This window comes from Myodes glareolus, chromosome 12 (genome assembly GCF_982192425.1).
Source record: "Myodes glareolus chromosome 12, mMyoGla1.1, whole genome shotgun sequence".
Classification (NCBI taxonomy): domain Eukaryota; kingdom Metazoa; phylum Chordata; class Mammalia; order Rodentia; family Cricetidae; genus Myodes; species Myodes glareolus.
Window position 1 is genome coordinate 18,090,689 of NC_142037.1, and position 140,575 is coordinate 18,231,263.

A 140,575-nucleotide genomic window follows, 5' to 3' on the forward strand; every position below is an offset into this window, starting at 1 on the left:
CAACTTCTCAATTCCAGGCCTTCCTGTAACAGAGCCCCAGCCCAGTCCACCCGATTCCAGGTTGATTTTGGAAAGTTTTCCCAAGTTTCCTTGACTTCTCATCTACCTCTCCCAGCTGTAGACGACAATCATCTCTGCCCTTTCCCTCGTGAGTTAGTAGTCTCAATGCTAATGGACACTGGGCACATTTTCCTGAGACTTCCTGTTTGGTAATTAGCACACGTAAAGTGTTTAGAGGCAAGAGCCCTTCTGCTAGCCTACAACCTCAGTTCCTAGAAAGCACTGCTTCTTAATGACATGAAGGTTATCTTGGGGCATGTTGTTGTTCCAAGTGTAAGCCTCTCTGTGTGTGTGCGCGCGCATCTCTCTGCAGACCTCGACTGAGGTCCTTCTGAGGATGGTCTTGTTTTGTTGGTGGGGTGCTAGACACAGAACTCTGCTTCCATTTCATATGTAAACTGTTATTATCCTGGCTTTTTGAGACAGGGTCTCACTGCATAGCCCTAATTGGCCTGGAATCCTATTTGTACACCAGGCTGGCCTTGGGCTCACAGAGATCCATCTGCCTCTGTCTCCTGAGTGCTGGGACAAAAGGTGTCCTCTACCACATCCAGTGTCTTATGTGAATATTTTTATAGGAATGAAAACCTAGATAGCAGGGTGATGAGAACCTGGTGATCCTGACACTAAGGAACAGAAAGAAAGCAGCAGCCGGTGCTCTCACGCCTAGAGTAACCAGTTTTTGCTTCTGTAAGTTCTCCCTAGGGCTAGAGGTTTGGAATAAGAACCAGCTTTTCTATGATCTGGCTGCTTATCTGTACTATCTGGCTACTAAGGCTTCAGATTTCCCATGTTCATCCAGCAAACCTTGATTTTTTTTTTTTTTTTCTGGTTGAGGACTGAGTACCTTGAGCAAAGACAGGCAAGATCATTTGCACCTCCTGCCTCCCAGCAATGACCCTGGAGTAAGAAGGGACCTGGGTTTGGTGTTTCTTTAAGATTGTGTATGTTAGAAATCTGGAGCCATGGTGGACCCGGCTTATGAGGCCCTAGTTCAAGCTTGCTTAGCAGACAGGCAGATGCATTTGTTGGTATTGCCTTGCTAGCCTTTCATCTGCTATTTCACAAGATCCTGCTGACGTGATGTTCACCTCCAATATTCTTCAGACACCAGGCCCCGCTAGTGCATACTGGTGTGTGGTGGAGGGGTAATGTTGCAGTTGGTGTGGCCAGAGAAAAGGGCTGAGAAAGACTGCAGACTGGTGCACCCTGGGGATCCTGGTGACTGGCCTATCAACAGCTCCAAGGTACCTGGGAAAGTGCAGTTACTCAGTAAATTTTTGTCTACTGCTGTGACTATGTGGTGTGTCCCAGGCCACCGTGTTTAGGTGTAAGAAGGCACGAGGAGGAGGAGTTTCTGGCAACGGTAACCCTTGGTAAAACCACTCATAGTTCAAACTTACTCCAACCTAACCAGGCTAGAACGCACGACACGACACCTCTAATTATCCCAAGGCAGATGTTTACCAAGATTTTCTTTTAAAGTTCCTTCTTTTTCTTTTCTTTCTTTTTCTTCTTTTTTTTATCTTTTATACACAAGTCACATTCCCAGAAAGCAGAGTTTAAAAAAAAGCCAAAACCAAACCAAACAAAAATCCAAAAAATCCTTTTTCCTCATACACATGCTGCTAAGAAAATACTTTTATACATAGAATTTCAACAAGTGAGAGAGAAGACTGGGGTAAGTGTGGCTGTGGGAGGGATGCTGGCGGCAGGGACCAGTGGCAGCAGGCACCAGACCACCATAAGTTAGTTTTTCTAGGAACTGGCATTTTTGGTATTAACAGAACTGGTTTCACCCTACCCTCAACTGACTGGAGCTAAGAGTTTCTTAGCTTTCAAAGTGAATGACATAGGAGTTTAAGAATCAGAATATGTGAGAACTAAGGATTTAAGCTGGACCCTGCCTGCATCTCCCTTTCTGTACCTAAACCATTGCTTTAGTGTTGCTGTGTAGCTGGGGGACCCTGCAAAAGCTTATTTCTAGGGCAGGCGGATACATATCAAATGGGTAACTAATGTATGAACTCCTCAGAGTTAAGGGGAGAGACTAAATAGCTGGAGGATGTAGGAAATTTTGCAGGCTTTTCTTTGCTAAAACAAAATATCTATTAAATCTATCCTGTGCCATTCGGGCTAGACTTAGGAACTGCCAAAATTACGTCCTGGTGGTAAGTAAGATTGGGTATGGGAAATGTCCCCGAGGACACTGCCCTCCTGTTGTATCCCCTGGAGAGCATGTTGTGCTTCAGGGACCCACTTCGTACACATCTTTTCAGAGAGGGCCTTCTGCCGGGCAGACAGGCAGACTCTGGGCAACAACGTCAGTGGATGCTGACTAATGGGGGGGGCTGGGCTGGAGGAGCAAGGGAGAGGACAGAGGACTAAGAGGAAGAAAAGCAGATGGGGAGCAGGGGAGCCTGCAATGGCAAAGGAGGTTCCAGACGATCAGAAACATGCCAGGGGTACTGGGGAGGAAGACAGAAAGGAGAAAAGGGGTAGGCAAAAGGGATGCATATCCTGACTTCAGAAACCAGGACTGCTCCCCCCGCCCCCCAACCATGCTTTTCTTCCCGGGATGGCCACGACTCCTACACTGAGAATGAGACATATCACGTGTCCTGACACACGTTCACTTCAGGGGACAGGGCTCATCTCTATGTTCCTAGTACTGTTGAGGCCGGGTACAGTCAGGGGAAGGCTATGCTGCCTCTGGTCTGGCAGATCCAGTAAGGGCTTAGAGGCATTAGCGCTCTGACTGCAAGAAACTCTTAAATGGGGGGAAGGAAGACACAAACAGTAAAACAAAACATAAACAAATGAAACAACAACAACAACAAAAAAAGACCAAAAAAAAAAAAACCAAAAAACAAAAAAAACCAAACCACTTGTTTGATGGGAGTTTTCTTTTCTCTCTCTCTCTCTCTCTCTCTCTCTCTGTATAATCAGAGTTTTTGTTTTTCTACTTCACTCCTCTGGTCTCTCCATCTCTCTCGTGCATGTGCACACTCTCTCTTGCGCTTGTTTATTTGGTGTGTTTCAGTTTTGTTTTTTCTAAAAAGAACTTTGGATTTGCCATGGGTGGGCAACGTGATCCCCGGAGGCTGGACTGCCCTCGGCAGGGCTAGGGCACGGGGCAGGCCCACAGCTGCTGAGAGGATCTTTGTGTTTAAAGCCTTTGAGAAAAAGCTACTGCAGTTTCCAGGGTATGGGGTGAGGGTGGGTAGAGGGGTCCCTAGCAGCGGCTTCCCCAGGAGTCCAGGCCGCAAGGGTTCCATCAGGTGAGGAGAGGGTCAGGAGGGAGGGAAATGGGGAGAGTGAACAGGGGTGCTTCTCCCCCTGACAGCCTCCAGTTTGGTTAGTTTTATGGGCTCCCTGCCCATCCCAGGCTCCAACCTTAGGAACCAAGTGGGTTTTTGGAGTTTGTGAGCAGTCTGTGCTCTGGAAAAGGGGCAAGAAGAGGGGGGCGGCAAAGTTGATTTTTTTCCACCCCCCTTTTGTCTTGGGTTTTCATTTTCTTCTTCTTTTCTTTCTTTTGGCGTTTTCTCAGTCAGTATAACAGTATGGAAAACGGGATGTGTTTACAGGGGAAGAGGGCTGGGAATTCAATGGGGAGAAAGGGGAACGAAGTAGACGTGTATGCCAAGGTGGGGTGCATCTGCAAGGGGGTCAGACTGTCTGTGGGATGGGGAGGAGGCAGGACTCTGCTGGAGGTGGGGTGTGTGAAGCCCACTGAAGGTGGGAATTGACAGACTCCCATGAGGTGGGCAGAGCTGAAGGTTGGGGTGAGGGAACCCTAAGGCCCTCTCTTGCCCCATCTTGGTTTATCTGTTTATAAAGCTAGAAGTGTAGAGGTAGTAGTAGTTTTTGGGTTGGGGTCCGTGTGAGGTAATCTTGCTTCCTCTTTGGCAAAAGCCACAGCAGCCGGGACAGCAGTGGCGCTGTTGGTAACGGTGATGGGAGGGCCTCCTGGGGGCGGGGCTGCCTTGCGCCTGTGGGCTGAGGAGCGCAGATGGGAGGCCAGGGCTTCACGCCCACTCAGCAGCACCTCACAGGCCAGGCAGTGGTAGGTGCAGATAGGCACCCGCAATGGGGGAGGCATGGAACCCCCAGAACCCCGCCCAAAGAAGCAGAAGGATCTCTGGTGGGCAGTAGCTGGGGCCTCGCCGTCAAATGCCATCTTGCATTGGCGGCACAAGTAGCGGTGAGTAACATCCACAGTGGAGATGCCAGCGCTGCCTGTCAGCAGCTCGTCAGCCTCACTACTGTCCCCTTCCCCAGGAGCCGGCAGCTCAGGAGGCTTTGGGGGTGCTGTGGCTGTAGGCTCAGGGGCTTGGGGTGGTGGCTGGAGGAGGGCATTGGGGAGCAGCCCAATGAGGGTCTGAGGTATCACCGGGTTCATGGGAAATAGCCCCTTCTTCATGCCGTAAAGCTGTTGGAAGTAGGCCCCTTGTAACTGAGGACCAAAGACAGCTGGTGGTGCTGCCCCGCCTGCAGGGGGCAACGGGAACGGCAGGAACTGGCCCCCCAACAGGGCTGGGACAGTGGCCTTCAATGCTTTCAGGTTCTTGAGGGCATCAGTGGAGGAGTTGGAAAGGGTTGCAACTGGCTTTCGCTCACCAGAGACTTTGTCTCCTGAGGGCTCAGTAGCTGGGCCAGGGGTAGGGTCAGTAGAGCTGTTGGTTTGGTTGGACACAGGTCTCTGAGGTAAGGGGCGGCCTGGACCAGCAGTCTGGACCACTGTGGTAGCAGGGAGGACTGAAGAGGTGAGGCCAAGGAGGCCTGAGGAGGCTGCAGGGCCTAGGAAGATGAAAGGCAGTGGTGAAGGGTTAATCCTTTTCGACCTTCCTGCTCCAGACTACTGTAACTGCGCACTCACCCGTCCCCCTACCCAGCGGCCATAACTCTCTACTCTCCTTTTTCCCAGGGCCTGCAGCAAGAATAACTGTGGGGAGAGCCAAGCAGGAAAGGAGGGGCTTACAGTTAGAGCGCCCTCTCTCTCAAGCCCAGTTCCTCCCAGCCTCCTCAGCTCACCTGAATTGAAAGAAGCCATGCTTCCGAGTGCTGGCTGGGTCAGAGCTGGGCCAGGCATGAGGACAGGAGCCAGGCGAGGCAGGGTCGGGGAAGCCCCCAAGGGCACAGAGGCAGGTGTGGTGGCGGGCGGCCCTTTGGGAGCCAACGGGGCCTCGGGTGCTGGGGCCAAGTCGTAGCACTTGCTTTCACTCTTCAGCTGGGCTCGGACGGCCTCCTTAAGCTTGGCCAGATGCTGACGAGAAAAGAGGTGGCCTCGACAAGAGACATAGAAGTCATACTTGACATCACAGTAGGGACAGTCGGTGCGCTGGGCTGCCAAGGCGCCCTCGCTGCTGCCTCCGCTCCCTGCAAGTGCTGTCCCCTGCAGTTTGGCTTTCTTTTCCTTGGCACGAGCATTTTGGAACCAGACCTGAATGACTCTCTTGGGCAGTCCAATTTCCTCCCCCAGCACCTCACACTCCTGCATAGTAGGGGTGCGGTAGGCTTCGTAGCAGGCTTTCATGATCTTCAGCTGCAGGCTGCTCATCTGGGTCCTGTATCGCCGCTGCCCCATTCCATCTGGAACTCCAGATCCACTTCCTGGTGCCCCACTGGTCCCTCCAGCCCCCGGGGACTCTGGTTCAGCCAGGCTGGAAGTCGATGAATCACTTAGGTCTCCTGCAGACGGACTGCAAGCCTCACTTTCTGGAGACGCTTTAGACGGTTCCTCTGGGCCCTCATCCTCACTGAGTGCGGGAACTGGGAGGGGTACAGGGGGCTCTGGTGTTGGTACAGCGGTCTCTTTTCCAGGTGTCCCAGGTGGCAGGAATGATAGAGGCCCGGCTGCAGGGGTGACTGTGGGGTAGGGGAAAGCAGGGGCCTCTCTCTTTGGGACTTCCTTCCCAGGATCATCTTCTGTCTTGCTCAGCAGGAGGTTGAATTTGGGAAAGGGTGCTGGGGTGGGGGTAACAGTGGGTTTCCCCGCTGGCCCAGCTACTCCCCCTGGGGTGCTGCGGAACTGGCCTTTCCTCTCTCGGGCCCTGGTATTCTGGAACCAGACCTGCACTACTCGTTTCTTGAGCCCCACCTCCTCAGAGATGCAGTCAAGCATCTTACGCGTGGGGTTGGAGTCCTGCATGTACCAACGGTACAGGATCTCCAGCTGCTCGGGCAGGATGGTCGTGCGTAGGCGCTTGTCTTTGGGGGGCTCACCCTCTCCTCCACCCCCTGCTTCACTGCCCGTGGGAGACAGACTGCCGTCGTCATGCTTCCGCTTGAGGGGTGTCCCTGTCACTGATGAGGGGCCTGATGCTACGGGGTTCCGCTCCCCAAACACCAGCAGGGGCAAATCGAGGAGCTGTGGTGGAGCGCTAGGTTGCACGCATGGTGGAAAATGCAGTCTGTGGTGAGTAGTCAGGAGGTCCTGGCTGGGGAAGGAAACGGCACACTGGTCACAGGTGTGGGTGGCAGGGGATGGGGGCACCTTCCCTTCAGACTCTTTGCCTTCAGGCCTTGTTGGCTCAACTTGGCTTGGGTCCTCCACATCTGCATGTTCTGGTGATGGGCCACCATGCCTAGCAGCAGGTTCGGGGTTCTGCTCTTCCGCCTCTTCTTCTTCTACCTCTTCTTCCTCTTCCCCTCTCTCTGTCTCCTCCTCCTCCTCAGGAGGCTGGTCATCATAGCACTTCTTGAGGTGCCGAACTAACTCAAAAACACAGGCAAAGGTGGTATGGCAGCGCCTACAGCCGGAGGCCCCCCCAGAGGCCCCTCCAGCGGTCACAGACCCGCCCTCACAGGCATTTTTGCGGGCTTTCTGGCGGGCGTTCTGGAACCACACGACCACCACACGGCTAGCCAGACCCAAGAGATTTGCGAGTCGCTCCACCTCTCCATCCTTGGGGTAGGCGCTGGTCTCAAAGAAGGACTGCAGAGCTTGGGTCTGGAATTCAGTGAACTTGGTTCTGGAGAAGCGGCGGCCCGCAGGCACTGCGGGAGGAAGACTGCCTCGAGAGCCGTCGTCTTCCTCCAGCGGCCAGTGTCCTCCCGCCAGGCTTCTCTCCTCAGAAGCGTGGATCCCCCCTGCTTCAGACTCTGGAATCATGAAAGGTGGGCCTACCTGGGGAGGTGACTCCAGGGACCCATCTGGGGGTTTGGGGGGCTCGACTGGGGGTGGATACAGGCTGTCATAGCTCTTCCGAAACTGAGCAGCATAACGGCTCAGAGCCTCGAAGGGCAGAAAGCGGCGGTGAACATGTTCCTCGTGAGTCTTGAGGATGAGCATATTGGAGAAGAGTTTCCCACAGGTCCCACAGGCCAACTTGTCTCCGCCCCCCAGAGACTCTGGGGGAGGAGGTGTTGGGGGAGGGGGCACTGCCTGTTTCCCTTCATTGTACTGAATGACTAACTCAAAGCCAAAATTTTCTAGAAGGGCTTTGGCTGCTGTGCGGGCAGCTTCGTTGGGCGATGTGTGGGGTGGCGAAGAGGGCCCTGCTTCATTCCCCTCTTCAGCTATGAGGGGCCGCTCCCATTCCTGCTCAGGCAGCTCAGCCTTGGGGGGTGCGGGAAGAGGAGGTGGGGTGGCAGCCGGTAGGGACAGCATGGGTGTTGGACTGGCTAGTGCCAGCTTGGGCCCCACTTTGAGGTCATGGAGGTAGAAGGGCAGCAGCAGCTGTTGTTGCTGGAGCTTGAGCAGTGATTCTGGAACCAGAGGGAAGGGGGGCAGGACTGGGGGGGTGAGGAGGGGGGCTGGGAACCGGTGCAGGTCCAAGGGAGGGGGTGGTGGAGACAGGAAGGGCAGTCCAGACATGAAGCCACAGGGGTCGGGGCCTTTCTTCTCAGTGCCCACCTCACCCTCAGTCTCGCCTTCCTTGAGTTCTTCCTGGCCGCGTTCTGGTCCTTCAGCCTTGGCATCGGTCTTGGCCCCCCTGGAGCGAGTCTGGTGCAGAACTGACCGCATATGAATCTCCAGGGTGGAGCTCTGGTTGTAGGACACTCGGCAGACCGTGCACTTGAAGGGCTTGTCTGATGTAGTGCTGGTGGGTGGTGGGATGCCAGACTCTCCGCGGGCAGGGCACGATGGGTCAATGGCAGCCTTCTTCATCTTATGAAGGTGGGAGACGGAATTATAATGAACCAAGAGGATGTTCTTCTGGGTGAAGGACTCCTTACACACAGTACACTTATAGGGCCGAGCAGGGTCAAGAAATTTGTCCAGGGCAAAGTTGGTGGTCTTCCGATAGGTCAGAGGGTGGCGAGAGTCAGCTGGGGATGGCTCTGCAGAGCGGGGCTCCCCCATGGCTCCTTCTTCCTCTTCAGCCATGGCAGGTGGAGCTGCCACTTCTTCAACCTGGGCATCAAGCTGAGGGACCGGAGATGAGACTGGAGAAGCGGGCTGCTCAGGGCTGCCTGGGGGCTTCTCTGGGCCCTCGACCAGTGCTGGGGGAGGTTCAGGAGGATCTGCGCTGGCCTCTGGGGTCAGGTTAGAGCTCTCTACAGGAGACAGAGGAGTAAGAACTGTGTTCAAGCTGAGCTCCAACTGTTGGATATGCAAAGCCACTGACTTGATGTCAGACTGTCTTCAGACCCCCCTTGATCCTCCCCCACTTTTTTTTTTTGCCATTTTGGGAGGTATGCTGAACCCTTCCTTACCTGCTACCTGGTCTCTGCTGGGAGTGGGCTCTGGGCCAGGAGTGGGGCGTTCTAGGCCATCTTCCACAGGGGCTGGTGTGAGTCCAGGCAGCGTTTTGGTTGCAAAGGTCATCTCTACGGTTGTGGCCTATAATGTAGAAAATCCTGGTGGTTTTTCATCATTATCCACTGCTCCCTACTGCCATCCCTGATCCATTTATTCTGCACCTGTATCTGTGCCAAGCTCTCTTCCCCCGGATCCAATCTCCTGTCTAGACAAATCTCCCCCTCAAACTGATGCTTTTCTTTGGCTGAGAGACTGGGTAGCTATCTGCCCTAACCCCCGTCCCCAGGCCAAAAGTATCTTACCTCAAGACTACCTAGTTTTAACAACTCTTTTCAGGGTTTAGTGGAAGCGAGAGTGATACATAGTTGTCTTGTCTAGGAGTAAAGTCAATTAGGTGCTAAGAGCCACCCCACCAACCTTATTTTCCCACGTCAACTCTCTAGAACGGGATTTTCTTCACATCCTGCCCCCAGCACACTGCCTCCTCCTCTGCCCTGACAGGACTCTAAGACCATTTTCCCCCAGCCTGCACTCACCACAAGCAGCAGCTTCTCAACACACTCGGGCACCACATTGTGAAGGTGGCTGAGGTGGAAGTGTAGGGCAGGCCGGCCCATCAGCTGTTCCTGGCATAGTGGGCACCTGTACTTGGGCTGCACAGCATGCTGGGAGAGTGTATGAACCCTCACCTGCTCAGACTCTGGGCTCAGGAAGCTGCAATATGGACAGCAGTATACCTGGGGAATACATACAGGTGGTGGAGAAGTCAGGGAAGAGGGGGGACCCACTATTTCACAGTCACTAGGATTCAGTGCAACACTCGCCCCACCCACCTCCGTATTTAGGAGACAACCAGTCCTGGAAGCTGGCAATTGCGCTGGGCTAGGACAAAGGCCTAGCCTAGGTTGCTATTTTGAGTCTCTTCTCTGTCAGCTCCCCTCCTTCCACTCCGGGTTCTGCCTTCCTTCTGGTGTGTCTTTCCCCATGTCTGGATACCCTCGCCAATCTTCCAGCTGACAGATGGCCCGATACTAGCCTCTGCCCTGAGTCTGGCTCTCACTCCTACCCCACTGCCTGTTTTCTTTCTTTTCTTTTTTCTTTTTTTTTCTTTTTTTTTTTTTTTTTGTCAAATACCTCCTTTCTTCTGGACACTTTCAGACCCAGACGTCCTTACCCCAGCTTATTTTGCTTCTTCCAGGTTCTGAACATCTACATAGGGGTCCTATCTGTTTGCCCTGAAGCCTCTTTGAGGCTCAGCTGCACCCTGTTCCCTTTCCCTTTCACCACTCCTTTTTGTTTGCTTGTTTTGGGTTTTCTTTTCTTTGGTTGTTTGTTTGTTTTGAGACAGGGTTTCTCTGTGTAGCCCTGGCTGTCCTGGAACTTGCTCTGTAGCCCAAGCTGGCCTCCAATGTAGAGTTTCATCTGTCTCTGTGTTGGAATTAAAGGTGTGTGCCACCACTGCCCTGCCCAGCTCACTACCTCTTCTTCTTTTTTTTGTTTGTTTGTTTGCTTGCTTGTTTGTTTTCTTTTCTGCTTTTCGAGATAGGGTTTCTTTGTATAGGCCTCGCTGTCCTGAAACTCACTCTGTAGACAAGGTTGGCCTCGAAATCGCAGAGATACAACTGCCTCTGTCTTCCACGTGCTGGGATTAAAGATGTATGCCACCACCTGGCTTTATTTATTTATGTACTTTGGTGTTTCACCTGCATGTATGTTTGTATGAGGGTGTCAGATCCCCTGGAACTGGAGTTACAGACAGTTGTGCCATGTGGGTGCTGGGAATTGAACTTGGGTTCTTTGGAAGAGCAGCCAGTGCTCTTAACTGCTTGAGCCAGCTCTCCAGCCCCAGGCTGGCCCAGGGAAATTCTGGTCTGTCGCTCAGCACATTGTGGCCTAGACCTTCGGAGAGATGGAGGCACTAGAGGCCTGCTGCCACCTGAGTGGGCATTTTGCCTGCTGCCCCAGACCAAGCTTCTCCCTCTGGCCCACCTCTTCCTGCTGCTCTGCACTTTCCTAGGCCTGCACCCAGGCACTCATATTAATGAACCAAGCCTCAGGACAGGTCCTGTAATGCGCAGGCTGCAGGGAGGAGTTGGGAGGAAGAGACTGAGGACTGAGGTATCCCTGCATGCTGCAGTGGAGTCTGGGGAGCTGTGAGGCCCAGGATGGCATCTCAAGATCACAAACTTGGCTCCTCAGAACCCATACAGAGATCACAAGGCCAGATTGCTCCTGAGTCCTTTCATGTCCAGGTCCTGAAGCTCAGAGGCTTGTGGGACTTCCTGTCAATGAGTGGCTTGTTGGGTGCCTCTTCTCTTAGGAAGTGGGTGCCAGGACGCTTTCCGGCTTACGGCTCCCTGCAGGAGCCTCCCAGTTGTCCTATGGGACTGCTTTTGTGTTCTGCATTGCTCTTCTCACCCCACCAGGCTTCCTCCCTCCTCTCCTACATCTCTTCCAGTCGCTCCTGCTTTTCCCCAAGTTCCTGCCATTCCTTCCTGTCACACCCTCTGTGTTCACTCTCACAGGCAGGTTTCTGCCTTACGTGCTGAACATACAGAACTGACCCTCGGCAGAACTTCCCATGTGAGATTCTGAAATAAAATAGCCACCAACGCAACAGAAGCCTTTAGAACAGTGGTTCTCAGCCTTCCTAATGCTGCGATAGTTAATACAGGTCCTCATGCTACGGTGCCCCCGACCATAAAATGACTTTTGTTTTACTCCAGAGCTGTAATTTTGCTACTGTAATGAATAATAATGGCCTCAGGTGACCCAAGGGGGTGGCAACCCACAGGTTGAGAACCACTGCTTTCGAGTACAAGATCTCAGTAAAGCCAGACCCCCACCTTCATCATCCCAGTTACCCCAGTTCTGACCGTGATCTGGTTGGCACTGTCTGTGGAAGGGCCAGTTCTGTCCTCTGTCACTCCAGAAGCTGAGGGTAAGAGGAGAGGAGGTTAAAGGACCTCTTTAACTCTTCCCCCTTCTTGCACAGCCCCTACTACCATAGAGCTTTCAGGGTAGAAAGCAGGCTTCGGGGAATGGAGAACAGGCAAGAAACTCAGCAGTCGGGTGAGGCCTGGCAGGGAGGGCTTCTGGGTTAGCCAGGGCTGGGTCTTCATAGGGGGCAGGGAGATGCCTGGGCCACCACAGCCTGTTTGCCCGTTCTTTTCTCTGATCAATTTTGCTCCTTCTGGGAAGGAGGTCTTTTGGGGTGCCTGGGCTTCTGAAGGACTCCATGAGCATCCCAGGATGCACAGCAAACCGGATGGGGGAGACGGGTCAGAGGCTCACCCAATTGTTCTGTCTTGTTCTGGGCATCTTTCTCAGAGGTGGGCGGCTTAGATAAGGGGGTGTCAGTCTTCCCTGTGTGGGGTGGAGACAGAGTCAGCACAACGCCATGAACACTGGGGAAGGAGGGAGGACTCAGGGCAGAGGAAGCAGGACAAGCAGCCAGTTGGTGAAGAAATGGATGAGTAAATCAGGAGGCAGGAAAGGATGAGAAGCCACCAGGAGAAACAGTGGAACAGCAGGGCAAGCCTAACACCCCATCCCTAGCAACAAGCCCCACAACGGGACTGAACTAAACTTGGCCTCCTGGCCTGCTTGACCCTGGAAAGGGGAGACCCCAAAAATGTAGTGGGAGAGGCCCTGCACATGCTGAATGAAGCGGCGGCTGTAGTGACCAGGAGCCATGGGCAAGGACATTACCACTCAAGTAAGAACTGACAGATGTGTAGGAATTTATTTTCGGTGGCAGCCTAATTAAAGTGTTAAAAGTTCCTTAACTCCATTCAGCCTTGCGCCAGGATCGTTAGCTATTGATCTGGGCCCCTCCAGCACTTAACTCCAGCCAGCATATTGGCAATTCAATTAGCACCAGTCAATGCTGCCTGTTCCTGGTTCCTGCTGCCCTGCCCTCACCCTCACCCACCGCTGGCCTCTCCAAAGCCCAGACGCCCATGCCCACCTCTGACAGCCCCTTCCAGGCTCTTCTCCTGCACCCTCTGGATCAATGGCGCCTGGCTGGCTGTTCCCGGCCTCTGCTCGAACAACCTCTGCTGCCTAAGGGGGTCTCTAAGCCCAGCCTTGGGGCTGAAGACCTCCTAGGAGACAGGAAGAGGCTGGGAAACTTGTTGGGGCCTCTTCCCATCCCTGTTGCCTTTGGACCACGCCCACAGTGCCCATCTCCTTCCAACAAGACTGGCCCAGCATGAAACATACTTTAGATTTTTCTCTTCGCCTACCATCCCACACAACCAATAGAGCCGCTAATCGCTACTCAGGATCACCGCGCCATTTCCTCCTGTCTTCCTGGTCTTTACTCAGCAAATCTCTGCCATTCTCTCCATCCTCCAGCAGTCTCTTGCTCTCCTCCTTGCTGGGAAACCCCTGTTCCTGGCACCCCCATCCTGCCTTCCCATCCCTTCCCCACACCTTCCTCCTTGCTGTTGGTGCCTCACAGGCCCCTTGCTGCTTCCTGTCACGTGGTTGCTATCGCCCTGCCTCTGCCCAGCCTCTGTCCTTTTCTGTCCCCTCTTCCTCACCAGGAGTTCGGAGCCGCCCATGGCTGAAGCTCAGGATATTCTGAAGAGCCGAGAGGCCTTCTTCAGCGCTTGGGCCATTCTGTAGCAGCTGCAGACGCCTCTGGGCCTGGGCATCGCGGTGGGCGGGTGTGCGCAGGTGTTGTAGCACGGCCAGGCGGGAAGGTGTGTCCCAGGCACACAGCAGACAGCGGTAAAGCCCCAGTTCTGGCCCCGCCTCTGCTCCCTCCATATCCAGGAGAAACTAGAACCATGGAAGAGGCCGGCTCAGATGTAGAAGGAACACCTCCAGATCTCTGGGGACCTTCTTCCTGGCTAACCTCCCTCTCCCCTTCTTGGCTTTTCTTCTCTGTCTCCCACCAATCCTGGGTTCCCGAGTATGCGACTGCGCTCTACTTCTGCCTCTTGGACTTGTGGGTAACATGATGGACTGCACTGATATGGGCCTACATGCCAGAAAAGCTGAATAAAGTCTGTTTTCCTCTTCACGGTCCACTGTCCTTTGGTCTTTCTCCAAGGTCTGCCCAACACTTGGCTACCCTGGTACATACACGGCCTCGCCCTTCATTCCATCACCCAGGGTTCCTCCCCCTCTTCTCTACTCTATTCTGTACCTCCTTCCACCCTAGTCCCCCTCCCTCTCCTGGCCCCTCGGACTGAACTTCACCTTATAGATCTGGCTGTTTTCTTCATGGGCTGACCCCCGGGCGTGCAGCTGCATCTTCTCCTTGCTGTTGGACTCAAAGTCACAGATGTTGCAGCGCAGGTGAAGCGGGGAGACAAAACCATAAGAAGCCCCGTCCCCCAGGGGCAGTGGGGAAGGGGTGCCCATGGCTCCACCCCCCTCCCTAAGGTGGGCGGCTAGCTGGTACTTCTGCGTGTGTTTGTCAGTCTTGAGGTGGAGCTGGAAGTTGGCCTTGAGCTGGGTGCCGTAGCAGCAAAGTTTGCAGCGGTGGGTGTCACCGGCTACCTCCTTCCACTCGGCCTCTGGGAGGCTCCGGCCTATGCTGCAGTGGTAAAGCAGCAGCTCCAGGCTGTCTGTGCTGAACGCCTGGCACACCAGGCAGCGGAACACCTTCAGGGGTGGGCTGTCATCTGGGGATGGTGGAGCGGGCAGGCCGTCGGATGGGGAGCCCAGGAGCTGACTTGGTGGCAGATGGGTCTCAGGGGAGAGGCTGCCAGGGGCTAGGGGACAGAGACAGGTTAGTGACTAAAGAAGAGTGAGTGGGGGCACTAGAGAGAGCCATGTTTACCCAACTGTGGGGAGAAGGCAGGGAGCAGCTGGAGCAGAGCCGGGGAACTTACCAGTGGCGGGGAACTTGCGGGCAGGTGCTCCAAGGTGGTGGAGACCATTGAGGAGCAGCTGGGCTTCCAGGGGCTTGTCTGGCCTCAGCCCAGGCCCAGGCAGAGGCGTCTGAGGCTGTCCTAGAGCCTGGGGCCCAAAGTACTGGAAGAGTTCAGGAGGGTTGGTGGGGGTAGTTCCCGGTGGGGGCGGAGGTCCTGGCCCCACCAGCCCTGGCGGCAATCCGAGTGGCAGCCCTTGGTGCAACATGAGGACGTTCTGCATGTGTTTCTCGGAAGTCATGTGGATGCGCAGGTTCCGGGAGATGTTGGTTTCATAGCTGCATACCTTGCACTGCCAGGATGATTTGGTCTTGGGCTCTTTATCCCCTACAGAGGGGGGCGGGAGGGACGCCTCCGGGGGACTTCCCTGCCCACCAGGCCCCGCCTGGAAGCCCTGCAGGTTGGCCAGGTGCTTGTCGGACTGCATGTGGATGCTGAGGTTGCCTTTGGTGGTGGTGGAGTAGTTGCAGACGTCGCAGCGGTAGGGCTTGTAGCCACAGTTGTAGCTCTCTCCACGAGCCAGGCGGGGGTGGGCGCCCCCGGCGCTACAATAGCTGCAGTGACTGTTGCTCTCCGGATGCTTCTCCCGCATGTGCACGTCTAGGGTCTGCTGGTACTTGTAGTGCCAGTTGCACTTGGGACACTTGAGAGTCTTGCAGGAGTTGCGTGAGTGTAGCAGGGACATGTGGCTGGATAGGCTGAGGCCCTGGAAGGCTGCAGGGGCTGGAGTGTAGTCATCAATCAGGCGGCAGGACTGAGGTGGGTCACTGGCGTCTTCAGGAGAGCCTCCTGCAGCTGGGAGCGTGGCTGCCTCCTTAGAGGTGGGTGAGCTTTGGTTGAGTGGGAGGCAGAGTCCTCCATCCTCTTCCTGCCCCTCGGGGAACCAGTCTGGCCCTGCCTCGCCTCTTGATACTGGCGATTCTTTGGCTTGGGTTGGGCTGGGGTCCCAGGTGGTTAGGGCTGTGGATGGGGATGGTGGACTGAGGGCCATAACTTCTTCAGCGGGGAGAACGAGGGCCTGAATGTCTGCCTCTGCGGGGCCATCCTCAGTCTGGGCTCCGTTTGTCACCGCGGTCACTGTGCTGTTGTCAGGGACTTTGGAAGAAGGGCAAGCAAGAAGTTTTGGTTCCAGAAAGCTTAGGAAGGCCATGCCGCCTTCATCACCTTCCTGAAGTATGGCCGGGCTGCCCAGTAGGCCCTGGTGGTGGGCAGGGGTCAGCTTCACTCCATGAGAATGTGTGTGGCCTATGAAGGCCCGGAGCCGGCTGAAACCCAGGCGGCACAGAAGGCAGATCCAGAACAGTGCCCTGTGGTCTCCCCATTGGCTCCCCATGGGGCCATCTTTGGGATCTTCGGATGGGTTTGGAACCAGCTGGTAGCTCCAGAAGGATCCATCCCTTCCCTCACAGGCAGCCAGAGATGGCACTGAGGTATCATGGGACAGAATTTGGTCAGAAGAGCTAAAGCCTTGGGTTGGGTCAAAGCCATGTTGGATGTGAAGGGTGGTAAGGTGTGAGGAGGGAAAATGGGCAAGGAGGGGCAGGCTGGGCTCTTCCTGGATGCTTGCCTCATCCCAGGGGGAGCCCTTTGGTAACAAGAGTTCACTGCCACCTGAACAAGCGTTCACTGACAGCTTGGCCAGCAGGTAGGCCTTACCCCCAGCTGCAAAGAATAAGTGGTTGCTTAAGTCCAAAGGGAGGAGCGTTTCCTCCTCCTCCTCCTTTTCCACCCCGAGGTCCTTTGGTGGGATGTGACCACAGCCAGGCTCTCCTTGGGGATCTCCAATCTCCTTTGGTGGAACAAGGCCACAGCCTGACTCCAGATGCTCTGTCCCTGGCTCTGAGGACCTTACACTGTCAGAGGTGGCAGGGGCATCAGGGGGATCTTTGGTGACAGGATCAGAGGTGCTAGAGGAGGTGTCCGGAGGTGGGGACGGAGCATCATGCCCAGGGGAGGGAACAGCACTGGAGGAAGAGGCCGAGTTAAGGGTAGCCATGGTAGACGGAGGACTGCTGAGGGTTCATTTCAGCGTGACAGCCAGGACCCTGCAGGAAACATGGAGAGAGCAATGTCATGAGATCCCAGGGTCCCCGGCAAGGCCGAATGCCAGGATTCTCTAGTCCTGTTATGCTCCCGGAGCACCAGACTCAGGCGCCCTCATGCCAACTTAAAGTCTAACAGGCCTAAAAATTAACGTGTCTAAAATTAGAACTCACTATTGATTTCCGAACTGGCTCTTCTCTGTCTTGCCATCTCAAAGCTGGTCCCACTCATCCTTCTGCTTAGGTATCCACGATGCATCAGACCCTGCTCCCACCATCTTCCTCCACAGCGCCATCTTGGCCATGCCACTGTTACCTTTCTAAGCGGATGTAACAGAGGGACTGCTCATTTCCAGCCCTGCCTTCTGCAATCTCGTGTCTCCCTCTAACAGCCAGAGTGATCACTTCATTTTTAACTACGAGAACCGCCAAACGTTTGTGAGGAAACCTTCATCTGCCACCGGTCAACTCAGGGGCACTCTTAGTTTCATTAGTCTCCTCACCAATTTCCCACTTTTCAAAATGTTTGTTTGTTTGTTTTTTGAGACAGGGTTTCTCTGTGTAGTTTTGGAGCCTGTCCTGGAACTCACTTTGTAGACCAGGCTGGTCTCAAACTCATAGAAATCCACCTGCCTCTGTCACCGGAGTGCTGGGGTGAAAGGCATGCGCCACCACTGCCATGCTCAAAATGTTTTACAATAAACTTTAGGTCACAATTTTCTTTTCTTTTTCCTTTTCTTTTTTTTCTTTTTAGACAGGCTCTCATGTAACCCAGGCTGATCTTGGACTTATGATTCTTTTCCACTTCTACTGGGATTACATATGTGCACCATCATGCCTAGTTCATGAAGTCCTGGGAATTGAACCCAGGGCTTTGTGACTTCTAGGAAAACATTCTATCAATTGAGCTATGTCCTTAACCCTCCCACATAGTTGTCTCAGAAAATTACTTGTGTGTGTGTGTGTGTGTGTGTGTGTGTGTGCGTGCCATGGCACACATGTGGAGATGAGAAAACAACTCTTCTCTGCTCAACTGCGTGGGTCCTGGGAATGGAACTCGGGCTGTCATGTTGGGCAGCAAGCACCTTCACCCATGAGCCAGCTTGTCAGCCCTTATACTTGTCTTTAAAACATGTAAATCATACTCCATGCTACTTAAAAATCCATCAGTGGTTTCTCATTGGACTCAATAAAATGCAGACCCTTCCCATGATCTGCAAAGTCCTACCTGCCAGAAAATCCACTTTCACCGTCTCCCTCCAAGCTGCCTGGTTTTAGACCACTGGCCAGCCAGCCAGCCTTCCCACCTCTCTCTCTCCCTACCACACCCTCTCCCTCTCTTTCTTGGTCCTTGTCCAAGAGCTTAGTCTGTCTGGGGACTTCTTGACATTCCTGTCCACCTTCGGCAGAGCGGCCCTCAGAGTTTTCACAGCCTATGAAAAACGTTTCCCGGCTTCCTTACTTCCCTTCCAGAGGGTTAGTTCCATGAGAGATTCTATCTGTTTTCTATTTCTCTATGATTACACAGACCGGTCCTCATATAACCCAGGCTAGCCTTACATACAAGTGGCCGAGAATAACCCTGAATCCTCCTATCTCGACTGCCCAAGTGCTGGAGCTACAGGCATGTGCCATCATGCTAATAAATATCTTTCAAATGAATGAACCCTGAGAAAACCCTTCAGGTCTGGCTCCTTGTCAGAGGTCTTCTCGCTTTCCCTAGCACACAGCTTTCTCCAGTGCATTCCAGATCTAGACTGGTTGGGACACGCTGAGGCAGAGGAATTTCCTTGGCTTGTTGGGAGATAGTAGCTCCTTTGTAGCTCTCTCCTCTCCAAATTGGAGGTAAACATGTTAGTTGCAAGTCCTTGTAATCATGGTCCCAGCAGCTATGTAAGATTTTACAGCATGGGCTTGGTACCAGCTAAAGACACACACCAGTATCTCACTTCTTCTCACAGCATTTGTAGTTAGAGACGAGAAAGCCAAGTAATCCTCAAGGTTTAAAGGTGCCACTGATAGTAACCAGGCTCCAAAATGGTGGGAACAGCTTAGCTGCTAGAATGATGGTCTAGCATGCAGGAAGTCTTGGGCTCAATTCCCTACTCAGGATCAATGGGGAGAGGTTCATGCTTATAATCCCACTACTCTGGCAGTAGAGGCAGGAGGATCTGAAGTCCTGGCTACATTATGAGTTCAAGATCAGCGTAGGATACATGAGACACTGTCCATTCTCCAACTTCCACAAAAGAAAAAAATTTGGTGTGTGTGTATGTAGACATAAAACAGATAGAATTAGTAGTCTCCAAAGAGCTAGGAGTTAGGAATTGTGGATAAGGTCATGGAGGCTCCTTCCTACCTTCCTCAAAATGATCAGATTCCTAAGTGTCCATCTAGCTTCTCTCCCATATCTGGAGGAGGCAATGTCTCATATTCAGGCCGCACCACTTCAGAGAAAGGGTGAGGAGGTGGCCTCTTTCCCTTGGATCATCTTTAACCCCCATCTCCAGGTTCCCAGATTTGATATGGGCCCTTGGTCCAGGTGCCACGCTTTCTTCAAGCCTATTTTCACTCCCTTCTCCCACTGGGAGTTCAGCTAGGTGTGAGTCAGAACCTTCAAGGAATTCTCTCAGGGCGGGATTAGTATGCTAATGAGATGCAAATAAGTACCTGGTAAAAGGGTTGAGGAGAGAAATCAAAAGGGAAGTGAAGAAACTGGGCGGGGTTGGGGGTGGGGTGTAGATTTCTAGTTAAGTAGGAGCCGTGGCCTCTCTGGAGAAAGACATTCTTCCTAAGGACCCTTGGTGGGACAGAGGAAGGTAAGTCTGTTGGTTTGCGAGGGCTCAGTCACTTCCACAGGTTGGACCCGACCACATTTCACTACCCGACCTGACAGGAGAGCTGGGGGTGACATGGTGGGTGCTTTGCGCTCTTGCTTTGGCAGCAGGACTGCCCTGCTTACAAGTATTCGCTCCCTCTCAGCTCTCGACTCACAACGCTACTTCAGACACTGGGGTAAGTCCCAGGATTCCTCTCTCAGGCGCTCACCTCTAGAAAAGGCCCACTGACTGCTAAGTACAAATCAAAGGGGCTCTCAGCTTTTGGCCAGCTTCTGGGTGAGACCCACTAGGGCAGGTCAGCTGGCAGCTGTTTAAAATTGCAAATCTCTCCCCTGCCTTCCAACCTACTCCTCCTCTACAGAAGAAAAATTTCAATTGCAAATTTATTTCTGCCTCATGCACCCCTACCTATCTCTCCCACCCCCGACCCCCGTCCCCTTTTCCTCAGAGTTTCTCCCACCACACACTATTTATTAGACTGTTGTGGTCAGGGTGCCCCCAAGTTCTAATCCTTCCATTTCCTTCTCTTTTATCTCCCATCTCCTCTCTGGAGCTCCAGATTCCTGTTTTCCTTTTTCTCTCTCTTTTTTTTCTTTTTCTTTTGCCTTTCTTGCCTTGAACTGGATTTGGTATGGAAGCTTCTAAAAGCCCACCTAACCTGCTACCCTTGGGCCAAGATTCGTGTTCACTCTGTCCCTCCGCCATTGGCCATTTCTTCCCGGGGTTCCCAGCATTTCTTAGGAGCAGCTCTCCTGTGGGGCGAGTGTCACAGGAGGGTGAAGGAAGAAGGCAACTGTCCCAGACCCGACACGACGGCTCAGAAGGAATGGGAGAGAAGGCGGCTGTGTTCTGGAGGTGGGGGACAGGGGAGGAAAGGGCTGCCTCTGCAGAGCAGATCAGAGGGGCTGCCGAGCAGGCAGCGGCGGCAGTGTGATTAGAGCAGAGATTGATGTGAAGGGGCGCCACAGACGGCAGAGAGAGTCAATAAAACGAGAGGATCACATTAGAGGCGACAGAGAGAGCTTTAAATTACAAGGCTGCTGCCACCACGGGGGTGGGGTGGAGGGTGGGAGGAGGAAGCCCTGGAGCCAAGGGAGGGTGGAGAGTTCTGGGGGCGTAGTCGCCCAGAAAGATGGATCACCAGCTCTAAAATGGCCCTCCCTCCGTCTTGTGAGTTCCCTTGTGGCCCTACCTCTCTAATGCTCCAAGCCCCTCACCAGGTTAAGGTGGAGAGCAAGGGATGAAACAAGGCTGTAGAGAAACAGGTCCCCTCCCCTCCAAAGGAATTGTTACCTCCCATTCCGCCTGGTTTTTCTGTCTGCCGGTTCCTCGGAAAGGAAAGCATGATAATGGGCGGTGGTGGCGCGCACCTTTAATCCCAGCACTCGGGCAGAGGCAGGCAGATCTCTGTGAGTCCGCGGCCAGCCTGGTCTATGGAGTGAGTTCCAGGACAGCCAAGGCTACACAGAGACCCTGTCTTGAAAAACCAACCAAACAAACAAAAATAAAACAAAAAAGCACGGCGGGAATTAATGTCCCCAAATGCAAGGCAAGGCAGTTGTAATTACTGACCTAAAGAGGAAGGCAGAAGGAGAGAGAGATGGGGGTGGGAGGACGGGGTAGGACGTCTCACATTAGGTCCCAGAGAGCCGAAGTGAGACCAGGAGGCAGAAACAGAAAGGTTTAGATTTGAAGTCGCAGAGAACAAGAGGAAGATCTTTAAGGTGAAGCTCTGAGACCCTATAACTGGAAACCCCTCGAGAATTACTAGTGGGGGGATGGTCCAGTACTGAAATGCAGTCAGAGAAAGGAGACTCAGCCCTCACTGACAGGCTAGGGAGCCCAGGCTGGCCCACAGAATTGGGTGCGACTAGGAGGAAAAGAAACACCACTGCTCCCTAGTGGTCATAGGGGGAACATCACCAAGTCCCAGATCCCCCTTGGAAAAAGCATAAGCAAAGCCTGTCCCTCTCCATTTCCTCAGGCTCATTAAAGGACAAAAGGTTTTGTGGAAAAGTCTGACAGAGAAGTAGCATTACACTTGCTTAAAATCTGCATACCATGATTTTCACATCAGCTTTCCAAACATTTTTGTCTTCGGTCAGCCTTCCCCCCTTAGAGTCAATTCATGAAGAGTGTGTGTGTGTGTGTGTGTGTGTGTGTGTGTGTGCGCGCGCGCTCGTCCCAGCTGGTTGGAGGACACACACACACACACACACACACACACACACACACGCGCGGCAACAGCTCAAACAGTGAGATACTCCTAGCCCTGAGAGATATTTACAGTTTAAGGTGGAAGAGCATGCGCTAAGATCCACGCAGACCGCGATCCTCCTGGTTCCACCACTCACTAGCTGTCAGCCTTGGTAAGCTGCTTATCCAGACTATCTCCTCATGTGGAAAAAGGGGAGTAATGACATGAGGACCAGAAAAGGCAACGTCGTAAAGTGTGTATGGTCTGGGTGTCAGTGAGGTCTGTTTTTTACCTTCTGTGGTGGCTGTCTCCTTCCCTGGGGTAGAGCACACGGTCTGAGGTAAGGCTAACATCCCTCCTGCTGTGTCTCTTGAGGAGGATGGCTGGGTGGGCAGGATTCAAACCCAGGCTTCCAGCCTTACACTTTTTTTTTTTTTTTCTGAGACAAGATTTTGCTCTAAAGCTCAGGCTGGCAGTGGACTCCTGAGCCTCAGCTCAGGTGGGAGCTCCTTATGCAGCTCTTACCTGGCCGCTGGGTCTGGAGCGGCTGACATTTCAGAGCAGGGAGAGAAAGCTTGCCTAAGCTCACCCTCAGGCTAGGTGAAGCAGCTAATGCTGAGGTCTGAACTTTTGTTTGTTTTTATTGATTTTTATTGAGCTCTACATTTTTCTCTGCTCCCCTCCCTGCCTCTCCCCTCTCCTTCAACCCTTTCCCAAAGTCCCCAAGCTCCCAATTTACTCAGGAGATCTTGTCTTTTTCTACTTCCCTTGTAGATTAGATCTATGTAGTCTCTCTTAGGGTCCTCATTGTTGTCTAGGTTCTCTGGGATTGTGATTTGTGGTTTTCTTTGCTTTATGTTTAAAAACCTCTTATGAGTGAGTACATGTGATACTTGTCTTTCTGGGTCTGGGTTACCTCACTCAATATATTTTCTGGCTCCATCCATTTGCCTGCAAAATTCAAGATGTCGTTATTTTTTTCCCTGCATTTACTTTTTGATGGATTCCTTTGCTATTATTATTATTGATTTTTCGAGACAGTGTTTCTCTGTGTAACAACACTGGCAGTCCTGGAACTCACTTTGTAGACTGGGCTGGCCTCAAACTCAGAGATCCGCCTGCCTCTGCTTCCCAAGTGCTGGGATTAAAGATGTGTATGACCACTGCTGGCCCTGCATTCCTTTATTTTTGTGGTTGTAGGCACTGAATCTAGGGTCTCAAGAAAGCAAGCACACTCCCACTGAGCTGCATATGCAGACCTTTTATCTTAAAGGTTTGTTTTTATTAGTTCTAATTCTGTACATGTGTGTGCCCACGTGTGCGAGTGTAGGTGCTAGTGGAGACCAAAGACACAGGATCCCCTTGAGATTTGGAGTTACAGGCAATTGTGAGTCCGCAGACATAGGTGATGGGAACTGGGTCCTCTCCAAAAGCAGTAAGTGCTTAGTGCTCTCAAATGCTGAGCCATCCCCCCCCCAACTTTTTTTCCTGAAACATGGTCTCATCATGTAGCCCTGGAACTTTTTCTAAAGACCAGGCTGTCCCCAAGTACTAGAATTAAATGTGTGTACCATCATGCCCAGCCAACTCCTCTTTTGATTTTATTATTTTTTAAAAGGAAATTTCAATTTTTAAAAATACATTCTTTGTGTTCTGTCTCAGCTTCTTTATTATTATCTATTTTATGTATATTGGTGTTTTGCCTGCATGTATATCTGTGTGAGGGTGTCGGGTCCCCTTGAACTTTAGTTATAGACAGTTGTGAGCTGCCATGTGGATGCTGGGAATTGAACCTGGGACCTCTGGAAAAGCAGTCAGTGCTCTTAACCACTGAGCCATCTCTCCAGCCCCTGAAATTTCAATCTTCTATAAATATTTTTTATTTACTCTGTGTGTGTATGCCTGTGTCTCAGTGTATCCGTGTCTGTATGTGTGTGTGTGTGTGTGTGTGTGTGGAGATGCAGGCACCCAATGTGGGTCAACAGACCCAGCAACAGGTGCCTTTATGCATTGAACTGCACTACTTGCTGGCCCTCTTTATTTTCTGAGATAGAATCTGACTAAGTTGCTCTGGGTGGCCTTGAATTCACTCTGTTGCCCAGGCAAGCCCAAAACTTGTGCTCCTCCCAAGCACAGAGAACACAGGCCTGTGTCAGGCAAGGCCCAGCTTCCCTTACATTTAAAATGATAATTCCTCTCTCCCGATTGTACCTTGAATTTAGAAGGGAAATGAAAGTGCACTATCCAAGCTTCCATTTTTCTACCCACCTTCCTACTGATCGCCCATCCTCATGAATATTTAAAAAGTGCTCGCTTTGTGTAAGAGAGAGGAAAGGGAAATGAGCGGAAGGCCACTGAGGCCAAGGAGTGGGGGGGGGGGGGAGAGCTGCGTCTTGATTTGCATATGTAAATACTGCATGTCTTCCAGACTGGGTGGTGAGCCGTCCCTAGTGTGAGGAAGGCTACTAGGAGGCTCTTTTATACCTTGCAAGAAGCTTAAGGGTGGGTTTGAGGGAAGCCAATGAGATGTGAGGAGAAAGGGGGAAGACTCAGAGGAAGACAAGGCGGTGGGAAGGTGACGGGTGGAAGGGCAGCGCAGCTGCGGGCTGAAGCCACACACATTAACAGGGACAAGGTTTTCTGAGGTGTGTTCACCTCTAGTAGGGGTGAGTATCTAGGAGAAGAGCATGTCAACTGGGTATTTCCCTTGATGACTCAGATATCAGCTGTCCTAGGACAGAGCATGGGGCTGCTCTGGCACACAGGTCTGCATGACCATTTTTTAAAGACTATGTATTTATGTATATGTGTAGTCTGTGTGTGAGGTTGCTGGGTGAGGGAAAGTGTCAGTTCCCCCAGGGGCTGGAGATGGAGGCGGTTGACAGCTGCACCAATGCAGGGACTAGGAACTGAACTTCAGAAGAACAGCAATACTATTAGCTTCTGAGCCTTCTCTCGACTCCCTCTGTGTGTGCACTGGAGCGACTCAGAAGGCCACATGTTCGGCATGCCTCAAGCTTGGAAGGCAACACGAAGCCTGCTCAGAAAGGATTCTTTGAGTTTGGAAAACTATCACTATAAGGTCTCTTCAAGTTCTTCTGGTTCTTCAATTTGATGTGAGCTTGTGTGTGGCTAACATAGTTTGTGAGGATGTGATTTGTTACAGTAATGGAATACTCAGATTAACATTCCCCCAATCTCAGAAACGAACCATAAATTAACATATGTCTCTGGGGAAAATATTACAAGGATTTATCAAGAACAGTCACCAGTCAGATGCAGAGGAAGCAAGATGAGAATTCTGCACTGAGAAAAGGTACTAAGCCATGTGGCAAAACATAGACAAGAATTATGGGTTAATTTAAGTTGTAAGAACTAGTCAATAATAAGCCTGAGCTAAGAGACCAAACAGTTTATAATTAATATAAGCTTCTATGTGTTTCTCTGGGACTGAACAGCTATAGGCTCGGGCAGGACAGAAACCTCTGTCTATATTTGTGTGATGTAATAATGTCATTTAAATACTACTATAACAGCCTTGCCTGTAACCCCAGCTACTCAGAAGACTGAGGCAGGAAGATCATAAGTTTGAGCGTGTCTGGGCAAAAACTGTGGGACCCTATCTCAAAATAAAAAGTGCCAAGCATGGTGGCATGCACATGTAATCCCAGCACTCAGGAGTCAGAAGTAAAAGGAAGAGGAGTTCAAGGCCAACCTTGGCTACACAGTTACATAGAAGCCTGGCTCAAAACACCAAAAATAAATGCATAAATAAAAAATATACACAAAGGCAGCTATAGGAGAATGCAGTTCAGTGGTAAAACACTCGCCTAACATGCATGAGAACCTGGTTCAGTCCCAACCACTACTAAATAAAAGAATAAATAAGTAGATCATATTACAACTACTACTACAGTTTGGATATCTCTATTCTAAAAATTCAAAGTAGGGGTGGGTATATACTATAGGGGGGTGCTTACCTTATATGCATGGGGTCTTGGGTAATAGTCTGCACTGAATGGCACAAACAAATCAAACTCTCCTGGGCTTGGTGGCCCATGCTTATAGTCCCAACATTCAGGAGGCCGAGACAGCAGGATTGCCACGAGTTGAGGCCAGCCTGAGCTGGATAGTGAGCTTGGGTCTAGCCTAGTGTTAAGGCTTTGTCTCAACAAATAAGAAACCAAAAGAGGAAGTCCAAAATGTTTTAAATGAGTTTTTGAGCAGCGCTATGATTCTAGTACCGCCTACACCTACAGTACGTGTATGGATCACAGGCATAACACAGGCCTACACCTACAGTATGTGTATGGATCACAGGCATAACACAGGCGCACTCCAGTGCTGTGGAGAACTTCCCTCTTCCTTCTGGGGCTGGGGAGCCGGCAAAGTGGTTAAGAATACTTGCTGTCCCTGCAGAGGGTCCCAGCATCCACACAACCGCATCAATCCTCTGTACCTAGCTCCAGGGGCTCCAATACAAGCATCCACACCCACGTGCACACAGGCATACAGATCGCTATGGGTTCAATGATAGCCTGGTTTAGACCAGCCAGGCCTACGTGAGACCCTATCTCAAAAAACAAAAAATGAAACAAACTTCCAAAACTTTAACGAAACAAAACAAAACAAAACTCGAAAACCAATTTCCCGGTTGTCTGATGTTAGGCACTGGCAGGTTTGAAGGGCTCTAAGAAGGACTCCACCTCCCATTACCTTAGGAAAGGGTGGAGACAGCAGAACTTTGTTAAAGACCACACAGGAAAACGACTTCTTCTTGTTCAGAGGAATGGAATCTGGGCTCTTCCTCTGGCCCTGGGTGGAGACGAGACATTCTGATTTGCCTTAAATATTAGAACATTGCATGCTCTTGCCCTCTCCCTCAAATCCAACTTAGCCTGTCAATCACTTGACCAGGATCCCAATCGTTAGGAAAGCGGATTCACCTGAAGACAGCCAAGGAAACGGGAGAACTAATTATCCCTTCTATGCGCTACCTTATAAGTCCCAGAAGCCCCTCCTTTAATGCAGCTGCTTACAGATGTTCACTGCTGAGCCTGACTGCATTCCGGAGTTCTGGCTCAAAAGTCTAACTTTTCCTTTCTATTTCTTCTTTGGACACCTACCAACATCCGAAGAGTGCTTGCTCTAACTACGGGCTTTCCCACTGTTTTCTCTGAAGTCCTCCAACATCCACAGTGGCTTGTCTATATACCCAAATGTCTATATACCCAAAAGGCACGCTGCTCTGCTTCTTCCCCACCCCCTTTCTCTTACAGCCACCCAGATTTCAGCTCGCCTGCGCTCTCATTTTTCTCTCACATTTGAATGAAACGGCCTCAAGCTTTCTTTTAAGACCATTTTGATTTATTGTCCTTTTTGGGTTTTTTGAGACAGGGTTTCTCTGTGTAATAGCCCTGGCTGTTCTGGAACTCACTCTGTAGACTAGGCTGGCCTCAAACTCACAGAGATTCACCTGCCTCTGCCTCTGGAGTGCTGGAATCAAAGGCAAGCTCCAACACTGCCCAGCTTATTTATTTTTTTCCAAAGGCAGAATCTCAAAGCTTCAGTTGACCTGGAACTCCATAGGTAGATCAGGCTGGCCTTGAAGTCATGGAGACCCAGCCTGCCTCTGCCTCCTGAGGGCTTGGATTAAAAGGAGTGTGCCAACACACCCAGCTTTGTTTTTAAATTCTTCTGTCAGTAATATCAAGAACCCATAAGTGACACTGTTTTCATGTTTAGACTGCGGTGCGCTGTCTCTGTCTCTCTCGAATTGAGGATACTCCACCTGTAGCTGTCGTAATTACAGTGCTAACATCTTTAGCATAGGGTCTGGTATATGCTAAACAAGTACACAGCCACTGAGATACATTCCTAGTCACACCAGCCAACATCTTTAAACGTTTGTTGTGTGACAGGGGCTATGTGGCGCCCCGGCAGGTATCACAACCCTGACCGTCCACTACTGTCTGACAGCAGCACAGACACCTCTTCATCCCGGTCCACAAACCGGACACAAACTGAGAGGAGGCCAGTGATTTTTAAAGTCTCTTTTAGAAAGCAGAATCGTGGGCCAGCAAGATGGCTCAGTGGGTAATGGTACTTGATGCCAAACCTCATGACCCAAGTTCAATCCTCAGGACCCAGATGGTGGAGAGAGAACAGATGATTTCCGTGTGTGTTTGTGTGTGTGCACTCCCTTGTGTGCTTATATACACATACACACAAATGTTTTATGTATGTATACATATATACAAATAAATGTATATATACAAATAAATATATTTGTATTTATTTGTATATAATACAAATACACATATTTTCTTTTTAAAGGAAGTAGCCAGCCTGTTTGCGCACACCTTTAATCCTGGCATTCTAACACTAGGGAGGCAGAGGCAGGTGTATCACTGTGAGTCTGAAGCTAGCCAGCGTTACATAGGGAGGCCATTTCAACGATGATGATGATGATATGAAGTAGGATGTACTTGAACCTTGGGTGGCCTGGTCACAGGGCCTCTGCTCTTGGCTGGCATGCGGTCTGAAGAGGTCTTTTTTGTTTGTTTTCCTCTGTGTAACAGCCCTGACTGTCCTGGAACTTGCTCTGCAGTGAGTCTGGCTGGCCTCAGACTCACAGAGATCCGCCTGTCTCTGCCTTGGGAGCGCTGGGATCGAAGGTGTGCGCCACCACTGGCACTGGCCTGTTGGAACTGTTCCACTGCCCTGGTGCATGTGCAGTTGCTCCTGAAGGTGCAGAGTGGTCACTCTGTCTGTACAGGAAGCTGGGGCTAGGGGAGGGCTCTTTGAATGATGCCTATTTATGTCTCTTTAAATTCTAAGTTGGAGAGATGGCTCATCAGGTGGTACATGCTAGACAGCCCGAGTTTGATCTTAAGAAGCTACATAAAGATGGAAGGAGAGAACTGACTGCAGAGTTGACCTCTGACCTCCATATACACACAAGAAAAGATAATTTTCAACAAGTGAAAAGTCTACACGTGTATCCATATTAGCACATGAACTCCATTAAGCAGAATGATGTTACTTAAAAAAACAACAACAACAACAAAAAACAAAACAAAACAAAACAAACCAGACTTGGGGCTGGAGGTGTAGGAGTGGCAATACCCGCTTTGTAGTCAGACAGACCTGGTATCGGATTCCGGTTCTAGATTGTGGTATGGAAAGGACCCAGCCGTGTGGCCTAAAGCCTCGGATCAGGTCTTTTCACATGCTCTAAGGAATGGCAAGTGGTATGTCATGGAGTTCCGTCCCCCTTTAAGACTACCACTTTGGGTGTGATCAATCGATAAAATAGCCACCACTCTCTAGACACACGCCTTATTTCCTGATGGGGGAATACTGGGAATGATTGCTCTTTGACTGTGTGTGGCAGGTGGGGTAGGTGGCCTAGGTGTAGGCCTATTGGGGCACCTCTTTGGGGGCTAGTGAATGTGCTAACCTCAGGCAGGCACGCTGTAAAGTGTGGGGCTCACAGGGCTGTTGGCCCTAGCTTTCCGTTCTGCATCATGTGGTATGTTGTGTGTGTGTGTGTGTGTGTGTGTGTGCCTGCAAGTGCTTGGTGGCCGGCTGGCGGCTGGCGCAGAGTGTTTGGGGTGGTGGTAATTACTTGGATGGCCCAGCCCTAATGAGTGTGATCTCGTTACACTCTTGCTGCTTCTAATGGAGCTAACCTCATTTCACAGCCATTAGAGATGGAGATGAGGCCCCGCCCACTGGCCCCACCAGCTGCAGCTTTCACAGCTCAGGCCATGCTCTTCCCTCCCGCTCGCCATCACATTCCACCTCTCTTGTCGCCCTTTCCCCGTCTTCCTTCTGGCCCCATTGTTCTCTCCTCTGTCCACCTCTCTCCTTGCTTCTGTTTCTCTGCTGTCTCCTTTTGCCTTCAGCCCTGGGTTCCGTTACTTCCCTTCATGGCCTTCCATACAGTGTCTGTCCTCTGTCCTTCACATTTCCTTCTCTGTCCTCTTTGGCACCCTTCCCCTGCCCTTCACCCCTGATGTCCTTCTCCTCCCCCACACCGCCCTGTCTGGCCAAATCTCCCCGGGGAAACCAGCAAAGACAAACAAAAAGCAGCGACTTCATTATATTGATTAATTTCCCACTTCAGTTCCTCCCGTAAGGGTCATAACCAGCATGGCTCGAACTCAGGACTGACCTGGAGCTGAGTTAAGGCCCACTCCCTCCTCTTGGGCTGTCTGGCTTGCATGAGACGGGTAGGGAAGGGTTCAGACTATCCACTCTCTCTGAGGTTCTGTTTCTGTCCACACAACCCTCCCTCCTTTTTCATTTAAATTGCGGGACCCCTCTCATCTCAAAGTCACATCTTCCATTTTTATCCCACCCTTAGGGCCCAGGCTGTCCAGAACTTTTTAAAGAGTCCGGGGCTGGCCCCAATCTCCCTGCTGTAGCAGGTGATCTTGAACTCTGAGCCCTGCTTCCACTCACAAGTGCTAAGACACAGGCCCGCTTGGCGTGCGTCAGTGCGTCATGGCGGCCACCATGACTGACCGTCCAATAGCCTTGCTTTTTCTTATCTGCTCTTTTCTTTCCCACTCTCCAGCGCACTTCAGTTTCTAAGGCACCAGGTTTTTAGAAACCGCAGAGTCTGAAGAAGCCGGAGGTGGAAGAAGCATGCCTATGACCTGAGCAGGCCCGTTTTCCAAACACGGGATGAGGTAGCTATAAAGCAGGGAAGAGGCCAGGAACAGAAGAGGGGAGACTGGATGAGAGGACTGGAGGGAAGGGGCAGAGGGCTTTTGGCTTGAACAGCCAACAAGGAATGACACTTTTGAGTATGGGAAGGAATTTACTCCATGTTTTTCCTCTGAGGAAACAGTCCAATCCTCTGCCTTCCTTCATTAAGAAGCCAGATGACTAGCAATCAACGCTTGACCTCTCCACTCAAGCCCAGTCCCAAAGGGAGAGGGGCATTAGCTGAGACTGGAGGCTGCACTGGGGAAATGTCCACACTTACACTAAAAATGTACGGCCCACAGTCATCCTGCCCCACCAGCTTAGCGCTTGCGTGCTACAGACTCTCTATGCGCACACCCTGAACAATATGGTCTCCTCATGGTGTATGTCCCCACGCATACATCATTTTGGTGGATGGCTCTGTTGCGAATCCCAAGGCCTGAACTTTAGTTCTGAACCAATCCTGTATTCCTGCTGAAACACAGGAGGAAACTTCAGTATGCTGAGGGGTGCTGAGCTGCCTTCACAGGACACGGAAAGAGAAGAAGCTGCGTACAATGCTGCTTGCTTGTAACCCCGGAATTTGGGAGGGAGAGGCCAGCCGCTGCCATGCAGTGAGTTTGAGGGCTACCTGAGGACTCCCCCCCGCCCCCCCCGCAAAAAAAAGATAAAGAATCCAGGACTCAGGAGGCTGAGGTAGGAGTATCACTGTCAGTGAAGGCCAGCCTGGTTGTCGTAGCAAGTGCCAGGCTAGTTACAACTAGACAGCAGAGCCTTGTCTCAAGAAAAAGCTAAAAAAAAAGAAAGAAGACTTCCCCATCCCAGCAGTAAAGCTTAACACGGGAGTAGATCCACCATCTGGACCTGATCTCTTTCACCCCTGCCTCCCCAGCCAGGGCTGGGTGGGAAAGGGATTGGTAGGCAGTGAGTTCACTGAGGCTTTCCTAGAGAGCACAGGGGCCCTGGCAAAGCGGGTGGTGGGATGCCCGAAGCTGAGTGTGAGGAGTCTGAGAAGAAAGATGGAAAAATCAATGAAATGAGTTTCTAACAGTGAGGTAAAGGACCGCTGTGTCGACAGCTTGTCACCTGCTGCAAAATATGAGCTGCCCAAGTCTGTGGCGGCCGCTAACAGCACACAGAGCTGCCACTGTCCCCCCCCTCCACTACCACTCCCCACCTCTACCCCTTCTGCTGCCAGGGCTTGCTTATTATAAGCCAGACTCTTCCTTGTCTCTTCTGCCAGCTTCCTTATCTCATTCAGGGTCTTCTGTCTCTTTCGTGCAGGAACAGGACAGGTCCTAAGGCCCTGGTTTGAGGCCCCTTTCTCCTGGAAGGCTTCTTTCTGCAGCTTCACTCTGACACTCAAAGTGAGCCCTGTATCTCACGATTTTTCCCAACAATCAGCAGTCAGATGTTAAGGTAATTTTCTACAGCAGTTAATTCCTATCTCTTATCTTCTGACCCACTTGAGCAGTGTTCACGTCCTTGTAATCCCGGTAAGACAGGTGTCTAAGGTGGGTCTGTATTGATTTATGAACTTTTGTGGTCATCGTGTGTGCGTGTGTCTGAGTATGGCTGATTCAGTTTTAGCCTCACGATAGAGGAATGGGGTGAAGATTCTACTTCATATTTTCCTGCTCTTTGAAAACACCCCTGGGCCTTTTCTGGAATCTGCCTCTTTGTCCTCCGTATCCTCCCTGGGCTCCCTGGATGGCTCATTCCCGTTATCTTTATAGAATTCCCAGGTCCGCCTTGAGAGTTAGTTTGGCTGCCTTCAGCCCCGAACACCGCCCCTCTTTGGTCTGCTGCCCCCCCCCCCCCCCACCGTTTCTGACTTCCCGACTTGGCTATTTACGTAGACTGAGGCCTAGGAGGCAGGACAGGAATCAGGACAACTCTCAGACTCTGAAATTTGCTCAACAGGTATTTATGAGTATCTGCGTGACAGATACTGCGAAATGTTACAAAGCAATCAGAAACTAGAGGTAGGTATGGTGGCTCAGACCCAAAATGTTAGAACCTAGGAGACTGTAGCAGGAGAATCTCAAGTTTCAGGTCAGCCTGGGTTACAGAGTGAGCCCTTGTCTCAACCCTCCAACCCACTCTCCCCACAAAAAAGGGAAGAGAGTGGGTAGAAGCAGCCACTGCTCAGAGGACAGCTGACTAGCCCTGTATCTCCTCCTCTGGTCTCTCAAAATAAAAGGGCCTTTCACCTTCAGTCCTGCAGTACCGTGCCCTCTGGCATTTCATGCCTCTCCTCCACATTCTATGCAGGCCTCAGTTTACCCTCTGCTCTGGTCTTTCCCTCCTACACGCCACACCAGTTCCCTGTGGTGCTTTCAGCAGCTCTCCTTCCGGTTCACAGAAGCTTCTTTCCTGTTCTGTGGCTGTCATTTTGAGTTCTCTTCCTTTCTTTGCCTGCCTCTCTCTCCTACCATTTCAACCTCGATGCCCACTGCCTCTTGAGGTCACTTCCTCTTGCTTCTTTCTGTCAGGATCTAGCAAGCCTCAGACACTCACAAAGTAGTTTGTGACAATTGTCCTGAGCTAAGAATAGCTAGCTCCAGAGAAGCAAAGTCACTGCTACAGACAGAAGTCCTACAGATGATTCTATCCAGACTCCAGTGCCACATGGGATACAGAGGGGCAAGTTGTCCCTATATGGGTCTCAATATGGCAACACCAGCTGCCTCTGACATCATGGAGGAGGGACCCTGTCAGGTTGCCAAGGCAACCCAGCAATTTATGACATCAGAGGCTTGAAGTCTTTGGTTCTCAGGGGGCTGGGAAGATTCAAGTTCCTGTCATTTGAAGTAAATGGGAATTCGACTCTTTCATCTCTTTGCTGTGTTCTCCTGGCTTGGCAGTAAAATACAGAGTGACTGATGGGGCTGACGGAATGAATGCTGGCGAGAGTCTCTGTCTCTCTTCATCTCTGTAATTTTTTTCCTCACAAGCATCTCTCTTTCGGGGCCCAGTGGTAGGCTGTGGAGCCATTTTTTCCAAATTGCTCACCCCCTGCAGGGCTCCCTCTTTGCCTTGGTCTTGCGCACTGGAGGCATTTGTCTCCTTTGATGCCCCACTCTTTCCTCTTCTCCCTTTCCAGGGCTCTGAGCGGCTCTGATCTGCTCCAGCATGCCTGCCTCCGCCACCCCTTTACCTTCTTTGTACCATACTCTGTTCCACCTCATCTTACTCCTTAATTCTCCCCTTCCCCCACTCTACCACTAGACTCATTTCATATTGCTTTTGTTGACCCCTCCTTAGGAATACTCTGTCACCGTTCTCTTTCCTCCTGTACAGCTATTAACTCACTTATTTATTTAATTATCTCAGTTTTTCATTAATCACTTCTCAGTTCCTCCCTTTCCCTCCTCATCCCGTACAGATTTCTTCATTTCCTCTGGCCAAGCATTTCTTTAACCCATGTGTTCTCCCTTCCATCAGCTGCCCATATCTACCTCACCTTTTCCTCCTTTTAAGCTCCTGGAGTCTGGAAAAAGAATGATGGGTTTAAACCCACGAAAAACTCTCCAGGTCCCTTATCCACGCTTACCATTCTTTAGACTGAATGAACAGGGCCTCTGCATAAGGTAGGTTTTCTGAGAATAATAAAACCTGTCTCATAAAGAATGTTACTAAGTCCAATGAGAATAATAGCAGGATCCCATGAGGAAAATGAACTAAAAAGTGAAGAAAAGGCCACTCTATCTGGACCGAACTGAAGGCTGGGGGCAGTCAGGTGGGGTGGAGCTAAAGAACATCCCCTTACAAAATTAAAGTTGACAGTGAGCTGACATAATGGAACTGATTGATGAAGGAGTTACACGCCCCTGGAAGCCCATTAAATTGATTTCTTGGCCTTTTTATGTTCCTTCACAAAACATAACCCCCATCTCTCAATCAGCCCTTTGCTCGTGGCATCTGCTGCTGCTAGGGTTAAAACGCTGGGTGACAGGATAAGGGATTAAAAAACAACAAACAAACAAACAAACACAACCCAACTTTGGTAGACTAAGGAGAACAGGGAACAAAGATGGAGACTATGCAAGGGAATTCATCAGATAAAAGGATATGACAACAGGGTGAGATAAACTGGGGGGATAAAAATATATATACAATGGTAGAGTGGGGGAAGGGAGGAAAATGAAGTCAGCAAGGAGGAGGCTTGTGGTGGAAAGCTCCTGGAAAGGCAGAGGACACACTGGAGACCCAAAGGCACATGGCAAACGAGGTGATCAACAATGTCAGAAGTTCCAAGGCTTCCCTGCTGAAGGCGAGCAGAAAGCTGTCATGCCCACGCTGAAAGGGCACTGGAGTCATCAGGGGTAGACACATTCCCTCCATCCCCTACTTTTCAGACTACCACAATCATGGCTGATAAGCAAACTCCAAAGTAGCTGAAAAGGCCACCGTTGTGCACACAGACCCTGAAGGAGAGCCGAGGATGGCCGACCAGTCAGTCAGTCTAGGCGTGACACATAGGGACAGGGGTATATATGTGGTAAGGATCACTCGGATGAGAAGTGTCAAAGTCAAGACAGTGACACACGGAACTGAATATAGATGGGGTGGGGAGCAAAGTGAAAAATGGCACAACCACAGATCAGTGGGGACGCAGGCACAGTGAGAAGCGTGGTCCAGAGCTCAAAAAATGATGAGGGGCATAGGAGAGCGGATGGCGAGTCGGGGTAGCAGGAGAAGCAGGGCAGGCACGCTTCACTGTGAATGGGGCTCCCCTCACCTACTTCAGGCAAAAATGAACATTAAAGGTATCCACTCCCCCTTCCACCCAGCACCCCGGCGCGCTAGCCCATCCATCAGCCTTCCCGCCCGGGTTTCTCCCCCATCCCGCAGCCAGCTGAGCTCCTCTGCGCCGCAGGCCCCTCCCGGCTACAGCTCAGAGCCCTTGCACTCACCCAGCCTCCCATTCCCTCCAGGAACCCCGCTCCTGGTACAGCTCGGCGCGGTACGTCTAGGCTCTCACTACCCTCTTTCCGTCCCGCTGGCCCATATCTTTCTCTTCTCCATTTCCCCACCCCTACCTCTCTTCCCCATTCCGGCTCGCACGCCCTTTCTCCCCTACACTCCTGTCCTCTTCGTCCCGGCTGTCTGTCCGTCCGCGTCCCCTCCCCCAGCCCCTTCCCGTCCCTCTCCGTCCCCTCCAGTAGCAGTCTCCCAGCGCCTCCTCTCTCCTCGATCTCGAGATTCGGAAGAGCATGGAAGGGAAGGAGAGTGAGAGGCAGAGGAAGGAAAAAAAAAAAAAAAAAGGAAAAGGAAAAAAAAAAAACCCAACCCAGCAGCATCGGAAATCGATGCACTTACACCTCAGCTGGAAGCAGGGACGGGAGTCGAACCGCGGCCGCCAAGCAGCGCGAGGCGGGGAGGGGAGGGGGCGGCTCTTGGAAGGGACTTCTCCGATGTGTTGATTCCTTTTTGCCCCTCCTCCTCCCTCCCTTCAGCGCTCGCTCCGGGGCGTCGGGGACGGAGATGGAAAAATAAATAAATTCACGGCGGTGAGGGAAGTGAAAGAAAATAATCAATGCTATTTGGCTGCGGCTGAAGTGTTTTCCCGGCTTCGTGAGTGGGTTTCCATTGATTCACCCTGGGCACTGGCTTGCTCCCTGTCTCCTCCTCCTCCTCGCCCTCCTCCTTCTAGCCCTCACTCCTCCGCCTCATTCACTGGCTGGAGCCGAGGCGTCCCACACAATGGAATAATCAATACCCAGGCGCCCGGGGCAGCCCCACTGAGCAGGTGCAGCGACCCGCCCGCCGCGGTGCATGCCGGGAGCTGTAGTCTACAGGCCTCCGCCCTCTATAGACGGCTAGCGCCAAGTCAGCCCCCTGTCCCAGGAGGCAAAGACCTGGGCAGGGGCCAGGATCTTAGGGGCGGGGCCGGCCAACCTTGCCACCCGACTTCCGCCCTGACTCAGGCGCTGAGTCTGCCCTATTCCTGCAGAAAGGGCACGTTCCTTTTAACACTCGTCCCCTCCTCTTTTATCCTGCTTACACAAGCCATAAGTGTGTTGTTTTAAATCACTGTTAGAGCAAGCTGTTTTCTGTAAGCTGCCCAGAACCGTCGGAGATCCATCATTGTTTCATCCCTTTCTAGCCGTATCGGTTCCCTTTTGACTACTAGAACCTTCTCTTTCATAACAATTACTTTGACGTCTCCCAGGGTGGCTGTCTTCTCAACTCAGTTGCACTCCCTCGATTGGGTAGGGAGAGGGGGAGGCTCTGGTTCCTTCTCTTCAGCTTGTCAGCCCATCAATTTCTAAGATTCTAAAGCGGAGTATACAGGAGTTCATTTTAGAGTAGAGGAAACCAAGTCTTACCAGTTCAAGAATGCATGGCCAAAAAACAATAGTACCATTATGCAAACGTCAGTGGTCTGATTCCAGAGCTTAAACTAGCTGAATAGGGCATATTTTTCTTAAAGGACAACAATCGCAGAAACTCCTGAAATTGAGGGTGGGAAAGAAACCATTATCTTGAGTTTCTACCATGTAACAGTTGAGTTTGCTAATGAATCTTCAACCCTCTTTTAATTGTGAGGCAGAACACTGAAAAAGCAGACTTGGGGAGGTGGAGCGGCAATGGTCTAGAAGTGAAGCAGAGTCGACTTTGAGTTTTCTGGAGTCCAGTAAACAACAGATGAGCTTCAAGCTAAAGAGAAGAGTTGGGGTCTGGGGGTGTTTCCTTCCCACTCAGTTCTTTGACTTTCCTTTTCAGTTTTGTTGACCCAGAAAGCACTGGTATTTTCTGTATTCTATAAGATCCAACCCAGTAGACCAGAAGTAGCAGTTTGTGTAATGCCATCCCATGTTCAAAATGCCATGCTTGTAAACCAGGGACCTTCCCATAATTCCTCCCCGGTTGTTTCTAGAGACATAAGGGAACAGGTGTCGCACTTGACACTTATCACGGAAGCAAATCTAGAAGTTAGCAGTGTCTTCGCTCAGAGGCAGAGACAAAATTAAGGTCTACAAATACACTACAGTATTAGGGTAAGGTTAAGGACCCGTCTCAGGTTCCAAAAGCAAACAGAGAGTAATTCCCATGTCTGTCTGTGTTTATTTTTGTTTTTGTGTTTGTCTTTTCCAGACAAGGTCTTGCCCTTAGCCCAGCATGGCCTGGAAATCAGTCTGTAGCTCAGACTCACCTCAAGCTGTGATCCTTTTGCCTCAGCCGTCCCAGATGCTGGCATTACAGATGTGCGCCTGCACAGATGTGTGCCTGCACAGATGTGCGCCTGCACAGATGTGCGCCTGCACAGATGTGTGCCTGCACAGATGTGTGCCTGTACAGATGTGTGCCTGCACAGATGTGCGCCTGTACAGATGTGTGCCTGCACAGATGTGTGCCTGTACAGATGTGTGCCTGCACAGATGTGCGCCTGTACAGATGTGTGCCTGTACAGATGTGTGTGCTCACGGACTGCTGGAAATGGACAGCTTAGCCTGGCACTCACTCATGGCTTTTTTTCAAGCTGCCACTCAACTGTACTTCAAGCCATTGTCTGCTTTGATACTGACTAGGTGCTGTAGCTAGCTTTTGGTCCTTTTATTCAGGCAATTACTTCTACCCAGGTCTCCAACAATCAAAATCCCATTACATCCTCTTCTTCTCCTCCTCTTCTAGAATTAAATTAATTTAAAAAAAAATTTCAGTGTTCTGTCTGTAGTACTCGAGGAGTCCAGAAGAGGGCGTCAGATCCCCCTGTAACTGTGTTATAGAGGCTGTGATCCGCCATATAAGTGCTGGGAAGGTAATTCCAGCCCTCTATTAAGAACAGCAAGTGTACTTAAGTGCCGAACCATCGCCTCAGCTCCTCCATCACATCTCTATCACATTCAAAATATCACTTTTGAATAGAAATAGAAAGTTTCCCACTCACCTTTATCCTAAACATTTGTACCATTTTGTATTAGATCCCTTCTAAAATTCCGGGATAGAGGTAGGGCATTGTGGCTCACACATGTAACCCAGCACTCACTCTAAGGGGGATCAGAAATTCCAGGTTAGTTTGGGCTACATGAGATCCTTGTATCAAATAAAATAATAAAATAAAATAAAATCATAAAAACATTCCAGGTGGCTAAACTGAATTACTCCACTCACGTGCCAGACCATCGCTACTGACCAGCCCTTAGTGGGCTGCCATAAACTGCAGTATCTGAGTGACTGTGTCTTTTATCCGGCCCACCCACAGTCTACGTTGGGAGGGGTTGGGGACTGGAGTCTAAGCTCCTTGCTTTCTCCTCTTCACTTTAGCCAACCCCCAATCCCCTCCAGTTAAGCTTCAGGTAGAGCCCCGCTGGTTAACTCTAATTGCATGTTTCTGATCACCATAGCGACGGGTGGGCATGAAAGGTGAGGAGGCCCTTTGGAACTACATCTCCCATCATGCATCAGGCCCAGGGTGCCAGGCTCACGTTGAGGCTCGAGATCTTGGCCCATGACCCGGCTCCAGGAAGGATCCAGGATGAGCAGCGGGCGAGAGGATGGTCTCGCTCCTCTTGCCTACCGGGTTGGGTCGCACGTAACCTAACAGACCTCTCGGGCTTAGCTTGTCATCGGCACCGCTACACCGGTCTAATATGGCCGCTGGTGCTAGGTCCGGACCCGCGCGTAAAGAGCCAGGGCCAAGGTCCGGAGCCGGAGACTGCTCCCGGCATTCCTCGCGGGTGTAGCGTGGGTTCCCTTCCTCCATTTCCGGGTCCCTGGAGAGGGAGACCCTCGGGTCTTGAAGAGAATTCTGAGGTTCAGCTGGTCGGTGCTGTGCGAAGAATGACAGGACACTCCGAGCACTGAACCACTGGCCTGGGTGGCAAGGTGTAGAGAGATGTGGAAAGGTCATCAGCATCCGGGCCTGCTTTCTAGCGAGCCTTTTGGGTTAAGACATTATCAGTACTAGGATTTAACTGGAGACCTGTTATCATTGCAGCACGCTGAAATCTCGAAGTAGAACCCTGTGTCACTGAGGCAGAGCTCTGAGACAGTGTATGTGCGTGCCTCTTAAATTCATCCAGGACTAAGGGGGGGGGGTCTCTGCTGACTAATCGTACCCTTGAGCACGCAGTGAATATTTTGCCAACGTGTGTTGCAGGTAACATGGCCCAGGGCTTGATCGAAGTGGAGCGAAAGTTTACTCCAGGGCCTGACACGGAAGAAAGGCTGCAGGAGTTGGGGGGCACCCTGGAGCACCGGGTCACCTTCCAAGACATCTACTATGATACTTCTGAGCTAAGCCTTATGCGGTCTGATCACTGGCTGCGACAACGAGAAGGTAGTGGATGGGAGCTCAAATGCCCTGGAGTAGCAGGTATCTCAGGATCCCACAACGAGTATGTGGAGCTCACATCGGAGCCTGCCATTGTGGCCCAGCTGTTTGTACTGCTCGGGGCTGAGGAGCCTGGGACTGCAGGTGTGGCTGCTGTCTTGGGTTCCCTGAAGCTGCAGGAAGTAGCTAGTTTCGTGACTACGCGAAGTTCCTGGATGCTGGCCTTATCTGGAGCCAGTGAAGAGGAGCCGAAGCTCAGAGTGGATTTGGATTCAACAGACTTCGGCTATGCTGTGGGTGAGGTGGAGGTCATGGTGCGGGAGAAGGCTCAAGTAGCAGCTGCCCTAGAGAAGATCTTCAGCTTCAGCACCATGCTTGGTGAGGGAGACAGGCTCTTTGATGCCACCCCTACTTCTCATTTAACCTCACTGGAGACTACGCCCCCCCGTTCCCGCCACCGAGCCATAGAGTAGTGGGGAGTCGGAATCATTTTTATAAGGGAACTTTTTTGTGGCGACTTTCTCAAAGGTCCAGTTTGTTTTCACGTCTGTAAAATGGCTTTCTATTCCATAGTAGCTAATTTGGATTTAATTCTTGTCTCCAGTCTTTATCCTCGTTATCACCTCATTTAATTCCTCTAGTTCTGTGTATCAGGCCTTTCCATAAACTTCCATTTTCTCTTTGAACTTCCTATATCCTCACTGGCTTTTTCTTCCGTCCTCTGTGTAGTCCAGGTAAGGCCTTAAACTTGTGATCCACCCCAGTGCTGGGATTACAGGTGGAGGTAGCCACACTCTCTGGACTGTGCTTTTGGCTTGGAATAAAGACAAAAACATTATATTTGTGGGGGGGTTAGTGGGGGGGTACATGGCAGATTTTTCTGTTTCCATGCTTTGCTCTGACACAGACAGCTTGACCCCACATTTCAGGGTTTGTGCACCCCACAGGTCTGGACAGCCCTAGGGGACTGAACCTCCTTAGAACCCACACATGGCATTAGTTTCCGGCTGTGGGTCAGCATGCCCATGTGATTCCCATTCTCAACACTGGCAGCCGGTGGTTAGAAACGAGATGCTGTGAATGTCACTCCACAGTTCCTGCTCTTCTTCATTTTCCATAGCGTTTGGTTCTTTTCTTTACTTCCCTGCATGTGCGTCATCACCAAGCTAACGAGCTTGGGCTTGCCTAGATGGGCATGACTCTTGATGGGAGAGAAGGGTGATATGTGAAATGGGTTGGCTCCCCTGTCTTGGTGGCACAGGGTGCCTCCCCAGCATTTCTCATTGCTGGAGAGGCTCAGGCATGGCTTTCCAGCCACACAAGCGAGTAAATCTTGGGGCTCACCCCACTGCAGGCCACCTGCAGAGCGGGTGACTTAGAGAGGCTGCTTGGGTGGCATCTGGATTCTTAGTACTGTTCTGCAAACTTTGGAGTCCCGGCTGGGTGGGCAGGGAGCAAGTGAAAGCGTGTTCAGTGGTTGCATCTGTTTCTTCCCTTGTTGTCCCCTTGCCTGCAGGAGTGCCAGCGCAGGAGACGGCACCTGCCAAGCTCATGGTATACCTACAGCGCTTCAGGCCTCAGGACTATCAGCGCCTGCTCGAGGCAAACGTTTGCAGTGAAGCCACGGGGGACTCGACATCCTGACAGTTTCTGGGAGCAGGGTTCACTCTCTGTAAGGGAAGGGAACTCTGAAGCTGCCATCCACACCTGGACCCACCGTGCCCTTCCCTTCCAACAGGGCCACTTTTGTCCCCGAAACGCCTGGTCTTTCACCCATCCTCAGCTGCCCTTCTTTCGAGCCCTCCCTCACTGCTTCCCTCATCCGTCAGATGCAATCTGTGGGCCGCCCCTCTCCCCTGGCCGCTAAGCAGCCTCCATTGATTTCCGCTCGTGTTTATAGGATTTCCACTTAGCTGTGATCAGTAGTTAAGCACAGGAAAATCCCTTGCCACCCCCCCCTCCCGTGGTCGATGCCATTGATTCTGCCAGCAGCTCTGAAGCCGCCTTACAGCTGAGTTAGAGATGCGGGAAGCAGCAGGGATTCCCCTGCCTTAAGGGGTAGGGAATAGCAACAAGGCAGGGAAACACGGCTGGGAACTCCTGTTAGAAATCTAGAATTCTGCTGGGTCTGCCACTGTGCCCAGAGGGTAGAGTGCCCTAGGTGGCAGTTTAGAGACAAATTTGCTCTCCAACCCAGAGATGGGGAGAAAGAAAACCATTGTTGAGACAGGTTCCTGGGGTTTCAGGAAGTCATACATCCTGTGGAGAAGGCTCATACCCTCGCTCCTACACATTTTCTTTCTCACTAGGTCAAAACACGCCTTTCTGCCCCGCTCAGGTTTCATAGGCTTTCAGTCTCTCAGACTGTGGAGACCAACACAGGGCCAGAGTGCCACCTGCTGTTAGCCCTCAGGGCTTTTGTTCCCAGCTGAGGGTGCAGACGGATTTCAGGTGAGCTGAGGCAGTTACACAACATTTTAACAACCTAGAACTCCACTTGGTTTGAGCTGTGCACACCTCTCATCTGACAGGGGATGCACTTGGCACCCTAGGATCCTCACTAAGTCCACACATCCTAATTACAGCGCGCACCTAGGACCCCCACTGCAACTCTACTGAGTGGCATGTACGTCCCCCTTCGGACAATGGAAAAAGTCTCTCCTCCCACAGCAGCCATCAAAAACTCCCCTTTGCGGACAGTTTTCATTCAAACATTTTAGAACATATCTGCGTGCAGAAAGCAGGGAGCTGATTGGGCCTAGATGGGTTTTGAGTCAAGCAGAGTAAGGGAGACTGTCCTTTGGGTGAACTTTTAAGGAGAATCCCCTATTTACCATCCTGTGCCTATGACGAATGAGCATATGATTAAAAACCAGATGCATCATGGGAAGGATCATGCACAGTGAGGAAAAGCTTACAGAATCCAAGCCTGTCAGTCAAAATAGAGAACCACTCAAATTATGCCACTTAGCAATGAACTCCTTCCCCTAAGACCCCATTAAAGAAGCACCAGGCAATAACTCTGGGCCCTTGAGTACTGTGGGCATTGCTCTTCGCAATGTATTTATGATTGGTACCACCACCGCTTTTGAATAAAGTTTCCTTGCTATTTGCAATTTATGAGTGCCTTTATTTCCATTCCTCGAATAAGATACCAAGAGCCTGGCAACACGCAGGTCAGACACAGGCCACAACAAGTTACTGCCACGTCTCCACAGGCAAGTTATCCACCTCGAAGATCTCCTGTACTGGTTGGCCAAAGTGGTTGTAGGTGAGGCGCAGCTTTAGCCTCAACATTGCCTACAAACAAAGCAGAGACCAGGGTTAGGTCCCAGATTGTCCCCATGTCTCTTGTCCGCAGGGTCCAACAACTCACCTTGTTTGGATTGAGGATTCTGAAGAGCTGGGTGATAGGAAGGCCACCCTGAGCTGGAATTGTGTCCCCACTGGGGGCCTGTAGTTGCAGCTGGAAACTCTAAAAATGGGAGGTTTGGGCAGAGCGTAGTAGGACCTCTGGTTGGGCTCAGGCAGTCCTCCACACTCAGTGGCTCCCAGACAATGGCTGTCCACATCACCCCTTTCCTGCTTCACTCCACCTCCCACCCACCTCTACTACTTTCTGGCCTTTTCTCCCAGAGTGCCTGTACTACCTCTGAACCCTAATTTTTTCTTCTTTCTTTCTGACAAAGTAGCCCAACTTGGCTTCAAACTCACTATGTAGCCCAGGTTGGCCTCAAACTGTGATTCCCCTGCCTCAACTTCCCAAGTTCTAGAATTACAGGCATGAGCTACCACACATGGCTGAACCCCATTTTTTCAAACCTTGGGCACAGCTGCCTGGCAAACAAAGTGGGTAACGTCCTCCCTTGAGGAGTTGGTGGTTGTGGCGGTGACTAAGAGCAAGGCTGGGGTTTCCAGTGGCCGCACAAAGGACAGGTCCAGTCGGACGCCTTCATGCTCGAACACTTTGAGACCAGGGATGGGAGCTGGACAAGGGAGAGGGGCAGCTCAGTGCTCAGGCTTATCACAGCACAGCTAGCCACTCACCCGACCAAAATGGAGCAAGCGAATCTTGGCTCTGCACTGCCCCATTTCTAATGGGAGACTAGACAAGCTGAGGTGAGAGCTGACCACCCAGTGCTGGGATGCAGACACGACAGGACAACGAAGCGCAAGATAATCCTCGCCATGATTTAGAAACAAGAAGTCAAAAGTAACTGGGGAGAACCAAGTTAAGCAGGAGAGAAAGGATGAGGCGGCTGACATTTAACTGAAGCCCCAAGAGTGAGCGTGAGCTAGTCATTTGAGGTGCTGGGGAAAGCATGAAATGTCAAGTGTTTGAGGTGGAAGAATTTGGGGGGTGAAGGGGCCAGTGGAGTGGGTAGTGGGATATGATACAGCCTGGAGCGGAAATAGGCCTGCAGACTGGGGTAAGAGCTACGACAAAGAAGGTCGTTATAGAGAACCAAGACAGAACTGGCATGGAATGAAACCTTTGCCTACTGAGATGGTGTCTCTTTCCTTGGCTCAGACAGAGAGTGACACATTTCCAGCTACCCTCTCTAATGTACTCCCTTTGCTGAGCCTTACCAGGGGCTGGAGGTGCACAGGGAAGGTCCAGGAGGTGGACCAGGGTCTCCCCGGGGGAAGGATCGAGAGGAGGAAGGTGCTGAGCATGGCCAGGAGTGTCATCCAGGAGATCGAGCAGATCCATGAGCTTAGTGGCCTGGACAGAAGGGCAGGAGGGTCACGTCAGGGCGTGGACACCCACAGAAGTCCTCTTTACTCAGGTCTTCCAGCCTCCTCACCTGGGGCTCTGTGGGGACAGGGGCTGACGCTTCCAAGAGCTGGGCCCCCGCTTTCTGTTCCTTTCCTTCTTCATCGACGTGAGGGTCACTGCGCTCCACGAGAGGCATCTTTTCCAGGACGGCAGCCCTGAGAGGATGGAATGCAAGGGTCCCTCTGTGTGAGCCCTGTGCTTGCACAGAAGCATTTGGGTAAAGGACTGAGGACAGAAGAAGAGGGCCCTGGGCATGCAGGGTCACATGCAGGGTCGCAAGTGCTATTCTGGTTTCCTAAGACAGTGCACTGCTGCTGGTCTCTAGACAACCAGTGAGGACTGGGAACCAGATCAATGTCAGCTATGGATGGGAGGTGCTCACCACAGAGAGCAAGGCTATCTAGAAGGGAGCACTTGGGGAGCACGGAGTTTGAAGCTCACATACCTCATGTGGTCATATTTCTGGAAGAGCACGTTATACTCCACAGCCCGCTGTTGAAGCTCTATGTCCACACAGCTCCCATAGATGGAGACCACCTGGCGGATACGACTGGGCCACAGTGTGGCCTGTGAGCAACAATGGCAGTTGGCTTGCTCTTCCCCTCCAGGACGAGAGAGAAAGCGGAAGCCTCACAGAGTAAGGAGACAGCTAATATATGTGGCTCAGAAGCAGATTCCTAAGGACTAGAAGGGCTGGAGAGAGGGGCCTGTGCCCGGAGAGTTCAAAGATTAGTAGCCACAATGAAGGGACATCTTTCAAGGCCTGGGACTTCCTTCTTACTTGTTACCTCCCGGCAGCCGGGTGCTGAGCTTCATGAGGGCTGTGAGAGCATAGGCTCGGGTGGCTGGCAGGGACAGGTGGGACTGCAGTACTTTCTCCAGCAGCGCCAGCACCTCTTCCTCTTCCACCTTCAGGAGTGGACACCAGGTCATGCCCACAGGCCACGTCTGTCCCGAGGAGTCCTCTCCAGTGTACCTCCCACTCCTCGGCTCTCACCTGAAGAGGCTCGGTTTCCTCACAGTTACCCTCAAGTAAGAGGTCCCCATACTCGCCGATGCACCAGGCTGCCACCTGAGCCAGCGGTTGCTGCGTGGGGAAAGAGGCACGGCTGAGCTAGTTGGGGGGCCTCCTCTCTTCTAGACCCTACAATGTCCTTTCACTGCAGTGCCAAGATTGTGGGGTTGGCAGGAAAGGGTTAAGCTCGTTAGCAGGCTGTCTTGGCATTTTGGTTCCTACTGCCCTCTGGTGGGCAAGCACCGAAACTACATGGCCTGGTCACAGGATGGAGCCCTGAGAGGCTCTTTCCTAAGAAAACTGGGATGCTTTCTGTCCACTCTATTTAAGTTGACAGAGGGGAGTTATAGATATCAGCTGGCACCTGTTAATCCACTCAGCATTGGAGGTAATAACAGAAATGAATGTATGCACCAAGCTTTCCTACATCTCATTTGCTCCTGGAGACTGCCTGGGAGGTCGGCATTCGCCTGAAGAAAGTTGTATCTGGAGTTGCAGTCGGTAGGCACCAGGGCCAGGACAGAAGCCTAAGCAAGAGGTGGGCTTTGTCCTCAACCAGCTTCTGGCTGCTATTCTGGGGGGAAAACCATTCAAATTCTAGTGTTGGAAAGGCTGGTGAGCCGAAGCTGGGCAAGGGGAGTGAGACCTGGGAGATGTCTTCTGCTAAGGCATGGTAGAGGCAGCGCACAGAGTAGGCGTGAAGCTCCTGGGCCTCCCCAATCAGCTGGGTCAGGTTGGCCACTGCGTCATCCCTCACATAGGTGCCTGCCTGGAGAGGGGGAGATGTGGCCAAGTCAGAGCAGTGAGCTCTGCCCGCTCCTCCCCAACTCCCTGACCACCCCATCTCACCGTGGTCAGCACGTGCAGGATGGTGTCTATGTGCCACCGCTTGCTTGGAGCAAACCTAGGGGACGTGAGACTCATCAGTCGTTTCAGCATCCCTCCCCAGGCCGCACCCTCTGACTCCTAGGTATTTGTCATCTCACCTCTCCGCAGCCAACAGGATGCCGGAAGCACAGTCAGCCCGAAGATCAGGGGGGCAGGATTCCAGAAAGGCCTGGAGCTCCCGCATCATGGCTCGCACATTGGAACTGTTCACCAGAGCCAGGCTCAGCTCCAGGGCCCGCCTGGCAGGAGAGAGGCGTCCAGGCAGATGGCCCAGGTTACCCTGCTCCAGCTCCATTGACCTCAGGCACCTTGTCCTTTAGTTCTCGCTCCAGCTGCTTTGCACTTGGGCCACCCGGCACTGTGTCCTCCGCTCTGTCCCCTTCTCCCTCTGCTTACCTGCTGAGGGAGGCATCGGTTTCCTGGAGACATTCTACCACAGTGGACCGATGACGCTGCACAGCACTGTGGTCGGACTGCACCAGCCGGAGCAACGACGTTAGTGCCACATACCTGGTCAGAGTAAGAGAGACCATGCCACGTGAGGTCATCTGCCTGGGCACCCTGTGTTAAGAGTTAGGTGGGCCAAGATGGAGGAATGCAGAAGGCCAGATGTACAGTGTGACAGTCTAGCCAGACACTGGGGGTTGTTACCTAATATTCTTGTCATTGTTGAGCAAGAAACGGCCAAGAATGTTAACAGCTAGAACCTATGGGAAGAAGAAGGTGGAGGCAGTCAGAGACGAAGCCACTCGTTCAGTGGGATCTCCTCCATGATGGGCGTTGCGGAGAAGCCAGTGACCAGGACCAGCTGGGCAGGTGGAGCCACAGCTGGAGAGCACATGGGGATATCATGGTACCCGGAGGCCCGCTGCAGAGTGGATGTCCATGATGGTCAGCACTGTCTCCAACAGGACAGCATTGCCTGCATTTCGGCTGGTGTCTGTGTTGGTGGCAACCTATGTGGATAGCGGGAGAGGCACATCAGTACAGGGCTCGAGTCTCCCTGTGATTTCTAGACTCCTTCAGCCCCTAATGAAGTTCCCTGGACTCCACTGTGTTAGGACCCGCCTACACACTGGGACAATACCATAATGACACACTATACCCTTCCTTCATGGAAGTCATTGGTTTGGGGGGACAGAAAGGCAATTATATGACCTCTGCACGATAAAGGTCATGTGAGGAAGTTCAGGGCTGAGGGACCCTAAGAAACCACATGCCTAAGGGGTGCCTCTCACCTGGGCCAGCAGGTCATTCATGGTCTCACTGCTCTCTTCATGGTTCCGTCCCAGGATCCGAAGGAGACGAAGTATCTGTACCTGAGATTGGATAGGAGGGGTTTAGAGGATAATGCCATGGGTCTGTGGGCAACGTGGTAAGGGCTCTGACTCCCCCCACTTCCCACCCTCCCTCTCACCTCCACAGATCCCTTGGCCCCTGGCAGGAGGTAGAGTTGTGTAGAGGTAGGGGAGTTTGGAACAGGCCTTTTTTGATTTGCTTTTCAAGACATGCTTTCTCTGCGCAGCCTTGGCTATTCTGAAATTTGTTTTGTAGACCAGGCTGGCCTTGAACTTGCTTAGATGCCTCTGCCTCTGCCTCCCAAGTGCTAGAACTAAAGGCATGTGCCACCACACCTGGCTTTGGAACCAAACTGGTTACCAAACTGGATTTTCTGACTCTTCGGTCACCACCTTCCATTCCCTACCCCCAGTCCTAGGGTGACAAGAGCAATCCTGAGCTTGTCACTTGGACTATGTCCAAACGAGACGTGACTACTGGCCATGGTGTTCCTGTGAAGTCTTTCCTGTTCTGGGGATAGAAGTGAGCCTCAGCCTACCTGTAAGAAGGGATCGCTGACACCGGAGATGCTGTGCTCTGTTGAGTATCCGGTTGTCACCAGAGTCCGGAGGATCTGTACCAGCTGGGGTACTACCTGGAAGGAGAAGCACACAGGCAGCCTTGTCCGGGCATGCCTCTTCTCTTCTCAACCATCAGTCCCGATTCTTCACCCACCACCCACGTTTGCCTGCCCCACGGCCTGCCCCTTCACTAGCCCACCTTGCGAAAGTGCCTGAGGGCTGCAGGGCTTCTTTCACAGAGCTCCATGATCAGCGTGATGGTGCCCAGCAGGATGCCTGGGGTCAGGGCGGGGCAGTGAATGGTGGGCCAGGCCATGGGACAGATTGTGTGTGTGCACCACCCTTGTCCAGGGAGTGGGTTTTCCTGATTTGCTTCTCACTTTATTTCAGAGCCAGACCAGAAGTGGATGGTGGAGGTCCTTGTTGCTCTTACCATGATGGCGCTCACGGAGCAGTTTGGCACAAGGTGGGAGGAAGATGTTGGAGAGTTCGGGATCCTTCCGGATCATGTGCACAGCAGCCAAAACAGCCTGCAGAAATCAAGGGCCAAATTAGACTCCACACTTCTCCCACAGGGCAGGTTGGGAACACCTTCTGGAGAGGCACATGTCTAGAGGTCTGCATCCCACCTTCTTCCGCACATAGGGGCTGGGCTGCAGGAGCAGCTTCTCCACCTCAGTGGCGAGGTCTCGGCACATCTCAGCGGAGCCCATGGCGCTCAGAGTGCACAGGGCCAGACCTTGAACTGCTTGGATCCCTTGGCTCAGGTCACTGTAGGGTTTGGAAGAATGGCCAGTCAAGTGGAAGAAAACTAGTTCTTTCTTCCCAGTACTGATAGCAGGCAGCCCTCTGGGATTTTGCAGTTCCCACTCTCCCAACGCCCCGATTTCAAGTGCCCCAGAACCCTCTCACTTCTTGATGCTGTTGGTAATGAGCAGATGGGCATCGTGCCTCTCATCCAATAGAAGCATCGCCCCCAGGTAGCCCACCCTCTTGTCTGTGAATCTGGGGGAGGCGATCAGTTTCAGGCACTCCATCTATGGGGAAGGAGGCAGACCGGGAAGGGTCGTGTGAAACCACAGCACTAATTTCCCAGCCATATCCTTCTTAAGGCCAGATTAACTTGTGAGGAATCATATTTCATCACGCTCTCTTTAACCAGAAACTTAAGTGGAGATCCAGACGATGGCAGGCAGATTTCAGGGACCTGTGTAGGAGTGATACTGGGAGAGGATGGGAAGGTGCTAAGAACGGAGTTGGCTAAGGAATTACCACTAGGGTAATGGATAAAAGGCTGAGAAACTAAAGGATTTAGCTGGGCGGAATGAGGCGTGCCTGAGATCCCAACACTGAAACGGAGGTAGGAATTTTCGCCCGTTCTAAGGCCAGCCTGGGCTACATAAAGAACCTTTCTCAAAACAGTACAAAAACAAAACAAAACAAAACAAAAAAACAAAACAAAAAAAACCCCAAACAAACAAACAAAAACAAACAAAAAACAAAACGGGAGAAACACAAATGGGGTACAGATACGCAAAGGGGCCCACTGGTCATCTTCCTCAAATTCTGGAGCTATCTCTGGCCAGTACCTGTCCAAAGTGGGCGGGGTAGCCCAACATGTGGACGTAGAGCAGTTTGGCCAGCTGGCGATGCCTCTGCAGGGGGTCCCCATCGCGGAAGGAGGCCCTAATTTGAGCACACTCCTTCTGGATCACTTCCCGTTCCTGGGCCTGAGTCTTGGCCCCGCGTATCTCTTCGATTAGGTCCTGAAGTTTCAACGAAGTCACCATCCTGAGGGCAGAGCCCGGGAGTGGAAAGACTTTAACATGTTCCAGCCAGGTAGCCAGAATCGCCCTGTGCCAAGTTCTTTAAGAGCTTGCGTCCCACCACCACCGTAAAACTGTGCCCACATTCACCTCCCACCTGGATCTGAGAGCCACCATCCCGCCTCGCAAGGACATTCCCACTACGCTTGCGTCCTTGCCCCACCCTGTGTGATTTTACTGCGCTTGCGCTAAAGCCTAGTGCATTTCTCACTTTCCTTCCCGGGCTGAATTTTCTTTCCTAGTCTTTCCTTCTGGATCCCTGCACCATTTCCTTTGCGAGATCTCTTGCTCCCCTTCCATCTCAGGTGGCATCAGTTTCCCAGTCCCAACCTCACCTGGCTTCGGTGTCAGCTCTGCTTCTCTCCCCCCCACCCAGCACTTCCTGGTACAGGACAGAGCTGGGGATGGTGCTTGGTCCGGGTCCTTCCTTCTTCCCCGCCTCTACCACGGGACCCCGCCCCTCTAGGGCCGCCCAACCGTGCTTTCTTGAGATTTCTGACCTCTGGCCTCAGTCTTTGGCACTTTGGGAAAGGAGCCGAGAATTATTACAGCACCGTGGCTCCTCAGGGGGGCCTCCTTTTTCACCCACCCTACTAGGTGACACTCAGAGAGCTTGAATTTGAAACCATTGCACCCCACAGAGATGACAGTCCCCCTTTTTTGGAACTTTTTTATTAATATACTTTTTTTTTTTTGTTAAATTTCTTTGTATTTTTTTTTTCCTGCAAGACTTGGTGTTGGCGGCACTGTTGTATAACGTCAATCCCAAATTCCATGAAAGAGAAATCAGAAGTAAAGGTTGAGAAGGGAGGAAGGAGGAAGGCAGGCCAAGGAGTAAACAGAGGTTGGCTAGAAAAATAAGAAGAGAGTGTGTGGTGTGGGCATTCCTGGGCAAGGCCATTCCTTGAGGAAGGGGTTGGCAGGCAGCTTGCCTCTGCCTCATGCAGGGAAGGAAAGTTCCCCTGGGCTCTACAGTTCCCTCGCGTAGAGCTTTCTGTCCCCAGAGGAAAAGCTAGTAACAGGGATCAGCCATTTCTCAAACAGGGCTCTTCACCCACTTCTCACCTGGGGTTGACGTCCACCTCTGCCCTGCCTGGGAACTGTGGGAGACATTGGCTTCCTTTGGCTGTCTTTTCTTTCCCCACCTCACAGGACTCTGAGGTGATGGGGTGGGAACGGCTAGACTTGCTGCAGCTTCTGCTGCCCTTTGGCTCCTATCTTACTCGTCTCTAGCCTCCAGAAGTGCTCCCCACAACTGCCAGTACTGAGGAGCGGAGTCCTCGCTTGCTCTAGTGCCTCTAACCCTCTGCAGAAGTGCCTTCTTCAGGCCCCTTGGGAGTTTAATCAAAGGCCACAAGTGAGTCCAGACCAACCAAATAAATTTTAGGGGGGCAGAAAAGGGTAGAGAGGTGAGTGGCAGAGTCTGAGAGGAGTGGGCTGGGTGCACCAAATAGTTTTTGTTGTTGTTGTTGCTTTTCACATTGCTCTTGGCATGACATGCCATCCCTGGGGGTTGGAAGAGGGACTGGCTGAGGAGGAACGGAGAGGGAGCATTGAGGGAGTTTCCTTTAGCTCACTCCCCCTTTCTCCCTGGGGCAAGGATCAAGTTAGGCAAGAACTTAGCTGGGTTCTGGAAGGTCTGAGTGGAGGCTTCTCTTCTTGCAGTTTTCCATTTGGGCCAGTAGGCCCCAAGTGACTCAGCCAGTGCCTTGTCTGGCATTCAGTCACCTTTTATTTTCTTTCTCCCCTCCACTCAGATTCCAGGAGACTCCTCAGGATACCAAACCCCCACCCTTGGTGAAATTTTGACTTAAAGAAAAGGTTGGGGAGAATATGGGGGCAATGGTCTGACTTAGATTTGTGTATCTCAGAGAAGAGAGCCAACTCTGCAGCTCTGAGGGAGAACAGCCCTTCATATGTAAACAATCTAGAGAGAGAAGGGGTTGGGTGGGAAAGAAAACAAGAAAGATCAGAGACAGGTCCAGAATAAGTGAGGCCATCTCAAAGAAGAGAGGGAACGGAGAAGCAAGAGACAAAAAGAAAGGGGCACAGAAAAAAAAGAAAGAGAGAGAAAACACAAGTAGGAGGGGAAAGAGAAAAAGGCAGGCCAAAGTGGGTGGAGAGGCAGGCAGCCAAAGCCAGGAGGCCAGGATGTCGCCTCAGGTGAGGAGCTGGGAGAACAGGAACGCCAGGCTGAGGTCCAGCAAGGCCACGGCTCCCACCACCAGGGGGTTGGCAGCTCCCTAAAGAGACAGAGGGTGAAGTGGGTTCAGTCTTTGAAGCCAAGTGCTAGGTCCCACCTTCCTGTCCTGGCTTTAGTAACAAAACTGAAGGGTCCCAGAATCCTCCCTGCACAGGTAGGAGTGGAAGAGTCCACCCTCATGGACTCTTCATGGACCACCCTTCATGATCCATTTCAGATCATGAAGCACCTCCCTTCTTCCTACACAGGGCCCTGGCCTCACACTCTGAAGATAGACAGCACTGCCTCCTCCCACCCACCACCCCTCTCCCCCATCCTCAGCACATCATGTGGGCAAAGCAGAAGGTGCCTGGCCTTAGTAGCAGACATTGGCAGCAGCAGCCAGTACTGCAGTAAGGCAGAGGGAGGATGTGGTTGCTAGGAGATGGGAGAAGGCCTGGAATCCAATCAGAGCAGAGGGTTCTGGAGAAACTCTCCGCCTCTCCCGATTTTCTGCCTCTCCCCCCCATTCCCTTCTTCCCAGGAGAGGGAGGGTGAGTGAGGGTTGGGAGGAACAATTTTTTCCTATTTCTGGGCACCAAAGAGAGAAAGTATGGAGGTGGGGGTGGGGGTGGAGCAGGAAACCGGGGCTGGAAATCATATGGAAGGAGAACAGGAAAAAGTGGTCTGATTCTACCACTAATTCTTAGTTTGTAGCTAGGGGTAGGTTCTTTAAGTGCCTGGGTTCTGTTTCCTAGCTGCCCCCTGAGAAGGCTGGACTTGAAGGTCTCCAAGGTTCCTCTGAGCTGGAAAGTTACCCCCTCCTTTTTTTTTTTTTTTTTTTTTAAAAGTGGGATATGGTCCAAGACTGGCCAGGCAGAGAGGAAGCTGAGGGAAACTGAAGTCCCTCAGGGGGATTATACAGAAGTCTAGAAGGGGTGGGAGGCAGGGCTTTGCAAGTAAGAGGGCATAAAGGGGGGGCTCACCGGCTGGGCAGGCCTCTCGGTGGCAGCAGGCTCCTCAAACTCTTCCATCAGGCACCCAGCATCAGGACCCCTTGAAGACAAGCCCCTCAAAACTGGTGTGGGGGCAGGCTCAGACTCTGAGCCTCCTGGGGCCCTCAGTTGGGGCAAGGATTCTTCATCTTCCCCCTCCTCCTCTCGAAGGCTTCCTGAACTGTCACTGCAGCCTCCGAGAAGTGGGGAACCATCTCTGGGTCCTGGACCCTGCATCCCGGCCTCATCCTCAGCCTCATAGCCGGCTAGTTCTTCTGCCTGCTCCCCAGGACCTCCCCACTCCTCGGGCCAAGCTTTGGGACTGGAGAAGGGACCCCAGTCCCCTCTAGGAGGCAGTGGGCTCCGGCAGGCAGGGGCTCGCCAAGGTTGGTGGGAGTGGGCGGGGCTGCTGGGCAGTTCCGGAGAGCCCTCTGAGGGAGTCAGTCCATTCTCGTATACCCCAGGGCTGTCCTCATCCAAAGGCTCTGTGTCAGAACCGCCTGAATCATGTCTGGGTCTGCGGCCTGGGCAGGGACAGCTAGGAATCAGTGGGGTTTAACTGGCCAGGAGCCAGAGACACTTGCAGTTTATTCCTTGATTAGCACCTTCCAGGGTTCTGGTTACCTCCAGGCTCACAGTTTTTCATCACCAGACCCCAAACCTTCCATTACCTTGCCTCATACTTGCTCAGTTCCACCTCCAAGACACCCTCCATCCCTTTGTTTTTTCCACCCCCGATCTCCGTGTCCCCCACCCGCAAGTGCCTCTCCGGCTCCCCAAGGAACTCTCCCCTCCCACAGGATACCCGCACCTCACCTGGGGCCTCTAACATGGGTTGTAGGTCCTGGGCTATCAGTTTGGCCATTCGCGCTGCCTCCACAGCCTTCTCGGCGACGCTGCTGGCTGCCACTGCTTTTAGGAGGGCGTCTGCTGCCCTGTTGGGTCCCAGGGACAGGGACTTGTCTGACTTCCCGCCACATCACTTTATCCATGCTCTGATGCCCCTTCCCCTCTCCCGACCACATCACATCTGCCTGATTTGAGCGATCTCTGGGGTCCTCATCTCTCTGCGCAAAGCCGGCTGCGGGCCGGGACAGCTCCCCGACTGGTTTCTAGGCTTAGTCCTGGGCTGTATACTTGGCATCACACCCTCTCCTCGCACGCCCTTCTACCCTTAGGTCCTGTAGTAACACTTCGCTCTTCCAGCTGCAGGGCCAGCTCCCCTCCTCCCAACTCTGTTACCCGCTGCTGGCCTGCTCCTGCTTAATGAGCCTTTGCTTTCTTGGCAACTGCTTCTGCAGCCCTGTTGCTGCTTGCTTTGCCGTTAGTACCTCTGGATCCTACCACCCCCTCCTGCCCGCTAGGGTCAAACACTTCTCTGTGGTGTAAGGCACTGTCCGGTACCCTTATCCTGCTCTAATAGGGATGATGCCCCCCACCTAGTTCAACCATCCTCTTGTCTCTTCCATTTCGCACTGCAAGCCTATTTAACCCTACTTCAACCAGTCTTGATTTCCCGGCAGGGAAAGGTTTCATCTTGCTTTCGTTTGGCCTAATCTGTTGTCACAGCCTTCTCCTCTGTTCCTGGTGCTGCCTCTGCTCACCCCGGTGCATCTCTGCGATCTAGAACTCTCTCTAACAGCCGGATCGCCTTTCCCTGCCAGTGTACCCGCTGTCTCACTTTCGCAGTTCTGCCCATGTAACTCCAGTCCGCCTTCTGTGCCCCACTTGTCCTAGCCTGCTCCTCGTGTTCAGTTCACTTCACTGTCAGCCCTCGCTCCATTACTGGTTCTCAGTTCTCTGTTTTCAGATGCTTCCTCAAGTCTCCCCTCCATCCCACCCTCTGCTGTTGGGTGGTTTAGAGTCCTCCAGTTGCTTCTGTAATCCGGACTGAAGTGAGGCACAAAGGAGCAGAAATGATCAGATGGATCTGCTATGCAAGGGTCTGACTCTTTTTCGTCATGGGCCTTCTTAAAATCCATTCAAGAAAGGCAGTTTGTGTCCGGTGGTTGGTGGCGTTCACTATACTTCTAGGTGAACTTCCTATTGTGTACCTTGGGCACAGAGTCAGCTTCCCTCCTTCAGAGCTAGTGGGCTTAGGACTTCAGAGCCTACTGGGAGGGACATAAGATAACCCTGTTGTATTCAGGGTTTTGAGAATGTTTATGACTAACCCTGTCTGGAACTGAGCTGGGCTCTGAGCAGCTCTGAGGTTCACCCTTCTGTTGTACTGAGTTATGCTGATGGCCACAAACATGACGATAACCTGTGCCTTTTGACATGGAGGGTGTGGATTATCAAGTCTCGGCAGTAGACTTAGTCTATGTGCAGGCATCAGGCCAGACTCAAGCTACCTGGCAGATGTACCTGCTGCTGAGGCTCTACTGTTACCATGGCAGCCAGCAGCCAATCAGGGTTGCCAGGCCTGTTGCTGGGGAGACCAGCCAGCTTCTTCCCACTGCCTGATCTTCTAGTGAGTGAGATCAGTTTTTTTTCCCCCCTGCACATGCCTCCACCCTACCGAGCCCAACATGTTTCATGATGCTCTGATCTTCCTCTGCCCTGGCTTACTGCCCTAGGTTTTAGTACCCATAGGCTCAGACACATCTATAGATGCATATTCTGTCCCAGTCATCTACCCAGGATGTTCACACATGTTCATACTTAATCATATTCACACATGTGCACATCAACAACAACCTGCCCATTACATAATTAAAAAATTCATTGATACATATTGGGGCATATCCTGATCACTGGCCTTCTGAAGTGTCCTCATTCCCTTTAAAGGAAACAGTGCATACAAGTTCAAATGGGTGTGAGCCATATAATGCAAGGGTCTCTGAGTTTCATTCCAAATGAATTTCGGTTATTCTTAGGTCTGTGTTATCTAACTCAGTAGTCAGAATCCACAGAATTATGAAGCACTCAAAATGTGACTGGTCTCAAACGGAGCTGATGCGCTGTAAGCGAAAAATACACGCAACGTTTTAAAGGATCCAGAAGGAATGCAAATTACACTTGGTTAAAGGATAAAATTTTTGGAAATATGGCTTAAATACAAATATATTATTAAAATTTACTTAACTTGTAACATGTTTCTTTTTAATATTTTTTCGTTTTCCTTTTTTTTTTTTTGAGACAGGGTCTCTTTGTGTAGGTCTGTAACTATCTCTGAAGACCAGTCTCAAACTCAGAGATCCGCCTGCCTCTGCTTCCTGAACACTGGGATTAAAGGCGTGTGCCACCACGGCTGGCTTATGTCACAGCCTTCTTGGCCATTACTGCTTTAGATAACAAAGCTCTGGCGCATGGAGATGCACTCTGATTTACTGAAAGAAAAGACTTCTTTGGAGGCAAGACTCCTCCCTTCAAACCGAAGCAGAAGGAGGCAGAGAAAGACAAGCTGGTAGACAATAGATTTCAGATGTAAAAACTAGACCTCCGCCAGGGCCAGGGCTGAAATAAAGTCAGCCTGGGAGCTAGTGAGGAAGGGACCAAGGTGTTCTGTCCAGGATGGATGCTCCCAGTCTGAGGCCTGAAGGCTGGGTGAGCTGAGCAAGAGGAAGACTAGGGAGGTTTCCCAGCCTGCACAAAGCAGTGTCCACTGTCCCAGCTACACCAAAGACACACGTCTCCACAAAATACAAGCAGTCTTACTACCTCCCTCCAACACTCAGCCACCCAAAGTTACACCCACATCCACCTACAGCCTCAGGTCTAAACATGCCAACTCCTGGGGCTACGACTCCCCGGACACAGGCCTGCTCACGCTTCCCCACCAGGCTGTAGGCCTTGGCTCTTAGTTCTCTTTTAAGCATAGCACCCAGAGAGTCCTCTCCTCTTAAAACCCTGCTCAGATCTATGCACCAGATGCCCACCTGGCAGCAGCGATTTCCTGGCGCTGGCGGGCAGCACTCACAGCTCGACGGGCACCTTCGACAGCCCTGTCCACCTTCTCCTTGACTTTGCCCCGTCTAAGGGCCAGAGGCAGGAGGCTGCGGACACGTCCCCCGTGTACCAGCCTGTTGCGCTTGTACTTGCCCTCCTCACGGGAGCCATCAGGCCGGGTGGTGCGTCCATATCCGTGCCTTCGGTTGCCCAGCCATTCGCCTTCATAGCGCAGCCCGTTGGATCTCTGGCTCACTCCAAAGCCACTGCGCCGGTCTGCACGCCACTCACCAGCGTACACCTCAGTGGCTGAGCCCTCGATGAGGGCGGGTGGCGCTGGGATAGGGGGCCCGCTGGCCTCAGAGCCCGGGGGTCCTGTACTGCCAACTTCGCTGCTCACCTCGCTGCGTAGAGACCCCCTCTTGCTGCCCAGGGAGCTGCGGCGCCCACCAGCCCGGAGCCCGCTGAGCAGCAGTGACCGGCGGAAGAATCCACCTGCTGCTGGAATGCGCTTACGGGAGGACGCCCCATCGGCGTCCCCTGGCCCCGCCAGCACGAAGCCGCCTCGAGAGCCGGAGGCTGGGCTGCCTCCTTCATCTCCTGGTAGGGGTAGGGGTGGAGGTGGCGTCGGGGGGTCGCTGTGGCCCGAGTCCAGGGAGGTGCGGCGGGGTGAGCGCAGAAGCGCCGCCTGGTGGTAGGGTACACTCTGGCGCACCCCGTAGCCGTGGCGCTTCCCGGCCTGCCACTGGCCTTGGTAGGTGCCTGTGGATGTATAGGAGTTGAAGAGTCAGAACACTTCACTGGGCTCCCAGACCCAGCAAGCAATTCGTGGTCCCAAAGCCCTTGGAAGCCCAAGCGACAAGTGAAAGGGAAGCAATTAGCATGGAGGTCTGGGAAGGGCCAGGCCAGGCTTTGTTTGGTAAGTGTTGAAGAGATGAAGACATGTAGGTAGCATAAAATACGTGGATTTTGGCAGTGTCAGTGGACTGGGGAAAGGCAGAGAAACCAGCAGGTTGGAGTGTATGAAGGACAGGTGGCCCAGAGGCTGTGATGCACAGGCTGACAGGTGGTGGTGTGTAAAAAAATGGCACGTGACAGACCAACAGGACGGCAGAGCACAAACTGACTGGAAGAATACGTAAGGTGGAGAGGGGTCAGGCAGGTGGAGAGGGTAAGTGAAGGGGCAGGCAGATTGGGGTGAGGGAGAAGCATGCAGGAGACTGTCAAATGAGGAAGTATGACTTTGGTGGTGATGGGAGAGGCAGGATGATGGGGCCTAGGGGGGGATGGTGTGGTGTGAGGGACACACGGGAACACTGGAAACAGAAGGCTGGCGCATCGCACGCATATGGCTAAGGATGGAGGATGGAGGATGGAGGAAGGGAACAGCAGGGCGTGGAGGGCGGAAGGCTGGGGAAGGCACACGCGCCGCAGGCCGGCGGGAGGCGCACGCGGACGGGCAGACAGTAGTGGGCCGGGCCCCGCACCTCCGTCGGAGTAGGTCTCGGTGCCGTAGCCGTCCTGGAAGCCGTCCTTCCAGAGCCCGGCGTAGCGCAGGCCGGACACGCTCTCCCACACGCCGCTGCGCCCCTTCAGCCCGCCCAGCCACTCGCCGCGGTAGGTCCAGCGGCTCTTGCGCTCCACGCCCAGCCCTTCGCGCTTGCCCTGCTGCCAGTGGCCCTGGTAGCTGTGTCCGCCGGGTCCCGTGAAGACACCCAACGACTCGAAGCCGTGCGCCCAGCAGCCGCTGTACTCTCCCTGGGCGCCGGGCCCGGTGCACACGCCGTAGCCATGTGCCCGCCCCGCCTCCCAGCCCCCCACGTAGCAGCCCCCGTCGTCAAAGTCGAACTTGCCCCCGGGGGACATGCATGTAGTTGGCGCGGCCTCAGCCCCCCGGCGACTCAGCGCATCCTGGGGCTGGAGAGCCGGCTGGGGGCCTGGGGGCCGGGCGAGGCCTGGGGGCGGGGGCAGTTAGACCGGGGCTGGGCGGAGGGGCCCCAGCGCGGGCAGGCAGGGCCGGACCCTCATCCTGAATGGCTGCGGAGAAAGAGGGGTGCAAGTAGAGAGCGAGGCAAGTGGAGAGCGAGGTCCCCCTTCTTCGCCTGCCGCTCCCCTGCCGGTGGCTCTAGGGCATCAGCACCGCCCTCCAGCCCGCCTCCCATCCCCCCTGGGCAGCATCTTTCAGCAGCTCCCAAGCAGTGAAGGCAAGGGGGCTTTCCCATTCCTCCCAACTTGTGGAAGGTGCCTCCCGGGACTTGGGGTCCCAGCTCCGATCCCGAACCCTACTTCTCCAACCTAGAACCCCAGAGTGTGGAGTGTGGATGGCAGTTGGAGGTGGGGGACTTGGGAGGGGCCTGGACAGGGTCTTCCGACACCTGCTTTCCTAGGCTATATGGACCCCTCTGGCTTGATTCTTTGGCTTCGCTAGCAAACCCGGGTGCGGGGGAGGCGGAGGTAAAAATGTAGCTGGAAATCCGGACCCAGGTGGGCCGATGGTAGAATAGGGATGGGGGGGGGGGGGACGATGAGGGTAGGGGTGGGCAAACTGGCGAAAGGGAGGGGACAGGTTACTCACCATGTGGGCTGGGGCTCAGGCTGCCTCCCGGGCGCAGTTTCCATGGCAGGGTCCCTCCACTCACACCTCACCCGGACAAGCCAAACCCCCTTCCCTTCCGGAAAGACTGCTACAACCAGAGAAGGAAGGTGGGGGAGCTATGGGAGAGTCCCCTCTCTCTTCTGCTGAAGATGCAGGCTAGTGTTGGAGGTGAGGTAGTGGCAGGGTGGGGGTGAGAATGAATGTAGGGGGAAAAAAATCTGCCTTGAACGGAGACAGCAAAGAGGAGCTGGAAGCTGGATGGGAAAGAGGAGGGGGCTAGCAAGAGGGGGTGTTTTTATTTTTTTCTTCTTATGGTTGGGAGAGGAGAAAAAAAAAATCAAAATTCCAATTCCATCCCAGCACAAATCAATGTTTGCTCCAAAGCATCAAGGGGGAGGCTGGGCCAGGCAGATTTAAAGGGGCAGAGAGGAGCGGAGCCGAGAGGGTGGGGAAAAGAGTCAGTGGCAATGATGGGGGTGTGGGTGGAGAAAGGATGCCCAGGCAGAAAAAAAATGGGGGCTCACTACCCCTGAGGTGAGGAAGAAGGCAGGTGGAGAGGAGAATGGGAGGCTCCGAGACCCCCACGGTGGAAAGAAACCCTGGCATGCAGGCAAGGAGTGGAGTGAGGCTGAGGGGAGGGGAGGGGAGAGGAGCTAGGGGGAGGAGTCGGCGCTTCAGATGGGGAGGCAGGGGGAGGCCAGAGCCAGGTGGGGGAGGAGAGATGCTCGGGAGACCGGGAGGGTGAGAAGGATATAGAGAATGAGGTGCAGGGGTGATAAGGCGGGAAGGGGGGATGGGGGAATACACCCGGCATGGGAGAACTAGTCCAGGGCTGATGAGCGATGTCTAGGGAGAGAAGAAGGGGAGGACGAATGGAGGGGAACAGAAACAGATAGGGAGCCGACGAGAGCGAGCGGAATCAGGGTTGGGATGGGAGGGAGAAAGCTCTGCAGAGAAAGGGCAGGCATGGGAATAGAAATCCATCCAGGCAGGAAGAGCCCAGACTGAGGCAGGAGGCCCGGAAGTGGTGTTTGTGGGGACCCTGGAGAGAGGGATGAACCGGCCAGCTGCTTGGCCCCAAACCAGGAAGCATTTGAGCTTGGATATGGATACCTCTGTCCATTCATCTCAAATTCCTCTTCAAGGCTGCGCCCACCCTCTCACAGTTTCAAAGGCAGCTTGAAACGGGGCCCTGCCAGGAAGCCTGGCCATGCTAATACGCACTACCAACTGTTTCTGTCTGGTTGTCCCTCTGAAGGAAGTGTCGATATTTTAGTGTGTGTGGGGTCAAGTCTGAGGAGGCCATCAAGATCTTGGGGCTCCGGAGTCTTCTATTTTGCAGCATAGAAGTGAGGATACATAGGTTGCTTGAGCAGGCTCTCGCTGTGGCCCTTCAGCCTATCACCCCCTTTTCCTGTCCACTCACCAGAGTGGCAGTATAACTAGACCGTACTGGTACTGACAGTCTGCAGGCACAAGCTCCTTTCCGTCCCTCCTCGGCTTCCCCAGGCTGCCTCCAGTTCTATGCCTGCCCTTAAGCATTTTAGGGAAGGAGGCTCTGTCCAATCATACAGTGTGACCAACCAATTGTATGCAAGAGTTTTTCTTTTCCCACAGGATCTGGTCCCTGTTGTCCACCCTCAGCCCCACACCTCCTCCCAGGAGGAGAAGTCACTCACCAGGGACACCCAGCAGAGGTGGCAGAGCTAGAATCGGAACACCAGACTTCAGCTGTTTCTTTTTCTTGGTGCTGGGAATTGAATCCCGGGTCTTCGAGAAAGCATGTGCTCCATCACTGGACTCTAGCTAGTTTGGGTTTATTTGAGCCTTTCAGTTCCTCCCAGGAATCTGTGCTTGAGGATATGCCCTAAGGTCAAGGGTTACACTGGGTAAAATAAAGAGTGCAAAGATTGGAATAAATAGGGATTTCTCTTTTTGCATTGTGATTTTTTTTGTTTGTTTTTCCGAGACAGGATTTTCTTTCTTTCTTTGTGAAACAGTGCTGGAACTCACTCTGAAGACCAGCCTGGCCTCGAATTTACAGAAAACCACCTTCCTCTGGCTCCTGAGTGCTGGGATTAAAGGTGTGCGCCACCACCGCCCAGTGTGCATTGTGTTTTTCTTATGTATTTTATGTGGTGTCTGCGCGCGCGCGCGCGTGCGCATGTGTGTGTGTGTGTGTGTGTGTGTGTGTTTTGTTGAGACAGCTCTTGTTTCTGCGTTGCAGTGTACTCCAGGCTTGCTGGCCAGAGCCTTCAGTGGATTTTCCTGCCTCTACCTCCCATTTCCTCTGAGGAACCTTAGGCTGTAGATGAGGGTCATTGGTCATTGAGTCTGATTTTACCTTAATTCCACTCGGCTTGAACTCAGGTTGTAGAATCAATCAACCAATCATGTGGCAAGCTGCTGAGCCATTTCCCCGACTCACGCTGTGTTTCTCTAAAAGTTTAAGCCTCCAGGGAAGGGAAAACTCTTGATTATTTTTTGTTTTTTTGAGACAGGGTCTCATTATGTAGCCCAGGTCCATAACATTCATTATTCTTCTGCTTCAGCCTCCTGAGTCCTGGGATTACACACAGTGACACCATGCCCAGTAGGGACCACATCTTTAAAGCACTTTTGGGAACAAAACAGGGCAGTAGCAGGTAGTGGGGATGCTAACTTAGTAGTAGAACTTGTGCCTCACATGAGCAAGGCCCTGAGTTCATCTCCAGCACCCAAACCAAACAATAACAACAATGAGAAAACCCAGGGCAGCTATAGGTTCACTTGGCACATGATAGTCAGTGGGGAGTTCATTCATTCATTCATTTCTCATTAAGTATCTACATATTTCCCATGCACTAGGAGGCTTATGTCCAGGAGCTAGCGAGCCAGTGGTGTGTACTGTAGACTCCTTCAGTTAGTAGAGAAAACAGCTGACAAGCACATCTAGTCTAGTGATCACCATGGCAAGTTCATAGGTGGGAGGAGGGCTTAGAGATGGAACCTAATTTAGGTTTTCTCCCCAGGAAAGAGGAATTTAAGACAGATCTGATACAAGGGGGTTCTGAGGCGGGCACAGCGGCACTGCTTACGCTAGATTTTCAGTTCTTTCTCCACAGCATCTTTTTCCAAAGCTTCCCCCTCTCCCTGAGAAAAGGGGAGCTGTACTTTGTTATTTAGCTTTTAAACTTTTATTTTTTTATGTATGTGGGTGTCTTGGGTGAATGTATGTCTGTGCACCATGTGCCCATGGAGGCCAGAAGAGGGCATTGGTTTGTATCCCCTGGCAGTGGAGTTACAGACAGCTGTGAGCTGCTATGTGGGTGCTGGAAGTCAAACCTGGATCCTCTGGAAGAATAGCCAATGCTCTTAACTGCTGAGCTATCTCTCTGCCCTTATCTATCTGTCTGTCTGTCTGTCTATCTATCTATCTATCTATCTATCTATCATCTATCTACGTATCTATCTATCTATCTATCTATCTACGTATCTATCATCTATCTATCTATCTATCTATCTATCTATCTATCTATCTATCTATCTATCTACGTATCTATCATCTATCTATCTATCATCTATCGATCTATCGATTTATCTATCTAATCTTACCCATGAGGTTTTCTTGCTCCCCTTCCCCTCCTCTCTCTTTCTCTTCCCTCCTCTCCCTCCTCCTCACTTGGTGAAACAGGGTCTCACTCTGAAACTCAGACTGTCCTCAAATATGGGATGCATCCTCTGCATAGCCTCTCAGATGCTGGAATCAAAGACACATTCCTTCAGATCTTGTTTTTGTTTTAAATTTATTTTTTGACTGGGTCCTACTTTGTAACCCAGGCTACCTTGAGCTACCGATCTTCGTGGCTTTGGCTTCTCTACATCTGAGCTTTTCCCTTTCCTGCTGGAGACAGGGCGTCAGGGGTAAGTAGAAGTTGGGAACAATGACTTGTTGACAGGGTAGCTGTAAACCTATTCTGAGGTACAAATTAAGGTACAGTATTTGGTGGAGTCCTGGGAAAATCTGGGAAGGGATACCCTGAAATATATGGGACACACAGTCCTGCTCCCCTATTTTCCTGAGGGAGCCAGCCTTCTGGCCTGTCACTGTAGTCGACTCTTTCAGAACAGGGACACTTGTTATTTTTTTTTATTTATTTATTTATTTATTTATTTATTTATTTATTTATTTATTTATTTATTTATTTATTTTTCTCTCCAGAGAGTGAACTGGTTTGCTTTGTCACAGTTTACAAAATGTAAAAGTGTCATGGAGAAGGAACTGGTGTGAGCTGGAGCCAGGTTCTAGGCTTGGCACTCCATCCGCATTAGCTCATCCAATCCTCACACCAATGGTAACTGAGCAGTCTAGGCGGGGAGCCAGAGCTGGGCTTCAGAAACAGACAAAGCCGAGCACTTTACCTGGTGTTTTTGAGCTACAGCTGGCCTCTAAAGTGGGAATATTGCGGTTTAGCAAGGGTTGAAATGACTGTATATGAACAGTATGTATGATACTATATGGAGATAAAACCATTTAGTATAGTGCCCTCCCAGGGCATGATACATGCCCAACAAATAGTGGTTTGAAAACTAACTTGGCATCGTTTCATTTGTATAGGGACTGCATCTGGATCTAGGTGCTACTGAATGTGCTAATATGCAGCAGCCCTCGGAATGTAGTACATGTCAGGTTCCCGAGTTAGTGTGTGTGTTCCCCATTGCTAAGACAAAGTACGTAATGGAAGAAAGGTTTTTTCCTGCGTCACGGTCTGAGGGTGCAAGTCCACCATTGTGGGGAAGGCATGCCGGCAGAGCCTGAGGAGGCTGGTAAACCCTCTCTGGGATTTGCTGGGCTGCAGAGAAAATGACCAACTGGGGCTGCTCAGGTCCCTTCCTCCCTCCAACACACAAGCCTGTTTGTGTGTTGTTCTGTTATATTTATAAGCTCGTATCATATTTGTTCACTCGTCTTTACATTATAAACATTTTTCTGTCATTAAAATATCCTTGAATCTTGAATGGCCGCCAGTCTTTGACTGGGTATGCTCAAGCTTGCCGGCCTGTCGTAGAAGAGCATTTTTAGGCTATTTGTTGTTTCTTTCTTTCTTCTTTTGTGGTTTTCCGAGAAAGGGTCTCACGATGTAACTCTGGCTGTCCTTGAACTCACAAAGTTCCGCTTGCCTCTGCCTCCCAAGTGCTGTGATCAAAGGTGTGCACATCATATCTGGTTCCATATTAGTTTTTATAGTAGAAACATGCAAATATGAGTGGGGTGTGGTGGCACACATCTTCAGTCCCGGCATTCGAGAGGCAGAGGCGTAGCTCTGAGTTCAAGTTACCTCTGGTCTAGTAAATTCCAGGACAGCCAGGAATACATAGAGAGACTGTCTCAAAAACAGACGACAACAATCCCCGCCCCCCCCCCCAAACTCAACCAACTAAACAAAAAACCCAAAGTTAATGTTTGTATAGAAATTTTTCCACTTGTGGCAATTTCTTTAAACATTTTACCATGGAAATTAAAAAAAACCTATATTTATTTGTTATCATGTATATGTGAATGTGTGCGTCATGCGTGGCACTTCTGAAGGTTAGAAGGCGACTCTGTGGAGTCGATTTTCTTTCCACTCTAGGTTCAGGGCTCAAACTCCACCTCCAGCCCTTAGGCATGCATGTGTGACAAATGCTTCTTCTACCTGCTGAGCTATCATGGCAAACTTCAAACACACACCAGGGAAGACGAATGAAGGAACTTCCAGGAATCCCCCCCCCCCACCACCACCAATGGCATCAACAATTTACTTTGGCAAACAATTACTCTTGCTTAATTTTGTTTTCTCTCCTCTGATTTCAGGTATCAGACATACGTTACCCTAGTCTATTGGTTGTTTAGTTATTTTTGAGGCAGGTTTTCTACCTTTCTACCTCAATTGGCCTTTGCCGGCCTCAGCTTCCTGAACAGTGAGGGACGAGTACAAACCATCAGGTTCCTCTTTGATATAGAATTTGCTCCTCCCTCCGCCCTGCCCACTGGAGATGGAACCCCAAGCCATCCTAGAACTATCTCTATAGACCAGGCTGTTCTCGAACTCACAGAGATTCTCCTGCCTCTGCCTCCAGAGGGCTGGGATTAAAGGCGTGCGCCACCACCGTTTGGTGAAGACAGATTCTTAACTGCACAATTACTGCATTCTGGGCTAGAAATCCTTTTTTTTTTTTATTTTTAAAGAGTTTGACTTTATTTTGCCAGGAACACTTCTAGAAAGGTTGTGTGAATTTGTGCTCTCAGCAATTGTGCATGAGAGTGCTGGTCTGATTTTTCTTCACCTTGGCCTATACTGACTGTGTATTGTATGTAACACGTATGTGCACATGTACATACGTTTACATGCTTGAAATGTCTTTACATGTGCGTGCTTGTACACACACACACACACACACACACACACACACACACACACTCTTTTTACAGCCAGGCTTCTACTGAGGAGTCTGATGACCACAGTGAGGCATACTCTCCAGAAGAGGCCACAGGAGAATGTCATTCTTAGGGATCCCAGATCTCAGCTGGGGTCCATGCAGGTGGGCGAGGACTGTTTTCCCAGCTGTTCTAGAACCAGGTAGCTTTGGTTCTTAGCTCAGAGAAGAGCTTGAATCCTGAAAGTCCCCTGCCTCACCTAAGAGGCAGCCACCAGGGGTCAGGATGGGGCTAGAGATTCTGCTGCTGGGACAGGGTAGGAATGGCAGGCAGCCAGACACCGCAGTTCCTCTGTCTGGCCACTGCTGGCTGGTGGCATAGCTAAACCCCCACTCCCCAGATCACCATTCCAGAATGTTCTGCAAAGATGTCCTTCTCTGATCATACCAGTTTTTCTCAGCTGGCTGAAAAGAGAGATTCTGAGAAGCCCACATTCATGCTCTGGGTGTGTCCCTCGGAGTGACTTTCTTTCTAACCCGAGTGACTAAAATCTGTATCAAATATCTTTAATAAACCCTGACTGCTTATCAGAAAAAAAAAATAAAAAAAGAAGAAGAAAAGGGCGATGGGCTACCAGAAACCACATTGCCAAGAGAACTGCATCTTGCTTTCTCTTTATACGTGTCTGTGTGGGACTGAGCCCACTGTAGAACAGAAATTTTAACTTGACATCCCTGAGTTGAGAGAGCTAAGGATGGTGATTCCTACCAACCCTTTCAATTTTTGTGAATGGTACATGCATTTAACTGCTCTCTGGGGAGAGAACAACAGCTTTTAGGAGTTGTGGGCCTCAGGCAGTCCAGTGTTTTCTGATACCCATCCCCCCTCCCAAGTCTCTTGGCTTCCTTTAGCAATTGTGAAGCAATTAGGGGTCTGGACTATGATGTTCTTGGTGACCAGGCTAAGTGGCTGGACTCCTCTCGCCATCCAGGGGAGCTAAGAAAGAGCTTGGATTCCCTCTGGGATGGCTGGCACGAGGGAGGGCCATTCAGTGGGGTTAAGGTGGAATGGATACTCACCCATGTACCCAAGTACCCAAGGCGAATTAAATAGCTGGGGTGGGTAGTGGAGCATCAGTGAAGAAGGCTGATCCTGGGCTATAATCTCAGAGCCTGTACCTTTGAGCCCTGAGTGGTAGGCAAAGTGCCAGAGGCAGCAGCCAACGAGGCTCCTCACTGCCAGGATACTGTTTTAAAGCATGCTTTACTGTGACTCCATTTAACTCTTTCACCCAGGGCAATCATGGGTGGGAGGTGGCATTAGTTGCCATAGTACAAGTTTGCTTTGTGGAAGAAAGAGGTTCTGGACACCTAGAGAGCCTGGAGGTCAAGTCCAGGGTTCAATATATCAGAAATGAGGGGAAAATCCCGAACACTGCCAATTCCAACAGGAGTACTTCGTTTCATTCTGGAATAGCGATTTGTATTTGCACACAAAGGTAAAAGGGAGATACAGTGTATCGCGATCATTCTCCAGAGTTGTTGGCAGCTGCATGGAGTGAAGGGGGCGGCCAGAAGAGGTCTGGTGTCAACACCGCAATTCCACAAGGCTGAGCCGGGAGAGGGCTCACCGTGTGAGCCAGTGACCTGAGTTCCGGGAAGCCATCTAACGGCTGAAGGAGTGAACTGACGTCACTAGGTTGTCCTCTGACCTCCACACAGGTGCTGCTGCATGCATTCCCCACCCCTTATCATGTACACATAACAGGAAAAACATTCAAATAAAAAAAATCTAAAAACTACAATTATCCAGGTACCAATTTCAGGAAATGAGAGTCGGACTTCGGATCCCAGTTTCCCAAGCTTCCGTGGGACTCGTCGCTCACCCACCTTCTTTCCCCGTGGTGGTGGGGATTTCACCTTTTGCAGCTGCAACGGCTGCTCCTCGCAGGGTTTCCTTGTTAGAGAGAAAATAAACAGGTGTTAAGACTGATTGCCATCTTGTTGACTTGCCAATGAAAATAGAAAAACCTGGGGGGGGGAAAAGTGACATCTTTGAAGAAAAATGGGAGCAACTGTTTGCAATGATATGCCAAGAATAAATGCAGTACAGGCATGGGGATCCATGCCTGTAATCCCAGCACTTAGGAGGTGGAGGCGGGAGGAACAGGAGGTCAAGACAGGCCTCCACTACTCAAGTTTGAGGCTAGTGAGCTACAGGAGACCCTGTCTCAGACAAACCAATCCAAACCCAGGGGGATCTATTTCTAGGTGAGGAAGCTTCTCTTGCCCCAGGGGTCAGTAGGTGTACCCCCTTTCCTCGCCTTGCCCTTACATGATGCCTCCTTCCAGACAGAGCAAATGTAGACTCAGTTCCCTCTGTCCACACACCAAGTCCTCCTGTGCAAGGCTGCCCTTGGCCTGGATTGGCCTCTGAACAAGAGTAAGGATGTTCACATAACGAGGTCAGCTCTGTCCTCCCACTTGAAAAATGAAATCTCGGCATAAGCACATGAACCGTCCATCCGACTTCCCAGCATCCCCCATAGGTGATGCAGGATGAGAGTGGGGAATGAGAAGGCTGAGGTCCATTTTACTCTTCCGTGAGGACCGAGAGGCCAGAATCCCCAACTGTTCCATTTCATGGGACATAGGAGAAGGCTTCACATTTGGCTTCACTCTTGCTTCATGCCATAGGCACCTCCGCAGGTGGAGGGGTCTCTGATAGGCCACAAATGCCACTGCTGGGAGAAAACATACCTCATGTCTTCATGCCAGTACTGTGGGTGCCAAAGATTCCTTATTCCTGACAAGTTTCTATGAGAGGTGCTGGTGCAGGACAAGGGAGTAAGGGCTGAGCCATGTCCACAGAGAAGTTTCTTTGTCACAAAAGCCTGTGGCTAAGCCGCAACACATACACACAACCTTATTGTGGACTTGTCTGGGGAGATTCCCCCAAACCTTGCCTTTGGTTTGACAGCCAGCGTATCTCGGGGCTCTAATCATACACTTAGCTTTCTCTTCACAAACACAGACCTGTGTTGCTCATATCCGCCCAACCTTAGCCCTTTGCTGCAGCAGCTGGACAGGCAAGATGCTCTCTCTCCCAGTCAGGAATGTCTTCCTCTCCTCAGCTCTGGATCCTGGGAGCTTCCCTGGGCCTGAGCAGTAGCTAGGCAGGAACCGCAGTGGTACTTTGTGAGCGTGGCTTCAAGATCATGGGACTGCTGACTTTTTGTGATCTTGTCGCTCTGCTACATCTCTAGATTCAACCTTCAGGCTGTAGAGCAGTGGTTCTCAACCTTCGTAATGCTGCACCCCCTTCATACAGTTCCTCATGTGGTAGTGACCCCCAACCATAAAGTTATTCTTATAACTACTTCATAACTATAATTTTGCTACTGCTATGAATCGTAATGCTAATATCTATGTTTTCAGGTGGTCTTAGGTGACCCCTGTGAAAGGGTCATTCAACCCCCACAGGGGTTGAAACCCACAGGTTGAGAACCGCTGCTCTAGACCTTATAGTGGCAGAGATGCGGATGCAGGGTCCATCATATCACTGGCCTGACTTCGGTTTTACTGTCCCCCTGCTAACGTGGGTGTTTTGCCAGCTCTCTTCCTGCTTGGCCGATATCCTGCATTTCTGGGCAGGAGGTATTCTGACAATGCTCAGAGTGATCTTGGGTATTTATCCCAAGATATGTGGTGTGTGCCTGATACCTCCATCCTGTCCGTGGGGCTGGGCTTCTCTTATTCAACGGCCGTGGGATTTCCTTCTGACAGAACACAGGAAGAAGGGAACGCACTGCACTAACGCTTTGTGCTAATTCCTGGGTCTCCCTAGACAACAATCTCAGGGCAAGGCTGAGGAGACAGGGTGGCCCCGCTTTCTAGGGGACAGCGAGCATGGTAAGAGTGAAGGTTGTGACCCTTGTCCCACAGGCAGCGGGGCTGGTGCTGAGTGAGGCTCCCACTGCGAAAGGGGACAGTTTCATCTTTAATAAATTCAGCCTTAGATTAAGCACATTTGGAGGCCAAGTGACTCATTTCTATTTCTGGCCTTCAGACATCGATGGCAGTGGTGACCTCAGACTGTGGACAGGAAGGATTGTTTGAGAGTTGGCAACAGTGGAATTATTCCCTCCCCAGGGGGCTCCTGAATGACTTCATTAATTTTTAGTATTGGTACTTTTACAATTAAAAATTTTCCTGTATTTTTGTTATATGTGTATGGGCGTTTTGTCTCCGTGTTTGTCTGTATACCACATGCCTGTGGAGCCCAGAAGAAGGTATTGGATCTCCTGGCACTGGAGTTATAGACAGTTGTGAGCCATGTGAGGGTGCTGGGAACTAAACCTTGGTCCTCTGGAAAAGTAACCAGTGCTCTTAATTGCTCAGCTAGTTTCCCAGTCTTATTTTTACTATTTATTTATTTATTTATTTATTTATTTATTTATTTATTTATTTATATTGCTTTATAAATAATATCATTCAAAATTTCCATTTTCTCCCTTCCTCCCATTTCCCTCCTGCTCCCCTACTCACCCTTCTCCTCCCCCTCCAGTCCTAAGAGAGGGCAGGGTACCCTGCCCTGTGGCTTCCCAGCCTTATTATTAGCATTTTTGAGATAGAGTTTCATTCCAGGAAGCCCAAGTTGTTCTCAAATTCGATCTGTAGCTGAGGATGACTTTGAACTTCGGAGCTTCCTGCCTCCACTCCCACATGCTGAGATTATAGATGCTACCATGACACCTGGTGCCAGGGATTGAATTCATGGTTTTGTATGTTCTAGCCAAGTGGTTCCCCCAGGGGAGCCACATCTCCACTCCACCCCCCACCTCTGAGCAACTTTAGAAGAACTTTGGACAGGGTTCACATTGAGAGAGATGACACACGAGGACAGGTGCCCTCTGGTCCCTTCCCGCGGTTCTGGGCTCTTGTCACTGGGAGCTTCTCCCCGAACAGTCCCGTTTTGTTACATCTCCACCTGCTCCTGGATCACTCTCCAGGCAGTGCTTGCGTTCTCCCCTCTAGACACTTGCGGTCCAGCTGCTGCTGGGGACTTGCCTGGACGACATCCAACGTTGCATGTGGTCATGGGTTTCTATCCATCCTTCCCCACTGAAATGTGGAACCCAAGCAAATGCCACCATGATGCATAGAAACCTGAAGGCTGTCACGGGACACTGCAGGCTGTGACCCCCTTCCCGGACCCCTTTGTACTGCCAGAGCATAGGTATTAGAAGCTGACTTTTCTGAATTTGTTTTGAAATTCAAAGCTCAGGCTGTTTCAACCAGATTACCACACAAGAAGAGGGACAGAGGCCTGGAGAGGAGAGCTTGGGGTCATTCCTGAAATTGGACTCCAACACAAGGCGTGGGCCAGAGGGAGGGACACGTTGGTGGATATTGCCTGAGGTTGCTGTCCCGCCTGGTCCCGCAGCAGTTCAGTCCCAAAGAAACACACAGAGGTCTGCATTAATCATAAACTGGTTGGCCTATTAGCTCAGGCTTCTTATTAACTCTTACATCCTACATTAACCCATAATTCTTGTCTGTGTCAGCCACGTTGCTTGGCACCTTTTATCAGGAAGGCATTCCCATCTTGCTTCCTCTGCATCTGGGTGATGACTGCAGACTGAGTCTTTCCTCTTCCCCAAATTCTCGTGTTTTCATTGCCTCGCCTCTACTTTCTGCCTGGTTGCCCCACCTATACTTCTTGCCTGGCTATTGGCAAATCAGCATTTTATTAAAACAATACAAGTGACAGAGTACAAGGCCATTGTCCCACAACACACCCCTACTCTTCCCCCACTTTTTTCCCCAGAACAACTCTGAATCTAATCTCCTTTGTTTAGAATGACCGGGGGACTGGGCAGAACAGAAATCTCTGTTGACAGATGGAAGCTGGCAAAGAGGCCCAGATATATCCAGGTAGGGACAAGCCTCCAACACTGAAAGACTCAGGTCTTTCTCTGGGTCAGCACTCATGCTAACTAAATACTAATATTATGTTGTAGTAGGGAAGCAGGTGCCACAGCAGGGGACCTGGGTCACCTAAAGCAGGAGAAATAAGAATAAACTTGTAGGTCGTTAGGCAAGCAACCCATCTTCATGATATGGCTGTCTTTATAAGCACAACTTTGGTGCTTGGCCTGAGTTTAACAACAGCTCCCTCACAGGTCTCTAGCGCACCTTATAAGTCATAGGATATTCTTCCCAGTACATGTGAGCAGGTTTAGGTCAACCAGGCTCAGTCAAATTGTAGCGTGTCTTTGAAGCTGTATAATCTCTCCAAGACTCAGTTTTCTAATCATTGAAAATGGGTGCAACTTACTTTGCAGGTAACTGAGAGAATCAGATTATGTTATACATATATCTATCTATCTATCTATCTATCTATCTATCTATCTATCTATCTATATATATATCTATATATCTATATATAAACATAACTTCCACTGTGTGGAGAAGCTCAAAAGCCAGATAATCCTGGAATTCAGTACTGTGGGCATCTGACACACAGAGATTGGTACTCTGATTTTTTGCCATGCTTGGCCAATATCAGACTCCTGGGCATGTTTATGATGCTTCTTGTGTGTTGGGCAGCCCAGGCTGCATGCAAGCTCTCTGGAGAAGCCCAGGTGGCAGGGGCGAGAGGCAGCTGGTTACACTTCATCCACAGTCAGGCAGCAGAGGGAGAGGGATGCTGTGCTCAGCTCACTTTCTCTTTCTGATGCGGTCCAGGATTCAGTACGTGAAATGGTGGTGCTTTGTCTGACGTAACTAGCCGGATAAAGACAAGCCCTTGCAGGCATGACCAGAGGCTGACCTTGTCTGAACATCCCCTCAGGACTATGTGTCTTCTAGGTGATTGACAACTAACCCCAACCATTCCAGGACAGTCCCAGAGCCCTCTGCGAGGTCTGCCATCAGGCAAGGGCAGCGACAGGGGTCTGCAGGCATGCCGCTGCTCCTCTCACGTGGCTGTGAAGCAGAGTGACGGTCTTCTCTTCTGGACCCTCCACAGCAGAGGGCTCCAGTGTTCCAGAACCCCAGAGCTGTTGAATCTTTTCATCCATGTTAAACTAAAAGAATCAGGCATCTCCAGTTCACTCAGCCAGCTTGAAAAATATTTTATATATTTGTGTTTGAAAGATTTATTTTTATTTTGTTGGCATGTGTGTCTGTGTACCATGTCCATGTAATACACCAGACGAGGCTGATGGAATCCCTAAAACTGGAGTTATAAGGGTTTGTGAGTCCTATGTGGATGATAGGAATCAAACCCAGGTACTCTGCAAGAGCAGCCAGTGCACTTAACTGTTGAGTTGCCTTTTCAGCTCCCTAATTTGTTTTATTTTTATTTATTTATTTTTTAAAAAAAGATTTATTTATTATTATGTATATAGTGTCTTGTCTGCATGTTTGCTTGTATGCCAGAAGAAGGCGCCAGATCTCATTATAGATGGTTGTGAGTCATCATGTGGTTGCTGGGAATTGAACTCAGGAACTCTGGAAGAGCAACCAGTGCTCTTAACTTCTGAGCCATCTCTCCAGCCCCTTACTTTTATTTTTTGGTTTTTTTTTTTTGAGTCAAGGTTTCTCTGTGTAACAGTCCTGGCTGTCCTGGGACTTACTTTGTAGACCAGGCTGGCCCCGAACTCACAGAGATCTACCTGCCTCTGCCTCCCAAGTGCTGGGATTAAAGGCGTGCACCACCACTGCCCAGAGATTTGTTTTATTTTAGATAATGTGTATGTGTGTATATGTACTACATGTTCAGGTGCCTGAGGAAGCCAGAGGCAGTGGATGCCCTGGTGCTGGAGCTATGGGTGGTTATGGGCCTCCTGACCTGATGTTGGTGCTGGAAATCGAACTCAGGTTCACAGGAAGAGTAACATGCTCTCTGAACTGCTGAGTCAGCGCTCTAGCCCCCATAGTAGAGCATCTTTTGACTCACATATCAGTCAACCAATAAAATAAATTGTTAGCACTTCTATTATTTTTTCATTCTTCGTGAATAAGAAACATGTAAACGATGACCATAGTCATTCTATTTTCTCCCCCCACATCTCCTAGAAGCCATTAACACATTATAGTGATGTTTTATTTTTTTAAAGATTTATTTATTTATTATGTATACAGTGTTCTGCCTGCATGTCAGAAGAGGGCACCAGATTTCATCACAGATGGCCATGAGCCACCATATGATTGCGGAAATTGAACTCAGGACCTCTGGAAGAGCAGCCAGTGCTCTTAATCATTGAGTCATCTCTCCAGCCCTTTATTTATGTTTTAACAAAGAAAGCTCACCTGGGGCTGGAGAGATGGCTCGGAGGTTAAGAGCACTGATTGTTCTTCCAGAGGTCCTGAGTTCAATTCCCAGCAACCACATGATGGCTCACAACCATCTGTAATGAAATCTGGTGCCCTCTTCTGGCCTGCAGACACACATGCAGACAGAACACTGTAAACTAACTAACTAAATAAATCTTAAAAAGAAAAAGAAAGCTCACCTGAAAATCCGAGTGCAGAGCTAAGTTACTAGAGGCCAGGGAGTAATGTCATACATGTTTAATCCCAGGACTCAGGAAACAGAGGCAGAGGGATCTCTGTTATTTCAAGGCCACCCAGGGTTACACAAGTATTAAATCCATCTAAAAGAGAAACAGAGCTCACACAAAGGTGATCCCAGCACATGGGATCACACACCTTTAATCCTAGCACTAGGGAGGTGGAGACAAGAGTGATATGGCTGGGCAGAGAGAGGCATATAAGACAGAAGGCGACAGGAGATCAATGCAGTCTGAGGTTTGGTGGAGACAGTTGGAGTCTGGAGATGCAGTCTGAAGACAGGATCACCCCTTCAGCCTGAGCATTGGTAGAACTCTTATGTGACCGATCTCTGCTTCCCAGATCTTCAGCATTAACCCTTATGTCTGACTCTGGGTTTTTATTATTAAGACCAACTAGAATTTGTGCTACAGAGCTAGTCATGGGGACCAAGTCAGTACACAGCACTCCTTCATAGCCTCTGCATCAACTCCTGCCTCAAGGTTCCTTCCCTGTTTGAGATCCTGTCCTGGCTTCCTCCAGTGATGGACAACAACATGGCAGTGTAAGCCAAATAAACCCTTTCCTTCCCAAGCTGCTCTGGTCATGGTGTTTCATCACAGCAGTAGTGACCCTGCTGAGACAATCTCTTGTACATGAAGTTTTGTCTCAGCTTCTGATACCCAACCTGTGGTGGCTTGAAAGCAAATGAGCCCCAAAGGGAGTGGCACTACTAGGAGGTGTGGCCTTGTTGAGGAAGTGTGTTACAGTGGGGGGGGACTTTAAGGTCCCTTTTGCTCAAGCTTCACTCAGTGTGATAGCTGACTTCCTGTTGCCTGAAAGATGTAGCACTCTCAGCTCCAGCACCATGTCTGCCCGCACGCTGCCATGCTCCCATCATGATAACAATGGGCTGAACCTCTGGAACTGTAAGTGAGCCTTCCCAATGGAATGTTTTCTTTATAAGAGTTGCCATGGTTATGGTGTCTCTTCACAGCAATAAAAACCCAACTAAGACATAACCCAAGACACTACTGTAACAGAGACTTGAATAAAACAGCGGAGGGTCTCATATGACATCTTCATTATTCTAAAGAATCCAAAATGTCATATTATAGCCCACCATCCTTAATATGTGTCTTTCTCTAGAGGTCAAAGAGGAAGTACCATCACATTCCGCCAGTCAAGGGAGATAAAGAAAGGAAAGGCCACCTGGCATGGTATGTACACCTTTAATCCCAGCACTGGGGAGGCAGGTGGGTCTCCGTGAGTGTGAGGCCAATGTGGTCTACAGGGTGGGGTCCAGGCCAGTCAGGGTTATGTAGTGAGAGCCTGACACAAAGCAAAGTCAATAAAATAAAAAAAATGCATAAAGAAAAGGGCATGCTTTTCCCATTTAAGAACACTTCCAGAAGTTGCACACCCTACTTCTCCATATTTTATACAGAACTTGGCTATATTGCCATTCCTCGTTGCAAGGTTTTGTTTTGGTTGATCAAGTGTACAGCTAAAACTACAACTGAAGAAGAAGATGGAACACATATTCGGAGACAATTTAGAGTCTTGGTTGCATCCTCCTCCTTAGCTCTATACACGTCTTTAGAACTCAGTACAAATGGTCCATTCCGCTCACACCCTTCGTAGACCTCAGGGCTACATTACCAGCTCCCGAGAGAATGAGCTACAGCTTTGCGGTGGACTTGGCTACCCCAGGGCAATGAAGTTGTTCTGTTTTGCTTTTAGCAGCTTCATATGTATTTCCTCTAGAGCCACGAGTTCCTTTAGAGCATAGGGTGAGCCCCAAGGAATTTCTGAAGTAAAACTTTAACTCTGCCAGCCCCATTTATCTGAGAGCATTGGGTCAGAGTCTGACCAACCTGGCTCAAAGGCAGGTTTCTCTTTAAACCAGCCATGCAGCAGTTTACAAATATCTACGAGTGCACTCTGTCATCCAGACACTGTTACAAATGCTAGAAACATGATGGCAACAAGGACCAGTCTCTCAATGGTTGTAAAGCATGGACTAAAATCTGGGGATGTAGCTCAGTGCTAGATTAAGTTACTTTGCTCTTTAAAATAAAATAAAATAAAACCTATGGATACAAGTGCTTTTGCCTGCACATATGTTTGTGTATCCCATAGGTGCTGTTTGCATGGAGGCCAGCAGGGGGCATTGGACCCTTTCAAACTGCAGTTTCGGTTAGTTGTGAACTACCATGCAGATGCTTGGGACCGAACCTAGGTCCTCCTTCAGAACAACAAGTGCTCTTAACAATTGAGCTATCAGCTGTCGGGTAGCCATTTTGTATGCTGTGTGTAAGTTTTATTCCCATTGGTTAATAAAATAGCCAATTTGGCCTATATCAAGACAGGCTAGAGCCAGGCAGGAAATCTAAGTAGAAATACAGGGAGAAAAAGAGCAGAGTCAGGGAAGATGCCAGTCAGTTGCCAGCAGAGCCAGATGTATTAGCGCATAGGCAAAGCCACAAGATTTGTGGCAAAACACAGATGAATAGGAATGGGTTAATTTAAGTTGTGAGAGCTAGTTAGTAATAAGCCTGAGCAATAGGTCAAACGGTTTGTAATTAGGAAAGTGTCTGAGTAATTATTTTAAAAGTGGTTGCAGGACCAGGTGGGACAAAAAGCCTCCATTTCCAGCTACCTCTCCAGCCTGCTCCTCTGGTTTTGAGTGCAGTATTTCAGGACTGTGGTGAAGACTGTGGTGAAGATTTTGCACATGCAAAGTACTAAGAACAGTGACTGACTCAAAATAAGAGCTAAATAAGTGTGAGTTATTGTTATTAACGGAGGGAGCTTTCATTTTTGTGGGGGAGAGAATAGCTGAGTCAGTGAGAGAGAAAAAGTTCTATGAAGAAAACGAAAGAGCAAGGAAGGAGAGGGGCTCCCGAGGCTCTGCCACACCCCGAGGTTCAGGGAAGGGGCTCCTGAGGCTCTGTCACACCCTGAGGTTCAGGAAAACCTCTGTGAGGAGGTGATGTCTAGTGTCCACAGGGTCTTTGTGGGAAGAGCCACCAGGAAGCAAAGGACACAGAGACTGTGAAGGCAGGCCAGAACTGGCAGGCAGGGACAACGGAAGATGGCAGGGTGGATGAATCTCGCCCCCCCCCCCATGGAGAGGCGTGACACTGTGTTAACAGATGGACTGTGGCGGTTGTGAACTTGCTCTGAACTTAGGATCCTCCTGCCTCCACCTACTGAGTGCTCGAGGAAAGGAATCTATTACCACACCCAATTTAATGTGGTGCTGGGAATTGATTCCAGGGTTTGGTGCATGCCTCTTCCAAATGGCCCGAGGCAGAAAACCCAGTGTGCGGTTGGGAGGTAAAAATCAGCGGGCCTATGGATGGATCAGATGCAGCGATAAAGGGAAGAGAAAACGCACAGGCAGCTCTCAAGTTTTGGTTTCCTGAGATGGGGACAGAAAGAAAGACTTAGGGGGAGTGGGAATTAGGAATCCACTATTCGTATTCGCTTGAGGAAATCTCTTAAGCTTGCCAATATTCAGTGTTCTCATTTAACATGTGAAAATAATGCGTTCACAAACAGAAGGTCTTCATGGGTGAGAGAGCAGATGCCCGGGCTCAAGTTCAGCACTGCCAGTCACTAGCTATGCTATTTCTCTGTGCCTGGCCTTTCTTCTTTGTAATACAAGAATAATCACAGCACTTGCCTCTAAAACGCTTTGCATCGACGTATTTGTACTGCCATTGTTTGTGTGTGTGTTGTCTGCAGAGGCTGGAGGACAATTTTTGGAGTTAGCTTTTTTTCTTCTTCTGAGTTCTGGGTGTTAAACTCAGATTGTCAGCGTGGCTTTGGCCTTTACCCACTTGGACTATCTTGCCAGCCCTCACAGTACCTACCCTGCATAAGTTTATAAAGATCACAAGAACTGATGTTTACAAAATGCTTAAAATACTTCCTAGCACAGAAAGCTAGAGTAATGTTAGTAGATGTGTATACACCATTAGGTGGAATGGTATTGAACCTAATGCAAGGACAGGGGTTTGCCTTTTCAATAACTATTGTGAAACAAGAAGTAAATGGGAAGAGGAAGGAAAGAAAGGGAAGAAAGAGGGAAGGGGAGAGTTGGGAAGGGAGGAGAGAAGGGAGACTGGTCTCCCCTGGGACACTGGAGAGATTTGCTTCCTTTTACCCAGGAAATGGAAGAAGAGGGGACATGTCTCAACTCATCCCCAATTTATTTTATGAGACTAGTTTTCCTCTGATATTAAACCCCAAAAGAGAGTCAGAAACAAAAAACAACCCAAGATAAAATAAGAGTACAGTTCAAGATTTCTCATGAACACAGACAGAAAATCCTTAAGGTATTGGCAATTAGCACTCAGCAACACATAAGGACTGGGAGATGCCAGGACCAACTGAGGACACAACACTTAATCATTCCTCAACCCCTGTCCATGTACTTTACCCTTTTCCTATGCTTTCTTTGTAAACTTTTATTTAATCAAAAATTAAAACCTTATTATAAAAACATAGCAAATAAAAAAGCAAGCACACACAGAAATTAGCCAGACTCTAAAGACTACAACTCGATGAACTCCTATCTGGTGAGAAGGCTGTGGTGGGAGACAGGCTGCCTGGGACCCAGCTCACTGAATCTTTTCCCCAGGGGCGGGAAGTGGCATTGTTGAGGTGAAGCAAGGGCTCTCTGGTAGCCAGTCATCAGTCCTGCTACGTTTCCTTTTAAATGTTTTAGATTCTCATGTTTTCAGTCTATGTTGTTTTGGGTTGATTTCAGTGTGTTGTGTGAGGTTTGGAGAGACTGACTCAGGGCTGGGAGCACGGGAGGGCGCAGGAGGAAGTGGGAGGGTGGAAGGCACCTGAGGATTGGAGGGCGAGTTCCGTGTACTAAGTTGTGAAATGAAGACCTGCTGATTCTTAGAAAAATAATTTATGACTAGGCAGACAGCTGTTGAGTCACTAGGTAGGATCAACAATGATCCAGGACCTCAGGAAGGAAGGGGATCGGCCAGGTTCCCACGGTCTTTGGTGGCGGCCTTGGAGGCCGTGTTAGGTATTATCAATCTTCACTTTAATTAACTTGCCATTTGCTTGAGGCTTGGCTGCGCTCACCTGGTGGGGCCTGGGGAGGGCGGAGAGGCACTGACAGCTCCTTAGGTAAGGCCCAGAAACCCTGAGGGCAAAGTTCGGAGTATCTCTCCACGGTGGGTAGCAGGAAGTGGTGGCTGCAGGGAAGCCTGAGTTCAGGGGTAAAAACTGGCATTACTTCTGTGAGACACGGACCCTCCGGGCCAGCGATCAGTCCTGCACTGCTTAGCGTGGTCCATGCAGTCATAAATATGTGCTGAGCTGCAGGTTCACAGGTGTTGGGGGAGTGGGCTCGGGAAATCCCAGGTAGATAGAAGTAGGTCAGAAGATCTTCTTCCTTTTTTCTGGTTTTTTCGAGACATGGCTTCTCTGTGTTTAAGCCCTGACTGTCCTGGAACTTATTCTGTACACCTCGAACTCACAGAGATCGACCTGCCTCTGCCTCCTGAGTGCTGGGGTTAAAGGCATGTGCCACCACTGCCTGGCCATCTTCTTTAATCTTTTGTGGGGAATTGAATATGTCATCCTATCCCAGAACCACCCCTGTGACCTAAAGGGTTTGGTGATCAGGATGAGCCACACAAGAGTGTCTCGGTCTCTCTAGGTTCTGGCATATGACAGGAAGAGCTGGGGTGGGCTGTGTCATGTCAGGGAAGAGAAGAAAGGAATGGCACTACTATCAGATGTCTGGCATGCTCTGGGCACACCACAGTGTGCATCATGGCACCTCGCTGGGTGGTATTGCCACCTCCATTTGATAGAAAAGCACACGCATGTCCTGAGAGTCCCAGTGTTCCCATTCTGTGACAACAGTGCTCTATCTGGTTCTGTGGGCCTTGTCACAATGGGTCTGGCCCAGGCTTTTAGGTAAGGCTTTGATGATCAGCGCAGGTGCTTTCTGATGTCCTCCCATCCAAAGTCAGCAGTTCCTCCGCCCTCTCGCTCTCACCCACAAATCATAGCTGGACAATACGTACTTTACCCCCAACTTAGAAAGTTTTCCTTAATATAAAGAGATTGTTTTAGAGACTGGGTTATGGCTCAGAGACAGAGTATTTGCCTACGATAGGTGAGGTCCTGGGTTCGATCTCTCAAACACTGAGAACATTATTTTCTTACATTTTGGGTAAAGATACATGTACAAAGATACGTATCACAGCATTTCCCCTGCATATGTATGCGTGTGGCACACGTATGCGGATAGCGGGTGTCTTCCATAGTAGCTCTCTATCTTATATATTAGAGTAAGGTCTCTCCTTTGAGAGCTAGGTAATTTAGTTAGCTCAGCTAGCCAGCTTGCTCCACGGATCCCACACCAGGGGATCCCACACTAGCCTGGCATTTACATCGGTACTGGGGATCTGAACTCTGAATTCATGCTTGCGTGGCAAGCACTTTACCCACCGAGGCATCTCTTCAGCCCCACCCCCATCAATCATCTATCTCAATCTATCGCAGTATTCAGGAGGAGCGATCTGGGGACTAAAGGATGCTCAGTGGACAAGAGTACTTCTCCCCTCTTCTAGAAAATCCAGATTTTGCTCCTACTGCCCATGTCAGGTAGATCACCACCTCCTATCCTTCCATTTCCAGGAGATCAGAGGCTTCTGTTCTCTGCAGGTATCTTTACACATGGTATACACACAGAGAGAGACACACATGCACACACACAAATAAAATAAGTCTTTGTTGGGAGCATAGCTTGTAGGTCCTTGTGCCCACAGATCTCCATAGAAACCAGAAATGTAAAGGGCACAGGATTGTCTTTCCAAACGGAAACATGGAAAAACCTGTTCTTCCACCCAGAGAGCTGAGAATTGGAAATGATTAACTGTCTGGTGATCTGTGTTATCTGTTGGGCCAAGCCATATCAAGCTCCTACAACCAGGACTGAAAGTGGCTAGTAATCTAAATGACCCTTATAGCCAGAGGCTCCCCAAGCTCCCACAACCAGGACCAGAGGTGGCTAATAGCCCAGATGACTCCCATGTAATCTGTATGACTGAGACCAGGTCAGACCCTTTGTCTCTTAAGTTGGCATAGGTAGCCTATCTCTAAAACCCACATTCTTGGAGGAAATGACCTATACCCTCAGTTGAGTTTCAGTGTAATTATGCTTAAATACACTGGGAATTGTATTATACCAGGAAACCTTTTTTTTTTTTTTCTCTGAATTGTTCTGGCCTAAATACATTGGGAATAAACAGCCTATTATCAGACTCCCCAAAGCCTGATCAAGGTTGACAAAGTCAATCTGTACCAGTTTTCATTCTTTTCTCTTTGCATGCATGACTTGCTTCCCTGCCTGGACACTTGCAAGGACCCCCCTAAAATCTTAAAAAAAATAAAAGGAGCTCTCTAAGTGCTCATTAATAGAGAATAATCACCAGGCAGTGGTGGTGCACACCTAAAATCCCAGCACTTAGAAGGCAGAGGCAGGTGGATCTCTGTGAGTTCGAGGTCAGCCTGGTCTACAGAGCGAGTTCCAGGACAGCCATGGCTATGCAGAGAGACCTTATCTTCAAAAACCAAAGAGAGAGAGAAAGAGAGAGAGAGAAACAATAAACCAGGGCCTGTATATATTAGTTTTCTACAATTTTATTTTTATTATTTTTAAGCATGTGTAGGGTTGTGTGTGTCTGAGTGTGTGTAGGGGCACATGAGTGTGGATGCCTATGGAGGTCAGAGGTACTGAGTCCCCTGGAGCTGCAGTTCTAAATGGTTGTGAGCCACCTTGAGCGCATGCTGGAAACCAAACTGAGGCACTCGGGAAGAATTGCAAGTGCTCTTAACTTCTGAGTCATCTCTCCAGCCCCCATATATACTTAAAAAATGATTGGCCACCCCAGGGTGCTTTTGTTCATTTGGATTATATCTATTAACTTTTACTGTAATAGGACTTAAAAGCTGAGAAATTTAAAATATTGTTCACTAAAAACAAAACACATAAAAAGATTGTAAAAGAATAATAGTTACGTATTCTAAATAGAAAAAATTGTAAGCGTGCATTCATTGCTGTGTCAGAACTAGCCCATTAGTGTGTGAATGCTACCTAAATTGCTTAGGCTGGCCTTGAACTCACTCTGTAGCCTAGGTGGTTTTTGAGTTTGGGATGTTCCTGCCTTAGCCTCCAGAGTAGCTGGGATTATAAGCTTGTACCATCTGGCCTGGATCATTTTCACAGATGTATAACAGAAGACAGCTAGACTTTAATCTGTTACAATGTACTGATTTTTAAATTCTATTTTATATTATATATGAATATTTTGCTTGCATGTGTATATGTGCATCTTGTATGTACCTGGTGCACGCTGAGGCCAGAGGAGGGAACTGGATCAACTGGAACTGAAGTTATGGGTGATGGAAGCGATCATATTAGTGCTGGGAACTCACGTCTGCAAAAGCAGCCAGTGCTCTTAACCACTGAGCCATCATTCCAGCCTCATAAGATATTATTTTATGGGGGAAAAGCACATGAAGAGTGTAAAGCCTCAAACAAAGAGAAAAGAGAGGAGCGTTAACTTTTTCAGGTATTATGCACTTACAAGGGTAGCAATGGTTTCATTATGACATTACACACACACACACACACACCGGATCTTGGTCATAGTCACCGTTTACTGCGCTCTCGCTTCTTTCTTCTGATCTCCTCCCACTTTATCATTAGCACCCTTCCACTTCCATGCCTTTTCTTTCTCTTGTTATGATGACCTAATGCATTTTATTTGGGTTGCTTATGAGGGAGTATGGGTGAGAGATTATTTACAGGGGCACCTTACCAGCTGCTACAAGCCCTCTCTCACCCCAACAGTCTTGGACCTGGGAGGCCTTCCCGTTAGCTACTGCTAACTGTCTATAAATCCTCGGAGAGAGGAGAGTCCTCACGGATCCCTTCCTATTCCATGGCAAGGTGTGGAGAGGCCCACGACTGCTATGAACTTTGTGACCTCAGCCTCTGACCTTTCTGTTCTCTCCACCCTCTTTCCGGCCATCTTTCCTGAGCCTTGGCGGAGTGATACAGATGTCCCGTTTACAGCTGAGAATGCAACAGTCCCTTATTCTCAGCTCTTTGACCAGTTGTGAGTCTCTGCAGTTACTGCTGCCCACTGCAACCTAGACGCTTCGCTATCAAAATTATTTAGAAGGCAATTTGATGGGCACATCATATCATTTATCAAAACAACAGCTGTGGCTTCCCTGCTCGGGCCTAGGACCCCTTCACCATGGGCTTTTGATGAGGTTTCCAGTATCACATCTGAACGTTCTCCTGTAAGATGGGCCTCAATTTAAAGCAGAAAGCCATTGGTTGTCACCCCCACAACAAACTTACACTATCCCACTAGAGGCACCTCTTGCCTATTAGGTCAGTATTGTTGCAATTAAAATCCATAGCTAAGCAAAACTGTCCAGCTCTCTGAGGGCTAGCCTTCGGGGACAGAGTTTCCAATTTACTTCTACCTTGATTCCCCATGTCCTGCGTCTTGTCTAGAGGACCTTACCCTTCTAGGTCTGATGGGCAAACAACCGCAGTGGCAAATGAATATTGTTGGATACCATGTCAAAACTCGACCATGGGTAGTTTTTAAAAGGTTAATTGCAATGCGGAATCTGAAAGAATGTTAATGAGTATGTTTGGATTCCATTATCTTAAAATGCTATTGGTCTGTCATATATCTGGGTAAATTCATATTTCATACACACATGATTCCATAGTGTCACACATCTGGAAAATTTTGTTTCACTGAGTTATATTGGTCTACATGTTGATACGTTTCATTGTTCAATGTTTCAAGAATAACATGTTTCTTCACATTGATCTCATTAGCAAACTCAGTGTCGGGAAACTGTCAAATTTTTCACAACTTATTTTTTTGCTGAAAAGTTCAGATATTATCCCTGACAGGTACTGTTGCAACTATTTTACTCAAAGTGACATTTTCTGCATTTCTGAGGAAATACCTAAATCTGAATAGTCACAGCGTGTCATTCTTTTCAATGAAAACAGTCGTAGGTGAACAAACATATAATTGCAAGGGATTACCTGAGGTGACCATTGCTCTCCAGCATGCAGTAGACTGTTTCAGGTGCCATTCCTGTCTCTGCACAAAGGTTGCTAAAAGCTGTGCTCTCGAGAATCAGAGATGAAGAAAGAACCTAAAAGGCATCCTCTTGGCTGCAGGCTTGTGACAGCGAAGAACAGAATAACTTGTGGGGACAGTTTGCTGTATCGGCCTTGTATTGCAAGTACTGACAACTTTACCCACTATGGCTTTTGTGTCACCAGTGGGAATATCAAAACCATTGTCTAAGAATCCAAACCAAGGGCTGGAGAGGTGGCTCAGAGGTTAAGAGCATTGCCTGCTCTTCCAAAGGTCCTGAGTTCAATTCCCAGCAACCACATGGTGGCTCACAACCATCTGTAATGAGGTCTGGTGCCCTCTTCTGACATGCAGGCGTACACACAGACAGAATAGTGTATACATAATAAATAAATATTAAAAAAATCCAAACCAAATGGTCCAAATGGGAGAGAGAGAGAGAATCTAAAACGCTTGTCCATACAACTTCACTACCACTTGCATTTCTTGCCATGTCATCTAAATAAGACCCGTGTAATGACAAGGTGGCATCATAATGTGAAAGGGGCAGATATCACAGGGCCCTGCCCCCTAGTGAAGAGCTACAAGCAATCGGTGAGTGATGAGGGGGAGAATCAGTCTTCTCAGGGACAAGCACCTGGGTAGGTTATCCAGTCCCAAGAGGTCATCCCTAAACACATGGACATGAGCAGCACTAAATGTATTCTCTCTCTTTCTGTCTCTGTCTCTCTCTGTCTCTCTCTATATATATCTATATCTATATAGATATGGAGATGGAGAGGGAGGGTGGAAAAGACATAAATACAGTACTCATGTCTGAAAATCCCAAAACATTTAAATAAAAAGTCCTCAGAAGAGAGACGATATTTTCATGAGTGGTTCGTGTTAATTACGAGACTACGCGAAAGCACGCGGTCCCTATGCGTGAGGAAGAGCAGAGAGCAAGGCAGGCTTTGTGCTTGCAGCTGCGTCCCTGATCTGACAAGTGACTGTGTTATTGCAAAGTGGCATCCTGTTGCTCCAGACTTCATTCACTGACTGCATTCAGGGCAGCCAGGGAGGACGGAGCTCAAGCCTCATCATCCCTGCGTTGTCGTGGGCTTCTCCAGCTGAGGCAGGGCGATAACTTACCCAGGGAGATGTCCCAGTAACTTCTTCTCTTTTCATTTGAAAAGCTGGCAATTCTTAGCTTTCAAAGGGCGTATCATACCTACATTTAAGATAGCTGATTCGGAAAATCTCAATGACTGTCTCAAAATGATGCTGTGGCTTGCCCAGACCTATTCAATATGCACAATAGCATACATGGCTAATACCTACATAACTGAGGCAAGCAGAATTCATCTTTTTTGCTTTTTATTTATTTAGTTTTGCAATTTCTTTGTAAGGCAACCCTCCATTCTTCTAGCCAGAGAACTCTCTGGAATGTCAGTTTCATTTTTCCTCAGTATGCTCAGATGTAGGTGAGGTAGCTGTGTACTGAGAAGCAAAAGCTGAACATCTTTCTTAAGCCACGTCAGGCCCTGAAATATAAGGATTAATAATGATAATGAAGTGGCTAGACAGGTTAGAGTAAAGTATTAAACTTTAAAATAGTTTTAGATAAAATTATAAAGTTTATAAGGGCTTATTCTTCAGAGAACAAGAGATTGTGTCATGCCTGGGAGGTCTGTATCACATCCACTAAGGCTCAGGACCATCCCAGAGCAGGAGGTGGAAAGAACCTCTAAGAGCCAGAGGGAGTGGGTATCCATGGAGAAACAGTATTTGCTGACATGATACTGTGTTTGCGCAATCAACCATAGGTACTGAGACTGCATGCACAAGACCTTTGCTCAAGATCTAGCCAGCCCAAATCCCAGCGTGTGTGTGTGTGCGCGCGCACTCAGGAAATTCCACCCTTTGCTGAGAAGTTATTGGCATTTGATGGCTTCTGGGGAGGGAGAGTCAGTTTTCTTCAGGGATGTGGCCCCTAAGAGGCTGCCCATTCTCCAGGAGATGCCCGTATATCCAGGGATGCATAGGTCATAGGTAGCCCTAAGTGGACTCAGTGAGGGTTTTTTTTTTTTTTTTTTTTGTTTTTTTTTTTTTTTTTTTTTTTTGTTTTTTTAGAGCACATAAAGTTGGGAGGGAAAAGTGGTGGGGGCAACAGGAAAGGAATTGGAAGGGAGGAAATAGGGATAGATTTGCTCAAAATACATTATATACATCTATGGAATTCTCAAACAATGAAAAAAAAAGAATTTTAAAAAAGTTGCTTAAGAGAAAGTGTGTGTGTGTGTGTGTGTGTGTGTGTGTGTGTGTGTGTGTGTTGTTGTGGTTTTTCAGGGCTAGGATTGAACCCACATCCTTGCACACATTAAGCAAGGGCTGAGTTACACACCCTCCTTTAAGTTTCACTGGGACACTGAGTCTGCCTAGTTTTCCCAGACTGGCTTTGAACTCACTATATAGATCAGGCAGATGTTGAGCTTAGTTTCATCCTAATTCAGCCCTCTAAGTAGCTAGGAATACAGACATATGTTATGCTCGATTTAAAGTTTGTCTTTGTTTTCAGGGACATGCCAGGAGAACTCCAGAATTTCAAAGTAACAACTTATTGGGTAATAGTACAAGGAGAATCTCCCGGTTTGTTGCTGGTATTAATCATTCAAACTCTACTACTAATTAAAAAGTTATTTTAAAATTTTGTGTGTTTTAGTGCTTTGTCTTGCATGTATGTCTGTGTATACACGTGCCTGGTGCCTGAGTAGGCCAAAGGAAGATGTTGGATCCCTGGTCCTGGAGCTACAGGTGGTTGTGAGCCACCATGTGGGTGCTGGGAATCAAACCCAAGCCCTCTGCAACAGCAGCCAGTGCTCTTAATTGCTGAGCCGTGTCTTCAGCCCCATTGCTAATGTCTTAGAAGACGGTGTCTGATGTGTCTCAGAGTTGTAGTCGGTTTCCTGTTACTGTGAAGAGACACCATGGCCGTGACAACCCTTATAAAATAAATCGTTTAACTGGGTCACTTCTAGTTTCTGCCCACCCCAGCTGGGGCGGAGCCCTTCCCCCACTCTCCTGAGTTATAGGACTATAAATTGTTCTGTTATTGGAGTTTCTTCAGATATAATCAGTGGTGCCTGAAATCCAGCTCTACGACACAGCCAGTAAGGCCAAGGAAGGAATGACGTGGCCCAGGCCAAGGCCACACGGCTGCACTGGACAGAAGACTCCTGGAACCCTGTGTCTTCGCTTTTTTTTTTTTTCAATTCTTGTGCACCGTCTCCTGCTCTCGAGATCTGTCTGTAGCTCACTCTGTTTCTGTGGGGTGATCACACAAGCCCTTAGGATTGCCAGGGCCCCCTCAGCAGATGGGTCGAGAGAGGGAAACAGACTAGTCCAACAGGCCAACAAAATTCGCAAGTTCTCTTTGTTGATTTTCAGTGTTTCTAAGTATTTTGTGCTTCTCATTTTCTCCCTGAATCTTTTCTTCTTTCCTGCCTTCCTTCTTCCCTCCCTCCCCAACTTCCTTCCTTCCTCTCTCCCTTCCTCTCTCCCTTCATTCCTTCCTCCCTCCTTCTTCCCTCCCTTCATTCCTTCCTCCCTCCTCCTTCTCTTTCTCCTTCCTCTTTTCTTCATGACTAAAGATGGATTCCAGGGTCTCACACACGCTAGACAAGTGCTCCTCCATTAAGCTATGCCCCCAAACTCTTCATTATTTTATTTTGTGATATGGTCTTGATAAGTTACTCAGCCTAGCCTTAAACTTGCCATCCTCTTGCCTCAGCCTTCTGAGTAGCTAAGATTATAGGTCTGTACTTCCAGTCCTGGCTCTCTCCCCTAATCTTTCTTTTCTTTTTCTTTCCCATCATCCCCTTTTACTTTGGAACTGGCATCGGAGGTCATCCGCCTCTGAGATGAGTCTGGCTTGAAGGTGTGTCGGTTTTGGTTTCTTCACTCTCAAATCTGAATTAATTGACACGGAAAGGCCGTGCCAGGCTTAGAAAACCACTGGAAGGTCTGTGGTTCTGCTGTCAGTCCCGCTCCTCCAGCCTGCCTTGGAGTGAAGCCTGGGAGTGAGGACCCGAGAGTAAGCCCTCTTACTGCTCTCTCCGGACGAAAGGCACAGGGCATAGAAAGAGAAACAAGCGCAGACAGGACTCGTCTCATCTCTGCAGGCTGTTTACTGGAAACCTGCGAAAGCTGCTTTTCTGTGTAGTGGCTAGTAGCCCAGTCCAGTAGGCCAGAGACACAGACTGAGTCGGGTTGGCGCCTCAGAAGTGTTATAACTCAGGCATTCCAGCAGGGGGTGCTCTAACATACAAAGTGGGAATTTTTTTTCTTGTTGGTCTGAAGACGTGATCCTCTCAGTTCCCTTACCCTCACCGCACGGGGTTAATTTGTGTTTGTGGCTTGGGGAGACGAATCCTCCACAGGGGTATTGGAATGTTTAGATCCCTGTGTTAGGAAAGATAGATAGAACAACCAACATCTGAAATTCCCTCAGCCCCTGGAAATTATATAAATGTATCTCGTAGGAAGGAAAGAGGAAAAGTGCAGAGGAGGGAGGAAGACTGAGGAGAAAAAAAAACAGGGTAGGTCTAGTACCTACAAAGACCATTTTTGGAAATAAAATAGCAAAAGAAACATAAATTGGGAGCCGAGGCTGAGTCTGCCAAAGCAGAGCATTTGGCTGCCTCCACGAGAACGCTAGGTACAGACCCAAATTTAATATAATTTTTTTTTCACTGCCCGAGCAGCACCCATCTACTTATAATTTATAGATATCAACTCCGAACTCAAGGGAATTGGGTTATGCAAGGGTTGCTAAGGAACAAGGGCAGACAGTAGGTAAGGCAGAGGTTGCTTAGTAACCAGGAGTCCCCGGGTGATGAAGTGGCCAGAGCAGGTTTGGAACTGACAAGAATCACTCACACTGCAGTCTCTGGCAAGCTCATGTCTGTGAGTCTCTTGGCCTGGCACTGCCCGAGTTGACCTCTCTTCCGGTTCCCAGTCCCCAAAGGCCCTGGCTTAATCCTGTTTCCCACCACTCTGTCGCTGTCTCAGCAGGAGGCTAAGCCAACACCAGGGTAGGAAGTCAAGCACATTCTGGGAGATACAGGAGCTTCAGAAGGGCTGATGTGGAGCTGGGACAGTTGGGTTTGGGCGAAAGAAGATCTTGTAGGCAAACTGCTCATATTTTTCCAACTCGTGGAGACTGAGACTCCCAGGCCAGATCCCCACCCTGCCTTCATCCCTGCACGTCACTGCAGGGTCATACTCTTCCCTCCTGAGTGACCTCCTGGGTCGTGCGTCTCTACACTGCTTTGCCTGGCTTGGCTCCCATGATGGACACGTTCAGAGAGCTTCGCAATCTGCCTCTTCGGTCACAGGCCCTTCCTCTGTGCTCCAGGCACACAGGTATCCTGACTGTTTCTGAGTCCCCTGGAGACTCTCTCTCCCCTCTCATCACCTCTCTCGCAGACAAGATGTCTGTCCTGCCCCCCCCTTCCCTTCAGTGTGAGCCTGAAGCCAGGAGTGCCGCTCCTGTCTGTGGTTCAGCCCTTGCCAGGACTCAGGCTTAGAGGGTGAGTTGGGGGACCTCCTGTTCCCCATCCACACTCTGCTTCCTGGTTGGGTTCTTTTCAAGGACTTCTTTGAAGACTGAATATTAACTGCAAAGATTGCTGTTCAAAACAAAGTCCTGGGTTTTTCATTTTCTTTTCAGTATCAGACATCTATCTATTCCCTCTGATGGAACGGCCTTCAAATCCAAGCCAAGAGTGGTTGGTGACTTTCTTTCTTTCTTTCTTTTTTTAAATATTTATTTATTAAGTATACAATGTTCTTTCTGTGTGTATACCCACAGGCCAGAAGAAGGCACCAGATCTCCTTACAGATGGTTGTGAGCCACCATATGGTTGCTGGGAATTGAACTCAGGACCTTGGGAAGAGCAGGCAATGCTCTTAACCTCTGAGCCATCTCTCCAGCCCGGTTGGTGACTTTCTTAGCAGCCCTTACAGCTTGTGCCACAGGTTCGCATTACAAGGCTCACTGCTGGCTAAGACCGTTGGTGCCTTATCTCCCCCAGCAGCCTCCATAGCCTTCTGACATCGGGAAAGCGGGCAAGCAGGGAGGAAACCTCTCATTCTGTTCCAGTTTCATTTCTTTATATCCTGAAGCAAAGACGTGGTGGCATCTTCAGCAATAGGGATGCTTTAAATTAAAGACAGGGTCTTGCTATGAGGCAAGCTTAGTAGACCAGCCTGGCCTCAAACTCACAGAAATCTGCCTCCCAGGTACTGGGTTTAAAGGTGTTACCACTCTCTGGCAACATTAGGGTCCCATCATCTAGTTCCTGGTGGCAACTAAGAGTATTGGCAATAGCCTGTGGTGTTTTGGGGGGACTTTTGGGTCTTTCTGACCAACAACCCATATGGAGGTATCCCCTGGTAACTGAGATGTAAGATTAATTTAAAAAAGAAAAAAAAAAGCCATCAAAATAAAAGAAAGAAAGAAAGAAAGAAAGAGAGAGAGAAAAGAAAAAAAAACACGACTGGGGAGGATATAGACTTCCGGGAGACCTTCATAATGTCTCATCTAAATTGATGTGCAGCAACACACCGCTGTCTAAAGATTCACATTTGTGCATATGGATAAGGCTCTCAGCAGAGAGGCTTTCCTTCGCCATGGACGGTGGTGAATGTGGAGAGCCATGCCCGCTGCAGTTGCTTAGAATACAGGATGACTGAATGCTTAGCCCCGACTGGGACATTTATAGCACACCCCTTGAGCTCAGGGAATGTTGTGGAACAGAGAGTACAAGAAACTTAAGGGTCAGGGAGACAGAGAGAAGAGGTACAAAATGGTGTCTTTAGGGCAAGGCACAGTCGCTGCAGACAGGGCCACACGGCAGCTGTGGTTGCCTGTCCTGGACCTGTACAAGACGGGGCAGTCAGCAGCCGATCATGGGTCACCTAGGGGCTGCAAGGGCCCTGGCCCTCCCTGATAAATTATCAGTGACTGATGGATTCTAAGAGCGGGAAGGTCATTGCCTTTGTAGTGTGGGAATGATAAGGCCTAAAGGCTCCAATGGACAAATCCAAGCCTGTGGCTGCACAGAGAGCCTGGTTAAAATCAGTGGGTTTTAAACAAACAAACAAAAGACATGAATGTGGTAACGGATCAAAAGGTGAGAGGGATATAGGGGAGGGAGAGAGAGAAAGTAAAGAGAATGAACTACACACTCATGAAATAGTCAAAGAAATATTCAGTCCACAAAGAAGCATGAAAAATGATTGCAAACTACTAAAACGCACTTTACATGTATGTAAAAAGAAACCCTGATGGGTGTGGTGGTGCACACCTTTAATTCCAGCTCTCTGGAGGCGAGTTCGAGGCCAGCCTGGTCTACAAGAGCTATCCAGGTGAGCCGGGATAAAATAGTGAGACCATGTATCCAAAGCAAACAGACAGACAGACAGACAAACAGCCCTTTCACATCTCTGTGAAAGTTCTTGCGCTGTTTTAATCACTGAGACAAGGACTCACTGGTCTTAATTGGAGATGATCTGCCTGCCTCAGGGTGGATGAGCAACCAAGCCTGGCTACAAATTTACTTTTGGGAAGGAATGTGTGAAGTTTAGTTTTTGAACTAGTTTTGACCTGCTTGAGTGTTAAAGTTTATCATAAACTTTTAAAACTTTGTTCTTCATTCTCTTAATCCTATCTCCCATTTACCACAGAAACACTCCCCTGGCCGTGCATTTCTTGAATTCTACCATGTATTTGCTTTTTTTTTTTTTCCCTTTGGTTTTTTGAGACAAGATTTCACTGTAGCTTTGGAGCCTGTCCTGGAACTAGGTCTGGCCCCGAACTCACAGAGATCCCCTGTCTCTGCCTCCCGAGTGTTAGGATTAAAGGCGTGCGCCACCACCGCCTGGCATGTTTGCATTATTAAGTGACAGAATTGCTTTGTCTGTTTGGGGAGCTGGCACAGATCCGTGCACTTTCTGAATGAGGTTTTCCTCACTGGGTATCTTTTCAGGGCTCTGGATTTTAGTTTTCATTGTGTGTAATACTTCACTACAGAAATATAGCAAAACTTACTTATTTCTTCTACCACTGATGAGCACGTGGACTTGTTTCCCCTTCAGGACCGCGACAACATGTGCTGCTGTGACGACACACGGGTGTGTCGCACAAACTCTGCTCCTTCCTGCCAGGTGTGAAATCACTCCACACACTGGCAAACCATTTTCCAAACTGACTATATTTTCTTACCCTCTATCTAGAGCAAAATAAAGCTTTCTGCTGTGTTCACTTTTCAACTGGAAACAGGTAATTATGATTGCTAACTGCTAAGATGTGGTGGGACATGCCTCTAGTCCTAGCACTCAGAGGGCAGAGGCAGGAGGATCAAACTGGAGGTTAGCAATCTCAGTGGGGCACTAAGAAACCCACAAAGCGAAGTTCAGCTGGCGAGACAATCATGTGCCCTGCTTCCAAACCCAGCCATCATGGAGTGGCCGAGATGGCCCGGTGTAACTGTGTCTCATCTCCTTGGTGTGACCTCGATTTCACAATCTGAGTGATCGGTTAATCATCAAAAAGGAGCACGGAGTTCAGGAAATATGGGCCCTTGTTGAGCCGACTACCTTTGACAGAAAGAAAAAAAAATCAATAACATCTATCAGACCTGTAAGTCTGAGGTGCGAGGCAGTTTGCATTGTTTCTTGTTAGAAATGCTTACACAGCACCCCCCACACCCCTCACCCCTTCCCACCCCCGCTGTGCTCCCACACACAGCCCGCACCCTGCCAAGACCGAAGCAAGCAAACACTGGTCTATGCGTTTCTGTGGCTGTCTAGCACCGCTGCTTGATTTATGATGCCCCATGGGGAGGGGCAGAGTGGATCTGGCCTTCAGTGATGTGTCTTAAAATCTACTGCCCAGTGTCTAGGAGGCAAAGGCAAGCAGATTTCTGTGAGTTCCAGGGTAACTAGAGCTACACAGTGAGATCTTGTCTCAAAAATAAGTAAGTTTGCAGAGATGGCTCAGCCATTGAAGTAGGATGAGGTGGAGAAGACCAATCATTAGACACCGATTCATTGACTTGGCCCGTGATTTCTGTAAAGCGCTGTTTGCACTGCCTATTTGCCAAGCATGACTTCACTTGCTACCCGGAAGCTCTGGAACAGAATGAGTTGGAGAAATATGTGAAGCCATGGGTCATTGTCATTAATAACCTGCTGACTGCCACGTGACTGCCACGTGACTGCCATGAGACTGCCACATATGCTTCTGCAAATTCTCCCGTGCTTGCTCACCCCACCTCATAGTTTTAGAGTATAAAACGAGAACGCAAACGGACCCGAGACCCAAGTCTCTCAGGAGCTGTCCTGCCTTTGGCCCACATGGTACGCAGCCTTTCTTCTATTCTCATTGCTGTTGACTGCTTATTCCAGTGATTCCCACAACACTCTTCTTCTAGAGGGCCCGGGTTTGAGTCCCACCACCCACGTGGCAGCTCACACTGTCTGTAGCTCCAGTTCTATGGATCTGATGCCCTTTTCTGGTTTCCACAGGCACCTGGCACACGAGTGGGGACAAACATGAGTGGGAGGCCAAGTACCCACACACCTGCAAATAAATAATACTGCGTAGGGTCTGACAGCATCTAAGAGCACAGTGGCCGCTGATGACAAACATGGGGTAACCTTGGTCTGTCTAATGTCAGGCCTTGTTCCTGGAGCAGGAGCTCTACCCTGGTGGCTTTAACAAGCTAGGCTGGCCCATCCACCTTCAGTAAACCAATTAGAAGAGCCAACAGTGAATGGCAGAAAAGCGGCTTTATTTCGTGTGGCCACACCAGGGAGAGATCCAGTGAGCCACCCCCGCCAGTCCATCTTCAGGGTCCTACAGGAGGGTAAGGTCCCAGCAGGAGAGCCAGGGGGCAACACTGGCGCTGTCCCAGCCGTCCCCCTTGTCTCAGCTCAGTTTCTCCTCTGCAGGCCAGCCTCTTGTTGAAAGACTGACAAACAAGTCCTTCTTGGAGACAGGCTCCTCCTCTAGTTGGCCAGTCCCCTCCTCCCAACCTGTGTTCCAGCCTGGGTTGTTGGGAGATTCCCATTTTGTGGAGCCTGTTTTTCACCAGTCTGACTAGTGAGAGAGCGAGCAGGTGTCTCCAGGACAGTCTTGGTGCTGCCCAGCAGCTGGATGCAGTTGCGTGTTCTTTTCTTTTTATATTCGGTATGGTTCTCCGATGTTCTGCCGTCGAGCTGTAGCCTCAGGTTCTCCGCACTCAGAGCCTACCTCCACCCCCGACTCTATTTTGAGACGGTGCCTCACTAAATTGCCCATACCAGTCGTGAACTTGTGGTCCTGACTCAGCTCCTAGCAGCTGAGTTTACAGGTCTGTACCACCAGGCCCATTGAACCTCGGTCTGTTTATTGGTGTATTTTCATTGCTCATAGTACTGACCTTTGCAAAGGAATTTTCTTACAAGTATTACATACAATATACATTGACCACGTTCCCTCACCCATTCCTTCCTATCTTTCCTCCCCTTTCCTTTCTGTGGTTCTATTTGCTCCCCAGGGCTGTTCTGGTGTATACACACAGTTTTATGTATCTGTGTAGAATCTAGAGGTCTATAGATGGAAGAAAACATGGTAGAGCTGGGTGTGGTGGCACCCAATAATCCCAGAACTCAAGAGGCAGAGGCAGGGGGATCAATGAGTTTGAGGTCAGCTTGATCTACAGAGAGAGTTCCAGGACAGTCAGGGATATACAGGGAAACCTTGTCTCTAAAAAACCAAAAAGAGAAAAACAAAGATAACAGGATATTTGCTTAACCCACTTAAAGAAATAAGACACTTTCACCCCTTTCCTGAAGACACTATCATTTCATTCTTTGAGAACAGGTACAATTGTGCACTGTGAGCATGCACTACATTGTAACTTGGCTACAGTGATGTAACAGACAAGGATGTGTATTGCATCTCTGTGGTACGCTGATGTAACAAGACAAGGATATGTATAGCATCTCTGTGGTACGCTGACTCAGAATCCTCAGGCTAAACACCCAGATGTGGTCTAGCCGCCATCTTTATGTAGCTCTCTTTACAGCTTTTTGAGGAAACTCCGTACACTGATTTCCAGTGTGGCAGGGCTAGTTTACATCCCCACCTCCTGAGCACTGTGTAAGGGCTCCCCCAGCCCTTCCCACCTCTCTCCATCCTCGACAACACTGACTCTTTCCTTCATGACAATCATTCTGACTTGGGTCAGGTGGACTCTCAGTATTGTCTTAATTTGTATTTCTTTTATTTATTTATTTATTTATTTATTTATTTATTATGTATACAGTATATGTCTGCAGGCCAGAAGAGGGCACCAGACATCATTACAGATGGTTGTGAGCCACCATGTGGTTGCGGGAATTGAACTCAGGACCTTTGGAAGAGCAGGCAATGCTCTTAACCACTGAGCCATCTCTCCAGCCCTTAATTTGTATTTCTTTGGTGGCTAATATGGTCTAGATTCCGTCTTGATAGGATCTAGGATCAGTCAGAGATACGCCTTGAGGCAGGTCTGTGAGGAAACTTCCAGAAAGGATTAACTGAGTAGTGGCAGCTTCCAACCCTGACTCCAGGTAGCTGTCAAGGACGGGAGAAGAAAAGAGGTTTGAGGATGACGTGGAGGCAGATCCCCCTTCGGGAGCGAGGTTTACTGAGAGAACTACCCATGCTCCAGACAGTACAGCAAGCAAGTCCGGCTCAAGCAAAGTGTGGTACACCCCTTAAAGGTTTCTATGGAGGGAGGAGGCCCACCATCACGAGGTAGCAGTCTTTGTTAACATGTGACCTGTGTGTGTGTGTGTGTGTAGTTAGATTGCATCTGGATTCTGGGCAGTGGGGATGGGGAGAATTCTGTCTGTCAGCTCTTTGTAGCGGCACCTGGGGGGAGCGGGCATGGATAGTAGGGGGTTGTGGTTGGACCGTGAGCTTGTCCACCAAAGCTGTGCTCTAAGAAAAGAGACAGAGGGATGGCTCTATTAGAAACAAGACAGGGAGCCCATGTTTCCATCATATGGGCAGCAGCACCAGTCTGCTCCTGTTGAACTGGGGTGTCACGGGGTTAGCTCCACCATAGTCAGGAGCTGGTTGGTGGATCAGAGGGTGGTAACTGGGTTTATGTGTCAGGAGGATATTGTCTGTGTGTTGTACGGGTGTTCAGAACTGGATTTGTTCAATTCTGGAAGAGACGAACCGTATATGCTTATTGAGAAGAGCAGATGGAGCAAAGGGAAGAATTAGAGACAGAACAGGCTCTGTTAGGGGAAAGGTTGCCCTTGACACCCAAGATTTTAATTTTATTTGCCCCTTAAAGGATATTTTCAATTATTCAGTCATTACAAGCTACTAAGTTAGAGGATGTTGTTAGGGAGCAGCTGGAGAGTAAGCATATTTTCCCAGTGGGGTCAATTCAGATAAATGATGGAATTTCCTCCAAAAAGATGAATTGGCCAGAGCTAGCAGACAGACATGTTTGTTTTTCCATTTGAGGGCTAGGGCTCCTTTAGTACTTGTAGAGGAAGAAATTTATAGTTTTCCCCCAGGTTAACTATGTGGACAATGTGCAACCAGGAATGAACCAAGTTTCACTTGTGGTCAATTTGTGAATGGACCACATGTTCCTGTCTTGTCCTAAGTCTCCTAGGCCAATTCTCATTGGCTGACAGGAGACCGGAAAGATGGTCCTGTTCCTTTCCCCAAATGCTGGTTGGATGCCACTTCTGCCTTTAGTGGAGGCTCAGAGTCAGCAAATGTGGGTGATTTCTTTTTCTTCTTTTTGTTTTATCTTTTAAAAAGAGGAAACAAACTATCTTTTTGCATTTTATATACCAATCTCAGTTCCCACTCCCTTCCTTCCTCCCATCCCTTCCACCTTCCTCCCCCACTCCCATCCACTCCTCAGAGAGGTAAGGCACATTGCTCTGAGGAAGGACCAAGGCCTTCCCTACTATATCTAGGCTGAGGAAGATATCCACCCAAAGGGAATAGGTTCCAAAAAGTCAGTACAAGCAGTAGGGAGGGATAAATCCTGGTCCCACTGCCATACAACTGTCACTCACATTTAGAGGATCTAGTTTGGTCCTGTGCTGGTTCCTTTTCTGTCTGAATGGAGTTGGTGAGCTCGCATTAGCTTATAAACTGTTTCAGTGAATGTCCCCATCATGGTCTTGACCTCTTTGTTCATATTCTCACTCTTCCCACTCTTCAACTGGACTTTGGGAGCTCAGCCTTGTACTCTGCTACGGGTCTCTGCCTCTATTTCCATCAGTTGCTGGATGAAGGTTCTATGATGACATTTAAGATAATCATCAATCCAACTACAGGGTAAGGCCACCCTCTTTGGGCACTCTCTCCACTATTGCTTAGGGTCTTAGCTGGGGTCATCCTTGTGGATTCCTGGGAATTTCTCTAATGTCAGTTGTTTTTTTTTTGTTTTTTTGTTTTTTGTTTTTTTTGCTAGCCCCATAATGGCTCCCTCAATCAAAATGTTTCTTTCCTTGCTCTCTATCTCTGTCCTTTCCCCATCTTGACTATCCCATTCCCTCAAGATCTCCCCCTTCCTTTCTTCCCCACTTCCCCTTCTCCCCTCCCTTCTTCCTCCAACCCATGTTCCCAATTTTGTCAGGAGACCTTGTCTATTTCCCCTTCCCTGGGGAATCTATATATGTGTCTCTTAGGGTTCACCTTGTTATGTAGCTTTTCTAGGGCCATAGACTATAGGCTCATTGTCCTTTGTTTTACAGCTAGTATTCACCTATGAGTGAGTAAATACCATGTTCCTCTTTCTGGATCTGGGTTACCTCACTCAGGATAATTTTTTCTAGTTCCATGCATTTGCATGCGAATTTCAAGATGTCATTTTTTTTTTAACCACTGAGTAGTACTCCATTATGTAAATGTACCACACTTTCTTTATCCATTCTTCGGTTGTGGGACACCTAGGTTGTTTCTAGGTTCTGGCTATTACAAATAATGCTGCTATGCACATAGTTGAACAAATGTCTTTGGAGTATGATTGAGCATCCTTTGGGTATATGCCCAAGAGTGGTATTTCTGGGTTCTGAGGTAGGTTGATTCCTAATTTTATAAAAAACAGCCATATTGATTTCCAGAGTGGTTGTACAAGTTTGCATCTAGAGGGTGATATTTAAGAGGGAAATAGCTTAATTGGCTAGGTCATAGGCAGGGGGTGTTGAAATCGTTGTAATTCAGAAGGAGCTAACCAGAAGACTCAAAGGGAAATGTTTAGGGCACTTTTGATGGTAAAAGGCAGAGGGAGGCTCCGTTAAGGTGAGCCTGGAACATCAAAGAGTTATTTCACCCCAGGGGGAGCAAACGGGCTCTGAGGAATAATTTTGTGTGAGAGACAGCTGACCCAGAAGAACTATGACAAAGAGCAGGGGTGTCTCTGCATCCTGACAAACTGTCACTTACCTGATTGCTCAGGGAGTCTTCTGAGGAGAAGTTTTATGTATTTTATTGGTTTTCAGGCATGTGAGGCAGGCTGCTGGACTCCTCTGGCTCAGGAGTTCCTGTGCTAGGGCTGTTGCATCACACACCGGCACAGACAATGATCGACTATTTTAAGAGGGCAAAGGCAGTCCAGGAGAATGTTGGCTGTGGACTGCAATGCTCTAACTCTCCACAATTGCTGGTGTCCATCACCCAAGTTCTAAGAACACAGAAGGCTTTTATTCTGGGAACTTTTGAGTTCCCCTGCTGGCCAAACCCAGTTTGTGTGTCTGCGTGACAAAGATTATCTCATGTCCTCTACTGGGGAAAACTTGTCCTAGAATCTCAGACAGACAAGTCTGAATAGGTAGAAAGCCAGTCTTCATCAGAGAGAACTGGTTGGTAATTCATTAAGGAAGGAATCCATGGAACAAGCCAAATCTGAGCCAGCACGTTTATCTTTTGTCCTCTGTATATAAAATAACATTTACATGTCACATGCAGTAGGAGTATTATACTTAAAATAATCAAGAACACAGTATGGCCTAAAGAAATCAAGGTAGCAGATGAGGGGAGAGGTATTTTAACCTGGGTAAGAAGAGTTCACCCAGCCAGATGGTGGTGGTGCATGCCTTTAATCCCAGGACTTGGGAGGCAGAGGCAGGCGGATCTCTGTGAGTTCGAGGCCAGCCTGGTCTCCAAAGTCACAGATAAACCCTGTCTCGAAAAACCAAAAAAAAAAATAAACAAACCAAAAAACCAAAGGAGGAGGAGGAGGAGGAGGAGGAGGAGGAGGAGGAGGAGGAAGAAGAAGAAGAAGAAGAAGAAGAAGAAGAAGAAGAAGAAGAAGAAGAAGAAGAAGAAGAAGAAGAAGAAGAAGAATTCACCCAAAGCTTTGAATATCTTTAACTAGAGGAAATGGAGTTAGTTCTTTAATTGTCAGATATCTGAGTGTGTTGTGGAGCTTTTTAGAGCATTTAATTTAGTTGTAACTTAAAATCAATAGCAACATAATGATTTAATTCTTAGGATCCAAAATTCAAGGATTATTATTAAAGTCAATCAAAAGCCACAATTAAGAAGTCAAAACAATCTGGGTGTGGGTCCAGCACTCAGGAGACAGAGTAAGGTGACTTCAAGGCTGACCTGGTCTACAAAGGGAGTTCCAGGACAGCTAGGGCTACACATAGAAATCCTGTCTCGACTTCCCTCCCCAAAAGAAAAAGAAGCCAAAAGAAAGGGGTGGTGGTAAAGACAGAGGGGGGTTGAGGCAGGCGAGCCAGAAAGCACATGTATGAACTGGGCATAGGATGACCAGTAGCGTGTACACATAGACTAGGTGCAGAAAACACAGAAGAGCCTTAAAGCCTTAGCAACATATGAACCAAACGAGACCGACTTACTCTATCCGAAGAGATTTATGCGAATGAAGATTTAAACACAGAACTCTGACGACAGTCCATGTTTCTTCCTTGATGGAATGAATTGCTTTGGTCCCTGTCATGGTACATGTAACAAACCTGTGCTGGTGGAGGAGCGGCAGCTTGTAATCCAGGTCAAACCCACAAAACCTGATTTATGGGTATTTGGCTTCCTGGTAGAGTTGAAACACACTGCCTTTTGATCAAGTCTCTGTCGCTGCAGTGGGTTCAGCAGTTTTTCCTCTCAAACTCCGCTTTGTTCGCTAGAACAGTAAGTGATGCCCCGCTCCTGGTTGCCCTAGGGGATCCGTTTCAAGCTTTCACAGTTTTTGCCTGTACTGGTCCGGCATGTCCATGCTCATGGTGTCTCCAGCCCTTGGTCATATCACCGTAGCTGGTCTGTCTCCAACTAGCTCTTCATGTGGTAAAAATTAAAGGGGCAGAGGGAAAGGAGACAATAAAAACTTGGATTGGCCTCGATGACAAGAGCAGACTTCCATTGTTCGGAGAGGGATGCCTCCTGACAGAGGTACAGAGGTGCGGTGCTGGAGCCTGCAGGAGAACATGCAGTCTAGGGACTCAGAGGAGATTGTGCACCTGAGGGTGGAAGGAGAGGGCACGGCTTTGCCAGACCCAGAAACCGTTGTTTCCCACTGCTTTTCAAAGCCGAAGGGTGGACGATAAGATAGACTGCTGGTTTTTACAGACTCTGGGTTTAGGGGAACGTGAAGGGGTTAGATATGTTCCAGAATTCCACCAGCAGCAGATTTCCTGGAACCACGAGCCCATTTTAGGGACCTGGTTTGGGGAGGGTTTTCCTTATAAAGGGTAGGGACCATCGTATTGGGTCTGGCTATTTCCGGTTGTTGGGTGGGGGCATCAATTTTGGTTCCCGGGTTGGAACATCTGTGAAAAAAAGAACTGTTTTCCCCCCTGTCTTATGGGTGGATTGGATAGGGGTGGTGCTGTGATCCAAGAGGAACTTCTGAAAAAAGTGTGAAAGACTGGGTAAAACCCCAAGCGTGAGGTAACTAGGGTAACAAGGTGCAAGTAATGGGAGGGGCTATGACAGGAGAGAACCGAGAGCCCACCCAAAGGAGGAGGCTTGTTGCTGAATTCTCTGTGTCTGGCCCCCAAGCCTTTATGCCCTGTCTCAACCAACTTTGATCTGTTGGTGTAGAAGCAGCATCGTTCACAGGAGGACGATGCAGATCCCACCATGCTCAGGAGTGTGGAGGCCTAGCTCTCTTTGACTCTGGACTACTGTAGAGGCCAAAGAACCGAGTTCATCCTGAACGGTGTTGAGCTGAGCAGAAACTTCTTTAAAAATTTCTGAGAGATGGTGAGGAGAGACGTCAACTGATGCAAAGAATCTCCCACAGTCCTCCTGTCCTGGTCTGAAGCCTGAAAGGACGCCCAGAGAGACAAGATGGACATCTTACTTAGCTCTTATTGTGACAGGCATAGAGACAGAGACAGGGGTTTTGGGGGGAATTAGGGAGACAGTAGGGGACACAAAGCTAAAGGCAGAGGTATCTGCCCAGTTAGTATGTAAGCATACACAGACATTTGATCAGAAAACCCAAGAGCCCTGCTTGTCTTGTAAGGGAGGCAAGGAATGGGACCAAAGTGAGTTCTTTGGTGGCGGTTTCTCTTCCTAGGGCAGTTTTCTCCAGTGTGGTGGAGTCACATGGCAGGGCCTATAACTTAGTGTTTGAATGAGTGTCCGTACTTCAGCTGGCCACACAGCAGAGCTGCTGTATCATCTTCATTGGACTCTACAGAGGAAGGTACTGACCACACAACACCGGGATCAGCTTTGCATAGAGGAGGAGAATTTCAGGTCGGGGATAAAGGGCGGGGCTCACTGAACGATTATACAAGGCCCACACTAGTTGGTGATGGGCTGAGACATTACTTGAGACTACTGTAAAGCAATGTCTAAAAACATAAAAAGAGAATTTGAGTTTTAAGAAATATTTTTTTTTAATTTAAACTCTTTTTAGTACCAAAATAAACTTTAATCATAAGTACAACCCATGAAGAAGCTGAGAGCCTCATATCCAAAGTGAGGTCTTTCTTCCTTCCTTCCTTCCTTCCTTCCTTCCTTCCTTCCTTCCTTCCTTCCTTCCTTTCTTTCCTTCTTTCCTTCTTTCTTTCTTTCTTTCTTTCTTTCTTTCTTTCTTTTTCTTTCTTTCTTTCGAGTCATCATGTGGGTTCTGGGAGTTGAAACAAACTCTTTTCATGTTAGATGTGAGCCCTTCAAGGGCTGAGCTATCTCTGTCTCCAGGCCCCAAGATGAACTAGCCCCCCTCATCCCTGCCAACCCCCTGTGGATAAGGTTTCTCTTTGTAGCCTTGGCTGTTCTTGAACACACTCTATCGCTGGCCTCAAACTCACAGAGATCCGCCTTCTGAGTGCTGTGATTAAAAATGTGTGCCACCACTATCCAGAGAGACATTCTTATCTGTCTGTCTGTCTATCTATTTAATGCGTATGAGTGCTCTGTTCACTTTGTGCCAGAAGAGGGCATCAGATCCCACTATAGATGGCTGTGAGCCACTGCGTGGTTCCTGGGAATTGAACTCAGGACCTCTGGAAGAGCAGCCAGTGCTCTTAACCACTGAGCCATTCTCCAGCCCAACAGAGACATTCTTTAAGCTGGTGGTTGTCAACTTTTTGTGGTGCATTGTTATGAATTGCAATGCAAACATCCGACTTGCAGGTGATCCTAGGTTACTTCTGTAAAAAAGACCTTTTGATCCCAAAGGGTCATACCCCTTATGTTGAGAAACTGCCCCAAGTTCTTTGCCAGACTACATAAGGTCATTGTCTTATTGCATCATAAGATAGAAATATCCCAGTTTCTGGCATTTAGCCACTGTGGTCCTAACTTTAGTTGGCTGGTGACCACGCTAGGTATCTGGGATTTCAGTATAGTTGTGAGCCTTTCTCAGGGTGAGCCTTTAAACATAAAACCATGTTTTAGGTTGATATATTTTAGGTTGATATATTTCAGTTAACAAAAACAGTTAGTCAGAATCAGAACTAAAGGGGTTAAAAAGCAAGGCTAGCACATTTGAATATTTGCCAGAATTATAGACATTGATGGATTAGGTCTTTGATTTAAGATTACCTATGTAGCCTTCTGATTATTAACCCTGCATTAAAATTTTAAGCTAACTTTTTATTACACATATTACAGATTTTTGATCATACCCGATAACCAAGACACATAGAACACAGTAAACCCATACATTTAAGACCAGTCAGAAACAAACATGTAGTGGCCACATAGATTCATACATTTAAAACAAACAGACAAAGCTTTCCTTATTTACCCCAGCTATAAACCTGCTGGATCCACTTCTCCCTGGCACAGGAGAAAGCTGCCCATTATCCCAAGTACATACTGCCATCAAACATCTCGCCAGGTGGCGGTGGAGGCACTAAAGGAGCTGGATGGCTCAGAAAAAGGGAGGTTTTGGTTTTTTCAGTGATAGAGATCATCAGTGGCAAAGAGAGTATAGACCCAGAAAGGATATTTCCTCCTTCTCCCCTGTGTTGGCGACACCGGCTTGGTAAACAGAACCGGAGTGAGTATGGGGAGGGGGCAGGAAAGGGTTCTAAGAAGGGTTGGCATCCCAGGATTGGGTAGAGTGTCGGGGAAGGTGCAAGCTGAGATGGAGGGAATAAGGTGGCAGCAATGTTTCTTCCTCAGATGGGGGTAGAATTATTGCCCTGGGCTTTAGAGCCAAGAAGGATGGAATAGATTCACCCTTAGGTGGAAGATAAGGTACAAGCCATTTTGGAGATTCCGCCACCAAAAAGGCCCAGGCAATGATGTATGTATAGGGGACCTGGTATGGGTGCCTCAGATGTTCAAAATGATGTTTCTGACTGCAGGCAAATCAGACAGGTAAAAAGACCCTTCGGATGGTCAGCTGACCTTGACTGGCTATTCAAGCTGATGAAGGGTGTGGAGCCTCCCCGGAAAGACAGTGTCTCCTGAGTTGTTAGCCTTCCTCTGAAAATAGGGGAGGCTGAGGAAGTTTGTACCATGATGTAAAAGTATGCGACTGGACAGAGACCAACACAGAAAAACTAAACCGAAAAACCAAAGTTGATAGTAACGGACAGACCAATCTGATGGCACAAAAACACTTAAGGGGAGACACAGAACCAGAACCTGATCTTCCCCAGCAGGAACCAGAAAAGAATCAGGACATCTCCGGTCCTCTGACCCTTGGAGCAATACTGCTTTCAATTTTTCCTTTCTCGGGTCCCAGATAGGCACCAACCAGAAACCAGAAGCCAAAAACTTGGCTTCCCTGGGGAGGTCCAGAGGACTGAAAATCAGGTGCTGCCAAATTGGCTTTGGGCTGTAGAGGGAGGGTGTTCAGATTCCAGGCCATTGCAACAAAATGTTATGGGTCTGAGGCTCTGAAATGACCCAAGCAGACACAAGAGATCACAAAGAGCAAGATTTACCACTGGGCAGCACGGCATAAAGTGACCAGTCAGGGACAGAAGTACAGACTCTGGAAGTGGTTGCCTCCAAATGTTCATCTCAGCAAGTATTTAAGCACAAACCCCACAAACATCCATCCTACATTTTCCAGCCAATCAGGACTTAAAGATTAGGAGCTTTCTTAGGAGCATTGTTCTTTGGTACACTTTTCTTGTTCTCATTGGTTGGTTCATTCTAGTATGGCTGGTGCCCTGCCCACCATTCATGTCTCAACATGTCACCAGGATGCCAGTGATGGCTATTGCCCAGATAGGTCTGGGGAGGTTTTGGGAACTTAAACTTTATTTGACTCTGCATTTAAAATGGAGTCTAGAAACAAGATGGCAGTTAGGGCAAGCACCTTTTGCTATTCTGAGCATTATATTTTAAAAGATCCAAATCAAAGTCCACTAGAATCTCTTGATGGGGTCACAAGGGCCACAACTGGACTTCTCTTTTCCTTTTTTTTGTAAACTTTTCTTTAAAAAAAATTATTAGATTTTTTTTTTCAAAAAAATACTGGTCTAAGTTCCCACACCCTCCCCTCTTCCCATTTCCTCCACACACCCTTCCACTCCACCCCCATCTAATCCTCAGAGAGGGAAGGCACATTGCTTTGCGGAAGGTACAAGGCTCTCCCTACTATATCTAGGCTGAATAAGATATACATCCAAAGAGAATAGGATCTCCAAAAGCCAGTACATGCACTCGGGATAAATCCTGCTGACACTGCCAGTGCCCCTCAGTCTGCCCCAACCACAGTTGCCTGGGACCTCACTGACCTTGGAAGCCGAGAGGAAAATAATTTCCCTTTTTAATCTCTCAGACCACATTAGTGTAGCCTGCAAGTATGGTTATTAAATTCCTGAAAGATCAGTTATATCTGTCTGATACTTTTAACTACTGTACAATATTTAAAAAAAACAGACACTTCTGAATAAACTTTGATTGCATATGTGTTTTATCCAGTTCTTAGAATTGTTGAACTGTGACCTTAGGAACTTTGCTATCAGAAACATTATCTCCAAGTCTTTCTAAAAAAACACACTTGTCCTAGTCAGGGTTTCTGTTGCTGTGGTGAAACACCACGGCCAAAACAACTAGGGGAGGAAAGGTTATTTTGCTTATGTGTCAGCTTATGTGTTTATCATGAAAAGGAGTCAGGACAGAAATTCTTAACAGGGAAGCAGCATGGAGGATGGAGCTGATGCAGAAGCCAGAGAGGGATGCAGCTTACTGGCTTGCTCAGCCTGCTTTCTTATAGAATCCAGAACCCACCAGCCCAGGGATGGCACCACCCTCAATGGCCCGGACACTCCCACCTCAATCACTAGTTAAGAAAATGCCTTACAGGCTTGCATATAACCTGATCTTCTGGAGGCTTTTTCTTAACCTGGGTTTTCTCCTCTCAGATGACTCCAGCTTGTGTTAAGCTGTCATAAAACCAGTCAGCACAGTACCTTAACTAACTAATTCAGACCTTTGTAATTTCCATAAGTGGTTAGTTTTGTTTTTCATTCTGGAAACTTCTAGCCATCTTAATATTTTTACACACACACACACACACACACACACACACACATATACACACACACACATATATATGTATGTATGTATATATACATACATATACATTCCTATTTATTAAATGATTTTATATTTATAACATTTAAACATTTTATTTACTGACTTTATTACTAAATACCCTGAAACATAATAGCATTAATAAATACATTTACCATCTTCTCCCTAGGGGACACTGAATGATGTCTAGCACCTCCTCATAAGGTCTCAATGACATACTAAAATTGGATTTCATCAAAGGTCGCCCCGGGGAACCAATGAATTTATTGAACTTGATTACAAAGCATGAGTGACAGCAGTGTGGGTGACCCCAACATAGTTACACTGGGGCGTCTTCACCCAACGTCTATGAAGACTTAGCCTCATGGATAAAAGCCCTCTTTTTCTTAGTCTTTCCCAGTCTATTTACCCTAGTTTTCCTCAGAGACCCTGAGGCTCTATGTAATTAGGGCTTTACTGCACATAATCAGCCTGAATGGCCGTATCCATCCCCTCTCTTTGTGGAGGAGTAAGAACAGTTATTAGGTCCCTCTGTGATCATTCTAAGTGGGCCCAGCTGAAGGTGTGAGGATGAGTGTTCTTTAACTTAGAAGATATTTTGTAATATTATATTACAGTTTGATATAAATTACACAGTAGGATAATATAGTAAATGAATTTGAGTAAACTTGGAAAGGAACGTGTTTGGTGGGTCTGAGGTGGGCAGGCCACATCCCTTCTCCAGAGCCAGCTTTTCAGTGAGCTTAAATAGTGTGTGACAATCTATCAACATTATCTATGCTCAAAAGACATTTGTTTTCCTATGAAGAGAATTCCGTGGTTTATACTGGACAGAGAGCTGACGGCTGAGTCCAGGGACAGCTGGCAGGGCCCAAAGTCTCTTTTTAAATTATCTTCATAGAGTTGTCAGGAAAGGGAATGCTATCTGCTGGGTCTGGTGGAGGCTGGCAGAGACACACAGTGTTTTTCTTCTAGACTGCTATGAGAGACAGTGTTCTAGAATTAATACATCTTCCCACCGAGAAACCACTCGGTGCACTTAGAGACGAATGCAGGAAACAGCTCTTTAGTGCGAGAGTGACTGGTTCTGGCTCATGCACGATAGGGAACCTGCTTAAACGGAAAACGTTACCAACTTGTATAGACCTTAGGCTTATACATCCTACGTACACTCATCCTTAAGTGTCTTCTAAGCTGGGTCCTCAGTTTCACTTTGCTTGTTTTAAACAGTCAACAGACAGCAAGTCTGGCCACTTGGACAAAGGGCAGATGGCCCTGATGCTGCCAGATTCCTTCCTTCCTTCCTTCCTTCCTTCCTTCCTTCCTTCCTTCCTTCCTTCCTTCCTTCCTCCCTCTCTCCCTCCCTCTCTCCCTCCCTCTTTCCTTCCTTCCTTCCTTCCTTCCTTCCTTCCTTCCTTCCTTCCTTCCTTCCTTTCTTTCTTTCTTTCTTTCTACCAGGCTGGCCTCAAACTCTGCCTTCTGAGTCCTGGGATTAATGGCCTGCGCTGCCACCGCCTGGCCAGAACTGCTTCTTAGGTACACCAATGCTGTTCTTTTCCAATAGCTTTCACCTAAGGACATCTTGCTCACCTCTCAGAATTAAGCTTTTCCCAATGACAGAACGTGGCCCTAATGGCAGACTGGGGTATGACGACAGTTACCATCCTGTGCGGCTCCCTTGAGCTGCCTGGTAGAAGCACATTCCTTGCTGTGGGAATGGGTCTAATTGGAGGCCAATCATGGTGAATAAAACAATAGCAGAAATGTTTTCTCAGCAACCCAAAATGTCAATTATTGTACAAAGTTTTAATTCCTATGATTTCTAACAAGCCTGATCAGTATACTCATCTTCAGTCACATTGGAGGCAGCGTTTCTTTAGGGAAATTCTGCTCTGTGTAACAATATTTCCCAAGCAAGTTTATTAGCAAATCCTGTACAGCACCAGTTTTATTTCCACAAGTTTCTCCTGCATCAACAGAACATTTGATTTTGAAGGGTTACCTGATGATACCTGTCGGTTGTGACAGGTACATGGCAGACTGCATTCATGATCAAGCAAGATCAGACCGACCAAGGAAGGTGTCTGCGTTTACCAATGTCCAGATCTTCCCTGTCTCAGTTTGAGGTACCAAGTACACAAAAGTTTATTCCCATATTCAATTTGTATATATCTGTAGTGGGGCAGACAACTTTTCCTTTTACATGTCCCCTTTGGCCTCCCCTTTAAATGTGTAAGTGCTTATAACCCAGAGAACATTAAACAGAAAACTATAAAAAAAAACCCCAGACATTTAAAGGAATCAGAAAACGAGATGTGTGGGACTGAGGGGACAGGTAGTCCAGGAGACCTGTGAGCATGAACAACAGGTTCCCGAGAGCAGGCAGCATCTCCCTAGAGAGGGTGGCTAGCATTACGGAAAGCTGGGGTGGGGCGGGGAAGAGGAAGTGGCAGTGAAGGAAGCCATGGAGGAAGGTGTGTTCAGTAGAGACAGAGAGGCTGGGCTGACCTGGGAGGGCTGGGCTAGTTCATCCTCTCATTCTCCTGGGGGCGGGGTCTAGGGGAAGAGGGGGAGAGGGTCTGGTGAGCGGGGATCTTGGGGCTGTGTGGGTTGGGGAGGAGACTGAGAGTGTCTGCTGTCACAGGACTGGCCAAGTCAAGGGGGAGTGATTAGCTGGGCCTTGCATTTTGAGGTCTGGTTTCCCTAGGTAGAGAGGGGTTTAGAAGGATGTTGGTCTGACAGTCAGATGAAAGGCCAGGTGTGCCTATTGGGTAGCTAAAGAAATGGGGGCTAGTCCATGGCCCACGTTCGTTGTTGAGAATGCTGTGCGGCAGGATCCCCCACACAAACATTGAAAAGGAACTGGAAGAAGAGGTGCAAGGGATAGGGAGGAAAGCATCTCAGGGCTATGACAGCAAACTGGTGACATGTGGTGGTACGAGAGACAGTAGAGCATCAGGACCAGTGAGTGGTGGGGTGGGGATGGAGTCTGCTGGGATGTTTGTGGAGGGGCTGCCTGCTAGGAGCAGAGAGAGGGATTAAATTTAGAGGTTCCTGTTAATAGGGCTTGATCTGTGAGAGGGTGAACCCCAGGAAGAATGGGAGCTGAGGTGACAGAAAGCTTGGAGGTAGAGAATCTTGACCGTTTGCAGCTACGTTCGAAGGTGTGGTTAAGGTCCTGCAAACTAGCAGAGTCCCAGGTACCAGATTTAGGTGAGCATTTTCGGTTGCCAAGGGCTGGTGCGGGAGAATTGTCCGTATTCTGTCAATCATGTTTTAAATAAACGCTGATTGGCCAGGCAGGAGGTGTAGGCGGGGAAACCAGTCAGGAAGTGGAAATGATGCAAAGAGAGCAGGAGAATTCTGGGGAGGAGGAAGTTGATTTCTCCCACTCCTGCCCAGATCACTGAAGCAGCAGGTTGTGATCTGCCCCACTGAAAAAGGTACTGAGCCACATGGCTAAAATAGATCAGAAAAAAGGGTTAATCAAGATGTGAGAGTTAGCCAGTAAGAGGCTAGACCTAATGGGCCAATCAGCTTTATAACTTATAGAGATCTCAGTGTGATTTTTCTCTGGGACTAAACAGCTGGGGGGCCGGGCAGGACAGAAACACAAACAAGCAAGCCTCCATCATGTTACAAAGGGCGTATTGGGACCAGATCAAGATCCAACTTGAGGCCCGATTGCTTGAAAACTTTTAGGAAACAAGCTGAAGGACTGTCTTCGGGGATGGAGGGCCGTTGAGTGTGGTGTGGGTCTGAACCGGCCAGGGCTAGTTTCCTTCTTGGAGTGCTCCCCCAAAGGTCAGAAATATCACTGCAACAGACTATTAGGAAAGAAGAAAGACCTCCATTGGGAAATGGATTGGGTCTTTACCTACTTTCGTGTTCTCAATAGGGAGAATGGCTGGTATGGGGTGTAGCTCTGGAAACAGCAAAGATGGCCCTCTCAAGGGCTGGAGGTTGGGTTAAAGGATAAGAAAGAGTGAGTTTACCACTCACGGCAAGAAAGAATTAAGACAAAATCCCTGGTCTTGTACATGGGAATGAGGCAGCTGGAAACCGTGGTCCCAGTTCGGGTGAGGTCTCCCAATCAGGTACTGCAGGCCTCTGCTCAGCCTTAGTGAGTTCAGAGGGCAGAGTGGCTCTCAGAAGGATAAAGGAAAGATGGGAACCTAGAGATATAGAAGAGGAACTTGGCAAACAAGAGCGCCTTCCCAGAGGCAGTTCCAGTGTTTTGGCATCAAAGTAAAAGAATTAAACGAGCAGAGGAAAATGAGAGCATGAGAACTCAGATGGGCCTAGGCAGCGAGAGCCGTCTCAAGACGCAGAGGCAGCATGTGAGGGAGCCGAACACACATGGAGATGGGAGGAGATTCTGCAATTAAGGGGTGAGAGCGAGGCAGGAGGAGCGTGTGGCTTTGCTGGACCCAGCAATTGTGGATAAACTGAAGGGTGGGTGAGAAGCCAGAACACCTGTCCTTGCAACCTCCGGCTCAGGGTGTGTGTGGTGGGGCTTAGCTTCTTTCCAGAATTCCACCAGCAGCAGATTTCCTGGAACCCTGGGCCTGTTTTAGGACCCTGGGTCTGGGGGATTTTCCTTTAGCATCTTTCTCTCTGTGTATAGGAAGTCATTTCCTGGCGGTTCCAACGGAGTCGGCTGGAGGCCAGCCTGCAGAGTGGCTGTGTTCTGGGCTGCACCGTTCACCCTGCAGCCTCTGGCTGCACAGCAGGCTCTAACCCTGCATTTCTATCTGCCTGTGTCAAGTGTCTCCCCGCCCCCAGCTCCTCTGTCACCCACCACACAGAGAATTTCTCCTTCAGACTTCTGAGTGTCAATCTTCAGCCCCTGGCTTCACAGCCTGTGTGGGCCTCCGTGTGTCTCTCTGCTGGGGTGTGGTCAGCTCTTGGTTTCACTTCCTCTCCAGCTAGTTGTTCTGGTGACGTCACTGGTGTGTGTGTGTGTGTGTGTGTGTGGCAGGGGGGCAGGCTTTGCCAGTGTCTCCTGCGGACCTTGGTCCTAAGCCCCTAGCCATATGCTGCAGATGGCTGCATGTTCATGGGCCCCCCCCCCGCCTGCTTTGTGGGGGCTCTCACCTGGCCTTAAGTTCATTGTTCAGTTATTATCTCTTTTAGGAATAGAGATTATTGTGTATTATCCTGACTTTTTTCTTTCATTCAGTTGAACCAGTAGGGCTTCCAATTCACTACCTTATATGGACCCTCATTTCATTCTTACCAGTTAATACTTATTCCCTTCCTCTGCTTCCCCTCTCATCTCCCCTCCCCTTCCCATTTTCTTTCTTGAGTGACAAGGATGAAGCTCAGGGCTTATATGTGCCAGGAAAGTGTTCTGCCACTGAGCTCCAACTCTTATAGGCTCAGGTATCAGAAATGTACTCTGTCTAGCTGGGCTAGCCTTGGTTGCCTAAGAAGTGTGTGTGTGTGTGTGTGTGTGTGTGTGTGTATGTTAGAGGGGGGAGGTAGGATAGGAAACTATCTTATGCTCACCAATGCCACAACTAAGAAGTGCAATGGACCCTTTCCTCCAGAGCAGTAGGATCCAACAGGACCAGGCCTGTTCACCATGCCTGGAGCAGTGGTCTGGGCCCTCTGGTGCCTGTCCCAGTCTAGCACTGGCTTGTTTGCGAGGATGCAGAGCCGTGGAATAACCCGGAGCAGAGCCCTGGCTAAGCGCGTGACTGTGCTCACAGGCTCTATGGACAGGTGAGCGTTCTGATCTCCTAGGGTCTTAACTTCTCACCCAGAGGGACCTTGGCCTCTGTGGCAAAACTCAGAGCTGTAGAGCAGATTACCCGCATCTTTGTGGGTTCCCAGGAGGGCAACGGATAGGGGTGAGGCTGACTTGTACTCTGCCTGTCCACAAGGTTGGCTTTGCCCTCGCCTGATGACTGGCCAAGGATGGGGCCCACATGGTCATCAGCAGCCAGAAACAGCATAACGTGGACCGGGCAGTGGCCATGCTGCAGGGGGAGGGCTGCGTGCGATTGGCACTGTGTGCCAGGTGGGGAAGGCAGAGGACTGGCAATGGCGAGTGGCCAAGGTGAGAGAAAAAGGAGAAGGGCGCTCAGGACCTTTGTTTCACTGCGCAGCTGTGGGAGAGGCAGGGTGGGAACGGGGGTCCAGGCCTTCTGCAAAGTGACAGAACCCCACAGTTGGAGAAATGTATAAAGGAATGGGGGATGCCCCAGGAGATGTTCTTGGAGGACTTCTGGTCCTGTCGGGATGGTTTGGCTTTCACAAGGTCTTTGTGACCATCTCTGGTTAATGTAGCTTCACCAGCCAGCTGGGCCTCGAGGACCTGCCCTCCTAGGATGCCCCGAAAGATGAGTCCTCCTCAGGCCATCCCCACCCTCCCCACAACTCTCTCCGCTGGGCCTGGAGCACTGTGGAGGTGTGGGTTTCCTGGTATGCAGGGCTGCAGTCACCACTCTGGTGGGGAGCACACTGGTGGTGAGCACTCTGGTGGGGAGAACGCAGGGGACCAGTGTACAGGTGTGGGACAAGGTGAGAGGTCAACCAAGTGAGATGGGGCCAGATACTAGCTCTGTACCAGGCTCCTTCTAGAAGTTATTGTAAAGGCAGGCCCTGGATCGTAGGGCCAATCTCTGCTATGTTGTGCTTTATTTCACGATCTAGTCCCTACACTCTTCCTGCTTTTGCTGCTCATCGCTTATGTAGCTATTTGCTCAGTGACTGTTACTCTGGTTGGTTGCCATCACGACAAGCTAGCTGATAAAACACAGGGAGGAAGATTTGGTTCTTAGTGCAGCGTTTCAGACCATGTGTGGCTTTGTTTTCTTATGGGCTGTGATGAGGCAGAATATCACGTCAGGAGGGCTTTGGAGAGGAGGCATTTCTCACCGTATGGTGGCCAGGAAGCAGAGAAGGGAGCAGGTGCCTGCAGTGGTGAGCTTCCTTCTTTCCCTTCTGTCTTAGTTAAAGCTCTATGGCTGTGAAGAGACACCATGGCCACGGCAGTTCTTATGAAAGAAGGCATTTGATTGATGCTTGCTTAATGTTTCAGAGGTTTAGTCCATTTTCATCATGGCACAGGGTGTGGCAGCATGCAGGCGGGCATGGTGCTGGAGAAGTAGCTGAAGCTGAGAATGGGTGTGCTGTCTTCTGTAGCTTCTGTTTTGATGATACCGTCTTCATTGCCCTCCTTCCTCTCTGCCCTTGACTGAGTGACCTCCACTGTGTCCTCAGAGATGACTTGAAATTTGAACTGCGGGCAGCCACCACTAAGTGGCTTCCCAGATGCTTTAGCTTCACTTCTGATGTCCCCAAAAGACCATGTGCAACCTGCGTGTGGCATTTCATTACCGTCTCCCCTTCCCTCTGAGTCACTCCTTCTGGCGTCTCAACTCACGAGACCATGATTTTTTTCTCAGACTGTTAGGAGGCATCCCTCTTGAAGTGGCTAGCACATGCCGACCACTGAACTGACTTTCTCTGATGCACACCGATTATTCAAGGACCCGAGAGTCAATTCGCCTTTCTGCTCACTGGACAGGCATTTTTCACGGAGTAATTGTCCATGGATCCCATCTGACAGCATCTTGGAAGCATTGTTACAAAACGAGCGTGGAATTTATGGTAATATAATCATAACGAAAACATCTCTTATGCTCTAAGAGACTGGAACTTCTGCTGGACCTCACGTCAGAGTTCATAATACACCCTTAGGTCATTTAAGACTTAACACTGCTAGCATGCTGTGTGCTCAAACTGTTTGCTTAGCCTGCCTTGAAGAGAACAACATAACAACCGACATTGCTTAGGATTTCCTAGGTAGCTGACTTTTACAACCCAAGTTAGTACATAACTATGTTAAAGTAGATACTCTTCCATGCCCCTGACCCAGAGGGCAACGCTTGTGTGTTCGTATGTGTGCTATAACAATCATTTTATGAGAATGAAACAGGTCAAAAGCAACCTCATGCAACACCTATCTGCCATGAATGCTGGGGCAGCACATGGCATGCAACACCTATCCACCATGAATGCTGGGAGCAGCACATGGCTCTTGCTTCAGAGCCTTTTTTGCCTTGTTATCTGGCTCAGCTGCAGCCAGGGACTTAATCCCTTGTGAAACTTTGTTGAAGATTTCTGAAAAGTGTCCCTCATTCTTCCCCATGTGATGCCTTCTGTGTTGTCCAGTAAAAAAGAGAACAAAGCCCTCTGTTGGGGCAGATTCACAAGACATACATCAGGCAGTCGTAGGGACACAGATTCAGACACACCCAGCAGAGAGATTATAGATGAGCCGGAGACAGTATGCTCCAGAGCCACAGGACACACAGGGAGAGAAGTGGAGAATTCAAATTCGGGCTAGCGCTTGGCTCAGCTCCTCCAAGAACAAGTCTTTAGATCTACCTACCCTCTGTGTGGCTATTGTTTTTAAATCCAGGGTTTCTGCATGAGGGTAGTATTCCAGGAGCACAGGCATGGGAAGAGACTGTGTATTTTTTTCCCCCTTAATCTCCTTAACTGTGTGAGCTGATCATCCTTGTCTAGACTCTGATCTTACAGCTAAATAATCCCCCTGTACTTACTCACACCTATGACTTGTCTTTCTCATTTCATTCTGAAGGGAAAACCCTACACCAGGCCATTTCCTACACCCGGTTTTCTGTCTCCAGTGAGTGCATCTGTGTCTGGACCCAAGTCTTAATGTGCTCCTCACCGATGCATTACATACTGTCAGAAGGTTGTATCTAGGAGAAAAAAAGTTCTCAACCATCATTTCTTTCTTTTAAAAAAATTTAAATTATTTTATATGTATGCGTGTTCTGCCTGAATGAACACCTATGTGCCACATGTGTGTAGTGCCTATGGCCAGAAGAAGGCAGTCAATCTCTTAGAACTGCAGTTACACATCGTTGTGAGCTGCCATGTGGGTGCTGGGAATTTAATCCCAGTCCTCAGGGAGAGCAACTAGGGCTCTTAAGTACTGAACCATCTCTCTCTAACCTCCTGACCTCCTGATCATCTCCCCCCCTACTCTGCGTGTATAGAGTGTGTGAAGCCAGAGGGCAAAAACCAATGTCTTCCTGTATCTCTGTCCACCATTTTTCTTTTTAAAGACAAGGTCTCTGACTGAACCTGGAGCTCACCAGTCCGATTTGGCTTGACTGGCCAGTGAGCTCCAGAGATCTTCCTGTCTCTGCTTTTTCAGCACCAAGATTGCAGACATGCATGGGTGGTGGGGATCAACCCCAGGCCCTCAAACTTTCACTACAAGCATGTTACTGACGGAGCCATCTCCCTAGTCTGATGGCCTTTATTTATTTAGTCTTCCCTCCACATCTGCTTCTTAGTGTTCATTGATAGGCGTTTGTGCTCCTGTCTGGGGTCACTTCACCAAACCTCCTCTATTCTTCCTTCTAGCACTTAGTTTTCAGCTCATCTCTTCCTTGGAAGAGGTAGAAGAAGAGAACATTTATAAGTCAGCGGTTCTCAACCTATGGGTCATGACCCCTTTTGAGGGGGTTCAAATAACCCTTATACGGGGTCACCTAACACCATCGGAAATAATCAGATATTTATATTAGAATTCATAAAAGTAACAAAATTTTAGTTATGAATCAGCAATATAAATAATTTTATTTTTGAGGGGGGTCACCACAGCATGAGGAACTGTGTCAAAGGGTCTCAGTGTTAGGAAGGTTGAGAACCACTAGTATAAGGGATAAACATGGACATTCTGTTTACGAGAATTAGGGTTGGAATCTCAACTCTACCACTCATTGGCCTCAGTTTCCTCATGCAGAGTGGGTGTAGAAATGGGACCTTCACTGCACTTGTGGCTGTCATAACACCTTGGCTGGTGATAAATCTTTAGCTTTATGTCTCCTCTTGCATCTCTCTCTTCTTAGGAGCACTACTATCATCTTGATCTCTCCCATCTCAGCTTATATTCCACTTGTGGTAAGTGCTTGGCTAGTTCTTGGTTGGTGCAGAGGAAGGGGTGGCCATGTATTTTCCGGGGCCACCCAGGGACAGCATCTAGGATAGACCCTTGTCTTATGCCTAATGTCCTGGGCCGAGCTTGTATCCATATAGCTTTGTTCTTTAACAAGGTTGGGCAGAGTGAGTCTGAGCTCTGGGCTTGCTCAGCTGTGATCTGTTGTGCATGAGAAATCCAACAGATACTTTCTTCTACCCCTTCTCCATCCCAAACACTCGTAATTCTCTTCCAGGAACTGGGTGTCCACAATGTCAGCAAGATAGACCTGCTAGGTTTTACCAGGACACTGGCATTGGAGTTGGCGCCCGGGAACATTGGGTGAATTGTCTGGTTTCAGGAATTATTAAGACTCCTTCAGCCAAGTGGTGAGGACTGGGTGTCCCCAACCTGACAGCATGGCTGAGGTCCTCACTGTCCCCTGAATTTAGCTGGAGCTCAGTCCACTGATGTTGCAAAAGGCAACCATGGCTGCTTGGCCAAGTGGCCACTTTAGGGTCCCACCCATTTACTTGTCTTAGTCCTGTTGATTCAGTTGCCTCTTCCCTTTGCCTAGATATATAGCGGTGAGGCTTTCTGAATCACTTAAAGGAGAACTACCAGCTACAGAGGCAAGTGGGGTTTGCAGTTCTGGTGGTCTGAGCATAGCTGGGGAGGCACAGCTGAGGATGTCTCTTTTGATTGACTTTTCCTTTTGCTGAAGTCTGGGTTCACATGACTGAGTCCCCTTAAGCCCCATGGAACCCCATACCATCTGTAGTCCAAGAGCTCTGGGGCATCAGAACCAGAGTGCAAAGATTCTTCCCATCCAGGATTGGGCAGCCTGAAGACTGGGCGGGACTTGTGTCCTTCCTGTGCTCGGCAGATGCCAGCTATATCACCAGGGAGAACGTTATGGTGGCTGGTTGTTCTTCTCAGCTCTGAGGACTTTGGAGGGCTGATCACCTGAGGGTAGTGGCATCTAAGGAGAGTGTCTGCAGCTTTGTGAGGCTAGCAGTTTGGGGCTCACCTATGCTAGGCTCGAGGAAGAAGAAAACCCATCCGCATTCTCATTTCAAGCTTCTCCACAGGACCACTATAGATTTGATGGACCCCACCAACATTCGAGGCTCTTGATATGAGGTTATGGGCTTAAGAATATAATGGACTTGGTAGTCTGGAAGAACCTGAAGCGAAAGGAGTGGAAGCCAAGGCCCTAAAGGGTCCCAAAACTTTCCCTGTAATTTGGGTTTTACATCTGTCTTTCCTAAAGTAAAATCAGAATTAGTCTCACCTCCAGATGCTCTTGGCAAGGGTGGAGTCAAGAGAAACATGGCAGGGATGGGCCTTTCCTGTCTGCTGTGGTAGACCCATCATGGTGGGGACTGGAAGCAGGGCAGGGTTTGCTGACCCTTCTCCCTCTCTTCCACGAGAGTGGAGGCAATATTGCCAACCTGTGGAGCAGTGAGGGTGTCACCCAGAGGGAAAGCCTGTTTCCAGATGGAGTGGGGAGGAGAAGACTTTGCTTGTAGCAGAGCCGTGTTCAAAGATTGGAACTGGTGAACCTGTGGTGTGTGTTTGGATTGGGGAAGACTTCTGTTGGGAGAGCAGAGACTGAGGAGCAAGTGCAGGTAAAAATGGCGTGTGTGTGTGAGTGCACGTGTGCACATGTGTGTGTATGTGCGTGTGCATGTGTGTGTGTATGGGTGTGTGTGTGTGTGTGTGTGTGTGTGTGTGTGTGTAGGGAAGGTTTGCACTCCACACATGGTTCTAGTCTCCTTCATGTCCAGAACCAGTGAGGTGAGGGAGTGGGCGGTGAGGAGCAGCGGAAGAGCCAGTGACTCCCACTTCACCTGCTGTGTCCTTACTGCCCACATCTCACAACCCGCTAGTGGCTCCATGGGCTGAACAAGGATGAGACCTGGAATGTTAGGTGTCCTCCCCCAGCCCTGCTCAGCTCTTTCCAGCTCAGGGGTCGAGGGTTGTGGATACCCTGTATGCCTGCTTTCTGGGAAGATCTAACCTCAGTATCTACTTGGTTCCCAGCAGGACCAAGAATTTCTCCTTTAGCTAATATTTGAGAAAAAAAAGAAAAAACCAGAACCAAAAGACAACCAAGATTGGCTCTCCAGAGATTGCCTGCTGGCTGGTGGTTGTGTGCATGGGGGTTTCGGGGAGGAACTAAAGTACCATTAATAACAGAAGGTTGTGGGTGGGGCTAATGCACTTCCCACTCCTCGGCTGTGGGGGAAGAACAAACCCTCTCCTGGGAGTAGTTTGTTGTATATTTGCATATTTCAGCAAAGGCTCCAGTTGTCTGTGCCCAGGGTTCACCGTAGTCCAGAGTGGAGTGCCTCCATGCTGAATTGGGACAGAAGGAGTGGTCTTGGGTGGTCTGAGACTGGGTAGCTGGGTTGGAGAGTTGGATGAGGGATTTTTATGGCAGCTGGGTTCTGTGGGGTGAGGTGAAGACAAAAACAGAGAGGCATCCAAGACTGTAGTGTTCACTATTGATGGAGCCAGTAAATGAACTGGGCTGGACTACATTAAGACCTGTCCCTCTCTAGTTTGGATCTGTCCTTTAAACATCCAACTGTGGGGGCAAATAGAAGGAACCATGGGCCTGCCTGGTGCCATTAGGACTGGGCGGGGGATGGACACTCACAAGCTCCCCTTGGTGCCGCTTGCCCTGGGCGAGTAGAAGAAACCACAGGCTTGCCTGGTCTCTTGTGGTGCTGGGTGGTCAGGTGTCATTACAGTGAAAAAAATGTATGGTGGGATGTGGGGTAGGGGGAGAGAGAGGCAGAATGGTTCGTGCCCTGTGGAGAGAGGCAGATCTGGGGAGGTGAAGGTGGTGAGGAATGCACTGATGTGGGCAGCCTGCTTGGCACCCAAGGCCATGGTGATGTCCAAGGACCATGTCTGGGTCTGTGGTCCTACCACAGCTGGAATCTTTGTTGATGTACATGGCCCATGTTGCCACCAAAGGCCACAAGGATGCCCAGGTTCTGGACTGCCACCTGTGGCAATGTTGGGGTATAGGGGTTGAGCCACTGCTGAGGCCATGCTGATCTGAGTGTCTTGCACTGCCCCCTGGGGCCATGGTGTCCTCTGGGCCTCGGTCAGGGTCTTTATTGATGTCCATGGCTTCTGTTACCATTGAAGACCGTGTAACTGCCTGGGGCCTGTGCTGCCACCTGGGACCATGTTGGAGTCTTGGGACCACGCTGCCGCTGGGCTCATGCTGACTTGAGAGGTCTGTCTGTCACTTGGAGCCATGGTGACATTGGGGTCCAACTGCTGCTACTGATTGTGTCTGGTCCACGGTCCTGCCACAACTGGGGTCTATCTTGATGTCCATTGCCCACGTTACCACAGAGGCTCATGAGAACCGTATGTTGAATCATGTGTTGAAATATGAGGGTTGTGCTGAGCTGATCCCACCCCTCACTGGCCCAGGGAGAGCAGCAGCCCCTCATGGGAAAGCCAATCCCACCCTTCTCTGGTCCTGGAATAGCCAACCCCAACGACCCAGCACAGAAGAGCTGTTCTTACTCCTCACAGGAGGGATCCCCCCCCACACTTGGGAAAGCTGTCCCCACCCTCACCAAGGGCATTACAGCTGGCTCTATCCCTCACCTGAGGTTGGAGGTCCCAACGGCCTGGACTGACCAAGTCAGCTACCACCCAGACACACATCCAGGGCTCTGAGTTGGCATTCCCAACATCTACTCCATCTATGACCTGCTAGAGCACGTGAAGAGACTGGTCCTGCAGAATCATAGCGGCAGAATCTCCGTGACTGGGGGGAAACAATGGGGTATCTGAGAGGAGTTTCAGTGAGGATCCAGTATTGATGGGTACCAGAAGCTGGAGCCTTGAACCCGACCAACAACACATTATACAATGAACATGTGTAAGGAAAGCCGTTTGAACAAAAGGGTCCACTGCGTGATCCACTGCAGCTCCCAGTGCCAGTAAGAGGAATGAAGAGACAACGGAGAGGTAGGAAAGCGAGAAATGAAGTAATTTTTTGTTTGTTTTTAAATTATTATTTGTGAGACACACCCCTTGACCAGCAAGCGGGAACGACCACGAAATCGAGAATTCTTCCCAAATCACAACTTTATTGGAGCACTCCATTGAAGGGGGAATGGGGGACGAGAGAGAGAGAGAGAGAGAGAGAGAGAGAGAGAGAGAGAGAGAGAGAGAGAAGCCGAAAGGCAGCCGCTTTTCTAGGGTGGAGAGGCTTGGATACTGATTGGTTAGTATCATTCTGCTGAAGCTAGGCTAGGGAATCAAGGCTCAGTTATGCAAAATACAGGCCCAGGGCACTCTGGCCCGCGCAGCAACATCAAAAGGATCTGTTTACCTCCAAGCTGCAGGACGCCAGCACCATTTAACAATGGTGATGTCCTGGTGGCTCTTTACAATTATTATTATTTTTTTAATTTCTTATTTTTATGACTTTTTCTTAAGTTTTCCTTGAGAGAAGTGGGGTTACAAGGGTAAAGGACGAACACAGAGGGACTGGGAAATGAGTGGGATTGGGGTACAGGATGTGAAATTCCCAAAGAATCAATAAAAAATTATGTTTGAAAAACCCACTTGTTGGAATCCCAGATCATTATATCAGTGGTATTTGGAGGCTAAGTCTTTGAAGATGAATTAGTGGTAGATGAGCCGTGGGAATGGGAGCTCATGCTGGGTTGGTGGCTTTACTTAAGCTAAACTCTAATTTTAGAGTTTTTTTCCTTTTAATCTTTAAAGGCTAAAAGACGCCACCCTTTAATGCGGGAAATGTTCCTGTAAATCCTAGTGAGTAAAACCATGATTTGTCAGTCATTTTTATTAGTGGTCCAGAGAGGGTCGGATGTCTGTATTTATATACAGCTTGGCAAGGTTAGGAGTTAAATTCAAGTTCTTCTCTCAGTCAACCTCCACGAAAAAGTGACAGTCTGTAGGAGGAGAGAGCCGCTTAGCCCCAAAATAATCACACAGAAACCATATTATTTAAATCCCTGCTTGGCCCATTAGCTCTAACTTTTCATTGGCTAACTCTTACATCCTAATTTAACCCATTTCCATTAATCTGTATGTTGCCGTGTGGCAGTGGTTTACCGGATAAAGTTCTCAGCATCTATCTCTGGCATTGGCTCCATGGCTTCTCTCTGACTCCGTCTCCTTTCTCCCAGCATTCAGTTTAGTTTTCCCTGCCTACCTCTATTCTTTTGCCCTATCATGTTACTAATTAACCAATCATATTCACAGCATCCAAAGGGGAATCCCACATCAACAGTCAGACCTCAGCCCAGTTCTTGCTTGTGGTTCCTGCTTGTTCCGGTTTCTTCTTAAAGCAGAGCCCAGGCAAGGATTTTAGGTGAGGTTATGGAGCAGATGTGAAGGAGCCAGGGGTGAGAGCGAGTCAGGGCAACAAGACGCTGCTGCATATCTGTGACAGGCATAGGGCGGAGTCCAGAGGGCCCTGCTGAGATTCCTTAGTGCTTGTGTTTAGGAACAAAGAATTGGATCAAGGACACGTGGACAGTAAAGGAAGAAGACACAGTTTTTTAAGAAAGAGAAAGATACTCTCTGGAATGGAGGTAGTCCAGAGAGTTGGTACAGGTCTGGGTCTCGCAAGCTCTGGGACATGGAGAGCATCTGCCCCTTATAGACTGCTTGTTAGCATAGTGCCACGCCTTCCCAGCTTTCAGCATTTAGAGATCTCAGGCTCCCCCCCCACTCACGTGAACACAGCCCATGGTGGGAGCTCTTTGCAGTCTTGCTTTGCTATTAGATTCTTAAATATGCCAATTTTGATACCTTTGGCCTTCCTTTCCACCTCATTCTCTACTTTCTCTTCACTGTAGTCCACAGGGCTGTCTCCCTCGGGTTCTCCAAATAAGAGTCTGAGTTACTTCTCACGAGTGACGTGTGTACTCTGACAATGACAGGGGAATGTTGATTTATGGGTTGTCATCTCTGTCCATCAAGAGTTGTAGGGATGGGAGATTATCAACCAGAGAAGAAGATGCTGTTCCACAGTACAGTGCTTCAAGGACCACAGGAGGCAAGCAACTCACCCTAGCCACATCTGAAATTGGAATGAGGGTCAGAGGAGGTGAGAAGGGCACTAAACATGGCTGCAGCACAGACTCTGGGAAGCAGCAATCCACACTCTCAAATGTGTTTGGGGGACAACACTCAACCCTCTGCTTTTGTGGTGCTCCAGTGAACTTACTCTCCACAAAATGAAGCAATTGGTCCACTTCCCCGCACAGATTGGCATTCAGAAATGTCTGGAAGCTTTCAAGCTGCTAATCTCAAATCTCCACTAATGGTTTGAACAGTCGTGTGGCTGTCCCTCAGGGTTACCAGAAGGAACCAGAGAATGTGAAAGATGGAGAGGCAGGAAGGGAGGATTGCAGAGAAAACCCTTAATTAGCTAATTATACATAAAAGGAACGGGGTGTCTTTCAACAACTGAATGTTCTATTTGCTACAAATAGAATTGCTTAAATGTAAAGCTATAAAATTTTCAAACATGATTTAAACCCTCTCCTTTTGCTTTCTCTAAGCTAATACCAGAACATTTTCAGAATGTGAAGACCCCAGAAAAGGAAAATGGGCAGGGCTGCCTTCTGTCTGGTATCTGGTGATTCAGGTTCTAAAGACAATCGTGAAAAGGTGCTGGTAGCAATGGTGGGAGCCTTGGTGACCTGAAGAATGCCAAGAATGGATCTGAGATGTGAGGATCCGGAGCTTTAACAACTAGATCTTTCAGTAGCAAACCTGCATTTAGACTTGTCCTGGGTCTGATTTTTATAAATAATATGAACTGTTGCATCTACAAGGAAGGTTACCTGGGTCAACTACACCACTTACATGACATTTGGCTAACTTTTGGGGAGTTTCTTTTAATGGGTAGGAGGTGAGATGAGATGTGGTGTCCCATAAAAGACAATGTCATCACCTTTGCTTGAACCTCTTAGTGTTGCTGTAATCAATCAGACAGACAAATGAATAGAGGCTGGAGAAATGGCTCAGCAGTTAAGACCATTTGCTGCTTTTGTAGAGGACCTGGGTTTTGTTCCCAGAACCCATATGATGGCTAACAAACTGCCTTTAACTCCAGTTCCTTGGATTCATCAATCTCTTCTGGAATTCAAGGACACTAGGCACACAAAGTGCATATTCATACATACATATGGGCAAAAACTCTCATAAAGATCTTCAAAAATACTTCTTAAAAACAGTATCTATCTATCTATCTATCTATCTATCTATCTATCTATCTATCTATCTATCTATCATCCATCCATCTATCTATTCATCTATCTATCTATCTATCTATCTATCTATCTATCTATCTATCTATTCATCTATCTATCTATCTATCTATCATTGAGATAGGGTCTCATGTGTCTCAGACTGGCCTTGACCTTGCTGTGTAGCCTTGTTTTTACTTCCTGAGTGACAGGATTACAGATCAGCCCACCATGCTCAGCGTATGTAGTACTGGGAACAGAACTTGGGATGTTGTGCAGTCTAGGCAGGCGTTTTACTAACAGCTACGTTCTCAGTCCATCATGGAGGATTTATAAAGAACGTGCTTCATTCTTACAGCTTTGGAGGCTGTGAAGGTGGCAGCATTTAGTATCTGATAAAGATTGTTCTCACTTCCAAGGTGGTATCTCACAGCTATGTCCTCATGTAGTAGAAGAGACGTACAGACTATACTCTCTTGAGCCCTTTTATCTGTCAATTAATTAATTTATTAGTTCATTGATAGTTCCATACGGTGTGTTTTGGTCATACTCATCCCTCCCTCAGACCTTACCTTCTATCATATCCAGCTAGGAACCCTTTGAACTGCAGTAATGACTGGCCTGGGAAGACTTGTCTGCTGGTGCAATAGTGGTACAAATGACATGCGAGTAATCAACCACTTCCTGCCTACACCTAACTCCCATCCCACATGATGAAACTCATATCTAGTACCAAGGACTACGACTCAGGGCAGGTCAGGAAGCCTGGGGAGGACCTAGTACTGGTCTGCTGCTAAATGGATGTAGGTTATGTTGTCTGAGGTTTCTGTCCCATCTGGCCCCACAGCCATTCAGTCCCAAAGAAACACACAGAGGTCTACATTAATCATTAACTGGTTGGCCTATTAGCTCAGGCTTCTTATTTACTCTTATAACTTATATTAACCCATAATTCTTGTCTGTGCTAGTCACGAGGCTTGGTACCCTTTTTCAGTGAGGCATTCTCATCTTGCTTCCTCTGTGGCTGGGTCACGACTCTAGACTCACCCTTTCCTCTTCCCAGAATTCTCTTGTTCTCGTCACCCCACCTCTACTTCCTGCCTGGTCACCCCACTTATACTTCCTGTCTAGCTACTGGCCAATCAACATTTTATTAAACTACAGGTAACAAATCTTTACAGGGCACAAGACCATCGTCTCACAGCAGGGTTAAACTGATTCCTAATGACTTATGGAACTCTTGAAAGGTCCTAATACCACCTATAAGGTCTCTGTTCTCATGACACAATACCCCCCTGAAGGCCCCAACTCTGAATACTATCACATTAATGATCAAATTTCAGCCTGGGAACTTAGTCCTCCTAGGTCCAGACCATAAAATTCTTAATAAATTGACCCCAAAGTACAAAATAAATCACTACAACCTAAACCAGAGAAAGCCGTTTTCATAATATTCCTGAAACTCATTCTGTTCTTCTTCCACAACCTCCTTACCTAGCAGTTAACTTCACACAGCCTTTCTGGGAGACTTTGCCCTCCTGCCTTGCTTTGCCTGCCGAGGCCAAGCATAGATGCAGGTATGAGGGAGTGGGGCCTCCTGAGGGTTCATGACCCAGCCTACATTCTTGTCACATTCTTCCTCCCAACTCGGGGACCTTCTCTTCAGCAAGCCTTGTTTCTAGCCTTTCTCGGAAGAGTTTGAAACACGCCTATCACCTGCCCTGGGAACAGCTGCTCCAAAAAGGGGCCAGGGACTTGGCACAGAGGACTGGTGGCATATGCGGTCCAGAAATCAGATTCTTTGACCCCCAGTGTTGGCTTCCTCCTGAGCAAGTCCACTGCCAGTTTTCCCGGCTCCTTGTGCCCCACCATTGGTCCTTCCTCAGAAGGTTTCAGAAAAACTCATTACGTAAGCATACATCGTGCGTCTGTGTGAGCATGCGCTACACTAGTTCACGTGAATGTGGAGGCCCAAGGACGGTGCCTAAGGCCCTGGAGCTGGAGCTGCAGGTGGATGTGAGCCTTCTGGTGTGGATGCAGGGAACTCCAGCTCCGCCCTCTGGGAGAGCAGGAAGCCCTCTTAACTGCAGAGCCATCTTTCCAGCCCAAAAGGCTTTTGCTTGTTTGTATTTGTCTTGTTTTCAGCAAGAAAGTTTCATTTTGAACCGAAATAGCCCTCGAGGACTGGACTCACTTCTGCTAATGCCTTGAGAAACCCAAGGGACTTCACTGTTATACTGACGGTGGTGTTCAGAGAACCAGCCAATCCTTTCCTGCTTCCTGGCCAACAGTACTCTCTGGAGCTTAGGAATATATTCTTTGTAAGGACTTTGGTATCTCACACAGATCTGCTGAAGTGGTTCTTATTTGGTATAGAATCAATAATTTAAAAAAAAAACGAGGCCAAGGCTTATTCCCTCAGGTAGTTTGATAAGAAGTGATTACATGAATTAATGTCTTCACACTTCAGTTTGAAAATAATGAAAAAGACAATCAGCCTCTGGCAGCCACAACTGTGTGTTGATAAGCGGTGAGATGAAGGGTCCTGTTGGCCACTCAGAATTTTGCTGTCATCCAGTGGCTGGTGTTCTAACTGCTGGGTCCAGGCTTAAAGGTTCGTCAGTCTCATCTTGTCCTCACTCATTATAGTTCTCATTATAATGAGATCTTGTCCTCACTCATTATAGCGCTCATTATAGTTCAGCCCAGGCAGCAAAACCAGCAGAAGCCAGAGTTCTTACACCAAGCAACCTTGCGTTCCGCCTAGGTTATTGCATTACTCTGAATCATACTCTCTGAGTGATGACAGGTGGGAACTTTTGACTTTCCTTTCTGACTCTGTGTGCATGCATGTGTGCGTGTGTGTATGCGTGTGCGTGTGTGTGTGTGTGTGTGTGTGTGTGACTTACTCGTGACTTTTGAGTGATTCCTGGCCAAGAAATAAAAGCAAAATCACCCCATTGACAATAGGTTCAGAGAAAACTGGCAATAAAACCATGCAGACTCCAAGACACAGGAGGAACCAAGCTGGGTATAGAAGGAAAGTATGAATGGGTGGCCTTTCTCCTGGGAGAAAGTTCCCATGATGCAATCTTACCGTGTTTTCTCATTGTCTAGACAGTTGGGCATGCTTATTGGGATATAATGTTTCCTTTGTTTCCCTGTTCTTCACTAGTAGGTTGGCCTGCTGATCAACACGTAAAACCTTTACAAAAGAGTTTTAGGCACTATCAATGTCAGAGAAGGTCACTGTGTTCACTTGATGAGTAGAGACAGGCTTGGTGATCATGTCTGAACACAGAGCCCTCCTCCAAAATGTCTGCTACATGGAAGTGATCCAATACTGACACTCTGACCTAGACGGACAAGAGAGTGTGGTAATTGTTATTCTTTGCTGTCACTTTAAGAACTAACCACGCCCACCCCAGCCACTTCTGACCTTCCCCCCCGCCCCCCTTCTTCTCTCTCGTGTGTGTGTGTGTGTGTGTGTGTGTGTGTGTGTGTGTGTGTTTGTCTCGTGTCATGTGTATGTGTGTCATTGTTCTCTCTCTGTTTTTCTCTTCTTTAAGCAATAAATGTCTCCCTCTTCTTTAAATAATACTATGTCCTGTGAGCCTTTTATCCGTCGTAACCGCCCGCCTGACACCCCCCCACCCCCCCCACCCCCCCCACCCCCCGGCCGCAGGCGCTGCAGGGACTCACGGCCATCCTTGTCGGACTCAGCGAGCCGCCCGGGGCATCTCATCATCATAATATTTTTAAAAGAACAATAGTAATAGAGTTAATTATAATAGCGCTTGAGAAGTGAAGGAATTTCCCTTCTACCTTTGAGTCCTGATGTACAGTATCCCTTCCCCGAGGCACTCAGTGTTGACAAGGATAGCCCATTCCTGCAGCTGTGGTACGTACTTAGTGTTGACAAGGATAGCCCATTCCTGCAGCTGCGGTACGTACTCGGTGTGGCCCATTCCTGCAGCTGCGATACGTACTCGGTGTGGCTCATGTCTGCTGGCACTGGAGGTTGTTTTTATTTTGCCTATTTCCCAGTATTTACTGTATCTGGGACTCTGTACCCATGCTAGGAAGTTAGCTGGTCAGTGGAATAGCTGTGGCACAGTCGTGCAATAAACGGAGAGAGGACAGGAGAGGCTTAGCTGCGGCTGGGAGTTTAAGCAGCTCTAATATTTCATTTGCTGAGGGGCATACTGGCAGCTTTTTGTTCGGTGCTCTTTTCTAGATCAGAATATCACTGTCATAGAAACTGCAGTTTTGTTGCTGCTTTTTTTTTTCTTTTTTGAAATGAAGTCTTGCTTTGCAGCCTAGGTTGAGCTTGACATGGTGATCCTTCTGTCTTAACAGTTAGAGTGCTGGGATTATGGATGTGTGCCCACCACTCACTGTTGAAGTGAGTGAAGTGTGGTTTTATAACATGAGTTTGCCTGTGCTGCTGTAACAAAATGTCTGCGAATGGATACTTAATTCAGGACAGACCTTTATCTACTTCCCCCCAGATTCTACCCCTGCCTTTCTTGTCAGTTTTTCCTTTAACTACCACTTGCCCTTGAAGCTTTGTCCATGCTGTTTACACGGCATGGACACGCCTTGCTCCTGCTCACCATGGGGCATGGGCATCATTGCTGTAGAACCTTGCTCCTGCTGACCATGGTGCATGGACATCACTGTGGTAGAACTTGCTCCATCTGCCTATGGGGCATGGGCATCCTTGCTGTAGAGCCTTGTTCCTGATCACCATAGGGCATGGGCATCATTGCTGGAGAGTCTAGCTCCTGCTCACCATGGGGCATGAGCATCCTTGCTGTAGAGCCTTGCTCATGCTCACAATGGGGCATGGACATCATTAGACTTTTCTGTTTTCCTTTGAAGTCCCACCTCTAGTGGGAATTTTTTATGCAGAAAGTCGCCAATAAAAGTTTGTTGAACAAACACATGAGTGCTGATTGGATGAAAATTCCTCTTCCACAGGATGACTCAGATGTATCCAACTCTTCCTGTTTCTTGGAAACGTTTCCTTGGGCCTGAATTTTCTGCAATGTAAGAAAATTGTTCTTTTAAGATTAATGTTCAGTTTTGATCCCTACTCACTCCAGAGCTTCAGGCCCACCCCCTTGCCTCAAGAGTTCTAGTTAAAAGAGTTTGTCTTAATGTCATCTTGGAGATAGTTCAATCAGTCTGTCTCTAGAACATGTATTAAAATTGGGCCTGATAGAGTATGTTTTTGTTTGTGTTGGTGCAGGGGAGACAGGTAGATCTCTAGGGCTTGTTTGCCAGCCAGTCTAGCCTAATTGGCATGTTCCAGGACAATAAGAGACTTGGGGAGAGAGAGAGAGAGAGAGAGAGAGAGAGAGAGAGAGAGAGAGAGAGAAAGAGAGAGAGAGAGAGAGAAAGAGAGTGTAGGTACACAAGTTCCCCACTTTTCCCGAGACGCCATGCAGGGCTGTTCTGCTTCCTGGTTCCACTGCATCAGCTTGAGGGTGTGGCATAGAACTGCCCTCTCCTGTTATGTTAATTTTACCTACGGCCCAAGGGTGTAGCTTAGAGAGAACTCTCCCTCTACTGTCATGGTAATTCCACCTGCAAGCAAGGTTCTCGCCCGCAGGCAAGGTTCCCGGGTCAGCTTTTCTCTAAGCCTGAGCACGCCCACCTGGCTTCCTCTTTTCTCTGTTCAGCTGCTGTCCGACCTTGGGTGCGACCCCCTGACTTTTCTCTTTCCTTGATCCTGATGGGGGGCTGGTGTCCTTTTGCCCCACAGTATATATACCCGACTTATGCTTAATAAAGCTGCCATTTGCCACTTGCTCTTTGGCAGATGAGCCGGTCTCTTTGTGTGTGTGTCGTCTGTTCAAACCCCTAGGACATGTGTCCGTTCTCGTGGGCTCGAGTCAGGAAAGCGCGCGCCTGTTTCGAGGTTCGGGTGTCCACAGAAAAGTGCGGAAGCTTACAAGAGAGAGAGAGGGACAGCACTTGAGCAGTGACACCCTATCTCTGTATATGCATGCGTGATGGTTTGAATGAGAACGGTCCCCATAGGCTCATGTATTTGAAAATTTGGTTCCCAGTAGACAAAACTATCTGGGAAGAATTAGGTGTGACTTTGTTGGAGGAGGTGTGTCATTTGGCAGTGTCGTGTGGTCAATTAGTGATTGTTCTTATGCAGCTCTGCAATGAAAAAGTGCAAACAGGGTAAAAAGAAACACGAAATGTACAGTTTGAGGTGACAAAGACCCCCGGGAAATTTAATGTCAGAGTCTAGGCTTATGCTGAAATGGGTAAGAGGAGGTCTGATGTGAAGTGGCATCAAGGGAAGGGTGACCTCAGTGCAAGACCTCGCCCAAACAGGCTTCCATCTTGGAAAAAGGAAAGCCCTGGGGGATTTTCTGTTCATAGAAAGCAACTAAGAAAAGCTTATTCAAATGTGATTCAAGGAGTGGGCCAGCCTCCATCCCAGATGTGTTCCACTGGACAGCGGTGCCCATGTGGTTCTGGCTTTACATACGAGAGTAAAGTGCGTGTGGAATCTTCTTCCATAGTTAAGGAGAGCCTATGAGGCCAGGTAGGAGGCAGGAGAGTTCCTGCACAAAGGTTCTGAGAGGCCATTGTATGAAACCATGAAAGTGAAGCCTTGGCTGCGCTGGAGACCCCAAATACTGGAGATGCCAGAGACATCTGTCTAGGAGAGCTACCGAGGAGTAGAACCAGCCCAAGGGAAAAGAGTGTGTTGCGGTAAGAAAAGCTGAAAGGGAGCAGCCGTCTAAGCCCTTTGATATCAGATGTGGAGCTACAGGATTTGGAGTTTGCCCTGCTGGGTTTGGGTCTTGTTTGGGTTCAGTATTTCCTCACTAGGCGCCCCCTTTCTCCCTTTCAGAATTTGTTTTAGTTAGGGTTACTACTGCTATGATGAACACCAAAGCACCTTGGGTTTCTTTGTGAGGGGTTTATCTGTCTCATGCTTTCACATCACAACTCATCATCAAAGGAAGTCAGGACAGGAACTCAAGCAGGGCAGGAACCTGGAGTCAAGAACTGATGCAGAGGCCATGGAGGAACGCTGCTTACTGGCTTGTTCCTCACAGCTTGCTCATCCTGCTTTCTTATAGAACCCAGGACCACCAGCCCAGGGATGGCCCCACCCACAGTGGGTTCTGTCCTCCCCTTCAATCACTAATTAAGAAAATGATCTAAAGTCTTGTTTGCAGCCCAAATTTATTGAGGCATTTTCTCAATTGAGGCCCCTTCTTCTCTGACAACTCTAGCTTGTGTCAAGTTGACATAAAACTAGCCAGCACAAAATTACAATGTATGTTTTGTGCCGGACTGTTTCAGGCATGTAATTTGCTTTTTGCTTTTGATTATACAGGGGGTTGCAATTAAGAGATTGCCTTGAGTCTCAGAAGAGACAGCTGTATTTGTTTAATTATGCAAAGACAGGTTGCTGTTTTGCCTTGCCTGCCTAAGGCACTGATTGGTCTAATAAAAACTTGAATGAACAATAGCTAGGTAGTAGAGGGATAGGCCGGGATAGCAGGCAAAGAGAATAATTAGGAGGAGGAATCTAGGTTCGAAAGAAGAGAATGAGGGAAGAGAGAATGAAAAAAAGAGAGGAAGACACTTGTGTCAGGCAGCCAGCAAGACAAAGACCAGGACATACAGAATGAAAGACAGGTAAAAACCCTGAGGCAAAATGTAGATGAAGGGAAACAGGTTAAATTAAGTGATTAAATTAAATTAAGAACTAACTAGAAATGTGCATGAGATAAGGTCGAACATTCATAACTAATAATAAATCTCCATGTCATGATTTGGGAGCTGGTTGATAGCCCAAAAGAAAGTCTGATGCAAGAGACTTTGGACTTTTAAATAGCGTTGAGACTATGAGGACTTTTGAGGTTGTACTAAATACATTTTGCATTATATTATGGCCACAAACCTATGGGAACATGGAATGCGGTGGTTTGAAGAGAATGGCCCCCTTAGGCTGGTATATATTTGAATGTTTGGTCCTTGGTTGGTGGAATTATTTGGGAAGGAACAGGAGGATGACTTTGTTGAAAGAGGTGTCACTGGGGACAGGCTTCGATGTTTCAGAAACCCACACCACTCCCAGTTAAGTCTTGTGCCTCGTGCTTGTGGATCAAGATGTAAATTCTCAGTTACTGCTCCAGAACCATGCCTGTCTGTCTGCTGTAGTGCTCCCCTCTGTGATGGTCAACTGTAAGCCCCCAATAAACTCATTCTTCTGGAAGTTGCAGGGTGTCTTATTACATCAGTGGAAAAGTAAGACAGCATTCATATGTACCCAAGTAACATGAGTAACATATACATACTCATACCAGAGATGGTGGGGAGAACATTTTAGATCTGAAATTCAGGATGCTTTCTCAGGAACTATTTCCTACATGACTTCCAGTTCCACTCAATCTGGGTCCCACCCAAGGGGTGGATAGGGCTTTAGGATTAGAACCTTACAACCCCAGGGCTGAGAGGCAGGGAGTAGCAGCTGTCCTAAGTCCTTTTATTCAGGGCTAAGCATTGCTTTCAAGTTCTTTTCTTTAAAGCTCATAACTACTATGTTATGAGACAGTTCTCACCTCTGCTCATCTCAGAGGAGTGCCTAAGATTCCCGGAAGAATTAATGATTCAGCTGAGTGACTCCAGCGAATTTGCATGAGTTGTGTACAAAGTCATTCAGAAGAGCAGGGCGTGTGCAGCAGGGACAGGAGATGGTGGATGTTAATTCTGTCCCATGATTGAAGAGTCTGGAAGGGATTCTGCATATCGCGGGAGGTCCTTGTGAAATTGGTATCTGTTGCCCACAGTGCCAACCACCTCAGGTCAGCCTCTCCATCACTGGCATGTCTGTCCCTCCTGCTTCACCTGTCCCTCAAAGTTATCTCACAAGAGACTGATCTTTCATTTGTTTGTCTTAATTTTGCTTTTATTCTCACCTCCACCCCCGTGTGTGTATGTGTGTGAGGTCAGCAATGTGCATCTTTCTCAATTGCTCTTTTCCTTAGTCATGGAGATAGGGTCTTGCTGATTCTGCTATACTGAATGACCAGCAAGGGATCCTTTATGTTTCTGCCTCCCAGTCCTTGGGCTACTGATGTGACCTGCCATGCTCTGCGTTTACATAGATTCTAGGGATCAGAGTCGGGGTCTTCAACTGAGCTGCCCCCCAGTGTCAGGGTGGACCTAAAGCTCTACTTTTGGAGGACCCCAAGGAGAGACAGAGTTACACAGTGAATCTGCCGGCAAAGCAATGTCACCAAGGAGTGGTGGGATGGCTTTAGCCTTTGTGTGTCACTCTGTTTAGGGGTTCTAGTGAGGGTTACAGGGTACATGCTTCTTGGCTGTATCATTAGGGAAGAAGCAGTGACACTGGGTAGTGGAGGTCAAGGTCCCACACAGACTGTTAGGGAGGGAGGGAGGGGGAGAGAGAGAGAGAGAGAGATCATCTTTCCCACATAAAGAGGTGTGTGTCCGAGGCAGAGTCCTAGGCCCACCAGACAAAGGAGGTTAGAGATTGCTGTAAAAGATTTCCAAGGCAGAGAGTGGTCTTGAGACTCAGCCAGTGCCCTACATAAGTTATTGGGCATCCCGACTTAGACTGTGGGATTAGGGTCACAGCACTGGACAGGGGAGCGTAGTTGATTGCAGTGAGGCTGCATCTGCATCAGATTCTGGGTGACATGGGCTTGGGTTTGCTTCCCAACCTTGCTTCATCACCAAGTGGCTGGGCTCTGTGCTCAGGGCTCATTGCTTAGGGCCCAGAAGGCCTGGGGGCTCTACAGTGACAACACCCCAGCTTTATCACGTTAGAATTTTATGAGAAGTTCCATTGTTAGCCTTTAAAAATAGGAGCTGAAACAAGAGCTACCTTCAGAATCCAGAGGAGTCAGAAGCAACAACAAAGGCTTTGGAGAACAGACTTGCTTTGCCCTTGCAACACGGTTTCTAAGACTGAAGTCCCCTTGCAACACTGTTTCTAAGACTGAAGTCCCCTTGCAACACTGTTTCTAAGACTGAAGTCCCCTTGCAACACTGTTTCTAAGACTGAAGTCCCAGCTGTTCTTACAGTACCAATCTTTACCCCCCCCCCCACTCCGATTTCACCCCTGATTGCCTTGAACTCTGTTATTATCACATTCAAGTAGGGAGGGGCTCCTGATCCGTTTTTAAAAGCAAATGTACTAGAGAGAGATTATAGGTGCCTGGAGGAGGCTTCTTGCCTGAGAGGCAATCACTCTGAAACCAGACCCACCTGGCTGTGCAAGCGTCTGTTATAAAAAGACTAGGAGGCCCAGAAAACCCTCGATCTACGGGGTGCCCGGAACTCTGCCAAAGCCCAGGTTCCTGGTTTGAGACACAAAAGAGAGAGAGAGAGAGCGCTGTAGGTGCGAAAGGAAAATGCCTTCTGGAGACTGGGAGCTAGCGGTCTTTGTCTCATTACTGGAGGTTTTAGAGGGGAGAAAGGACATTCTTTTCAGCTGTTTGAACTCATGGTTTAGTGCAGAAGAGTGGTCCTGGCATCAGGCCAGGGTTGGAGAGAGGCTAAGCTCTGTGTAGACTTGGCAAGGAAGGGGTGCAAAAGTGGCAAAATGGGCAGAGAGATCTTTTATGGACCACCGAAAGGACAGGTGACCCCTGCCTCAACTACGCCTTTCTGACTTGCCCTTTTCATTTGGTACAACCAGAAATTTGAAGTTGGCATCCTCTGTGGCTACCAGCACGGCAGCACTTCCGGTTGGGAAGCTGTGCTCCCAGGGTGGGTAGCAGGGCTGGAGAGCTGTGCCTGTCTCTAGCAGGGAGAATCTCTGCTGGCCTCCATCCCCTCGCCCCCCCCCCCCCCCCCCCGCCCTTCTCCCGGCAGTGGAGCTCATTTCCCAGGAGTGTTGCCGTGAGTTCATTTCCAAGGCCAGACGTCCTTTCTGCACAGATCCTTTCTATCGCCATGGAGACCATCTGCAGCTCTGACCAATCACAACTTTGAGCAGCAGGCACCATGACAACCTGTGGGGGCTGGAAAGAGCTCCAGAACACCTCAAAGACCGAAGCCAAGACAGCGATCCAATCTGCAGCGCTGTTATTTTCACAAGTGTGGCCGGGGGAGGGCGCCCGTCTTCCTCGGAGAGTGAACTGCTGCCCTAAGAGGGATACGGCCGGCCTGGTGGGCTGAGGTCTTGGGCTACCAAGGCCAGTCAGTTTCATTTAGTCTGATTTTATGTCTCGCTTTTTTCTCTGGCTAGGCCAGCTAACAGAAACCTGGGCATATGACCGAGAAAGGCCAAAAGGTCCTGGGGCAGGGACAACTAGCGGCATTCCCGTAGGAGACCACTCAAACTGAACAAGTACTTGTGGCCACGTTGCAGTTGGCTGTCTGTCCTGTGTCATCAGCTCTTTGTAGCAGGAGGCTAAAGGCCACATCCTCCCTGCAGGTCTCGGCATCGCCTCCCACCTACTGCTGCCTCCCCGACCTGGTGGATCTGATCACTTCTGTGTTAGTCTCAGCTGGCTCTGGTACAGAGCTGGCTGGGAGCCTTGCCTACTCTTTCCTCCGTGGCTTTCCTGCCGTTCCTTCCATCCTTTGGCCCTGAACGTCTGGTGTGCTTTCAGATGTTCTTATGTTACTCTGTGGTTTACGGCTCTCCAGTATCCTTTACCCAGGAGGGCCATGGAGGAGCAAAGTGATACTGAGATCTGCTTGATCCTGGAGTGGGGTGAGTGTCTTAGGAGAGGCACAGACATGTCCAAAGACCTGTGCTCCGTTGGGCCCATTCTCATGAAGACCACATTTCAGAGACAGCACAGCTGTCTTCACAGTTAACCTGATGACTGAATTTTGATCAGAGACATAAGTCACACGTCTCTGGTCACCAGGGCTGTTTCAATTTGTTCTTCTGTTGCTATGGTAAACACTTAGAGCAACTTATGGAGAAAACCCCACCCTGTTCACTTCCAGGTCCCAATCCAACACTGAGGGAAGTCAGGGAGGAAGCAGGGAGGAATGCTGTTGGTTGGGCTCACTCCTTTTCTCATTCTCGGCTAGCTTCCACAGCCTGGGCCCACCAGCTGGGCCTGCCCACATCAATCATCAACCACGATAATTTCCCACAGATATGGTGGCAGGTCACAATCTGATGTAAGCAAAGCCTTCTCCCCAGGGGACTCCAAGATGTGTTCTTACCAAGAAAAACCAACCAGTATGAGGCTCAACCTCTCCATGACTCGGCCTTCTTCCTTTAAAAATTAAAAAAAGAAATTATTTTGTGTGTATGGGTGTTTTGCCGCATGCATGCCTGGTGCCCACAGGGGACAGCAGATGGTGTCAGGTTCCTGAAAATGGAGTTCAGACTAGGAACCAAACTCGGGTCCTCTGGAAGAGCAGCCAGGGCTCTTAACTGCTGGGCGTTTCTCTAGCCCCAACTCCATTTTCTTAAGTGTAAAATGGCAACAAACTCCGAAGGCTGTTAGGAACATGAAATGAAAGGGTACACAGGCCCGACTCAGAGAATATCTTAGCAGCTATGGCAACAAGCTCTCCTACAGAGCATGAAGCCACACCCCATTGCTCATTCTTTCTCTGTAAGCAACCCACTGCCAGGGGCTCTGCTGTTCTTCAGCTGCTGGGCTGAGGAGCTGCCTCTGCCTGCCCTTGTCAGTGCGCATGGGACATCTGAGGTGTTCAGGGGTCACACCCGCTCCTCCCCAACATCAGCCACCTCTTGGTGCTTCTCAGTTGGGGGCTTTCACTTCTCCCATCCGCATAAGAGGACCCTCTCCCAGGCCTTCTTTGTATTGAGGGTTTTGCTTCTCCACTATTTTTTCTGTCTCAGACTCCTGTTGTGGGAAGTCATTTAGCCAATAGCTTTTGGGGGTACTGGACTCAGGGGCGTGGTCTTCTGTCTGTGGATGTGATCGCTTTTAAGAGAGAGGAGGGGCTTGCTCTCTCTCTTGGGTGGTCGTTGGAGATCTGATCGCAGCTCCCAGCACCCACAGAGCAGAGGACTGCAACGGCTGTCTTGTTTGTAAGTTGTTGGCAAAGGTGTCTAGTTCATTTCCAGCTGCCCAGACTTGAAACAACCACACAGAAACTGTATTAATTAAATCACTGTTTGGCCTATTAGCTTATGCATGTTTCTAGCTGGCTCTTATAGTTTAAATTAATCCATTTCTATTATTTTATATTTTACCACAAGGCTTGTGGCAAGATTCTGACTGGCTGGCGGCTAATGTCTTTCTCCTCTGGCGGCATCTCTCTGACTCTGCCTACTCTCTCTCTACATCTCTGTTCGGATTTCCTGCCTGACTTTACTCTGTTAAGCCATTGGTTGAAAGTAGCTTTATTCATTAATCAATAAAAGCAACACGTATACAGAAGGACTTCCCACACCAGTGAGTGTGTCCCAATAAATATTTGATAAGCCCCTTTATCTTGAGCTCTTGTGGATTCACTTACACACATTCATAGACTCCTCTATACCCTATTCCCCAGCACAAACACAAACCTCGGACTGCTTGCCACTGACATCAGTTCTTTGTCCAGAGTTCTGTCTGAATGCTGCTGGTCTTGCCTTCCTGTCTATCAGCTTCCCCAACAATCCCTCCTATTACCGGCACAGTATCTTCTGTAGGATGGTGTACGAGTATCTCCTTCTGGGGCGTGGTCAATGTTAAGTAAGATGGTGCCTGTGAGGCTCTCAATATGGAGCCTAGAATAATGTGATCCATCAGTTACTAGGTACTTCTTTTTATTAAAATTTATTTATAGGGGGGTAGGGTCTTACTACGTAGCTTTGGCTGGCCTGGATTCCATCACATATCTCTGGCTGGCCTGGAACTTATAGAGATCCACCCCTGTCTTCTAACTGCTGAGATTAAAGGTATATGCCACTAGACCTGGCCTTGCTAGGCTTGTGTCCCTCACAAATTTATATGTTGAAACTCCATTTCTCAATGCAGTAAAATTTGGAAGAGAGAGAACCTGTGGGTTGTTACTGGGTAGAGGAAGTCGTGATGGCTAATTCCCTACGGGATGAAAGTACTGGTGCTGTCCCCACTATGTGAGGTCACAGCAGGAACAGGGCTCTTCATCAAGAATCCAGCCATGCTTGTCCCCTGATCTCACTTATAGCTTCCAGAATTGTGATACATAAACATCTGTTGTTTAAGTTACCAGCCTATGGTATTCTGAGAGCAACCCAAAGTGACTAAGACAACACTTGACAGAACCATCTCCAGTTATACTCTGGATTCAGTCTTTCTAATAATGCTCTGTGCATCAGGGATGCAGCAAACTCTGATCATGCAGAAACACGGCCAAACCAGACAGTGGACAGCAACCACAGCAACCTGAAGAATGAGACGCTACGTGATGGTAGAGGAAAGAAAGCAATGCTGTTCTTCCAGAGATGTAGTATGTTGGGTGGGGTCTCAGAAGTGTTCAGTGTGTGCGGTGACATGGAGGAGTCAGATCTCACAGGACTGGGAGGGCATTTCAAACAGAGGAGCTTTGTGAGGAGAATCTCAGGGTCAGAGGACTTGGTGCCCTGGCTTGCCACAGGACTGCAAGAATTGCAAGGAGGTAGGGCTAAGATGGAGCTGGTGGCAGATGCCATTTCCTCTGGGCAGGCAGCAGTGCCCTGCCAGGCCTTGGCCGGTGGCTGCCCCCTTGGGACCATAAAGCAGTTTCGAGTTTCTGCTGTGGAGGCTGGGGCCTTGTGCTAATGTATTTCTGGGCTTCTCTTCCAGCTCCAGCCCTCCTGGAAGGTAGGCATGGAGCATGGTCTGCTTCCACCACCAATTACATTACTAACATCACATGTCTATTACATATAGACCTGTTTCTTTCTGTTTAAGTAGGGAAAGGTTGATGTAGGAAACTGATTGAACCAGACACTTCTGGAAGGAGGAAGAGCCACAAAGACCAAGGGGCTCTGGAGGTCCCCCCCCCCCGCCCCGGAAATCAGAGTCCCAGTGTTGCACTGCCAGATGGTGAACTAGCTGAGCCAGAGAGCTCACTGTGTTATCCCTCGCTCTGTTTCCTGGGTGACGAAGTCTCTGGATGACCCAGCAACAATAATGGGATGAAAGTGAGGAGCCCTGCAGTGTGGTAAACGTGACAGAAATAGAGATGACATCTAATGATGGGTCAGTCGTAGCTCAAGATCAGGCAAAGGAGCCAGACCCCAAAAGGCAGGCAGGGCTTTCTTGTACCCCCTCAAGACAGACCCCTGCTGTGTCGCCATGACTCAGACAGAGAGGGCTAGTTTTGAGTCCCTGTATGCTGAAACCATCAGAGAGAGAGAGAGATTTGAAGGTATTGGTAACGAAAAGCTTGGTGGTAGTGCCATCATGTTCTCTGTGAACAGACTTTACCAGGGAGGAGCCACAGATGTGGTAAACACATATTGCTGACAGTGGTTATGAAATTACTGCCTTAGGGAAATTTCTTGATGGCCAGGAAGTATCAGAAAGCTAAGTGTGGGCACGGTGGCTTACACTGGCAACACCAGCACTCGGGGGCAGAGAGGAGGGTTTTCAGGGCTTGCACTGTGAGTGCCAGTCTACCTCAGGCAGCAGTAGCAGGGTGGCTATGAAGCAAAGTCAGTCCAAAGCATTAGAAAGAAAATAGCCTGCTACAGTTTGGACCTGAGAGGTTCCCCAAAGGCTTCTGCGTTTGGGGCTTGGCAGCCAGCTAATGTGCTTTGGAAGAAGTGGTTTGATCCGGAGGGTTCTGACCTGACCTCATCAATGAATTAATCCCTTGATGAATTCATGGCATTCCTGGGAAGTGATGGAAACCAGGAGGTCAGGCCTAGTTGGCAGAAGTGGGTCACCAGGGGGTCTTCCCTGGCAAACACACTGGTCCCTAGCCCCTCTCTGCATGCTGGCTGCCATGAAGGAAGCAGCAATTCCTTCTGCCACACCCTTTCATCACGGTTGTCCTTGCCATAGTCCTGAAAGCAATGGAGTCAGACGATCATGGATTGAAGCCTCCGACACCGTGAGCCTAAATAAACCCTTCCCCTCCTAGGCCGATCGTGTCGGCTGCTCTGTCACAGAGGAGTGAAAGCCACTAACGTGGTCTAAGAGTTAACGTCCCAAATTGTTTCTAGCTTCACACCTCTTGTCCATTAAGTGGAGTGGAAGACACCTATTCACTTCTTTTTATTTTGTTCAGTTGGTGGCTTGGTGTATCTGCCAGGAGAAGTAGATATTCCTGGGGAAGGAGGGACCTAGGTGCTGTAGGGACAGCTGTCTGCAAAGCCTTCTGGAGACAAGTCCCACTACAGTCTTTCTTTTAAATTACTTTAAATTAAATTTCTTTTAATTTACATTTCTTTTAATTTAAATTTCAATTAAATTCAAAAACTTAAA

At 49.2% G+C, this 140,575-nt stretch overlaps 4 protein-coding genes across 15 annotated transcripts; 1 reads left to right on the forward strand and 3 right to left on the reverse strand.

Moving 5' to 3' along the window:
- Positions 1-1,532: 1,532 nt before the first annotated feature.
- On the reverse strand, positions 1,533-37,042 carry Zfhx2 (zinc finger homeobox 2). Of its 3 annotated transcripts, none has more exons than XM_048444578.3 (10): positions 35,778-37,042; positions 14,617-16,700; positions 13,979-14,496; positions 13,315-13,555; positions 12,062-12,133; positions 11,644-11,702; positions 9,304-9,504; positions 8,722-8,848; positions 5,095-8,562; positions 1,533-4,860 (listed from the first exon to the last, which is right to left on the reverse strand). In XM_048444578.3, exons 2-10 carry the CDS (start codon positions 16,649-16,651, stop codon positions 3,893-3,895), a joined length of 7,689 nt encoding a protein of 2,562 aa, XP_048300535.3. In that variant the 5' UTR covers positions 16,652-16,700; positions 35,778-37,042; the 3' UTR covers positions 1,533-3,892. The 3 variants fall into 3 exon arrangements, with proteins under 3 accessions (XP_048300535.3, XP_087768157.1, XP_085554656.2); XM_087912031.1 differs by lacking the exon at positions 35,778-37,042 and adding an exon at positions 26,451-26,568; XM_085698530.2 differs by lacking the exon at positions 12,062-12,133.
- A 1,826-nt stretch (positions 37,043-38,868) lies between these two features.
- Positions 38,869-42,851, forward strand: Thtpa (thiamine triphosphatase). 10 transcript variants are annotated; one of them, XM_087912040.1, is made up of 4 exons: positions 38,869-38,959; positions 39,400-39,455; positions 39,562-40,113; positions 41,252-42,851. In XM_087912040.1, the coding sequence occupies exons 3-4, from the start codon at positions 39,567-39,569 to the stop codon at positions 41,377-41,379; spliced, it is 675 nt and encodes a 224-aa protein (XP_087768166.1). In that variant the 5' UTR covers positions 38,869-38,959; positions 39,400-39,455; positions 39,562-39,566; the 3' UTR covers positions 41,380-42,851. The 10 variants fall into 10 exon arrangements, with proteins under 10 accessions (XP_087768166.1, XP_087768160.1, XP_087768168.1 ...); XM_087912042.1 differs by having other exon boundaries at positions 38,876-38,959; positions 39,400-39,459; XM_087912041.1 differs by having other exon boundaries at positions 38,877-38,982; positions 39,400-39,459.
- Positions 42,845-50,276, reverse strand: Ap1g2 (adaptor related protein complex 1 subunit gamma 2). The gene is made up of 22 exons (XM_048444472.3): positions 50,201-50,276; positions 49,867-50,068; positions 49,190-49,314; positions 48,907-49,048; positions 48,711-48,807; positions 48,477-48,553; positions 48,256-48,351; positions 47,657-47,737; positions 47,276-47,374; positions 47,070-47,125; positions 46,815-46,928; positions 46,517-46,657; positions 46,380-46,434; positions 46,177-46,299; positions 45,513-45,602; positions 45,297-45,424; positions 44,961-45,065; positions 44,544-44,670; positions 44,326-44,461; positions 43,558-43,721; positions 43,112-43,210; positions 42,845-43,035 (listed from the first exon to the last, which is right to left on the reverse strand). Exons 1-22 carry the CDS (start codon positions 50,236-50,238, stop codon positions 42,934-42,936), a joined length of 2,397 nt encoding a protein of 798 aa, XP_048300429.3. The 5' UTR covers positions 50,239-50,276; the 3' UTR covers positions 42,845-42,933.
- Positions 50,277-50,746: 470 nt separating this feature from the next.
- Positions 50,747-60,421, reverse strand: Jph4 (junctophilin 4). The gene is made up of 6 exons (XM_087912032.1): positions 59,747-60,421; positions 58,659-59,208; positions 57,162-57,933; positions 54,097-54,215; positions 53,272-53,804; positions 50,747-52,346 (listed from the first exon to the last, which is right to left on the reverse strand). Exons 2-6 carry the CDS (start codon positions 59,035-59,037, stop codon positions 52,263-52,265), a joined length of 1,887 nt encoding a protein of 628 aa, XP_087768158.1. The 5' UTR covers positions 59,038-59,208; positions 59,747-60,421; the 3' UTR covers positions 50,747-52,262.
- Between the last annotated feature and the right edge of the window lie 80,154 nt (positions 60,422-140,575).

Coding starts and splice junctions, on each gene's coding strand:
- Zfhx2 (XM_048444578.3), bottom strand. CDS start 16,651: ATGGCTACCCTTAACTCGGCCTCTTCCTCCAGTGCTGTTCCCTCCCCT. Junction 13,556..13,978: donor AAAACAGCCAGATCTATAAG/GTGAAGTTCAGT, acceptor CCATGGTTCTAG/TTTCTCCTGGATATGGAGGG. Junction 11,703..12,061: donor GAACAAGACAGAACAATTGG/GTGAGCCTCTGA, acceptor TCTTACCCTCAG/CTTCTGGAGTGACAGAGGAC.
- Thtpa (XM_087912034.1), top strand. CDS start 39,567: ATGGCCCAGGGCTTGATCGAAGTGGAGCGAAAGTTTACTCCAGGGCCT. Junction 40,114..41,251: donor CAGCTTCAGCACCATGCTTG/GTGAGGGAGACA, acceptor CCTTGCCTGCAG/GAGTGCCAGCGCAGGAGACG.
- Ap1g2 (XM_048444472.3), bottom strand. CDS start 50,238: ATGTCCTTGCGAGGCGGGATGGTGGCTCTCAGATCCAG. Junction 50,069..50,200: donor ATGGTGGCTCTCAGATCCAG/GTGGGAGGTGAA, acceptor CTCTGCCCTCAG/GATGGTGACTTCGTTGAAAC. Junction 48,352..48,476: donor CCCTCAGGCACTTTCGCAAG/GTGGGCTAGTGA, acceptor TTCTCCTTCCAG/GTAGTACCCCAGCTGGTACA.
- Jph4 (XM_087912032.1), bottom strand. CDS start 59,037: ATGTCCCCCGGGGGCAAGTTCGACTTTGACGACGGGGGCTGCTACGTG. Junction 54,216..57,161: donor CAGGAAATCGCTGCTGCCAG/GTGGGCATCTGG, acceptor GGGACCCAACAG/GGCAGCAGACGCCCTCCTAA. Junction 53,805..54,096: donor ACCCATGTTAGAGGCCCCAG/GTGAGGTGCGGG, acceptor GTCCCTGCCCAG/GCCGCAGACCCAGACATGAT.